Genomic DNA, 138,845 nt, shown 5'->3' with positions numbered 1-138,845 from the left:
ATCTGAAATTCAAACTTCACTGGACATCCTGTACTTTATCTGGCAATCCTACCTTGCCTCAAATTCTGCTTCCTATGTGAAGCCAATCCTAATAAGAGTGATAGCTGATGTGTATTGAATGTTTACTAAGTCTTGGGTTCTTTGCTAGACATTTTGCAGGGTACCTGATTCAATGTCCAATTAAAAGCAATCTCAAGTTCTTTCATACTTCCTTAGAGTGTGCACTACTGATGGCATTTATCACTGTAGGAGTACTGTCTGTCTCCTCCACTAGATCATAAACTTGAGAATTGAAATGTTTTGTTGGTCTTTATATTCTCCCCAGAATGTGTGGGCCCTCATTGAGCGAGAAAGCATGAGTGGGTTCCAGTGATGGAAAGTTGCCTGGCTGCCTCCCCCCAGCACTGCAGGCATGTGAAGCTTTCTAAAAATGGCTGGAAGCCCTGGTGCAAGGCAGTGCACTGTCTGCTCTATGGAAGGCTCCTTGTCTGATCAAGCTCACCCCTGAGGCAGCTTGCTATGATTTCTAGAGCTAATTGCAGAACAAAGAGGAAGACCCAGAGCCCCATCCAGGTTCCACAGGGCAATGATTCCATGAAAAGCTGGGTTATACTCACTCACAACACCGCACTGGCAAAATGTCAGGCTTAGCTAGGAAGGCGAGGCTTGATCTCTGCACACATTTTCCTTTGCCCACAAGAAGTGCCACCTTTGGGAGGTGAACATGGTATATAGCAAAGAAGTTCCCGAGAGTAACCTGGTAGGCCTCAGGTGAGTCGGGTGAATGTAATCTGATTGAAGGTAAATTAACAGAAACAGTTTGGTTGAATGCCACCACCCTAGTGCCATGTCAGGGTGTTTCCAAGGATGCCACCTGAGGACTTTATCCTTGCCTCTCAGAATAGCACATCTCACGCCATTTCTTAATCCTGGCCTCTGCTCACATGGCACCTACTCAGAGAGCCTTCTCTGGCCACCTGATCTAAAGAGCTGCCATTCTCGCATGTCATTCCATTGACCCTGCTTGGTTTTTCCATACTGTACCTTATAACTCCTGGACAATGTGTATTTGGGAAGGTATTTGTTTATTCTGATTCTTGCCTACACTAAGCTTCCTGAGGCCAAGGCACAAGGACTAGCACAAATGCCAGGCATAGAGCAATTGCTGCTCAGTATCTGCTGGAGAAATGGAAGGGCTGTCACCATACAGTGGTGGCAATGCATGGTGGGCTTTCCAGCATGTGAGACCTGGATTCCAGCTAAGTGACATGGGCAAGCTATTTAAATTCTCTGAGCTATAAAGGGGATGATGATATTTGTCTTGCAGGATTGCTGTGAAGATTATGTAAAATGGTTTATGTAAAATGTTGGCCATTCACAGCAGGAGCTCTAGAAACAGTAGCTTTTATTTTTCCTAGAATATTCCAATGCTCCATGATAAAATGTTCCCTTGTTTTGACTCTAGTGCCAGGAGTCCCTAATGAGGCACTTTTGTAGGTCACTCTTTGGCCCCACACTGCAGGCTGCTCACCAGGCTGGGCTCTCTGCCCCATGAACAGGCTGTATTGTAAGCTTTGGAGGAGTAGGTTTTGTTTAGAAGGAAAACTATGCAAATTAATAGGCAACAAATAATACGAGTATCATTTTTTAAAAAGCATGTGACAATAAGAGTATCTTTAAAAGTGCAAAACTAGAAAAAAGATTGAAGAAATTTTCAGTTGCTTAAATTATAATCTGCTGTGCGTTGCCTTTTTCTTTTTTCTTTTTTTTTTTTTTTTTTTTTTTTTGAGATGGAGTCTTGCTCTGCCGCCCAGGCTGGAGTGCAATGGCACGATCTCAGCTTACTGCAACCTCTGCCTCCCTGGTTCAAGCGATTCTCCTGCCTCAGCCTCACGAATAGCTGGGATTACAGGTGCCACCATCATGACCGGCTAATTTTTTGTATTTTTAGTAGAGACGGGTTTTCACCATGTTGACCAGGCTGGTCTTGAACTCCTGACCTCAGGTGATCCACCCACCTCGGCCTCCCAAAGTGCTGGGATGACAGGTGTGAGTCACTGCACCAGGTTTGTCTTTTTCCTATAGATAACTACATCCTATTTGCCTTAACTCTAATGAGAAGGATGTTTGATATATCTGCATTTTTTAAGTTAATGTAATATCAAGATTTAAGTATAAAAGTTAATATAAACATTTAAGAGCATGAATTTACATATTTGTTATACCATAACTTTTAGCATGACTGGAATCGTTTTTACTAGTTTTAATAGCTTTATTTGTATGATATATAATATAAACAGAAAGAGTAGAAATTCTATAGCTATATGTTTCAGTTTTAAACTATATCTACTCATCACAACTTCCACAGGAAAAGTAAAATACATAACCGGTTATCTAGATATTTGCAGTTGTATAAATACAACTTAAAAATACAAAACAAAATGACAGTGTTATTTTGAATGGAGTATTTGTCTTACCCTGGGTGGATACCAGAAATTAAATGTATTGATTTCTGAGAGCAGCTCACTCATTCACTCATTTGTCTAAATTTAGCAATCATTTATCCTATGTATATTATTTCTCTAGTCCTGCATACTATGTGCTTAAGATAGAAAGGAAAATAATGTATGGTCTTTTACCTTCAAGTTGCTTACAATTGGCGAGCAAGTAAAATACATTTATACAGCTGAGAATTAAGTTAAACTATGTAAACTTGATATTTCGTAGGTCAAAACAATAATACCTGCAGTTTTATATGGCTTAATCTAATATAAAACAATGGAAAAATCTGTAAGTTATATGCTGAGTTCTGTTAGAAAACACAGCAGAGTGATATATCATTTATGTATTGCTCTTTGTTTTGTTTGTGTGAGATATTTCTTTAAAGTATTTAATTCAGGTCTCAAAATACAAGATGTTTCTGAAAAATTCTTGTGTCATCTATCATAAAAATCTACATGAATCTGTACATTCTTTCCGAAGACATTTGGTATCCTAATAACAAGAAGATAATGGTACTTTGACAGGAACTGTTTTGTTAAAAAAATATTAAGTGCATTCTTGGAAAGTACTAAAATTATTTTCTAAATTTTGAAATGACTAAATTATGAAAATTTATAAGATTTTGACATTTGTAAATACAGTCTGATCTAATGAATTCAAAGGACAACATTGGCAAAGCTATTTAACTTTCTGTAGTTTTTTCTTTTTCTTTTTTCTTTTTTTTTTTTAGAGACAAGGTCTTGCTCTGTTGACCAAGCTGAGTGTAGTGACGCAATCATGGCTTACTGCAGCCTGAACTCCCTGGGCTCAAGGGATCATCTCACCTCAGCTGCCTAAGTATCTGGGATTACCAGCTTGTGTATCTTATTTTCTCTATTTGTCTCGTGCATCTCAAGGGTGTTGCAAAAGTTTGTCTTTACTAAGATGCTTACTGTGAAAGGTAAATGAACTGGTAGGATGACCTATATAGGTGTGACTAATAGAGTGTTTAATGTTTATTTTCAGAACTCATCAATTTCCTGACCTCAAATGATTTCCCCAGAAGTTACAGCTGCAAAGATAAAATAGGAATTTCCTTAATACCCAGAAGTGATTCTGAATTGCACTTAAGAAAGTGAGGAGAAAAAAAAAAAAGAGCTTTTTGTGATCTTGATTTATTCCATCACACTGTATTTCTCTTTAATCTCTTTATTCAGGAAAGACACCCACCTTATTTTTTATAGTTGAACTGACTCTAGATTAATGACCACTTAATTGAATAACTTTTTATCATTTTTGAGATTAAGACCTATTCTGTTCCAATAATATAATAATAATTATTTTTTTATCCTTAGGAATAATTTTCATGGTCTTTGACTTAAGCACTTTTAATCAAGTTCTCATTGAGTAGTTATAAGTGTGTGTGTGTGTGTGTGTGTGTGTGTGTGTGTGTGTGGGTGTGTGTGTGGAGAGAGAGGGAGAGAAAGAGAGGTGAAAGTAGTCTTTGAGTTTTTCTTACTGTTTTATCTCTTTTCATTTTTAACTGCAATATCAATTACATAATTCATTTTTCAAGATTAATTTATCTTACCTATAATGTGCTTGATCTAGATTTACTAATTTTTTGCACTTAACACGTATTAAAACTTAAATGCTAGTTTTGAAAAGTAAAACCATTATACAGATAATCAATTGATGTATTAATATCAGCAACATAGATTCATTCTCACACTGTACCTATTAAATCCATGATATTCAGCACATTGCTAGGCTGGTTTCCCTGTGGTTCTTCTATTAACGATTGGCAAACAAAATCTGTCGGTTGGTGTTGATTTAACAGTGACATGTTAAAAACTGGAGAAATATCATCTGCAAGGCATGTGGAATTTCCACAAACAAGGAATTATGTGAAAAAAAGGGGTAAGTCAATTACCAAGATCCATTTAATTATCTGCGGTATTTATTGGGCCCTATATTAATGGAAGGTTTTACATAAAAATTTTACTTAGATAAAATTCAACAAAAAGTTACTGAGAAAAACAGCAGAGAAACCTAAATTGAGGGACATTTTACAAAATGCATGATTGGTACACCAGAACAGACTTCCTTAATTTATGAAGGTTGTGAAAAGACAAAGAAAGACTAAGAAACAGGGAACCAGAGGTGATTAAGGAGATGTTACAGCTAAATGTGATGTGGTATTTGGATGGGGTCCTGGACAGAAAAGAGATAGTAGTGTAAAAATTGGTGAAATCTGAATGAAGTGTGAAAGTTACACAGTAGCAAGGTACCTGAGTTGGTTTCGTAGTTTTGACGAATATACTATAGTAATGTAAGACACTAACGTTAAAGAAAACTGGGGCAGGGCGTGGTGGCTCAGTCCTGTAACTGGGGCCAGGTGCGGTGGCTCATGCCTATTGGGGCCAGGCATGGTGGCTTATGCCTGTAATACCAGAACTTTAGGAGGCTGAGGTGGGCGCATCACCTGAGGTCAGGGGTTCAGGACCAGCTTGGCCAACATGGTGAAACCTCGTCTCTACTAAAAATACAAAAATTAGCTGGGCGTGGTGGTGGGTGCCTGTAATCCCGCCTACTTGGGAGGCTGAGGCAGGAGAATCACTTGAACCTGGGAGGTGGAGGTTGCAGTGAGCTGAGATCACACCACTGCACTCCAGCCTGGGCAACAGATTGAGACTCCGTTTAAAAAAAAAAAAAAGAAAGAAAAGAAAAGAAAAGACAAAGAAAACTAGGTGATAGGCTAGTGAATGCTGTATAGTACCTTTATACATTTTCTGCAAATAAAAACATGATTCCAAATTTAAAGCTTTATTTGAAAGCAAAAGCAGACAAATATTAAAGTTTTAAAATTATATTTCCAAACTTAACATAATTCAAATCCCACACAGCAATACCAATCTTAAGAGTAAAAAACAACAAGAGTAAAAAAAAAATTTCTTTTTGTTTTATTGTCTCTGAAGCAGTTACATATGTTATCTCACTTGACCCTTACCACAGCTTTGTGATGTAAGGAGAACAAATTATGAAGGAAAACATTTCCAGTCCAAGGTCTCTTCAATGTTAGGTCATATTGTTTTAATGTCACATTTTAACTATTTGTCCCTAAATATTTGAAAAAAGCCACTTTCATAACAGAGTGGAATCTGCCCTATTCTGTTTATCTAAGTAGAGTCAACATTCAGATTTATTTAGTGAGGATTCTCTACTTGCCTCAGTTCACCTCATGCTTTAAAGTTGCCAGTAGAAGAAAATCTGGGTGAGGAGCAGGGAAACAGGAGTGAGGGCCAAGGATACTGGATTTTGGATTTGGGAAACACATTTTTGACCCAGTTGTAGACATGACTAAATGTCATGATCCTGAATTTACCACGGTTTGTTCCTTCAAGCATTTCCCAATGAAATTGAGGTGAGCAAGAGCTTAAAATTGTGCCAGCTACCCTTCCCAGAAAGCTTTCCAGGCTACTACAGAGCAGTGTTCTGTAAGCCATGCTCGAGCCTACCATCAAGGCCCAGAATGAGCCAATGGCAACAGTACCATTTGGGCCAAAGCTCATGTTTATGATAACCATTAGTCTTTTTCCTAATTTTATTTTTTGAGTCAGAGTCTCACTATGTCGCCCAGGTTGGAGTGCAGTGGCATGATCTCGGCTCACTGCAACCTCCTGGGTTCAAGCAATTCTCCTGCCTCAGTCTCCTGAGTAGCTGGGACAGTCACACGCCAGCATGCCTGGCTAATTTTTGTATTTTTTAATAGAAATGGGGTTTCACCATATTGCCCAGGCTGTTCCTGAACTCCTGACCTTGTGATCCACCCTCCTCAGCCTCCCAAAACGCTCGGATTACAGGTGTGAGCCACTGCGCCCAGCCGCTCCTTTTTTTTAATTTAAAAAAATTTTTTTTTAAATTTTGAGACGGTGTTTTGTGCTGTTGCTTAGGCTGGAGTGCAGTGGTGTAATCGCGGTTCACAGCAGTCTTGGCTTCCTGGGCTCAAATGATCTTCCGACTTCAGCCTCCTGAGTAGCTGGCACCACACCGTTCCCAGCTAATTTTTGAATTTTTCTGTATAGATGGGGTTTCTCAATGTTGCCCAGAATGATCTGGAGCTCCTGGGCTCAAGTGATCCTCCTGCCTTGGATTCCCAAAGTGCTGGGATCATAAGTGTGAGTCACCATGCCTGGTGACTTTTCCTTCTTAAAGCAGAAAATATTAACAGACTTTCGGTATATAGATCATTAGTGGAGAATAATTACAATTGATGTACACTTTTATGAAGTGAGTTAATTCTGTAACAAACATTTGTTCTAAAATAATTTGTGAAATCTCTCTCCTGAGAATCGGTATCATCAAAACTATGTTCTCTGATTTTAACGCAATAAATTTAGATAATAATTAAAAATAGTTGAAAAACTCATAAACTTTAGAACCAAAAAGTGTTCACTTCATAACCCTTGGGTTCAGAAGGAAATCAAGGAAAATTATAAAATACTCAGATTGTAGAAAGATCTTTTTTTTTCTTTTCATTCTGCTTTCAAACCACAAATTCATATATGGATAGATCTTAAAAACACAATGCTGAAATAAAAAAGTAATAAGTAAGATGAAGACTTCAGCAGTCATTCTCAAATGATTTGTGGTGAAGGACCAGTTTTATCAAAATTCTAATCAGCCACAACCAATTTTTTATATAATACAATGAAAATAATTACTAAAAAATGAAATGTTAAAAAGTAATGATATTCAAAATATAGGCCCAAAATTTTATTGTGAGATTTGAAAGATATAAAATTCTATCTCAATAAGTATAATCAGAACAAACATAACAGGAAAAAGTTTCTCCATGCTAATTCTCAATTTTTGTACTTAATGCAGAAGAGTAACAGAAGTTTGGGGACCAGTATTCTGAGTAACACTAATTTATAGCATAATGTCATTTGTATAATTTAAAAATACATACACACGCAAAAAATCCATGATTTATAAGAATGCCTACAAATGAAGAAACAAACATCAAACCTATTAAGGTGATTGTTTATTAAGGGGAAGATGGAACAAAAAGGAAATGTGAATATATAAGAATCAACCAATCAACAGAGAGACCCAGCACAGAGCAATGAGAATGATGTACTGGGAGTGTGGTAACTCAGCTTCTGTATCTGCACACGCACACACACAGACACACACATACAAACACACACACACACACATGCATGCACAAACACAAAGAGATAAATGAAATGTAGTCTTTCCCACACTCTTGATCTCTTTCACCAACTTATTTATTTATTTATTTATTTTGAGATGGAGTCTCCCTCTGTTGCCCAGGCTGGAGTGCAATGGTGAGATCTTGGCTCACTGCAACCTCCACCTCCTGGGTTCAAGTGATTCTCCTGCCTCAGCCTCCCAAGTAGCTGGGACTACAGGTGTGCGCCAACACACTCAGTTAATTTTTAGGTATTTTAATAGAGACAGGGTTTCACCATGTTGGCCAGGATGGTCTCAATCTCGACCTCGTGATTTGCCTGCCTCGGCCTCCCAAAGCAATTGTTATTTTCCTTCCACTTTGACTCATCTTACTATGTTTAACTTTTTCTCCTCTTTAAGCTACATCAAAGTGATAAGAAATCAACAGGTATGCCTATTTCCCGCAGGGTTGAATATGTATTTTCTTTTTACCCTTTTCATCTGAATAAACTGAAGGTATCTATTATAAATACCTTGGCTAGTTTATACTAATTAGAATCAGAGCAAAAGAATTTTGGATCGTGGAAAGATTTCAACTATGCTGTCTATACATTTATTTTTTCATTTCTTGCTCACTTTCAACCCACCCACAGATATGAAACAGAATCTTCAGAGGTATATTTTAAAATCTTGGTATTTGGTCAGTAAGTCATCACCCCTCTCTGTTGATTCAAGAACTTTGCTCTGCAGTTGCATGGTTTGAAGTCACAGTATCACTACACCTGATATCTTCCTTTGGAGAAGCTTCCCTCTGTAGGTTTGTCACAGTGTAAGACACTACACATCTAGTTTGCACTTAGCCTCGCTACTTTTCAGTAACTAGAGTTTTTCTGTGTCCAGGAATATAAAGAGGAGGGCTTAGCAACAGTCACCTGTGATTTGAGCTGTGAAAAAAAATATAGAATGTGTCTCTGGAAGGCCCCAAACTTTTTTCCACTTAAAAGTTTTTTGGTTGATTTCTCAACATAACCCTTTCAATTGCCACTTTATTTGAGGAGACATGACACAACTGAGTCTAGAAGGGTTTTTCATGCTTTAGTTCTTACTGTAGCCCTTCAGTGCTCACTGTTGGATATTAATAACTAAACAAGTCGAATTTGGAAATTCATTTTTTTTTTGTCTCTACCTCACTGGGTTGCAAAGTTAACCACAAAATTAATATGTACTCATTATAACAAGCCAAACAATGCAGAGATATCTAAAGAAAACGTTAGCAGCAGCCCCTTTCTACCAATGAATGCTGGATTGTTCAACATGCAGATCAAGCTTGTACTCAGGATACCTACAAAAATCAGGAGACTCCAAAATGTTTTTGAAAGAATGCCATATTTGATATTTCAGAAGAAGCACTGGACAAGTAATCATGGGAGACATCAGGAATCTTTAGACTTCTTTATATTTATTTTGTGTTTTAGTATTTTTTTGTTTTTGAGACAAGGTCTCACTCACTCTGTTGCCCAGGTTGGAGTGCAGTGGCACAGTCACGGTTCACTGCAGGCGCAATTCCCCAGGCTCAAGCGATCCTCCCACCTCAGTTTTCCTGGTAGCTATGACTATGGGTGTGCACCACCATGCCTGGCTAACTTTTTTTGGTATTTTTTATGGAGACAGTTTTACCATGTCACCCATGCCGGTCTTGAACTCCTGGGCTCAAGTGATCTTCCCACCTTGGCCTCCCAAGTGCTGATTACAAGCGTGAGCCATCAATTTTCATGTAATTATATATTGTAGATTGGTTGAGAGGAGAACAAGTATGTACAAATAATGATATATGTCAAGACTATATTTTGTTCATAAAGTATATGTATATATAACTTTACATAATTTTTATTTTAGAATTATTTTTACATCTTAAAATTTCACTTATTTTGTAAATATTTCCAGTCATAAAAAGCTATTGTGCTTATTATGTAATCATTATATTCTATTTTATTTACTAATAAACTATCTTGCCTGTCCATTCTTCCACTGTTAAATATTTTCTTAATTTCCTACTAATATGAAATTTATGTCTATATTTTTATTTCTGTACATAACTATTTTCTTTTTAAAAAATGATTTTCTTGGGATAAATCACTGGAGTGATATTGCATGAAAACTCATCAATTGTTGTATATCTCTTCATAGCTATGACCAAATTGCTCACACAAAGAATTTTATAGATTCACAAAGGGTAAACTGTATGCATTCTGTGTTTAGAAGTGGTTTGGAGGATGACGAGTCAGTAGCAGGTGAGGCTGGATGTAAGAAAGGGAATAGGAAGTAGGTGATTGCCCTTATCCACGCAAGAGATGTGTATCTCAACTACAATGGTGATAATTAGTATAGAGGAAAAAAGTGAATATGATAAATATTTAGGAGGTGAATTCAGCAGACTTGATGAGTAATTGGATATAGGGAGGTAGAAATTGGATATGGGGAGGAAGATTGGAGGATGAGTCACTGTTTTTTTTTTTTTTTTTTTTTTTTGCATTTGAGGACGGACGGAATAGAACAGGTTTGGGAGAGTGGAGAATACTGAGCATACCATGCACTATATCCCCAAATCCAACATTTCCTTGTGGCTACCACAAGGAAAACACTCAATAAATGTTAATTGAATAAATGCTTCATGCATACATGTATATATGAAGGCTGCAAACAATGAGTCAATGTTTCTATTTTCCAAAGCCTCCCACGTCTTCGATTGTGTATCTAGAAGCTGATTGACTGTTTTTATCTCCTCAATAGGATGTCTTAAATTCAGCACTCCTGATAACAAGAAAGTGAAAAGATTAAGAAGGAAATTGTGGGCCTGGTATGGTAGCTCATGTCTGTAATCCCAGCACTTTGGGAGGCCAAGGTAGGAGGATCACTTGAGGCCAGGCATTTGAGACCAGCCTGGGCAACATAGTGAGACTCTTTCTCTACTCTAAAAAAAACAAAAATTAAAAAAAAAATTAGCCAGGAGTGATGGTGCACTCCTGTAGTCACAGCTACTCAGGAGGCTGAGAAAGGAGGATCACTTGAGCCCAGGAGTTCAAGGCTGGCTGCAGTGAGCTATTATTGTGCCACTGCATTCCAGACTGGGTGACAGACCCTATCTCTTAAAAAAAAAAAAAAAAAAAAAAAGGGAAAGAAGAAAGAAAGAAGTATGGAAAGAAAGAGAGTGCAAAGCCAAAGCCAAAGCTCAGGACTTCAGGACAACCAGACCCACCTCTCATAAAATTAGCCATTACTTTCCACAATCAGCCTTATGCTAAGTTATGTAGATTTAGCTATTCCTTAGAAAGTTGGTGAATGAACCTGAACTCAGGCTGCTGAAAAGTCAATATCCCTGAATCACAAGGAAGAGATGGTTCCATTCAGCTCACCTCATGACTAGTGAGGGATAGGGCAAATGGTTCCCTACAGCTCTCTGCTCTGAGCTGCAGTTCTCTCAGAGTCACCAGGTCCCACCACAGGTGTTTGGAGCTAAAAGGTTCTGCTGGGAGAATCCCCAAGCAGCTTTCCTGTCTCCAGCTGCACTTTGGATACCATGCATCTTAGTTGTGTGGCTGTGACTCCTGCTTAGTGATTACGTTCTTGTATAGAATATTGTCACTTTGGGTTGCTGTATTCTCCTGTATTTGTCCTGTATCTCCTAGAGGGCAAAAGCCATAATTGCTATTTCCTTTGTATCTCCCAAAGAGTTAGGTATAACGTTTAGCATAAAATGAGGACTCAATTACTAGTGATGATTGCCCAATTGTAATTAGTAAATTGGGGAAAAGTGGTGGTTTTTAACGGTCAATAAAGGTATCATGTATCTAGTCTTAGGAAACAAAAGGTTTATTGAAATGCACGTTGATAAATTATCATCAGCATAAAACTGTTATGGAGTTTTCAACATGGGGTCTTTTGCTCTTAAAATGAAGTGAAACTTTGTAAGTCCATTGTCCAATAGGAAAAATATTATATCTCTCTGTTCAGATAAAGTCCTTTAAAAAAGTAAATCTCTTTTGAAATGGTCTTTTAAACATCTCCAGCCTGTGAATATATAACAAAACAAAAACCATATTAATAGATATAATTTTCTCCATTTAAAAAGAAGAATTAAATAGGAATGATTTAGGGGTAATAAACAATGAAAATACCTAGGAATTCGAAACTCTAAAATTTTCTCCTATTTTATTAAGTACATACTAAAATATTTGATATAATAAAAATAATTTACCAAAACAAAATAAATGACAAGTGGTCATAACAATGCAAATAAAGTCAATCATTTTATTATTATACATTTAGGAACAAAGTTGAAATGTTGTCTCCTCAAATAAACAATTTTTAAATAACTCTGATGTCAATAATTTGGAAATACAGTCCTAAATGAGTTTTAATGTCCATTGGAGGCTAAATATCTTTAATAGAAGACTTGAAATCAATAAATATAGTAATAGAAAATAGGAAAAAACTTTCAGAGAATTTCTGAAACTTTGTGGGTCAACAGAAATTAGCAGTTAATTTTCTACGAATCATCCTCAGGGTAAAATGAGTCATATTCTGTTTCCACAGGGTGCTCTTGTCTGACCTGTTTGGCTCCCCCCAGGTGGTGTTGCTGTCCTTCTCCAATGGTGAGTCTGTTGAATGGGATTATCTTCATAGTGGTTTTCTTCATGGAATACCACCGGGATTTCCAAGTGGCCCAAATAATTCCATTATCATAACCATTAGGAGTAGATGCTTTTGAGTAAGTGCCACCTAAAACAAGTGGTAGATGTATATATCATTATTCTGGAATCCTTTTACCTCTGCAAGTCTGTGAAGAACTGTCTATTACGAAGTGCATTGTCAGTTACATAAAATTTATAGCGTTATCTGCTAACTAAAAATGTCCCCAAAGATTCCTAAAATCTCAATTTATAATTAAAATAAACATATTATTAAACAGCATCTGTGTTGTGACTCATGGTCACATCCACACTTTAAATTTATTCACTACTAGTAGGACTAGAAGCTCAAAGTTCCCTAATTGGCCTCTTTCTCTAAGCTTATCCATCCTGGACTCCGCTACTGCGAACCATCTTTACTCAGGCAGGTTAGAAGAGAAGAAGCCACCAAATTCCCGATGAGGTCATCTCAGGTTATTTGAAAGCACAATTTTATTGGTTAATTGAGGAGCTTTAGGAAATGGTTCTGGCATGTTATTTTATGTCTCCATTATAAAGTGCAACCTCCGTTGATTTGCCTTCTCCTTGTCCTACAGAAGCAGATCTCGTGTAATTTTGTAAAGGGCTTGTCAGAGCACAGCACTGGCATGAACGACAGCTCTGGCATGGCTCCCCGGGTCACACAGATCAAGCATTTTCCCTTAGAGTTTCTTCTCATTATATGGTTTGTGAGTGCAGAGATAAGTTATGTTTCTCCAATTTAAAAATGTTGTGAAAAACAAACTGTTACTTTAAATAAATTTTGCAAAGTTTCCTAGTTGGTGATTGGCTAGGACATCAGGAGATAAGGTTGCTCATCTCAGTAGATGAGGAGACTATGGTTTGCTACTAGCCTGGAATGGTTTGGAAGACTGGTTTCACTCATTTACCCAGCAGATATGTGTGAGGAAGCCCTACTGATGCTGAACAGGTCTGGTCTGGGTTGTTTGGCTTTCCCCAGGTGGTGTTGCTGTCCTTCTCCAACAGAGAGTCTGTTGAATGTGACTATCTTCTTAGTGGTTTTATTCATGGAATACCATTGGAATTTCCAAATAATGCTATTATTGTAATATGGATCCTTTAGCATCGGTAAGGCTTCCCCACACATAACTGCTGGGTAGATGAGTGAAACCAGTGTTCCAAACCATTCCAGGCTTATAGCAAACCATAGCCTCCTCATCCAACCCCCATCCTAAAATAAGTTTCTACTATCCTCGGACTGGTCTCTTCTTTCAAGCTTTCACAAACCTCTGCCCTTACCAGTATTTGCCTGCTCTTTATTCCGTTCCTCCAAACACCTGCTCACTGTGTGTATCTGACACAAAGCTCATGGGAAGCCAGGTTAATATGTGAACACGCATCCATATAGTAATGTTAATCTATCCAGATCATATATGTGGTATGTCTAAAGGAGATAACACAACCCCACAGTGCCAGCTATGATGGTGATAGTTTCAGGTATAATGCCAAGCTACTGGATATTTTGCAGCAGGTGTATTTCTTTAGGAGGGCTAATTTTACGCATGAACTTGGTATTATTCACTTCCAGTTTCAAAGAACTTAGTTGAAATAAAGAGGCATGATAAAATCCCTACTATCTTTATAAATTATTCTTCATTTCTTTGTATCTATTTATTATTTTTTATGAAAATACTATATATTATACATTAATTTGGAATCTAAGAAAGGAAAACATACCTTGGTAATAAACTCCATTGAGGTGGCCAGCATGACACTTGTTCATCCACCAACCAGATCCATCCTGTTCAGCACAGTTGCCTTCAAACTTATCATTGTCATTGTCCCAGGTACTGAACTGCATGCCATTGTGGGATGTGAAAAACTTGTCGCTAGGATCGTCGCCAAAATCATAGCCATCAAAGGCATCTCCAGCATCTCCACCAGCAAAGTAGGCATATGTTAGGCGGTACTTGTCAGCTTCAGATCCCACCTTGAACGTGGCATAGTCTGCAGTACTGAGAAGAGGGAAATACAACCATTACATGCTGACCCTCCTCAGGGATTTCAGAATTTCCCTCTTTTGTAGGACAGTTCCTTGGAATTTTTGACTTTGTTTCTAAGGCTGAAATGTGCTCATCGAGTAAAGTCTTTTGCAAGTCCGGCAAGAGGCAATGGATATGTGAACCAGTCCACAGCTCATTAATACTACCCGGGATGGGCCAAAAAGCCTTTGAGGCATCTCAGTGAAAACTAATAATTACACTCACTTGAATGCTTTTTTGCTTGTTTCATTCTAAGATCAAATCCAGATGTGTGGATGACTCTAATTTCATATTTCCTACTTTTATTGAAATGTTGTGCATTGCACACACATTATCATAGATCACATAAATTATCTGACGGTGAGTGACCCTTAATTATTGCACTAAACTTGAAGGAGGTACAGTTCCATTAGCCACTCTCACCACCTGAAGCGTTAGGTGCTGCTAAAGGGATTTTCTTTCTCAAATCAGTGTGGTAGTGGCAAGAAGGAGAGCTTCTGAGGGCATTACACAATCAAAGTCTTCCCTGTGTGGTCCAAAGCATGTGAGCTGAGGAGTTAGAGAGATTCTTTCCTGGAAAAAATTGTGCAAGTGGGGCATAATTCTATAGAGTGGAGTAAAAAATGGGCCTTAATGAAGGAACAGAAATTTCCGGAAAATATTTAGCCTCTTTTCTAATCTCCGGTAACTGGGAAATGGAAGGTCCTTTCCTAGAAGGAGGTCTACTGACTATAGCTGGATTAAAAACCAACCAAACAATAAAAAAAAATCCATATGTTTGGAGACAATATATTTCACTATTCCTTAAACATAACAAGAGGGTTGGATGTTTTTCTGCATTTTAATTAGGTAACAATGCTTAAAACCTTCAAATATCTCAAGCAAAAAGAAGCCTCTAGATCACCAAAAGAGCTAGCTGCTTTAATTTTAGGGTAGCTCATGATTTGACAGAATAAATGGCCATTAAGGCGCTGGGAAGTATGAAGAGGCTGTATTTGCTTTTCAATCAGGATAGTTGTTAAGAGGACAGGCTCTAAAGTTAAACTACTTGAGTTCGAATTCTACCTCTACCACTTATCAGCAATGTGACTTTGAGCAAGTTAATCTGTAAAATTGGATTAATAATAATACCTGCTTCATGAAATAGTAATTTAGACTAGATAAAATTATAATTTTATGCTCAGTTTAAAAGTTAAAAGTTCAGTATGCTCAATTTAAAAGTTAAAAATTCAGATTAAAAGTTCAGTAATTAGCTATTATTCTGAACGGTGCCAGGGTAATTAGATTGTACCAAAACACTCAGAATTTACCTTTTTGGATTGCCCAGGAGCCAAACTGACTTCTGGAGAAAATGGTGGCTGGATGTGCTGTTTGCATTTGTCAGGCTGCATTTGCCATTGTCTCTTGACAGTTGGAAAGTGCACATTCCAGACAATCTTTACAATAAAAAGTTAGAAGTCATTTCAAACATTACCTGGTTCTGCCATTCCAGTCTTCCAGTTCCACTCTTAATGCATATGGGATGGCAGACTGTGTGCTTATCAAATGAATCTTCTCATTTCCCAGCCAAAATTCTGTTGTGCCAGTAGGAGACAGATGTCCAAATCCTTCCTTATATTGAATCCAGTTTTTCTTGAAATCCACACTGCCATCAAGTCTCTAATTACACATTTGCATGGGCAAAAGGAGAAAATAGATTATCAATGCATGTAAAGAGAATGCTACCAACATTTTGTCAAAAATATGGAGCATTGGTTCTATCAACTCAAAACTAAGTGACCTTGGCCAAGCTACCTAGGTTTCCTTATCTATCAAATAGGAAAATTGATGCTTACTTTTTAGGGTTGCTGCAAGGATCATGAGAGAGAATATATGAGAAATACTTAAGAGAGTTCCTGGCACATCATAAATTCTAAATTAGTGGTAGTATTGAAAAGATACCTAGATGACTTCAGAACTCTGACTGGATATTACTGATTCTTACACTTATGATGGAACCTATTGCTCAATTGGTGTCTGGCAACTAATGCTTCCACCATTCACTCCCTCTGAGCACCCCCTGTAGGAACAGTTGTAACAGTGGCGGGAGGTAAACAGAGGGTAAAGGAGTCAAGATTCCTAGTGGGTATCAGCAAGTGGCAGATGCAACAAAGGTTCCTTGTCTTGGGGCAGCCCAACTGTGTCCTCTGGTGTGTGAAAGGGTGGTGGTGGTGGCGGGGTGAGGGTGAGGGTGTTAGGCTTCATTGTCTTGTAATGGGCAACCTCAGGTCTTGACCTACCTGACAAAAGAGTTTCCTTGTTTTTCTCTGTCACTGTGGTACTGATTATGTGCCATCATGAATCTACAAAGTCAGTGCCAGCACAATATAGTCGAGCCACAAACTCTGAAACTATACCTCCTAGGTTCAAATGCTGATTCTGTTGCTTATTAGTTAAGTGGTCTTGGGCAAGTTATTTAACTTTGTGTGCCTCAGTTTCCTTTTCTGTAAATAGGAGTAACGGAAGTACCTTCCTCTTAGGGCTATTGCAAGGATTAAATGAGCTAGTGTTCACAAGGTGCTTAGAAAAGTATCTGCCATATGGCAGAAACAATGTAGGCACTTATTAAATACACATGGTGAGGAAAAAATTACCTTCTGTAACACAGTCCATCCATTTCCAGACCCATCAATTTCACAGTAGACTAAGAATTGCTGGTTAGCTTTCAGAGGTTTGATAAAGTAAAGCCCGCTCTGTTTAGCTCCCTTATTAGCAATGTCTTGACAATCTGGAGAAGGAGAATTGACTTTTACTGTGGTTTGAAATGTAAGTAAGACTGTGCCAGCCTTGAAAAATAGTCTTTAACATGTAGTAAACTATTCATTTTCCAAGAATAATTTTCTTTCTTTTCACATCACCATTCCTTTTAAACTCTTTTTTAGCTATTCAAGAAAGGTCTAGACAACTGAAATTCTTAAACTTAATGGGTAGCCGCTTTCTAAACTATTCCTATACATTCTAGTACATACTCTCTCCTTTACGTTATTTACTTTGATGAACCTAATCCCAATATAACCTTCATCAGTTACCTTTCCCAGTGATATCATGGATTTGCACCGTGTCTTTGCAAGGTTCCTGGCACTGTTCTTCAAGCTGGGCCACCTTCTGTTTCAGGTTAACAATCTTTTGATTATTTGTATTATATATTTCCTGCAAAAATCTACAAACAAAAACATAAGATAACAAAAATAAGAAGACAAAAATAAGTATTCCTTTCAGAAGAGTAATTTTGTATTTTCTTTGGAAACTGCTAACTAAATATTTTCTCAAGAATTACTTTCTGATAAATTATTCCATTCTTGGGGAAAATGTAAAATTATATCACTAAATTAAGATGAATTAAAATTATAAACTTTTTGAAAAAAAAACAAAAACAAAAATCAATCAAAACAGGAATACAATGTGAACCTGAATCTTTTCACTTAGAATGGGGCATATTGTTTCAACTCCAAACACAAAGAACAAAGTCCTTGTCAATAAACAAATGTCATTGATACTTTGCTTTTTACTTTATGCATAAAGGGCAGCAGATAGCAACTGTGATGAGACTGGTTAATAGGAACACCCCCTTTTGCTTTAGAAGCAGGAAAGGCTCAGTTCAGTAATTCACATGTGCTGAAGTAGTATACCTTTCGCATGTGGATCTATTGAGGTTATACTTACAAGCTTCAATCTAAAATATAACTTACACAGGGAAAGGATCTGGAACGTTATTGTATGTAAAATAAAACAACAGATACTTCCCCTTTCTTCTTTAGTGTTTCTGGTTACATAGCTTTGAAAATGGACTGGGGGAAGTAAAAATCCTACTTTTGTAGTTACTTACAGGGTGGCTTGTAAATATTCAAAAATGATAAAAAAAAAAAACTGTCTACAATGCATAAACTGTTCTTTCTTTGAAGTAAAAAAGGGTAGACAAATTATTTGTCCACGTTTTCCCTCTACTTTGTCTTAGGCAATTTCTGTACAATAACCTCCTTCAACTTCAATGATGGACAATAACAATGCAAGTAATAATAATAACAATAATAACAAGGGCCCTCTGATAGCAAAAAGAGGAGGAATCTTTCCTGGGCCATTCTCCCTAGCTACTATTTATCCCAATTTCTCAAGCTGCTTTGAGAAAAATTTAGAAAAAAAAATTGGGGAAAAATATTAAAACTGTATCTGAAACCTTGTGTTCAGAAAGTTTATGAGTCCCTGAGAAGCTGTTAACAGAGACATTCACTTCCAGACGAAGGGAAGAGACTGTGCAGGTTCATTCTGCAATGATCAACATGAGCTTTGCAATGTTTGCTACACTTAGTCTCTTAAGACAAGTTTCTTCCTGCTCCACCTTCAATATAATTGACTTTAGGAGCCCAAATCCTTACTATGCCTCTGCTTCCTGATTTTTTTTAACCATCAATTTGTCAACATTTTTATAAAAAGGATTTGTTTTCAGCACCCAAATTCCTATGAGGTTGATTTTATGTTGTAAGATAAATGGGGGATGGGGAAAAATTTTTTGATAAATATGGTCAAACTAGCATTTGAAGACATCTAGAACTTCTTTCTCCAATGTGATTATTAATTAGCAATTATAACCCAGTATAATTTATATTGCACTAAAAACTTCTATCTCCACTATGTTCAACATAATCAGGCATAATGCCACTGGGATATTATAAATGGGGAAAACACATTAAAAATTACTTTTACTCAAGTATGGAATATTAAATAAAAATTAAATCAGTCTTGCAGAGTAAATTGAAACAAAAATCCTTACCGAATACTTTGGTCATGTGTTAAAATCAATGCTTCATATTTCATAATTTCTTCTAACATTTTCCTGGACTTCAGAGTAGCAGTGTCTATCGTATCTGTAATATAGGATCAGAGACATAAAAATCCTTAAGCAAATAGAACAACTAAAACAACAGCAAAAGAACTTCGCAGATTATTATTCTTATTTTTTGGTGAGTAGTCTTTATTTTCTCACTTGGTTTTGATGATTCATCAGGATTATAACTGAGTTGGATTGCTTTTATCAGCTCTTTGACTTCTGATGTTTTGTTTTCAACTTGATGTAAGATGTCTTCCAAAGACTGTAGATCCTTGTCTACTTCGGTTTGATAAGTAGACAGGAAATCTGCAATGCCACAGGTAGTTGGACAATAACTACCCTGAAAATACAACAGTGATTAAAAATGTTGACAGATGCTACACTTAAAATCTATTAAGAAAAATAGGTAAAACCTAGACTATGTTTTTAAAAAGTTGCAAGTGCCAGATGATATTTATGAGGGAATTATTTCTATTCCTCTGCCCCTCTCCAGTTTACACACAAAGGGAGAAACATAAAAACTACTTACGAATCTTTCATCTAAGATGCAGCAGTTGTCTCTGGTAGCAACATACTAAAAGAGAAAAAAATACAGAAATTTCACTAGTTTATTATCTGCTTTATTTTCCAGCTCTCCATTTAAAACGTTTTGTGAAGAGCACACTTACTGCCACACATGTTGAAGAGAGAAATAAAAGAGCATAGAAGTAGAGAATTAAATTCCGGGGCTGCAAGGACCAACTCATGATGTCTGGGTGCTCGGAGCTCCGAGCCTTGTAGCGTCAGCACTGTCACCTCTCAGGCTCCAATTGTCCCTTTATGTAAGCTCCTGGGACAGCCAGGACTGCAAGTGGCTGGAGCTGATCACGGGACCTCCTTACCAGAAGGGTGGGGAGGTCTTTCCCGTTCCTTTTTCCTCATCCTGGCCCGCAATCTATACTGTCAGGTTCCCAGATTTTGCACAGAGGTTGAAGCTCCTCCTTTTTGGCCCAGCTCAAGTTTTTTTCTCTGATCCAAAATTACCTGCAAAGGCTAGTGAAGCATTATCCATTGCTGTGAGGAGGAGGGCAGTCCTGGAGGCTGTGTGGTGCAACTTCTTCCAGTACATGGCTGAGAGCAAACAGATCTGACCTCGAACTGGGCAAACCCAGTCTATCTTTAAGATGGAGCCTGCTGCCATCACCCAAATTACTGAAAGAACTTTCTCAGTCTAGGGATCAGTTAACAGTATTATTTTTAACCCGTGGCTGTGACAGGAGGAGACTGACTTCCCCATGTCCCAGTACACTATTCCCAGGAACGAATGACCCAGGAAATACACTCCTGTCCCTCTGTGTTGACCATGTTCATAGGCTCTCAGTTTTTAGGGAGCTTTTGAGCTCAATCTTCCCTTTGTCTGAAGATGGGCATGGCACCCCATCTGCCACAGAGAGAAAAGAGCCAGGAGCCCACTTCATTGTTCCTGTGGTTCCATCAAGTTATCTCAGAGGAGAGAAAAATCCACCTCCCTTGTATCTGAGGAGAGTAGAGGCATAGTTGAAGGAAGAGGGTCAAAATGAGATGCTGGAGAGGGGCTATCATCTCTGTTGGACCCTTACAGTGTCCTTGTGTTTGGGAAAACATATCTGACATCACTGCCTATTGAGACTTATCATTGTGGATTGCACTATTATTAATGTCTCTATTTTTGGTTATCCTTCATTTCTTCCTCTGGAACCAAGCTTATTATAAGTTTTGATGAAATACATTAGTGGGAGAAATTCCTCCAGTTTGAAAGAAATACTAATACTTTAATGTTTAATTTTGTCTTTACAAAGGAATATTTATGTGACTCAAAAACAAAGATAAATGTTCACATTCAGTAAATAATCAATAATTATAACAAAATGAACACATCAAAACCAGATTTGTTGCTTTTTCTCTCCTCCTTAATATATCCCTCTCTGACTTAGCAGTTATTGTCAATCATATCACCATACCACCAGCCAATTAAGTCTCACAATCTTTCTCATCCATCTTTTTTACTCAGCTGATCAGTTGTCAATCATGTCAGTTGAATTAAACATTAAAGTGTTGGTATTCTTTCAAACAGCTCTACCTCAGATAGTATTTGTAGCAACCTTATATTACATGTATACATGCTGTATCCACTGCATTAGATTGTAAATTGATTTCTATGGCTACGGTGTCTAACGCATATAGCTATACTTAACATAGTTGTAGTTAAAAGTCAGTAACTATGTAATGACTTGAATCAGTTGCCTCTGTGAAGAAGTATGGGATGCAGAGGTGGAGGACAGGGTTGGAAAAAAGGTTTCATTTTTCTCTGTAAACATTCTATATTTAGAATTTTGAATGTATATAAATATTATCTACTAAAATATATATATAATCAAAACATGTAATTATTGACCATTCACAAAGATTTACATAGTACACTGATAATCACATCTTGCTAACTTTTTAATATGATTTGAATATGAAAGGTAAGTCAGGCATTGCCTTTGCCTTTAAGAAGTGTATAGCTCAATTGGGGAATGTACAAATAAATAGTTGTTAAGAGCTCTGGAGTCCATCTCCCTAGGTTTGAATCCCATCTTTACAATTTACTGACCATGTGATTCAGTACAAATTACTCAATATCCTTGAGTTCTATTATCCATGTTAGTAAAAGAGAGATAATACTTATGATATGGTATTTACTTAATAGGGCTATTACTAAGATTTAGTGGGATAATGTGTTGATCACATTGCCCAATTCTTGGTAAGTGTTAGTAAATGTTTGTAAGGTTTATGAATTACCAAATGTATTTGGTATACAATCTATATAAATAGGAAACTCATTTATTAGAGCCATTATTGGTAGATTTGGTTCATGGGGAAAAAGCTTTGTTGTTCCAGCTACAGAAAGTTATTTTTAATAAAAAATCTGTTGCAACTAACTGCAGTCTCATTCTGTAAGACTCTCCAGAGAAGAAAGCACCTGGTCATTTAGTTTAGGAAATTCCATTCAAATTGATTTTATCAATCAAAGATCAAATGATAATATAAATGGATTGCATGCCTTATGAGAAGGTATACTTCCTATCAGTAAGAATGTTCAAACAAAGTGTCTTTAGACAGAGCATGTCTTTGTGGTTCTTTTTGCTGAAGACCATAAGATATTAGTTTGTCGAATTTAGGGTAACAGTTCACGCAGCCACAGGTTGGGTTTTGAGCTCCTTAACATCATAAAGTTTCATTGATTGTATTAATATATATAATATTCACAAAGTTGAAAAACATTTAAATTGAACACATTAGAAATTCTATCTTATCCCATTTGAGAAGTGGAATACTTGTATTACCGGCTTTTAACTGACTTGTATTGGAATCTAGATGTGTTATCACAATTTTAGAGAAAGTAATTTCCTTTTACTACAATCTCAAGTCCTAAATCCAAATCATATAAGACAAGATACTTGCTCTCTGAGAAAAAAAAAAAAAGGGTCAACATTGATTTAGCGGTCTACATTGGCCCTGCATTCAATCTAGTATCACTTAGGTTTATTAAATTTTAACTAGTTTTTTCATGTTTGAGCCAATTTTTTCTTTGAAAAATGATAAATGATTGATGAATTCCAGGAATGAAGAATATTTCTTAAATCACAGTTCTTCTACTTCCAGGTATGTTTTTTTGAGATAATAGCATAGGTAGTATTTAAGCCAAAATAATCATTTAATGTAATTCTGAGGTCAATGGGCTTGTTTATTGAAATAATTATGTCCCAAATTCCCTATCATCCAACTGTTTGTGTTCTGATTTGAAAACACAAATCTACAGCCAACAGTCTTCATGTATATTGATAATTTACTCTGTGAGTCAAGTCTGTTACGTTCATCTTTGCTCCAAAATCATTTGCTGAATTTAAATTTGATTATGTAGAAGACTTCTTGACCTGGTGACAAATGATATAGGCCCCAAGGAATAATAGGAAAGAGCTACCAATTTTGAGAATCTTCTTTATGCTAGATATTATGTGGTAGTATAGTTGTTGTGGTTGTCATGTATATTCTCTCATTTAATCCTCACCACAAGCCTAGGAAGTAGATATAATTACCTGTATCTTATAATGAAAAAAGAAAGGCCTAGAGATGTTGTGTAACATATGCAGGGTCCATGTACCAGAACAGCAACTCAAACCCATGGGGCCCAATGCCTGTGCTTTTAACAGTGAATCTTAATATAACCATGAAACACTTCTTAATTTAAAATAATACACAGATACAAGGTGTTATGAGACTCAAAGTTATTCACTGATAGAATGGATTTTAAAGATGTGTGTATGCATCTATATAAGTGTATGCATGTTTATTTGAACACATATTTACATCTATCTATCAACTTATCTATCTTCTTCTCAGGGTTAGAGACAAGATTCTGTGAATGATCTTTTACAGTCTTCGAGTATTTCTCAAACCTAGATGTGCGTTGTTTTATGATCAGCTTGTGTTTACGGTCCTTTTTTTTTTTTCCTCTTTAGAGATGGAGCCTAGCTTTGTTGCTCAGTCTGGCCTCAGACTGAACTCCTGGACTCAAGCAATCCTCTTGCCTCAGCTTCCTGAGTAGCTAGGACAATGGGCATGTGTCACTGCACCTGGCTTCAGTCCAATTTTAGATGGAAGCAATTTTTCAATGCTAACTGCATGGTTCAAGTTTAATAGGACTTGATAAATTGAATTCCATCAGTAGGTTAAAGGGAGAGACAGTCACTACGTGGTCAAGGAAGCTCAAATCAATGGCGACAATGATATATCTGTTTTTCTAATAAGTAAACCATTTCTAGATCTAAGCTAAATTTATAGCCTGAACCCTTAGAACTGATTTCCTAAAAACTGGCAGAAAGAAAATGACCTATTGGCATATTGAAAACCAGTCCAACCTAATAGTAAAAATATCCCATTAAGGGCAACAGAGTTGTCTGTTAGAATATTTGCTTTGTGTATAAAAATAGCCCAGGGAAAGTGAAAATGCAAAAGCTTTCTTGGTAGTCTATTAACAATGTGCTTTTAGTTTCACTATGTAAATCAAAGACAAAAACAACATTGGGCACAGGTAAAATGGACTCCCTCACTGGCAGAAGAACGGCAGCCACAGGTTGAGTTTTGCACTTCTTAACTTCATAAAGTTTCATTATGTGTGTCATTTGAGGGATCTGTCCTAGTGGCAGGGATATTGAAAAATCTGCTGTGATTGGAATTTAGGAAATTAAATAACTGGGTGCCTAGAGAAAGAAGGATTATCCCATTGGTAATTACAGAGGACAAAGAGGTTGGAAAATAGCCATTTTTAATACTAGTTTGAGACTAAGGAATGATCTGAGGTGCCCTGGATTGAGACAAATTGGAACAGAGAAGTTGGATTTACCTATTTTGCTGTGCTACATTGGTATCTGTTACTGGTTTGTTTTTTTTTTCCATCTTTGTGTAATCTATGATTTCAAATCTCTCACTCCATGAAAGAATTTTCACTACTAAATGTGATTAGCAGGAGATTTACAAGAGCAAATGAGTGTGTGGGGGGCAGGGCGGGGGGGAACACCACCAACAAAGGGGCCAAGTTATATTCACAAGAATGTGACATGGAAAGAAGAAACTTTTTAACCCTTGAGTAGAAATATTGGCCTATGTTGAAAGTGGACAGGCCCCTGTTTGAGAAACACTGTGGTTATTTTGTCATATAAACTATTTTTGGAGGAAAAAAAAATACATATATATATATATATTCCTAAAGAAGGAGAGAAAATAAGAAGAATAGAAAATGCTATGAGATCATCAAAGCAATTCAGTCATCTTATCTAGCTTAACACACACATTTGCTTTAACCTGCAATCTTGAATGAGGACAAACAAACATTTATAAGATTTAGATCTTTGTTTTAAATTCTAACTACTTGGGTTAGTTTACTGTCTTAGTGTAATTGCACTATAGTCCTTTCAAAGTTAAATCCATATAGGATTTGCTGTGTACAAAGGCTAACTTTCTATTGACAGTTTGAAGGACTTTGCTTCATCCATGAAAGGTGACATATGTCAGTCTTCTTCAAGTGTAGATTTCTGTGTATGCTTTACCTTGAATGCTGGAGCAGTGACCTCCGCTAAGTAAACAAAGATAACAATTTGCAAAATCACAGATTAAGTCAAAAACCCAAATATTTATTGAATGTTTTGCAAGAAAGCCTAGAGTGTAAACCATACTCTTGGTGGATAACACTACGGCTGCAAGTTACTAAAGAATAGCCTGGCTTCCGGGCTGACCAGAGCAAGCTCATTCACAAAGAAACAAGGTTAGGTCAAAATTTAGAACACCGTGTTTTATCTTTTATAAACCGCACAGAGGAAATTCTGTTGACCAAGATCCAGGAAACCGATTGCTTAATTATGCATCCTTCTGGGTTGGAAAACTACATGATATTTACATATCAATATGTTCTTTGGATCTCACTACACTTTATAAAGTTAATTTCCTCATTAGTACTTTATTGATATTTAATACTACATCATCTAACTATGGCTATGGAAGGCTCCATACCCCTCCTCATATTATCCTGATATGTTAAGTTATTTCTAGCTCTGACTGAGAAACTTTACAGAATTTATCTAGGATAATACCTAAAATAATGCTGAATTCAAATATGCACCACAAAATTTGGCTGCCGGGTAACTGCACACTGTCCCACGGTGTTCCTCTGCTGGATGCTTAGACCAAAGTGGTCATTCACTTAGTAAATACATATTGGGCATATACTATTTGCCAGGCCCTGTTCTATACAATGAACCAAAGTATCTGCTGATAAGTTTACATTCTCGTGGAGAGAAAGAGGATATAAACAAAATATTATATAATGTCAGTTAGTGACAAGGACTGTGAACAAAAATGAAGAAGGATTAAGGAAATGGGAGACTAGAGGAGGTGCTGTTTTAGATACGGTGGTCGGGCAGCACTCTAGGTTAAGGTAACATTTGCTGGGTTTCTGGTGAGGCTAGTTACAAAGCTCATGGCTGGCTCACTATTGCCACCTGCAGGCCCCAATACATCTGGAGAATGAATGATTCAAAGCCAACATATACATATTTTTCTATTTAGAGCTGTCAGAGATTTGACAAGTGTAGGTAAGTAATAGAATGAGAAGTATACTGAGAGAGGAACACTGCGCAAGTTAGCCAGAAAACACCAGGACGACCATCCACACATTACTACTGAGCTTGTGAGTGATGCCATTCTCCTCATCGAAATCCTCCAAGGAACTCCCATTTCCTATCCAGTTAAATATAAACTTCTCAGCCTTGTATTTAAGCTTCTCCGAAAAAAAAAAAAGACCAATATAACTTGTTAGGAATATCTTATAAATTGGATTGAGGTAGCACATCCCATAACATTTCAAAATTTTGCCTTCATGAGGCTTACATAAAAGCCTCATTATTATTGTTATACAATTATTATTATATAATATAATTATTATGTAATACAATTATTATTATATAATATACAATTATATACAATTATTATTATATGATATATAATTATTACTATATAATACAATTATTATATACAATTATTATATATGTTATATTATATATTAAAAATAATATATTGTATATAATATATTATAGATTATTATATATACAATTATGTATATTATTATATAATATATAATTATTATAATATAATTATTATACAATTAGTATACAATACCTTAATTTAATACCTTCATTATCATATAATAATACCTTAATTAAAATAAATTTTATGTAAGCCTCATGAAGGCAAAGATTTTTATCTGTTATTATCTGTGGTGCTTGATCAGTGCACCCAATAGATACTTGTTGAGTGAATAGAATATATTTTACTAAAATATTACTAATTACTAAATATTACTAAAACACAAACATAATATACTAATATGCAGTTTGAGGGAGAGAACATAACCATTAAGAAGATAACAAAATCAGTCAAGAAAAGGAAATACACCCATTTCAAAACCATCTGTTTCACAGCAAAAATGTGTAGCAAGGCAATCAGATCCCAGTGTGGGTCAGTGATAGAGCTGACGGAGAGTACCTGGGAGGGACCACAGTGATCCTCCTGGCTCCATTTGAGTAGATCAGGAGAGGAGCAAGACACTCACCGTGACTTGTTGACTGAAGGAAACTTTATATATATTTAATTTTTGGAAAACTAAAGCAAAATTGTGTCATGTTTTAAAACAACTCCAAGTTTGAATGATAAACATAAAATGGAACGGGCAAGTCCTAGAAAATCACAACACTAGGACGAATTGCCTAGAGCCATTGGTCACTGTTTCTCCTCATTTGCTCTATAAAATATAAGGAGAGAAGGCTCCATATCAGCCTCTGAACCACTCCTGCTTGCCTGGAACAGGTGGGTTGCCCTAACCGAACAGTACAACTTTAACAAAGGTCAATCAAATCCTAGAAGATGGGGAAATGAGGGAGTTTATAGCATTGCATTGTGCAACTTTGGACTTATATAAACCTAAAAAAATTCTCTAGAATACGCAGAATTAGGGCTAGAGTATGTCATAGAGAAAGTCAAGCAACCTTCACCTGACCCTGTCATTAGGCTTGTCTGTCTTGGTCCCATGCTTTAGCTCAGCTCACTCAGCTGTGCTCCAAGTCAGCAAGTGGTCATGACCTACATTTCGGACACTATTGCAGCACCTTGGGTCACCCACTACACTCCATTTCTCAACTAGAATTTGCAACTGGGCCTCAGGCTGCCACAGCCTCTGGCTACTGTCAGGAAATGCACCAGTGCATCCCAGCCTGGCCCCAGCACCCAACCCTACTTTGGTTTGTTGTGGTCCCTTCTTTCTCCATTCAGGAATCCCTCTCTACTTCCTGCTCTCCCAATGACAGGATCTGGTAAACTCACATGAAGTAAGGTAGGAAAGACTGAGCTCGCCTAAGGTATTACTTCTACCAAGACTGAAATTTAAACTTGAGAAAACTGAAGACATCAGAATCTAAAGAGAGAATTTTACAAAATAGCTATTAGATGATAATTATGGGATCAAATACAAATCAGGTAACTAAGATCAGTTGTATAAAGCCGTTTAATTATGTAAAGACAGTGTTTTATTTCTATTTTAAGTACTTAGAATTTCTTCTACGTGACTATTTCTTAAAACGCTCCTTAGATTACTCTGTTTCATTTTGTTAAAAATGTTAGGTTCCTCAGCCCCTTTCCAGATCTGACGAAGAAGAGTATCTGGGAGTGGACCCCAAGAATCTTCATTTTATTAACAAGCTTCCCCAGATGATCGTTACACACAGTAAAATAGGAGAACCACTGCCCTACACAGGAGATTAACCATACCTGCTTTACCTAAGAAGGGCTTATTTCCATTAGACAATCTCAAATCTTGTATACTTCCTCTTTGTTAGAGTATTTAATACTGAAGGTATGCCGTAATCATTTCTTGTTGCAAAAAGAATTTAAAACTTCAATAGCTTTTCTATTGAAGCTTAAAATTAGATTTTGGTAAATCAGAAACAAAAAGACAAATACAGCATGTTCTCAGTTATAAGTGGGAGCTAAAAATGTGCACACATGGACATACAGAGTGGATTAATAGACACTGGAGGCTCCAAAGGGTGGGAGGGTGGGAGAGGGGTCAGGGATGATAAATTACCTATTGAGTATGCGTACATCATTCAGGTGACGGTTACACTAAAAGCCCAGACTTCACCACTACACGATATACTTGTGTAACAAAACTGCACTGGTACCCCCTAAATCTATGAAAATAAAAAACAAAACAAAAACAAATTAGATTGTGGATAATCCAGTTTACTGATGTATATTGCTTTATTGATGAATACGGCATCGATGCTGCCCAAAGAATAAAAAGTAGAGTGGCCCCAAGCCCCAGTGCCTTAACACATTGCAGAAGTAGGTGTTCCAGAAATTCAATCGCTTTACAGAGGTAGAATAGAAAGGACTTACGGAGAGACTGAATGAAGACATAGGAGAGGGGGAAGAGTTTCACAGGATAATAACTCTGAGAGACAGTAAATATGAGAGAACACTAACATAAATAGGAAAATGAGAAGGGGAACTGGTTTACTGAAGAGAGAAAATGATGAATCCAATTTCCAACATTTTAAGTTTGGGTGGGAGTGAGACCTGTAAGAGGAGATGGTGTCAGAACGCTAGAGATGATAGAGCTTTGGGAATGAGAACTAGTGGTGAGTTGACGGAAGGCGAAGTGAGTTTCCAAGGAGAAAACAACCTGAGGACAGAATTTGGACTGAATTTAAGAGCTGGCAGAACAGGCAGAGAGGGGAAGAACGGCTCTGGCTCTACCTCATGGCCCTGTGCCTACACAAAAGCCAAAGACTTTCAGATCGCCAAATGACATCGCTTGGATGTGATTTAGCTATTTATCTGTGCCCTGGAATGCTTTCAAATGAAAGAATTATAAACAATATCTCACATATATACACACAGATATATGTATACACATTATGTATACATATATATGAAACCTTTGCTGTTAGATATGTCAGGTAATACAGAATGAGTGGTAGTCATTTTACCCGTTTCATGTTCTATGGTGCCAGAAATGGGTGGGCTGTCTAGTAAATAGATTTTGTTAGTTAGTACGTTCTGTGATATAATCTAGTTGTGCCTAATTTCCTGAGATGCTTGGAGGAATCTGTTGGATTTCATTGTGAATGGATTTTATGTTGCATATATCATTACAGATTTCGATGAATACATAAGGTTTATTAGAGCTAATTCAAACCAAAATTCAAATAACTTAGAAATACAGTACTCTATTTTAGCTGGGTGCTGTGGCTCATGCCTGTAATCCCAGTACTTTGGGAGGCTGAGGTGGGAGGATCACTTAAACCCAGGAGTTCAAGACCAGCATGGGCAACAAAATGAGACTACAAAAAGTAACAAAATTAGATGGGTTTGGCAGTGTGTGCCTGTGGTCCCAGATACACAGGAGGCTGAGATGGGAGGATTCCTTGAGCCCAGTAGGTCCAGGCTGCAGGGAGCTGTGTTTGAATCACTGCATTCCATTTCAGAGCCTGGGTGACAGAGTGAAACCCTGTCTCAACTTTGTCTCAAAAGAAAAAAAAAAAAAAAAAGAAAAAGAAAAGAAAAGAACTGTATTTTAAGGTCCTTTGTTGGAAGCCCAGTCCTCTCTAATGGTTAGTGTAATAGTGTAATAGAGCCACCTGCTGGTGAAGTTATTTTATTACCGGATAGCAACAGCCACTTCTGTGGATACACCTGTGCACTCAAATTGCCACATAGATTATTATAGATTAAATATCCCCCACTCATTCTTTTTGTATGTGTGTAACTTCTTATCCATATGTTATGTTTCTCTGTTTTTGTGCTGAAGGGGTGGTGTGGTAGATATTGTTCTTAGTGTCAGTCAACAGCATTTGAAATGGGTCCTCAGGTCAAAATCTGTAATTGAGAATTTGGGATTCTCTGTGTGTTTGGAGGTACTTCCAATCTAGCAGTTAGGGTATAATAAATGACCCCCAAATCGCCTCTGCATATTGACTTCTAAGCTGTGTGTGTGTGTTTTTTTGTTTTTTTTTTTTTACAATTTATTATTATTATTTTAAGGGATGGATGGAGGTGGGGGCTCTCGTCCTGCCACCCAGTCTGGAGTGCAGTGGTACAATCATAGCTCACTGTAATCTCCAACTCCCGAGCTCTAGTGATTGTCCTGTCTCAGCCTTTTGAGTAACAGGGACTACAGGTGCATGCCACCATGCCCAGCCAGTTAAAAAAAAAAATTGGTAGCAATGGGATCTCACTATGTTGCCAAGGTTGGTAAGGTTGTTGATTTTTTTTTTTTTAACAGCAGGTTGGCAACAAGTCAAATGTTTATATATCTTAATGCTTTAAACACAGCCTAAATAAACAGATTTTTAGCTGTTTAGAAACTGCCTGCTCCGTCAACCCTGAGCAACTGCACCCAAGTTCTGCAAAGATAAACTTTGCATCTAAAAAGAACCCACTCAGCAGCTGCCCTTTGGGGGTATGTGATCCTGAGATTTTGCAGTGTGCTGAGGGACGCTACCTAAATATGGAAGTCCCCTCTCTGATTCCTCTTCTTCAGGGCCTCCTTTATCCTCCTCTCTTCGGGGTGGTGGCCTCCATGCTACCAGAGCTCTGGATGGGTCCACGCTGCGGGGGACTCCCCCTCACCACGCAAACCTAAAGTGCTTCCCAAATAGAGCTCATTGTGTGCTACTCCCACTTCGTGATTATGTTTTTTCCCTTGATCAGCCTCAAAATCCCTTGAAAAATTCATTCTATCAGGTGAGAAAGGCCTCACCTTGGCAGGGAGAAAGAAATGAATGCCATAAACTCTGATAACTCCAGATGTTTGTATGGTCATGGTTCTACTTGCCCTCTGTGCCTCTTCTTCAATTACTGTTGTGCTCCTGTAGAAAGCAACGTTATTTCCTCTAAAAGGGCAAAGGTTACTTGGTGACACTGGCGCCCCTAGTTGTCCCTTCCCAAAGTGTCCAGGAGACCTGGCCACAGAAGGGATGAGAGCACACGATGTGCCACACTGTGTGGAGGCTTTTTTTTGTAATGCCCTGGTCTCCTAAGGGAACAGTTGTTTCACCTGTAGGTAATACAGCTGGACCTTAGTCTGGCCCTGAGTTTGGCGAAGGGCCCCTTGTGCTCTTGGCATTGCTAGTGGAGTGCAGGAAGAGAGCAGCTGCTTGAACCGACAGTTCAGCCTAATGTCAGGCGTCGACTCTCAGGGACTCAGCCTGAAGCCCAGGTGGATCATTCAGGGTTCTCTAGAGGGACAGGACTAATAGGATAGATGTAGGTATGAAAGGGAGTTTATTAAGGAGAATTGACTCACATCATCACAAGGTGAAGTCCCACACTAGGCCGCCTGCAAGCTGAGGAGCAAGGAAGTCAGTCTGAGTCCCAAAACCTCAAAAGTAGGGAAGCCGAAAGTGCAGCCTTCAGTCTATGACCGAAGGCCTCAGAGCCCCTTTCAAACCACTGGTATAAGTCCAAGAGTCCAAAAGCTGAAGAACTTGGAGTCCGAAGTTCTAGGGCAGGAAGCATCCAGTACGGGAGAAATATGAAGGCCAGAAGACTCAGCCAGTCTATTCCTTCCATGTTCCTCTGCCTGCTTTCATTCTAGCTGCGCTGGCAGCTGATTGGATGGTGCTCACCCACATTGAAGGTCGATCTGCCTCGCCCAGTCCACTGACTCAAATGTTAATCTCCTTTGGCAACACCCTCACAGACACACCCAGGATCCTTTGCATCCTTCAATCTAATCAAGGGGCTGGATTTGTTTAACCGTCATACAAGGGGCTGTTTTTGTTTTTGTTTTTGTTTAAGAGATGAGCTCTCCCTCTGCCGCCCAGGCTGCTGTTTCATGGCACAATTAAAGCTCACTGCAGCTTTAAACTCCTGTTTTCAAGCAATCCTCCTGCCTCAGCCTCCCACGTAGCTGGGACTACAGGCATGCATCACCACGCCCAGCTAATTTTTTAAATTTTTTAGTTTTGTAGCGATAGGGTCTCACAATGTTGTCCTGGTAGTTGCCTAGATTGGTTTCAAACTCCTGGCCTCAATCAATCCTTGGCCTCCCCAAGTGCTGAGATTATAGGCAAGAGCCAACAAGCCCAGTTGGGGCTCACTAATTGAAGGTTATGAAAGCATCACACATTTTCTAGGCAATTCTTTCTCCCTTTGCATGATTGAATGTAGGAAAAAAAGTATCTCCCTCCCATGGTTAGTTAAGGATCGAGATTCACTGTTCTAGTCTTGCCTGTACAAGTTAGTAGCTCTGTGTTCCGGACTATTAGTTAGCCTCTCTGTGCCTGTTTCCTTTCTTCATAAAAGGAGGCGATAACAGTACCCGTCCTGTAGCTTTATTGTGAAAACTAAATGAGACCTGGGATCATAGTGTTTTTTGTTTGTTTGTTTTATTTAGGCAGTATAACATGGTAACTAAGAGTATTAAGAATAGGGGCATTGGAGCCAGGCTGTCAGGGCTTAAATTCCAGCTTTATAACTTACTTCTAGCTGTGTGACCTTAGGAAATGTACCTGCTTCTTTGTCTCAATTTCCTCAATTGTAAAAAGGGGATAATATTATTACCCATCTTACAGGGTTGTTTTGTTTAATGTGTTAATAAACGTAAACATTTAAAACATTACATAAGAGCTGAATTTATTATTATTATAAATAAAGCTCTTAAAACAGTTTCTGGTCAGCAGTAAGAACTCAATAAATGTTAATGGTTATTATTAGTCATGTAACTACCAAGATAATCCATAAACTGTATTAGTCATCCTGTTAAGAAGCAAGGCCTGGTTTGTTTCTTCTTTTTATTATACAATTTTACTGCTTCTAATTTAAACTCTTGCCTCCCTAAGTTCAATTCAGGAAGAGAGTCAGGATGAAAGGACTGGAAGGACAGACAAGAGTGCTGATGGAAACAAAACTACTCAAATAGTAGGTGAGAAAGAGAGAGAGAGAGAGACTTTCTTTGTCAGCTAAAAATTAACTAGACTGTCAGCTCCTGCGTCTTTTGCATCCATCTCGGAACCTGGAAAAAAATATTTGCAGTGGTCCTCATGTCCGCAGCAGGCCTTGCTCCGATGGTTTTGCAGAGCAGGAAGTGAAAATTTCCAAAAGGCGGGATAAAAGAAGAAAAAGAGGTAGATAAGCTAGCACAGGAACAAGGCGCAGAGCAGGAAAGTTACCAGGACAGAACAGGGAGGGACTGACTGTCACGGGGCAGGGAGCAGGAGGAAAGAAGCCACTTTTCAGTGAAAGGCATTTGTAATTACAAGAAAGCCAGGTTCTTCAGGGCCCTAGAGAAACAGAAATACAATTCCCTGGCTTCTGGGGAGAGCACTTAGGGGCTCCTATATCCCCATCTTTTTAAATTTTCCCTTCTCAAACGCCAGAATTTGGAAAAAGATGGGGAGGGTCTTTAAATTATTTGGCACAAACTCCAAAAAAGTGGAGAAACTGTGAGCCAGCAACCCTCGACTAGGTTTTGCTGTGATGGTTGCTGAAATCACTTGCTCACAGGATGACAGGGAGCTGGGAACCTCAAGGTAGGTGAGGCTGCCAAGATGCGAGTACCGGACTCGGCTGGGGCGCAGATGGAGCCCGCCCGGTAGGGGGCGTGCGGGGCCGTGTTTCCTGGGTTCCGGCGCCCGGCCCGGCCCGGGCGGAGCCGAGCCGCGCGGCCGTAGGTGTCCTTGCTCCTCGAACGGCCTTGAGCAGTGCCCAGCGTTGAGGGTGAGGCTCGTGCTCCGGGTCTCGCGGACGGCCGCCTCGGGCGTCGGGTCCCGGAGATTGGACAGACACCAGAGCCCGAGGACCGCGGAGTGGCCGGGTGAGGCTGGAGGGCGGCGCCGCGCCTTCTGGGGAGACACGGAGGTATCAGGTAACCCCCGGCTGCCTGCGTCCCGCGATCATGCCCACCCGAGCCCGGGGACCCTTTTCACCTCCTCTTTCCAGGGAGGAAAGGCGGCAAAAGAGGCATGAGGAGTTAGTTGCAGCCCCAGAGGCAGACAACGAACACCAGGCGATGCCATTTGGACTCTGGAAGTGGGCTCTTCTCTACCACGCGAACCAGCTTTGCTTTTTCCTTCTCTCCAGAGGTAGAGAGGGCCCGGTGCCAACTCTTTGCTCAACTTCTACCTGGAAACAACTTCTCCCTGGAAAAGTGGCTGCCTTCCTTCTTCTCCCTCCCCTGTGACAGTCCCTCCCTGCCTGTCCTGGTAACTTTCCTATTTGGCACCTTCCCTTTGCTAACTTGTCTATGTCCTCTTCTTCGCTCTTCCTCCCACTGGAAATCTTCACTTCCTAGTCTGCAAAACTGTCCAGCGGAGGTTTGCAACAGAGTCGGCTCTTGCAATCATAGCGCCTCTTAGTTTGGTGGTGGTTGTGGATTTGAGGGTAGCGGTAGGGACGATTAAAACTAGTTTTTAATACTTAAATTGTTTAGGGCTTTCTTGTGCCTTTTTTCTGCCTAAACATTAGTTTGATTTACTAAAATCCTCCCCTACCCCATTTTTGGCAACTTAGTAAAGAAACCAAGTGATGGTAATCAGGCCTCGGGTATTTATGTAGAAACCATCTAGCAAAATAGAATGAATAGATCATTTCTTTTGAGGGGCCGTAAACTTTTTTGTGTATTGACGTGTGTTTTGACACTTGGGCATGCCCTGGTTGCCGTGGCTGCCTGTTTCATTTGATTTGAGGGCCTTTGAGCATTGTCTGTCATTGACATTCTGCTACTAAAGTTTATGCCTTTTGTTTAAAGTCTTAATATTCTTTTCCAGTCCCCCTAATGAATCACAGTTACCGTGAGAAGGATGACATCATGTTATTGAAGGAAAGTCCTGGTCTGGGATTCAGGAAACAGGATTCAGATGGCCTGTGTTCAGTGTTTAGTTCTGGACTCAGTTCTGCTGCTAATTGGCTATGTGATTTTGGTTGTTCAATTTATTTAACTTCTCGGAACCTTGGTTTTCTCATTTCAGGGAATCTGGGACCAATAACCTCCATCCATTGTCCTGTGACTGCTAAATTCAGTCTTCGATTCTTGGCTGTCTCTTCCTCGATTACCAGTGGCATTTAAACAAAGTGATCATTGTCTCCTTGAAATGCTTTTTTCTTGAAGTCTCATGAGGTTTTCCTCCTTCCTCCTTGCCCATTACTTCTCAGTCTCCTTGACTGGTTCGTCCTCAACTCTAAAAGCTAAAGTTTGATGTGTACTAGGCCTCTTCTCTGACTCTGTCCTCTCTAAGTGCTCTCTATCTATGATATTTAACATCACCACCTTGGAAGAATCCCACACTTATGCCTCCAACATGGATTTGTCCTCCTCTAAAATCCATACTCAGGTATCCAGCTGCCTTCTTGACATCTTCATAGGCATATCAAAAGTGACATGTTCAAAATGGAACTCCTGATCTTTACCCCAAATCTGATTCTTCCCAAGTCTTGGAAGTCTCTGTCTTTCCATGCTCAAGCCAAAAATCTTTGCAGTCAAACTTGATGTCCACCATCATCCTAGTCCACGCCACCGTCTTTCTAGTTGATCTATATCAATGGCCTCTGATCTAGTCATCCTAGTTGCTCTCTTGCACTCCCAAAGTTTTTTTTTCTCCACACAGCTGCAAGAGTACTCATGCAGGAGAATTATATCCCTCATTGGATGAAAACTTCCCAATGGTTTATCTCATTTAGAGATCTGCAAGACTGTGGTTTAGTTTCATCTTCCTTTCTGGTCTTATCTCTTTCTACTCTCTCCTTTGCTCACCAACACTGCAGGCACGTCATGTGGAACATTCTTTCCACAAAGAGTTCTTGGCAAGCACTTCACTTCCTTAAGGTCTCTACTCATTCAAATATTATCTTATCAAAGACGCTGTCCCCTGACCAATTTACATCCAATAGCTACAATTCTATGGGATTCTTCTCGGTATTATTTTTTAAACTGAGATGGGGTCTTGCTTTGTCACCCAGGCTGGAGTGCAATAGCATGAACATAGTTCAAGGCAGCCTCAAACTCCTGTCTAAAGCAATCCTCCTGCCTCAGTCTCCCAAGTAGCTGGGACTACAGGTGTATGCCACCACACTTGGCTAATTTTAAGATTTTTTTTCTTTTCTTTCCTTTTTTTTCTGGGTAGAGATTTTGTCTTGCTATGTTGCTCAGGCTGGTCTCAACCTCCTGGGCTCAAGTGATCCTCCCACCTGGCCTCCTAAAGTGTTGAGATTACAGGTGTGAGAGACACTGTGCCCAGCCTTCTCGATACTTCCTAACCCCTTACCTGGCTTTAGTTTTCTCCACAGTACTTGACAGCTGACAAATATTTTGTTGTTGTTTCTTTTCCTACCTACACTCCAGAAAGTGAACTCCAAAGAGGGCAGAGGTTGTGTCCATTTTGATCACTGCATTGTCTCCAGTGCCTAGAACAGTGCTTGGTGTGCAAGATTACCAATGTATCCTTATTGAATAAATTATATTCATAATATTTATACCATAGGGCCAAAGTGAAGATCACATTGTGAGGCCAGTTTGTATACTGGAAAAAACTGGCTTTACAATTAGTGAAACCTGGTTTCCAATCATGGTTGCACACTCACTGGTAGTGTGAACTTCTCAGAAGGTCCATTTTCCACACTTTTGTGATAGATATAACATAATATCTTGAAGGTTTATTTTAGGCATAAGGTGGAACAAAAATGTTCATAAAGGACTCAGCTATGAGGAGGCTAGAAAATGAACAGTTTTGAGAATATATGTGTGAATCTATTTTGTAAGCTACAAAGCCACATTTATATGTATAGAACTAATATTACTGGGGACAGTTGTGTGAAATGTACTGTGCAAAGCATTTCAGGGTGAATGGTTTCAGTGCTTGTAGCATACTGAAAATTAGAAAATGAATAATGGCTAGGATCTATACCTATATTTACACATTCTAATGGAACTGAATGTCTGACTTCCTGTTGTTTCTGCATAATTTTCTGTAGTCCTGTTGTGCCTGAGAAGGCAATACATTATCTTATTGCATCTTACCTTATTATCTCAATCTGTCAAAAAAAACATGTGCACAAATTCAGCGACTTAACATACTCACATGAAACCCAAATAATTAGCTGGTGACAAGCTGCCAGTCATCACTTCCTCAGCATGGTCCTGCTAGATGAGTACTGACTGGTCTATTTTAGTTCAGCACACATTGCTAGGTTTTGGGGGTTCAAAGGGAAATATAGTATGTCCTTATTTTCAGGGTACTCATAGTCTCTTGCTGTAGTCTAGCCTAGCTTTACAAGGGGTATACAGTTCAGGCTCTTTGAGGACAGGAAGGAGGTCAGCTAGAGTATAGATACGTATGAGCTTTTATCTGCCACGGTTTGAAGACAGCAGGAAGGCAGATAAATGCTATGCTTGATTCCCCTTTTCATCTTGAGTTTTTCCACAAAAACTTCAAGGTATAGGCCATATTCTTTAGACTCTGAGTTAGATTTGAGGCCTTAGGACACAAAGAGTTGTGAGTTGAGGGTCCCTGAAATCCAGGTTCAGTTCTGTATTTTTTGTTTGTTAAAGTTTAAGAATCACAGACTACAGGACTCCTAGGTAAATGTGGACAGCTTCAGAACCCAAGTCGTCTTGTCTTGGTTGTGATGTACCATTTCCCTGGTTTGCAATCCCTTCCCCAATGACCACACAGGCTCAAAACAGGACTTAAAGAACCCAGATACATTGCTGACCTATCTTATGTCCACCTGCTCCCCAAACCCTTCTCACCAGCTGCCTCCCCAGCAGCCCCACCTCCCCAAATAACGTTGTGTTTCTTCCAGATGTGGAGGTTAAGGAGAAAATGGTGCAAGGTCACCAGAAGATGATCCCCACATATGAGGGCTCAACCAGGGTAGAGTTGTTCTAGATCTGGATAGCAGAACAGCTTGCTTGACCGTGAGACAGTGCACTTGAAGTTAAAAGAAATTCATCAATGAAGAAGTTGGCTGTGGCCAGTAAATGCCTTAATTTCCCTATCAAGTAAAACAGCCTTGTAAGCACTTTTAGGACTGCGACCAGGATTTATTCATCCTTGCCTGGCACAGTATTGATCAACTGTACAAAGATTTTTTCTCCAGGAATATTCATTGCCTCACATTTATTCACCAGGAATTCAGATACAACTACATAATTTGAAATATGTAGATGTTGTTTTGGCCTCACATTTACTTGGCAATAAATACTTCTTGAGCACTGTGCTAAATCTTGGGAGTACAAACTAGAATACGACCTATTTCCTGAACCCAGGATACTGTCTTGGTATATTTTTATTTCCAGATTTATACCAAAATTAACACAATTTTTACCTTTTTAAAATCCACAGCTGGTGTAAATATAAACCATAGAGAAATACTTTAAGATGATTACTTCTGTTATCTTCTCATCTTTATTTACTTTTTTAAAGCTCTGATGAACACAGCATATAAGCACATTCGTTCATTGAATTCTTTAGAAACCTTCAACCCCACAGTTGGAGTGGGACAGAGTCCTGCTGCGCTCCCCGGGGCTCCATCCCTTGCAGAGAATGACTTGCTTGAGGGAGGGCACAGTGTGGGAGAGGGTTGTCTAGCTGGACCTCTGCTGCTGCTGTATCCTTGAACCTTAATGGCTTGGCTTTGGACTGCTTGCCAATTCTTGCACACTGAAGGGAAGGAAGACTGACAGCCCATTTGACTGCTTTTTGAGTTTTCCACGGTGTCTTCAACTTATTCGAATACCTTTCCTGAAGAAAGCAGATTTCATGGACAACTCTGTTTGCTTCTGGACTATTGAGACACTGGCAGATATGATTTAAGAATCTGAGGACGGAAACATTTAAAAATACACGACACTAATTTGCAGTGCAGTTTACATCTTCGTCTCGGATTTTACATTGTTTCTGGAACCTACAGCAGTCATTTGAATTATCCATCATTCACAAAGCCAGCTTTGTCTGATTTTTGTGGCATCCATTTGTTCTTGTCTTTCTTTTCTTCCTTTCCACAGTATTCCCACGATCACTGACACAACTGCTGGTTGTGCCCTGTTTGAATTTGGCACTTGCATCCCTTTTACTAAACATCTCAATGTCAAATCCCAAAGTGAAATTTTTCTTCCTTTGCTGAAGCCTTTGAGGAAAAGTTACTGTTTTGCGTGCAGTTTGTAGAATTGCTTAATTGGAGATTGTCAAAGTTTCACTGGAGGGTATTGCATCTCATTGTGAAATAGCTGCTGTTGATTTTTCTGAGCTCAAGTGCTCTAAAAACAGACGAGCTGTTTTTAAGTTATCATTATCCATGAGAAGTAATGTATAATTCATTACTGGACCATTTATCTTTCAGTATTTCCCTTATTATATCTTAATGGTTTTCCATATGCATATTACATCATGTCTGAGTTTACTCTTTTATGATTGTAAAAACCATCCGTCTTATAGGGTATTGCGGTTGCATTATATAGAAAAAATGTGTAAATGTATATTTCGGTAATTAAAAAATACTTTTAATGCTGCATTTATTTTATGTATTTACGTAAGACTGCTATGCCAATGCCTCTGACCTAGTGGAAAATATTTCCATCTTTGGTAAATCTTTACCTAAAATCTTTCTGGTAGGTTTTAGGAATTCCAACATTTCAAAATAAAAGATTCTTTGGTAGTTAATAAGAAATTAGAGACAAGAAAACCTGGAGTATGCCATGAGAGCTTATGAAAAGTGAGAGAGATGAAATCAAGAAACTTAAGGTGAAGAGCTGTTTTAAAATATGCTTTCCTATTAATTCAACCATCATTCAGCCAACATCTGCTAAGTGCTCATCAGGTACAGTGAAAGAGACTGGGGACACACACATCAAGACAAAGCTCCTACCTTTAAAAATACTGTTTTAGAAGACAACACTGCCTTGTGATGGTACTTTTTCTTTAGGCTTTTATAGCCCTTTTTTCGTACTCTTGGAACTGCCTTTGCATAACATTTTTTAATAAGGAAGTAACTTGAAGAAAACTAGTTGTTTTAGGATTATGGAAAACTAGGGGCTTGGTAACAGCAAATCTTTCCTTTGAGGATGCTACTGACCCCTCATATTTACATCATATGTCAATAAGCAGGATCAATTTTTGCCTTAATTAATTATGAACTTGGAATAGCAAAGACAATTGCACAATGGGTAAAGGAAATATATGATTTGTTTTAAAATGAGACCTTTGCCATTGGAAGGAAATAATTCTTGGAGATCACCGGGAATAGGGAAATCTGTCACCGCTGCTGTATTTTCCTTACTTGTCTGTTACCCTATAGTAATTTACTTTTTGTCAGCATGATTAAGTATATGGATTACCACTCTAATAAGTCAATGGTTGAAATGTAAAGTACAGTGACAACTCATTAAGATAGAGAGGGTTGCCAGGAAGTACCTCCAAATGAATAAGAATATATCTACAACTTCTATATTTGGATAATGTACTGTAAAATAATGTTTTACTCATACATTTTTTCAACTTTGATTAATTCATTGTTAAATTTAAATTTTAAAAACTAAAATACACTTTATGTTTTTCTTCCAGTTCCTCAGCTTCTGATATGGTTTGGCTTTGTGTCCTCAACCAAGTGGCATCTCGAATTGTAATCCCCACGTGTGTCCAGGAAGGGACCTGGTGGGAGGTGATTGGATCACCGGGGTGATTTCTCCCATACTGTTCTCTTGATAGTGAGGGAGTTCTCATATACTGTTCTCTTGATACTGTTCTCTTGATAGTGAGGGAGATCTGGTTGTTTGGTAAGTGTCTGGTGTTTCCCCCTTCTCTCCTTTTCTCTCTCTCCTCCCACCATGTAAGATATGTTTTGCTTCCTCTTTGCCTTCCACCATGATTGTAAGTTTCTTGAGCCCTCCCCAGCCATGTGGAAATGTGAGTCAATTAAACCTCCTTTGTTTATAAATTACCCAATCTCACATAGCATCTTTACAGCAGCGTAAAAACGGACTAAGACAACTACTGTATGGAAAGAAGCTAGATGATTTTCTTTTTTTGATACAAAATCTTGCTCTGTCACTCAAGCTGGAGTGTACTGGTGCTATCTCAACTCACTGCAGACTCTACCTCCCAGGAGATCCTCCCACTTCAGCCACCTGAGTAGCTGGGACTACAGTTATGAACCACCACACCTGGTTAATTTTTTTTTTTTGTAGAGATGGATTCTTTCTATATTTCCCCAGGCTGGTCTCTAATTCCTGGGCTCAAGCAATCCGCCTGCCTTAGTCAACCTATTTGATTTTTTATTATCTCTCAGAGATAAACTATGTTCCTGCTAACTGCTACAAAAGTAAAATCGCCTATAAGTTAACTATTGTAGTCACCTTAATAGCCCCCAGCCATACCGCTAAGGCTAGACCTTAAAGACAATACCTTAAAGGCTAATTATACAAGGCGGTGTTTATGTAAGTGATTTATTGTAAAACTTTAAAAATATTAAGTGCTATTGTTGTTAGAAAAAAGGTAAGTAGTTTGGTTATTTATGATCTTTATATCAGAATACCTTAAGGAAATGCAGCTAATTATAGAACTTTTGTTCACAGAGATGGATATGGTAGCCTTATTTATAAAACACACACAGAAGGAAAGACCTAAATGCTTAACAATAAGGAAATGGTTAAATAAATGAGGAGAGAGTCAGGCAGTAAAATCTTACATAGCCATTAAAATTTTATTTATGGAAAACCTTATTACCATGGAGAACTGCTTATGCTATCACATATAGTACCTGATAAATGTTTTAGTCTTAATTTTGAAATATTTCAGTTGCTACAGATGGATTAAATTTTCTTATTTTAATATTTAAGGCCTAGAAATTGGCCTGAGGCATGGAATACCCCAGCAGAAATTCCATTTAGACAAGAGAACCATTCAAATTATTTAGCTTGTTAGAGAAAATCTAAGTATTATTACAGCTATAGCATCAACTTTGTGATTTGTAGTCTATGTAAGAAGCTGCTTTGATTTGGTGAAATTAATTTAAAAAGTCCCCATCATAACGTACCTAGGTTAATTATCTAGTTTGTGCTTTAAAGGGCAGTTTGATCACAAAGGAGGTACTTTTGAATAGCTACATCACCTGTGGTGACTCTTACTCCAATCTACCCTTTTGGTTTTCCTGTATCTGTTTCTATAATCTATCAACTAAACGTGAAATCACTGGTTTCTCTAAGGAATAGTGTAGGCTTTTAGTAATGAATGTTTAGGGCATTTATAATGTTGGTAACTTTAGGTTTTAGTGAAACTTTGCAGTTAAAACTGCGGCTAGTTGGGTGTGATAGCTCAGGCCTGTAATCCCAGCACTTTGGGAAGCTGAGGTGGGAGGATCACTTGAGCCCAGGAGTTCAAGAGCAGCCTGGGCAACATAGTGACACCCTGTCTCTACAAAACAATTTTTTAAAAAAATGAGGCGTGAGGATCGCTTGAGCCTGGGAGGTTGGGGCTGCAATGAGCTGTGCTTGTGCCACTGCACTCCCTCCTGGGTGACACAGAGAGACCCTGCCTCAAAAACAAGTGAACAAAAAAGCTGCTAATAGATTGTAAAAGAGAAGTGGTTACTTTGTTTAGTTGTTTTAAAGCCCAATTTTTTCACTTTGGTGATAATGAAAGTTTAGTGTGTCTTGAACATAATACTAGATCTTTACATCAATTGATTATATTTCAGATTCACATGGGATTAGTTCACATCAAGCAACATAAATATTACAATTTCTTAATGTTCATTATAGCCTTGGAAACAATTAAAAGGTTGACTAGTCTGCATTATTGCTTTTGATAGCCAAATATATCTAATAGTGAATAATACATTTATTTTTATATTTTAGGACCTGGGATATGCTCCTGATTTTATACAGACTGCCATGGCTCCAGATATAAAAGACCAAATAAAAAGGTAATTTGAAAAGTATTTTGTCAAGTAGATTATCTTAATTTTTTGTATTCAGTGGAATGTCAAATTTTAAGATGGAATCACACACACACACTTAGTAAAACTGTCTGACTTACATAGTCACAAAAAGCAAGTAACTTGATGAACATTTAAAAGGCCTTTAATAGACACATGCACACATATGTTTATTTTAGCACTGTTTACAATGGCAAAGTCATGGAACCAACCCAAATGCCCATCAATGATAGACTGGATAAAGAAAATAGGTACATGTATACCATGGAATACCATGCAGCCATAAAAAGGAATGAGATCATGTCATTTGCGGGGACATGGATGAAGCTGGAAGCCATCATCCTCAGCAAACTAACACAGGAATAGAAAACCAAACACTGTGTGTTCTCACTCATAAGTGGGAGTTGAATAATGAGAACACATGGACACAGGGAGGGGAACAACACACACTAGGGCCTGTTGTGGGGTAAGGGGCAAGGGGAGGGAACTTAGAGATCGTGTCAATAGGTGCAGCAAACCACCATGGCACAGGTATACCTATGTGACAGACCTGCATGTTCTGCACGTGTATCCTGGAGCTTAAAGTAAAATTTTTTTAAAAAGGGCTTTAATGGCCGGGTGCAGTGGCTCACGCCTGTTATCCCAGCACTTTGGGAGACCAAGGCGGGTGGATCACGAGGTCAGGAGATCAAGACCAACCTGGCTAACACGGTGAAACCCCGTCTCTACTAAAAATAAAAAATAATAAATAAAAAAATTAGCCGGGTATGGTAGCGGGCGCCTGTAGTCCCAGCTACTCGGTAGGCTAAGGCAGGAGAATGGCGTGAACCCGGGAGGCGGAGCTTGCAGTGAGCCGAGATCGCGCCACTGCACTCCAGCCTGGGCGACAGAGCGAGACTCCATCTCCAGAAAAAAAGGGCTTTATTAGCCGCCTTGTGGTTCTGGGGAAAGAAGGCAGTTGCCATTATGTGAAAGAATTTTTAGAAATATAAAGCCACTTTTAATGCCCCAGCATTTTGGGGGGTGATTCCCAGTCGGAGAAAGTCAGAACTGAACTGTTTCTTTGCTCTCTGGCACTCCGGATATCCTGTGATTCAGGACAAATCATTTTATGATGACTCCCGGGAGTTAGTGTGAAACTTGAGGCTATGGAACCAATCAAAGCAGCTTCCCAAACTAGAACCAAATCCAGGACTCTGGTCTCATTATCACAATGGTTTGATTTATTGAGCTAATGAAGAAAGTCTTTTGTAATTGAGTACTGAATATCAAATGATGTTACTGAATATCTCCTTTTGAAGTCTTGAAAATATACTTCTGCTCAAGAAGGATCAGTTCCTTAGAACGTGTTGTTGTTTTAGATCTACATGAGGAGCTTTGGATAATTAACAGTCTGAATGTTGTTGCTATGTACGACTTAGTTTTATTAACCACACATTTCAGAATGCATCATAGAGTTGGAAGGGCTGTCTTTAAAATATCGTTATCATCCATGAGGGGGAGCTGTATCCTCTTTTAAGAAACCACTTGCCCAAAAAAAGAATAAAACTAGTTATACTGTCTTGCAAAAAAAGAAAGCAAAGTTTCATTTGAAAAAGTAAATTTTGTCAAATTTGCAAAACTTCTTATAAAATCACCAGAATTATTGCTAAATTGTCTATTTGTATACTATCACTTTTTTTTCTATTTGTATACTATCTTCACTGAGATGTGAGGAAACCCTCACATGTCAGTTAATCCACATTTATACTGCTCTTGCTGTCTATGTATGTGCCAAATATAGAGCTGGACATCACAGGGCACAAGCAGTGTTCAAGTCACCAGTGCCTGGTAGATGAGAGGGTGGAAATAGGAACAGGTTAGGGGGAGGAAATTATATTCAATAGAGGTACCTGTTAAAACTATTATTGGGAAGTGTTTCTGTAAACAGGGTGAGAATGGTGTCAACCTAAATTGAGCAACGGGGATTAATTCTCAAGCTTACTGGGGAATAGCAAGGAACTGCAATCGACATAATACATAATACATGCCTGCTATGGAGGACCATAAGGGTATCCAAGGGAGCTGAGAAAAAAGGAAGCTTTTAAAGGCAAAAAGATATCCATGTACCTGTTTTGAAATAAAGACCACTGACTACAGGGTCTTGTTACATGCAGTGGCGTTTGCTTATTAGTGGTACTGGCTGTTGGTAGGAGAGAGCTTTCATAGAAGTGGCTTAACTGGAAATTTCCAATTGAGGAAGTGGTTTCTGGCGGTTCCTGGTGCAGGCACACATGTGTGAGGGCCCTTCCTTCATGGCTTCCCACTGCGTTTTGTTAGCGTTTGACATAAATGACTCCATTTTGGGTACTGACAATTTTCACAGGAGTTCTATTCAATAGAAGTAACAGTAAGAAGGTTGAGAATGGATTTAAAGGAGAGTAGGATTGAGCTTTAGGGAACCCCTGGAGAGAGGAGAAATGGTAGCAACTAAGGAGATAACAAATGGGAGAGGATACCAGGTGTGGTGGCTTGTGCCTGTAATCCCAACACTTTGGGGAGTGGAGGCAGGCTGATCGCTTGAGCCTAGGAGTCAAGACCAGCCTGGGCAGCATAGCAAGACAACTTCTCTACAAAAAATGAAAAACTTAGCTGGAACCATGGTGCATGCCTATAGTCCCAGCTGCTAGAGAGGCTGAGGCGGGAGGATCTCTTGAGTCCAGGAGTTTGAGGCTGCAGTGAGCTAGGATTGCATGACTGCACTCCAGCCTGGGTGACAGAGCAAGACTTTGTCTCTTAAAAACACACACACACATGAAGGGAGGGAGGTGAACCCTGGAAGAAGTGGGAAGAATCTGAATGATCACAGGAACCCTGGAAGGAGGGAGTTTTAAGAAAGTGGTGGTGCTGGGGGAGGAGGCTAGGAGGATAGAGTGAGTTCACATGGACCTGAATAGGTTCAGGAGAATGAACAGAGAGAATAAGATTTTGTATTTGGTTAGAAAGAGGACTAGTGGGTATAAATTCTAATTATAGACACTTAATAACTGTTCTTTGGCCAGTTGATAGGAGTGGTTTAGTAGAACATTTAAGTCCACATAGAGCCTGATGCAGCAGATGACAGCAGACAAGGAGCAGGAAAAGCAGGCTTTCCATCTCGCCTCTGTCACTATCAAGCTGCATGACCCTGGATGAGTCACTTTGTCTCTCTTCTCCTTAATTTCTTCATCTATAAATGAAGTTTCTTAAATTGATGTCCAAGGATGAGCTTCAGGGATTCTGAGATGTCTAAAGATTTTACCTCTAGGGAGAAGGTCTATAGCTTTCATCAGATCCCCCAAAGTGATAATGCCTCCTAAAAAGTTAAGGACTGCTGAATTAGGTGATCATTAAAGTCCTGCTTAGTATAGAATATCAGGAATTTTTAATCTCTAACTTTCGTTTCTCTATTGTATTCCAAATGGCCTGTCTCCCAAATCACTCTCAGAGACCACTGTAAGATTAGATTTTCTGAAATGTAATTGACTGTATCCGTCAGCCCCAGAGGATTATTTAGAAAATCCAGACAATTTTTAAAATTAAAGTTAATCATTTCTTTAATAGCCCACAGGTATTTTTATTAGGACACAACCTTTATATCACTATTTATATCATTTACTAGCCATGCATCTAATGATCATCAACACCAGAAGTGGCTGTAGCCATTTCAATATATGTGGATGTCATTGCCTTTAGTGTTTTCCCTCCAAAAGGGAAAAAAAAAACATTGGGAAGAAAAAGCAGTTTACTCAATGTAAACTGGTGACTGAGCTCCCATCAGGGTGATTACTTTGGTGGTTCTCTTCTGGCAGGCATGTAAGCTCTTAGCAGTGCAGGGGCACTGAGCCCCCAAGTATGCTGCTGCCCTTCATAAGATGGCCAGGAAGGCTGGCATGGATTTGAATACAACAGTTGTCATTGTAGATTATGTCATGGGAGATGTTATTGACATTTATATTATATGCTCCTAAGCAAGAAGCCATCCTGCCATGTACTATACAATTATGATCATTTAATTTGGTGTAATTAATAGATAACTCTTAGGACTGAGCTCTAGAAATATCTTTCTGGTCTCTTGTTACTTTATTCTATAAAATCTGGTATGTCAGCTGCCTTTACTGGTTAATGATTTATGTCTGTAAGCCACCTACGTGGATGGTATTCAAGATGTATTGTTTCACTGAAAGCAATGTTTAAAATAACTCTGGACATTTCTAATTCACACAGAAGATTACACTGAAATTGTGCTTCTTATAAATCATAAAGTTATTTCGCACAATCCATTATCCACCTTTTGCATCTTGCCTTGATTTGGTTCCAACTGATGGATTTTGCTGCAAGTGATACATTCTATGTGTCACAAGACAAAGAGAAATTAAGTTAATAAATACTTTTGTTAACACTTCAGTTTGAAAAGCTAAATGTTGAAGGCAAGTGTCATACTTTTCCTTGGAGCTGTTTCTTTAGCACCATCTTTAGCTCTCAGTGAAATGCAAGAGGTGGAAAATCCAACCTATGAAATCCAAACACAGTTCTTACTGGTCATGGATATTTGCAATATTGATACAAGCTGTCAGGTACACAAAACACTAATTTGTTTGCGTGTAGACACAAGAGTCCTGCTAATTAATTTATCTTTCTAAAGCCATTGTCATCCTTCACAGGGGCCTGCTAAATGTGCTGTCTATGCAGAAGGTTTATATTTACGATTTGTGAAAATTGTTCTGGAGATAACATTGTAGAGTTGTTCTATTGCTGTGTAGATAGTGTATTTTGAGTTTATCTTTATCTTTCTTCTAAAAAGAGGTTCTTGTTTTTACACTACCGACATAGTAACTGGATGAGTGATTTCACTGCCATAGCTGCCTGTTGGTTTATTTTAAATACGGTATTCGTTAGCATGTGGCAGAGTTCTGCTTTAATGATCACAATGTGATGACAAAAATGCTAAATCATATCCAGTGGAATTACAACATGGGCCCATTTTTGCCTTATGGAAAGGAAAATAACCCTCAGAGATTTTAATTTGCTCATAAAAAGCAAATGTGGAAACAGTAACACCTTAAACAGAGAGAAGAAGTAGAACCTGCCTGGGAATGTAGAATTTAATAGCTGAAATTCTATTTCCTGTTGTGATTGTAACTGAAGACAACATAAAATATACTTGTCAAAATAATAACACTCTTTAAAATTCCATATTGCTGGCTTAAGGATGGAGCAGTTTCAGCTTTAATTTTTGGTAGGGAACTTGCTTTTTGACTTTGAGTGCTGTCGACAGGCAATCCACAGCAATCAGTCAATGCAGTGTAGCAGAAAATATCCTCGGTAGCGATAATGGCTTGATAAGGTGATATGCAGTTTTTATGAATGGCTGTATCCAAGCAGCATCAGGTGATGCTATGGTGGCTTAGAAATTGTCAGGGACTTTTACCTGTTTTCCATAACTCTAGCCGTGTGCCCTCCTTTTTGAGGCAATACAGAGATCATCCTTTATAAAAAGGTCCTCTCCAGTGCTTTGGCACTTGGCCTGGGAAAACATGCCTACTTCAGGAATCCCTGGACACATGCCTCATGATTATAAGAGAGAACACTACAAAACTCATGTATTTTCAGGAAATATGTTGATAATGTTTATTCTTAACTTTGGCTTGATAGGAAGCATCATTCTTTACTAGACATAAACTACTAGCACCTTCGAAATATAGTAAATCACTTTGCAAGAGCAAGAAGAGATTATATCTACGTGTTTATAACAACCCTATGAAACAGATACTGTCAGTATCCCACTTTAAAGATGAAGCAATTTCCTCCTTTTGTAGAGAGCTACAAAAAAAAAAAAAAAAAGAAAGATGAAGAAACTTGAGTATAGGGAAGTCAGGTGAGTTGCCTAGGGTCTAGAGCCTATACTTTAAATCACCAGGCTTCACTTTGCATCATGTTTCTAAAGCCCTAACAACATGCTTATTGTTACCAGAGAATTGATGAATATTATGAAAATGAGGTAGGACACTGGCAGGACTTTTTTTCTGGTCACAACCCTGCTGACCAAAACAGGATCTGATCCAGACAGGATAAAGTGAAGAAACTGGCAGGAACCAGCAGATGGCAACAAAAGCCATCCCTAGCTGCCCTCATTGCTTATTGGCGTAAGATACTCCCACCAGTGCCATCACAATGACTGGAAAGTGACCACTCATTTCCATGGCAATGACTCAGAAGTTACCACCCCTTTCTAGAAAGTTCTAATTTACCCATTCCTCAATTTACATTGACCCACTCCTTAATTTGCATGTAATTGAAATTGGGTTTACATGAATATAAATACAACTGACAGGAACCCATGCATTGCTGACTCTGGACACACTGCCTATGTGTTAGCCCTGCTCTGCAACTGTTCAATAAAAGATTGCTGTCTAACACCACTGGCTTTCCCTTGAATTCTTTCCTGAGAGAAGCTAAGAACCCTCCTGGGTTAAGCCCCAGTGTTGGGGCTTCTCTGTCCTGCATCAAAAGGAAATGCTCAGAGAGCTTAGAAAATTTATAACTGGAGGTCCTACCCTGTTCTGAAGGGGATGAGGATGGTCTTTCAGCAGAAGTGATGTTGAAATCGAGACCTTCAGGGTGAATATAATTTGTTCTGGAAAAAAATAAAAGGTTTCCATTAGAAAAGACTACACTACACATTTTAACCCCTGGAGGGATATGCTGTTGTGATGCAGGAACCGAGAAGTCCAGAATGGTGACCTGCAGAGAAAGGAGGGTGGGAGATGAGCCTGGAGAGATAGGCGGGAGCCAGAGGGGAGAGAACTTCAAAGGTCATGGTTCTAATTTTGTACTTTACTTTGAATACAAATAAAAAGCGACTAAAGAAAATTAAAAGCAGATGAATTATATGATCAGATGTGAGTTCCGAAGGGATCATTCTGGCTACAAAGTGATTGAGAGACAAGAGATGGAAATAAGGAGTCTACTGAAAGGCAATTGAGAGCTAGTGGCTTGGGCATGAGAAAGAACTGTGAGTAGTGTATTGATTAAATAAATTTTTAGGAGGTAGAACTGGCAAGATTTGATAGTAGAGGGAATATACAAGATTAGAGAAAAGTAGCTCCCAGTCTTGTACACTGTGCCAGGCTTATTACATTTAATAAAGTAATATTAAAGAGACATAAACCCATACACACTTTAAAATCTCTAACAGTTAGGAAATGACTAAGCAAACTCTTTGCTCTATTAAGTAATATATCATCATTAATTAATATGTTTATAACAGTTATAAGATATGCAAAAGATATATCATTTAATTTCAGGTGAATAATAAGTGTATGATGATAAAAGTGTAACAGTAGTCTGATTTAAAATATGCTGCAAACATAAAGTATCAAAATCCAATACACAGGGAAGGATCAGGAAAGAATTTATACCAGTTGCTGTAGTTGATACTGGCTTCATGAGTAATTTCTTCTTCTTTGCTTATTTATTTATTTATATTTATTTATTTTATTTATTTATTTTTATTTTTGAGACATTCTGTCACCCAGGCTGTAGTGTAGTGGCATGATCTCAGCTCACTGCAACTTCCATCTCCTGGGTTCAAGAGATTCTCCTGTCTCAGCCTCCCAAGTAGCTGGGATTACAGGCATATGCCACCACACCCAGCTAATTTTGTGTATTTTTGTCAGAGAAGGAGTTTCACCATGTTGGTCAGGCTGGTCTCAAACTCCTGACCTCAGATGATCATCACCATACCATATTTAATGACAGTATATTATACCAGTATATGGTACAAATTATCTAACCAACTTATTATTGGATAGATATGTTGGTTCCAATTTTTTTTGCTATTTTAAATAAGCTATAGTGAATAACCTTCCAGCTATACTTTTGTGTCTATTCTTGATGATTTCTGTAAGAGAGTTTTGCATTTAAGTATTAATGCATCATAAGCACATTCAGTAAACATTTATGGAGCATGTGAAATGCACAATTTTGGGGAATCCTAAACATAAAAGACATCAAATTTTCTTGCAGAAAAGTCTCAATATAATAAGGGATCCAGAAAAATATTTACAAGTTAGAAAACTGAATTTTTGATTAAACAAATATTGGTTTCAACTGTCTGCATTTTAAAAAAAATCACAATAGCTTTTTTATTTGAATAAAATTTTATTAGGTGTGAAGTTTACTACAGGGTGGCACTAATACATTTCTATTTGTTTGTGGACATGTTAATGAGCAGTTTCTTCTCTGATCTATTTTTAGTGAGTTATAACTGGAAAAATAGGTTTCATTTGACATTTTAAAAAATTAGATTACATTAAAATATAACCACAAAGCAGGATTTTTATTTAACACTCAAGTATTACATATGTTTTTATAACCACAGAGCCTGACAAGTGATTTGCTTTTTTGAAATCTGAACTCACATTACTGAACATAATGTGCATGTATGTGTGTAAATTTATGGACATATGAGGATGAAATAACTAATTTACAGAGTTAGGTTTACTTTCTGACCTAGTGTCTAACTGAAATTTCAGGTTCATATGTTTGTTTTTTTAAGAGATCGGTAAGAGGGAGGGACCAAGATGGCTGACCAGAAGCAGCTGCAGTTGGAGGCTCCCACCAAGAAGAAAGAAAAAGGTGAGTGAATCCTGCACTGTCAACTGAGGTATCCAGGTTTTCTCACTGGGACTGACTAGGTGGTTGGCATGACCCACAGAGAGCGAGGAAAAGGAGGGTAGAGCAATGGTCCACCTGGTAGCCACATGGGGCAAGGGAAGCTCCCACCTCCAGCCAAGGTAGGCAGTTAGTGATTCTGCTACCCCACCTTGGAAACCATGCTGATTCCAATGATCTTTGCAACCACAGGTCAGGAGATCCCCTCATGAGCCCACGCCACCAGAGCCTTGGGTCCCAAGTGCAGAACTGTGCAGATTCTCTATGGCTGCTCAGCTCAAGACTGTTTAAGGCTACCCAGTTCTCAGGGGGAGGGGCAACCATCATCACTGATGCCTAAGAAAATTGAGGAGACTGAGAAGTTTGGACCCAGGAGGAATTCCCCGTAATACAGCACAGCAGTTGTGGCAGATTGTGGCCAGATTGCCTCTTTAGGCTAGACCCTGATCCATCCCTGCTCAACGGGTAGGGCCTCCCTGCAGGAATTTCAGCAACTCCAGCCAGGGGTTTCCTGACAAAACTCTGATCTTTCTGGGATGGAGTGCCTGTGGGGAGGGGTAGCTGTGATCTCCAGAGATCAGCAGACTTAGTCTTTCCTCCTGCTGGCTCTGAGGAATCCAGACAGTCTGGACAAGTGGGATTCCCCCCAGTAGAGTGCACCCCCTCTGCCAAGGGGCAGCCAGAGTGCTTCATTAAGTGGGTCCCTGATCCCATGCCTCCTGACTGGGTGAGACCCCCCAACAGGGTCACCAGACACTTTATACAGTAGCACTTCTGCTGGTATCAGGTTGGTGCCCTTCTGGGACAGAGCTCCTAGAGGAAGGAGCAGACACCCATCTTTGTTGTTCTCCAGCCTCCTTGGGTGACACCTCCAGGTGTGAGAAGGACCCAGGTGAATAGGGTCTGGAGTGGACCCCCAGCAAACTGCAGTAGCCCTATGGAAGAGGGACTTGACTATTAAAAGAAAAATAAACAGAAGGCAACAAAAACAACAGGGTCAAAAAATAGTCCCCACAAAAACCCCATCCAAAGGTCAGCAGCCTCAAAGATCGAAGCTAGATAAACTCATGAAGATGAGAAAGAATCAATGAAAAGACTCTGCAAACTCAAAAAGCCAGAGTGCCTCTTCTTATCTGAGTGATCACGACACCTCTCCAGCAAGGGCACAGAACTGGGAGGAGGCTGAGATGGATGAACTGGCAGAAGTAGGCTTCAGGAGGTGGGTAATAACGAAGTTTGCTGAGCTGAAGGAGCATGTTCTAACCCAATGCGAAGAAGCTAAGAATGATGATAAAACTTTACAGGAACTGTTAACCAGAATAACCAGTTTGTAGAGGAACATAAATGACCTGATGGAACTGAAAAATACAACACAAGGACTTCACAATGCAACCACAAGTATCACTAGCTGAATAGACTAAGCAGAGGAAAGAATTTCAAAGCTTGAAGGCTGTCTTGCTCAAATAAGACAGTCAGACAAGACTAGAGAAAAAAGAATGAAAAGGAACAAACAAAACCTCGGAGAACTATGGAATTATGTAAAAATACCAAACTATGGCCGATTGGGGTACGTGAAAGAGACGGGGAGAATGAAACCAAGTTGGCAGGGAGAATGAAATCGAGTTGGAAAACATACTTCAGGATATCATCTTGGAGAACTTCCCCAACCTAACAAGACAGGCCAACATTCAAATTCAGGAAAATCCAGAGAAGCCCAGTAAGATACTCCATGAGAAGATTAGCCCCAAGACACATAATCATCAGATTCTGTAAGGTTGAAATGAAGGAAAAATGTTAAGGGCAGCCAGAGAGAAAGACCAGGTCACCTGCAAAGGGAAACCCAAATGCAAAAGGCATGAAATCGTAACAGTCTCTCAGACCACAGCACAAATTAGAACTCAAGATTAAGAAACTCACTCAGAACCACACAACTACATGGAAATTGAACAATCTGCTCCTGAACGACTCCTGGGTAAATAATGTAATTAAGGCAGAATCAAAAGTTCTTTGAAACCAATGAGAAAAAAGAGACAACATACCAGAATCTCTGGTATGCAGCTAATGCAGTGTTAAGAGGGAAATTTATAGCACTATGTGTCCACATCAAAAAACTAGAAAGATCTTAAATTTATACTCTAACCTCATAACTAAAAGAACTACAGAACCAAGAGCAAACAAACCCCAAAGATAGCAGTTGACAAGAAATAACCAAGGTCAGAGCAGAACTGAAGGAAATAGAGACATGAAAAATCCTTCAAAAAATCGATGAATCCAGGAGCTGTTCTTTTGAAAAAAATAAAATAAAATAAACTACTAGCTGGACTAATAAAGAAGAAAAGTGAGAAGAATCAAGTAGACACAATAAAAATTGATAAATAGGATATCACCACTGACTCCTGAAAACTAAACAACCATCAGAGAATAGTATAAACACCTCTATGCAGATAAACTAGAAAATCCAGAAGAAATGGATAAATTCCCAGACATATGCCTCCTCCCAAGATTGAACCGGGAAGAAGTCGAATTCCTGAATAGACCTATAACAAGTTCTGAAATTGAGGCAGTAATAAATAGCCTACCAACCAAAAAAAAAAAAAAAAAAAAAAAAAAAAAGCCCAGGACCAGATGGATTTACAGCTGAATTCTACCAGAGTTACAAAGAGGAGCTGTTACCATTTCTTCTGAAACTATTCCAAGAAATTGAAAAGGGGGGACTCCTCCCTAGTTCACTTTATGAGGCCAGCATTATCCTGGTACCAAAACCTGGCAGAGATCAACCAAAAAAGAAAACTTCAGGACAATATTCCTGATGAACATCGATTCAAAAATCCTCAATAAAATAGTGGCAAACTGAATCCAGCAGCATATCAAAAAGCTTATCCAGCATGACAAGTCAGTTTCATCCCTGGGATGCAAGACTGGTTCAACATATGCAAATCAATAAATGTGATTCATCACATAAACAGAACTAAAGACAAAAACCATATCTCAATAGATGCAGAAAAGGCCTTTGAAAAAATTCAGCATCCATTCATGTTAAAAACTCTCAATAAACTAGGTATTGATGGAGCATACCTCAAGATAATAAGAGCCATCTGTGACAAACCCACAGCCAGTATCATACTGGATGAACAAAAGCTGGACACATTCCCCTTGAAAACTGGCACAAGGCAAAGATGCCCTTTCTTACCACTTCTATTCAACATAGGCATAAGTTCTGGCCAGGGCAATCAGGCAAGAGAAAGAAATAACGCATATTCAAATAGGAAGAGGGGAAATTAAACTGTCTGTGTTCGCAGATAACATGATCCTATATTTAGAAAACCCCATCATCTCAGCCCAAAAGCTTCTTAAGCTGATAAGCAACTTCAGCAAAGTCTCAGGATACAAAATCAGTTTGCAAAAATTACAAGCATTCCTATACGCCAACAATAGACAAGCAGAGAGCCAAATGAATGAATTCCCATTCACAATTGCTACAATAAGAATAAAATACCTATGAATACAGCTAACAAGGGACATGAAGGACCTCCTCAAGGGGAACTACAAACCACTGCTCGAGGAAATCAGAGAAGACATAAACATTCCATGCTCATGGTTGGAAAGAATCAATATCATGAAAATGGCCATACGGCCTAAAGTAATTTATAGATTCAATGCTATTTCCATTAAACTATCATTGACATTCTTCACAGAATTAGAAAAATCTACTTTCAAATTTATATGGAACCAAAAAAGAGCCTATATAGTCAAGGCAGTCCTAAGCAAAAAGAACAAAGCTGGAGGGATCACGGTACCTGACTTCAAACTATACTATAAGGCTACAGTAACCAAAACAGCATGGTACTGGTACAAGAAAAGACATATAGACCAATGGATCAGAAATAAGATCACACATCTATGAGCATCTGATCTTTGACAAACCTTATGAAAACAAGCAATAGGGAAAGGATTCCCTATGTAATAAATGGTTCTGGGAGAACTGGCTAGCCATATACAGAAAATTGAAACTGGACCCCTTCCTTACACCTTATACAAAACTTAACTCCAGATGGATTAATGGCTTAAATGTAAAACCCAAAACTATAAAAACCCAGAAGAACATCTAGGTAATACCATTTAGGACATAGGCACAGGCAAAGATTTCATGAAAAAAATGTCAAAAGCAATTGCAACAAAAGCAAAAATTGACAAGTGAGGTCTAATTAAAACTGAAGAACTTCTGCACAGCAAAAGAAACTGTCATCTGAGTGAACAGACAACCTATAGAACGGGAGAATTTTTTTTGCAATCTATCCATCTGACAATGGTTTAATATTAAGAGTCTACAAAGTACTTAAACAAATTTACAAGAAAAAAATAACCCCATTAAAAAGTGGGCAAAGGACATGAACAGACACTTCTCAAAAAAGACATTTATGTGGCCAAAAAACAGGAAAAAAAGCTCAACATCACTGATCATTAGAGAAATGCAAATCAAAACCACAATGAGATACCATCTCATGTCAGTCAGTATGGCAATTATTAAAAAGTCAAGAAACAACAGATGCTGGCAAGGCTGTGGAGAAATAGAAATGCTTTTACACTCTTGGTGGGAATGTAAATTAGTTCAACCATTGTGGAAGACAGTGTGGTGATTCCTCAAAAACCTAGGACCAGAAATACCATTTGACCCAGGAATCCAGTTACTGGGTGTATACCCAAAGAAATATAAATCATTTTATTATAAAGATACATGCATGCCTACATTCATTGCAGCATTATTCACAATAGCAAAGACATGGAATCAACCCAAATGCCCATCAATGGTAGGCTTGATAAAGAAAATGTGGTACCCATATACCACGGAATACTGTGCATCCATAAAAAGGAATGAGATCGTGCCCTTTGCAGGGACATGGATGGAGCTGGAAGCCATTATCTTCAGCAAACTAATGCAGAAATAGAAAACCAAACACTGCATCTTCTCACTTATAAGTGGGAGCTGAACAGTGAGAATACATGGACACAGGGAGGGAAACAACACACAGTGGGACCCGTTTTGGGGCTGGGGAGAGCATCAGAAAAATAGCTAATGCATGCTGGGCTTAAATACCTAGATGCTGGGTTGATAGGTGTAGCAAACCACCATGGCCCATGCTTACCTATGTACCAAACCTGCATGTCCTGCACTTGTATCTCGGAACTTAAAATTAAATTATTATTATTATTATTATTTTAAAGAGACTGAGGTCTGGGTATGTTGCCCAGGCTGGCCTGAAAGCACTCCTCTGACCTTAACTTCTTGAGCGGCTTGGACTACAAGTGCTTACCACCACGCCCGCTTTAATATTTCCTTAAATTAAGGATCCTCAGTAGTCCATTCTGGCTGGCTTATGCCCCATTAAAATCGCGGGGACAGGGAACTTTCAGCAAGTGTACTCTACTAGCTTCTTCCCATCCGTAAATATTCTGATAATGCCCCTGCTGGCGTTTCCTTCCCTCCTGGGCAACCACTGGTCTAGGGGAGCACCTGTTGACAGGCAGTGTCCTCTCCAGTGTGCCTGAATGAAAAAAAGGCTAAATGCCATCTCTTTTAGGTATATCTTTTGAAAATCATTTAAAGTGATTACTCTAAACAGTTATGATATTTCATAAACTAACATTAAAAAACTAGTTAAAAAATTAAAAATAAATTTTAAAAATAATTAATGGTATACATAGACATAAATTCTTTAAATAGAATTGGATTACAAATCTTCCTTTGCTTAATTTAAAGGAAATAAATGTTTCTGAAATGGTTTTAACCTAGATGTTTTATTAGTCCATCGTCACGGATTAATTTTAAATGTCTTTAGAAACAAATTTGTTAATTCATTATTCTGTACTTTACATTCCTTTATTATAAGAAAAAATATGCTGAGAAAATGTTCATTGTGCTTTAAGTTAATGAATTGCACTGAAGGGTTATATTATTGGAGAGATGATTTTAGGTTAGTGCACATAATATTTTTTTCTTGATTGTCTTTTTTAAAAACGGCATTATTGACTGGGTGTGGTGGCTTACAACTGCAATCCCAACACTTTTGGAGGCTGAGGTGGGAGGATTTCTTGAGGCCAGGAGTTCAAGACCAGCTAGGACAACATAGGGAGACTCTGTCTCTACAAAAAATAGAAGTACAAAAATTATCTGAGCATGGTGGCTCACACCATTGATCCCAGCTACTTGGGAGGCTGAGTCAGGAGGACTGCTTGGACCTGGGAGGTCGATGCTGCAGTGAGCTCTGATTGTGCATTGCACTTCAGCCTCAGTGACTAAGAGAGAACTTGTCTCAAAAATCAAACAAACAAAAAGCTCCCCAGCATTATTGAGGTATAACTGACATGCAGTAAACTATACATATTTAAAGTGTACAGTTTGAAAAGTTTGGACAGATGTATACACTATTTCCTCTAGTGACTTTTAAAAAGAAAGTTTTAAATTTTGATAAGAGGTTCAATTTATTAATTCTTTCTTTCGTAGATTATGCTTTTAGTGTTGTATCTAAAAAATCATTGCCTAACTCAAAATCACAAAGACTTTATCCTATGTTTTCTTCTGGAAATGTAATAGTTTTAGGCTTTACATTTGGGTGTATGGTCCATTTTGATTAATTTTTGCATAAAGTGCAAGGTATGGATAAAAGTTCTTTTTTTTCATGTGGATATTCAGTTGTTCTAGCAGTATTTTTAGAAAAAAAATCCTTTCTCCACTAAATTGCATTTACATCTTCGGGCAAAATCAGTTGACTATGGATTCTCTTTTGTGTTCCATTGATTTATTCATCATTGCAATGCAAATATTACACTGTCTTGATTAATGTAGCTTTATACTAAGTCCTGCAATCACATAAGTCATCTTTGTCCTTTTTTAACATTGTGTTTGGTCTTTGCATTTCAATATGAATTTTAGAATTGGATTGTTAATTTCTACAAAAAATGTTGATATTTTGTTTGAGATTGCCTGGAATCTGCAGATCTATTTTTAAAGAATTGACATCTTAACAGTATTGATTCTTTGGACCCTTGAACAATGTGTACCTCTCCATTTATTTAGATCTTTAATTTCCCTCAGAAATGTTTTGTAGTTTTCAGTGTACAGGACTTGCACATATTTTAATGGATTTTTCACCTTTTCACATTTTTATGTTATTGTTAATTATGTTGCTTTATGATTTCAGTATCTGATTATTTATTACTACTATATAGAAATACAGTTGCTTTCTGAATATTGACCTTGTATCAGGCCTAAATCACTGCTAAATTCACTGGTTAGTTTAGCAGTATTTTTGTAGATTTTGTTGGATTTTCTGCATAAATGATCATGTTGCCTGTGAATAAAGTGTTATTTCTTTCCAATCTGAATGCCTTTTATTTTCTGTCTTGACCTATGACCTGGTTAGAACCTCCAGTACAATGTTTAATACAAATAGTTAAAGCAGTTATGTCAACAAGTATGCTTTTCTTGTTTCTGATCTTAAGCTAAAGCATTCTCATGTTTCATTATTAAGTATAATGCTAGCTGTAGAGTTTTTATCAGGTCGAGAAAGCTCCTTTCTATTCCTAATTTGCTAAGAATTTTTATCTTGAATGGATGTTTGGATTTTGTGAAATCTTTTAAAATGTCTGTTAAGATGAATATGTATTTTTTTGTTTTCAATCTGTTAATATGATGATTAATACTAATTGATTTTTCATCTTTTATTTTAAAATTTTAAATTATTTTTAATTGACAAATTAAAATTGTATAAATTTATGGTATACAATATGATGTTTCAAAATATATATGCATTGTGAAACGGATAAATCAAGATAATTAACGTATGCATTACTCACATACTTACCATTTATTTGTGTAGTCATTGAATTTTTTTCTTTTTTGTAGAGACAGCAGCTCCCTATATTGTACAGGCTGGCCTCAAGGGATCTCCCACCTCGGCCACCCAAATTATTGGGATTACAGGCATGAGTCACAATGCCTGGACTGTCACTGATTTTTGAATATTAAACTAATCTTCATGACTAGGATGAATCTCACTTGGTCATGGTATAGTATCCTTTTTATAGTTGTTTGATTTGCTTTTCAAAAATTTGTATTATAATTTTTGTATCTATGTTCATGAGGGATACTGGTCTATATTTTTATTGAAATATCTTTGTCAACATTTTGGTATCATGGTAATGCTTATATGAAAGACTTGGTAAGTATTCCCTCCTCTTTGATTTTCTGAGAGAGTTTTGTAGAATTGGTATTATTTCTTCCATAAGTATTTGGTAGAATTTACAGTGAAGACACCTTGGCCTGGAGATTTCTTTGTGGGAAGGTTTCTAGCTACAAATTTAATTTTTAAAATAAAGTCATGGCTATTCAGGTTATCTATTTCCTTTTTAGTAAACTTTGGTTACTTCTGTCTTTTAAGGAAATGTGTATATTGCATCTAGGTTGTCAAATTTATTGGCATGAGATCATATATATTTCCTTATTTTTCACCATCTGTAGAATCTTAGTTATATTATCTCTGTCACCCCCAGTATTGGTAATTTGTGTTTGCTCTCTTTTTTCCTACTCAGTTTGGCTAGAAGTTTACCAATTTTATTGATCTTCTTAGGAAATCAGCTTTGGGTTTCACTAATTTTCTCTTATATTTTGCTTTTTTCAACTTCATTGATTTCTGCTGTGATTTTTATATTTCCTTTTTTCTGCTTACTTTGGGTTTCATTTACTTTTCTTTTTCTAGTGTCTTAGAATGAAAACTGGAGGTCACTGACTTGAGATTTTCCTTCTTTTATAATAGAGGCCTTTGGATGCTATTTACCTCTAAATTTTACGTTAGCGGTGTGGAGGCAGAATAATGCCCCTCCCCAGAGGTGTCCATACTATAATTCCCAGAAGCTGTAAATATATTACCTTACATGTCAAAAGGGATTTTGCAGAAATGATTAAGTTGAGGATTTTGAAATGAGGAGAGTATTCTGGATTCTCTAGGTGATGCCAATTTAATCTCAAAAGTTCTTCTCGGCCGGGCGCGGTGGCTCAAGCCTGTAATCCCAGCACTTTGGGAGGCCGAGACGGGTGGATCACGAGGTCAGGAGATCGAGACCATCCTGGCGAACACCGTGAAACCCCGTCTCTACTAAAAAACACAAAAAACTAGCCGGGCGAGGTGGCGGGCGCCTGTAGTCCCAGCTACTCGGGAGGCTGAGGCAGGAGAATGGCGTGAACCCGGGAGGCGGAGCTTGCAGTGAGCTGAGATCCGACCACTGCACTCCAGCCCGGGCTACAGAGCGAGACTCCGTCTCAAAAAAAAAAAACAAAAACAAACAAACAAAAAAAAAAGTTCTTCTCAGTGGGAGGCAGAAGGGTCAGAGTAAGAGGAGACGTGATGAAGGAAGCAGAGGTTGGAGTGGTGCAACTGCTGGTTTTCAAGATGGAAGAGAGACCCAAGATGAGACAATTGGGCAGCCTGTATAAGCTGGAAAAGACAAGGAAATGATTCTCACCTGGTACCCCTGGAAGGGACACAGCCCACTTGACACTTTGATTTTAACCCAGAGAGACTTCTAATCTCTAGAAATGTATGACAATAAATTCATGTAGTTTTAAGCCACTATATTTGTGATAATTTGTTAGAGCAGCAATAGGAAACTCATATATGTGGCATTGCCCAAATTTTGGTATGTTGTGTGTTTATCTTCAGTCAATTCAAAACACTTTTAAATTTCCCATTTGATTTCATCTGAATCCATTGATTATTTAGTAGTGGGTAGTTAGAGGGATTCTGTAGATTTTCCAGATATCTTTCTGTTATTGATTTCTTATCCAATTCCATTGTGGTCAGAGCACATATTTTGTATGTCTTGAATCCTTTTAAACTTATTGGGACTTGTTTTATGACCCAGAACATAATTTGTTTTGGTAAAACATCAAGTATACTTGAAAGGAATGTGTGTTCTTTTGTTGTTGGGTGGAATATTCTATGCATGTCAAGTTGGCTGAATTGCGTTGCTCAAATCTATATTCTTACTTATTTTCTGTCTACTGGTATCATTTATTGAGAGAGGGGTGTTCAAATCTCTGATTATAGTTTTAGATTTGCACAGTCATATTTACAACTATATGTGTTTTCTGATTAAATGACCTCTTTATCAATATGAAATTACCTTCTTTATTCCTGGTAATTGTCTTTTCTCTGAAATCGACCCTGTTTGATACTAATGTAGCCATGTTAACTTTCTTCTGAGCTTTTTTATGTAATCAGATAACCTCTCAATTGGGATATTTAGACCATTTGCTTTAATGTGACTATTGATATTGTTAGGTTTAAATGTCATCTTGCTGTTTGTTTTCTATTTACCCTATTTATTCTTTGTTCCCTTTTTCTGCCTTGTTTGGTTTTTTAAAAAAATGATTCCATTTTATCTCCATTGTTGGCTTATTAACTGTAACTCTTTATGTTCTTTTAGTTGTGGCTTTAGCATTTGTTGTCTATATCTTCAATTTAATAGTCTACTTTTCAAGTGATACTGCAATACTTCACATAGAGTATAAGAACTTTAAAACTGTATACTTCTTTTTCTCCCTTCTCATCTTTTGTGCCTTTGTTTTCATATATTCTGCCTCTACATATGTTATAAATCCAACAATATGTTGTTTTTATTTAGTATTGCTATTTATAGTTTATTGGTATTATTATAATAAATTATCTTTTAAAATGACTTAAATGCTAAGAAAAAATCTTGTATATTTACTCTTGTGATGAACATTTATAGTGTTCTTCAGAAACCTGTGGATGAATATTTCCATTTGCTATCATTTTACTTCTGCCTAAAGAGCTTCCTTTAACATATAACATAAAGGAAGTATTGTACGTAGTATTTACATAATATATTTCTGCTGGTTTTAATTCTTTCAGCTTTGCATCCCTGGAAAAGTTTTTGTTCCATCATTGTTTCTGAAAGATACTTTCACTGGGTATAGAATTCTAGGTTGATAGGTTTTTTTTTTCTTTCGGTACTTTAAAATTTTTGCTCTGCTGCCTTTTCACTTGCATTGCTTCTGATGGTAAATCTACTGTCATCCTTATCTTTGCACCCCTATCTTTGTACATATCTTCTTTTGTTTGGGCTGCTTTTGAGATTTTGTCTGTATCACTGGTATTGAACATTTTATTATATGTGCCTTTTCTTCATGTTTATTCTTGTTAGTGTTTGTGAATCTCTTTGAATCTGAATTTATGGTTTTCATCAAATTTGAAAAAAGATTAGCTTTTATTCCTTCAAATATGTTTTCTTTTCCTCGTCCTTTCCTGGGACTCTAATTACACATTTTTATGTCACCTAAAGTTGTTTGACAGCTCACTGATTCTCTTTTCATTTTAAAAATACATTTTTTCTCCCAATGTTTCCTTTTGAGTAGTCTCTCTTGCTATGTGTTCAAGTTAACTGATCTTTTCTTCTGCTATTATGTATGTCTAATCTACTATTATCACATTCCATGTTTTTTTCTTCTCAGAATTGTAGGTTTCATCTTTAGCAGTTCACATTTGGATTTTGGAAATGAGATTTTGGTTTTGGATCTGTTTTATGGGTATGTTTTCAACTTATGGAATACAGTTATAGTAATGGTTTTAATGACCTTCTCTACTAATTCTAACATCTGTGTCAGATATGAGTGTATTGTAATTGATGGATTTCTTTTCCCTCAATGTGAGCCTCTTTTCCTGCTTTTTTGCATACCTGCTAATTTTGGTTAGGAAGACAGACATTGTGAATTTTACCTTGTTAGTTGCTAGTTATGTTCATATCTTGAGCTTTGTTCTGGATTGTGATTAAATTACTTTGAAACTGGTCCATTTTGGTCGTGCTTTTAAGATATGTTAGGTAGGACCAGAGCAGCATTTAGTCTAGGACTAAATTCCCCACTTTTGAGGCAAAGCCTTCTGAGCATTCTGCCTATTTTCCTGTGAATGTGAGGTTTCCCTGTCTGGCTAGTGAGAATAGGCACTACTGTCAGACTTAGGTAGCTTCTTTAGACCCATGCACTGCTAGTTCTCTGCAGAATACTTCAGAGGAACCCTCTGTAGATCTCCAGAGTTATCTATCTGTATAGCAGATGTCTGTCTCTCTCCTGTAATCTGTCCTGTGAACTCCCTGCACTTCCTGGTAATCTGTTTGTGTTCTTTTTGGACTCTTAGTTCTTCAACTCGGGGAATCTGCCAGTCCCCACCTGAGTTCCTCCTCCTGGTGCATGATCTGGAAACTCAATCACATACACACTTCATTTGTTTTGTATCTCTTAGGGATCACTGTTCTTTGTTTCTTGATGTGCAGTATCTTGAAAACTGTTGTTGTATATACTTTGTCTGTTTGCTTGGTTATTTCAACCAGGAATATAAATTTGGTCCATGTGACTCCATCTTTTCCAGAGTGAAATTTCTACTTCAAGTGTTTATGAAAAGGTTTTTTTAGTTTTGCCATATGATTTTCTATTTGAATTTAGGCAGTAATCTAAATTGTACTTTAGATTAAGAAGGGAATGAATTACTTTATGTCAAATACATATTTATATAAAGAAATATTTTACATACAAAAGGTGTATTGTAAATAAAATAATTAACTTTTGTGTGTTTTCATAGTTTGGTTAGAAAAGTAATTATTTTGATTTATTAGCAGCTGTAAGTCTAATAATAAAAGTAGCAGTAATTTTACACTTTTAACTATATTACAGTAAAAGTTATTTTTTGAAATTAAAATATATATGTCTGGAGGTCATGCTAAATACATTTTAAACTGCATATAATTATGGTTTTTTAATACTGCAGATTATTAAAGCTAAATAAGTCTTATGTAAAGACTTAAGAAATTTTCCGAAGTAACTATCACTTACTGATTGTATACTTTGTGACAGGTACTTCATACAATTATTTTTTATTCTCATAATGTATTTATTGAGTAGATATCATTATCCTTATTTGAGAGATGAGGAAACTGATATCTAATAGGGTTATATAATTTGCCAAAGTTACAGAGTAAGTTAAATGATACAGCCTGGATTTAAACAGGTCAGATAACTAAAACCCAGAGTATTTTATTATGCCATACTGGTCAAAATTCTCAACTCTATAAAGAACTTCCAATTATTAAGATTTTTAAAAATGTGTTTTAATAATGAATTTGTTGGTTAGTTTTAGCTTATTAACATACCAAACAGGAGAGTAATATTTTATAAATTTTATCTCCTGTAATATAACGATCATTTAATGTCACACTTCAAGTCTGATTATAAGTCACATTTTGAAACACTCTGCAGTTTCCATAGTGCTTTCACATAGTTTTATGTATTAATTCTCATAGCCACATGGGTATGTCATTAACCTCATTTTACTCAAACTTTACCACCTGGTCTAGGTTCCCATTATTCTTAGATGAGTGTTTTTTCTATGATTCCAAGCTAGCCTTTTTGTGTCATTAACTTATTTTATTAAAACAAACAAATAAGCAAAACCAAAATGACATTGATATACAACCAAATCATTTTCCCTGTTTTTATCATAATACCTTTAAAAATAAAGTTTTATTTGTAATATATTCTTTTTATATTTGAGCAGATATTAAAACATTTTTCTCACTATAGTTATGCCAGGTTTTGATTTGCTTTGCAGTCTTGCAGGCAATCTCACTGAATGTGGTACTCAGAGTACTGGTGGAATATTCACCGATTATCATTTGGTGCCAGACTGATAGGAAGCAATATGTGTGTGTGTGTGTGTATATATATATACACACACACACATATATAATATATACATTTAATAAATTTTATTGTTCATTTATTAAGCTGTATTTAAGTAGTGCCCATTTAAAAATATCTTTGTATTGTGAAACACAAGCAGATTTTATATCCTAGTCATTATTATCTAATTAGGATCCAGAACTAAGTTGTAGGGGAATTTTTTTTTTTTTTCTTTGAGATGGAGTCTCACTCTGCTGCCCAGGCTGGAGTGCAGTGGCGTGATCTCGGCTCACTGCAACCTCCGACTCTCTGGTTCAAGTGATTCTCCTGCCTCAGCCTCCCGAGTAGCTGGGATTACAGGCACGTGCCACCATGCCCAGCTAATGTTTGTATTTTTAGTAGAGACGGGGTTTTCCCATGTTGGCCAGGATGATCTTGATCTTCTGACCTCGTAATCTGCCCACCTTGGCCTCTCAAAGTGCTGGGATTACAGGAATGAGTCACCGCCCCTGGCAGTAGGAGAATTCTTTAAGGTGTCTTAAAGATCATACTTCCTCAAAATAATATGCAATGTTTTTGTATGCCTATTATAATATTATGATGTCTAACTTATTATCAGTGTTTGTTGTTATTAAACCATTATTATATCTGTTATGGGTTGAACTGTGCCCCCCCAAAAGAATATAGTATGTTGAAGTCTTAACCCCCAGTGCCTAAGAATATGACCTTATTTGGAGATAGGGTCTTTAAAGAGGTAATCAAGTTAAAATGAGGTCATTAGAGAGAGCTGTCATCCAATATGAATGGTGTCCTTATTAGAAGGGGATATTTGGACAGACAGAAGATGGGAGTGATGCATTTACAAACCAAGGAACACCAGAGGTTGGTGGCAAACACCAGAAGCTGGGAAGGGGCAAGGAAGGATTCTCCCCTAGAACTGTCAGAGAGAGCATGGCCCTGCCTGCTGATACCTTGATTTTGAATTTCTAGCCTCCAGAACTGTGAGCCTATAAATTCCTGTTGTTTTAAGTCACCCAGTTTTTGGCTTTGTTATGGCTGCCCTAGGAAAGTAATGTAGTACCTGAAATAGAAATAGAACCTCTTGCTTTAAGGACTGAATACACTGAATATACTGAGACCTTAAATACCAGGACATGCTCATGATTTACTTTTTCTCTCACCCTATTCCATCCAAGGCTTCGGTGTTAGAAGTAGCAGAAGGTCCTTGGTCCTAGAAGCTCCTTGCTCTCAAAAACTCCTGCAATATGCACCAGCAAAGTCCGGCTTCACTTACCAATATGAAGCTTACAATACACAGGCCTCTGCTTTAGTGTAAAACAGGAGCGTTTAGATGACATTCCAAACCACTGTCAGTCTAGACAGTAGTTGCCTCCATGAGCCTTGTCTATAGCCAGACAGGCACTGCTCACTCTTCTCTCTATCGTTTCTTCTTCCTCCTCCTTGGCTGTCATGTGACGCCAGACTGGCAGGAAGCAATGAAAACACGAGTGTCATGGCACTGATGGGAAGTGTGGCTGGGGCCCTCTGCTGTTACGGCTCTGCATTGTCTCCCTCAGGGGGAGCATCTGCGGTCTCAGTGTGGAGAGCAGGTGGATCCCACACTTTATGTCCAGTGCCCTGGCCTCTCACTGGAGCTTCTGTGTCACAACTCCACTGGAAAGATCTGAATATATTTGACTTTATTTATAATTTTATTCTTACCTCAAAATCATCCACCCCTGTTGAAGACATGTCCATTTCTGACAGTGACATGGTCAGTCTTCCACTAATCCGGACTCAGGCAGTCTTTTTTCTCTTCCATGGTCTTCTTTATCCCATCAATCACCAGATGAGATAAGTGTTTCAATCCCATAATATTTCTCATTTTGTTCCTTTCATATTCACTCACACTTGCCAGTTTCCTCATCTAGATTCTGCAGGCTACTATAATAGTCTTTTAATTGGTTTCCCTATCTCTTGTTTCTAGTGCAAGGGCTTTCCAACTCTGAAGTAGTTGATAGTCTTATCTATTCAACCAGATTGCAAATTCTTTGAAGAGATGGATCTTTGCATATCTAGGAATTTATCATAATAGCATTGTCTCACTCAAAATAGCAATTAAAAAACATAAATTCTATAGACACTACCTGGAATCCTAGTTCTACCACTTATTAGCTCTGTGAGATGAGTCAAGCTACTTAACTTCTATTTGCTTCAATTCACCTATCTGTAGAATAAGGATAATCTATGCTCGTCAGGTTGTAGAGTGGGAAGTTGGTGTGAATCAAATAATAAATGTAAAGCACTTAGGACAGTGCCAAAGATATGTAGTAAGTTTTCAGTAAAATGTTCACCTCTATTTTACTGTTTTGTACTTAGATGTTCATCAAATATTTGTAAATGAATCCAACTGATACTACATGACCACAAGAACAGACATGTGCTTTTACTGCATCTGAACATATGTTGCCTATCTTAATTATGGTGATGTAGTTCTTAGCTTTTTGAGCTTCTCAAGCATAAAATTAGGATAACACCTACTCATAGGGTTGTTTAAAGATGAAAATAGGCCGGGCGCGGTGGCTCAAGCCTGTAATCCCAGCACTTTGGGAGGCCGAGACGGGCGGATCACAAGGTCACGAGATCGAGACCATCCTGGCTAACCCGGTGAAACCCCGTCTCTACTAAAAAATACAAAAAACTAGCCGGGCGACGTGGCGGGCGCCTGTAGTCCCAGCTACTCGGGAGGCTGAGACAGGAGAATGGCGTGAACCCGAAAGGCGGAGCTTGCAGTGAGCTGAGATCCAACCACTGCACTCCAGCCTCGGTGACAGAGTGAGACTCCGTCTCAAAAAAAAAAAAAAAAAAAAAAAAAAAAAAAGATGAAAATAAATGAGCTGCCATTGGTAAGAGCTGAGTCCAGTGCCTGACATATAGTAAATACTAAATAAATGGCAGCCAGTAGAAATAGAAATAATGGCAATACTATTAGTAGTAAAGCAGTGGTAGCAGTGATGGTGGTGGTTTTAACAGTAGCAGTAATAGTAGTAATGGAGCGGGCAGCAGTATTTCATTTAGTTTCTTGTAACTGTGGGACATATAAGAAATTGAGAGCAGCTTGGGGAAATGTGAGGAAAAGACATTAAGATTTACTTGAGATTGGGTGAGCATTGATAGTTGAAGCCATGGACGTGGATGAGGTGGTTTGGGGATGTAGAGGACCACAAGGGGAGAATCAAGGAATCAAGGGAAGGGAAGGACAAGGGGAAAGTTGAGTGTATTGGGAAGTTGCGGGTTGGGTTTTAGTAAGTTCTTGTCCATCTGATTCAGAGGTAGTGGGAGGAAGCACATGAGTTCTAAGAGGGGCAGCTATGGTAAGAAAGTTAAGGAAGGCACCTAGTAGGCTGTGCTGTAGTGCCTGCCCAGCCTGCATCTCCAGTCATTTCTCAACCATGTTCTCATCTTTCCACCTTTCTCTGACTTTGTCTCCTTTCCTTCTTAACATTTAAAGAATTAATTTCTTTATCTATATACCCATATAAAAGATTTATCATAAATGAATAAGTCTGGTCATATTCCATCTGCTTTCTTTAATGTAGTTCTCTTATTATTTTTTGTTTGCCTCCTCTTTTCCCACTGCTCCTCTCTCCTGCTTATTGGCACTGCTTCTGCCTGTGTAATCATGCTATAGACCAAACACATATTCTTTTGTACTTTGTATTAACCCTCAGATAATCATATATGGATGTGAATGCATATACACATATTAACATACTGGGGTATAATAAAATGTTCTCATATCTGATAAGCCAAGTCCTTCCTCATCCCCTTTTCTTAAAAAATATTTTTGCGACAGGGCACGGTGGCTCATGCCTGTAATCCCAGCACTTTGGGAAGCCAAGGCGGGTGGATCACCTGAGGTCAGGAGTTCGAGACCAGCCTGACCAACATGGAGAGAACCCCATCTCTACTAAAAACACAAAAAAAATAGCTGGGTGTAGTGGCTCGTGCCTGTAATCCCACCTACTTGGGAGGCTGAGGCAGGAGAATCACTTGAACCTGCGAGGCAGAGGTTGTGGTGAGCTGAGATCGCGCCATTGCACTTCAGCCTGGGCAGCAAAAGCAAAACTCTGTCTCAAAAAAAAAAAAAAAAAAAAAAAATATATATATATATATATAGTTATTGTTTGGCATTTGTTCTTTCACATGAGCCTTAAGATTATCTTATCCAAAGGAGGAAATTCTAATTGGATTTGTTTTGAGTATATAATTAACTTGGTAGAATTGACATTTTTATTATAATGTCTTTCCATCTAAGAAAATGTTTTTTTTTTCCATTTTTATATATCTTGTTTTATTGTTCTTCAATACCTTTTAGAAATATGTGCCGTGGATCATATCACAGAATTGTCAACTTCCACACTTTGCTTAGAAAGGATGGTATGAAGTTGGAAACAATTGCAGTTTTGTATGATAAAGACTGGAGTGTGTGTGCGTGTGTGTGTTTGTGTGTGTGTGTAGATGCAGCATTTAAGAACAAAACCATATTATTCATTGACCTGGAATTTCAGTAAGAGACACTTGGGAAGAGTCACAAGTTACGTCTGCTGAGGATCACCAACTTCATATGATAGCTGTTCAGCCACTGTACCAAAGGAGACAATCCCTTGAAAGTAGGGGGCTTGGGTATAAGGAACTGTCCATCAGAAAGCATCCCAGTATGAGAAATCATATATTGTGTATAGGTGAAAAACAGGGAAAACTATGGTTCAGAGCAGCCAGGAGGAAAACCAGAGGAAAAGTGACTACATTATACCAAATGATACATTTGATGAATAACAATTATCCAAAACTGTGTATTTTATATATTCAATTTCTATATTTAATATTACACCTCTTAAAATCACATGATGACTTATCGGTGTGTGACAAGGACTAAATTCAGATGATGCCTGGGAACCAAAGAGAAAGAAATCATACTGAGAGGAATGGATGTATTTAGTATAGAAATTCAGATAATGTTTTTCTAAATGTGCGGAAACGGCGTCTGGCTCCTTGTGATGAGAATCCTAGCTGGATGGAGCAGGGATTCGAGGGAAAGAAGTCAGAGGAATAGGACTGCATGAGCTGTGAGGCCTGACAAGGGCTACGCATGATTGGTTCCTGCCCAGTCAAATTGAGGCAGGAGAATACAGTCTGGAGGCTGGGAACCTAAGGCTGTTTCACGCCAACTGCCTATAACTAATTGAAAGGAAAACCCTAACTTTCCAAGCCTAAGTAACAAAAGGACCAGAGGCTACTCCCTTTGTAAACCCCCCACCTTTTCTGCACTGGCAGATGGGAAATTGGCTGTCCACAGCAAATCAGACTGATTGCTGGTGGAGTCTTTGTTTGCAACTTTGTAACTTCACTCCGGCCTGTGAATGGTTGCTGTCCACAACCAATCAGACTGATTGCCAGCTGAGTCTTCATTTGCATAGAAGTATCACTTTGTAACTTCACCCTAGCGTCTGATTGGTTGCTTTGTGCAACTTCACTTCAGCCTGTGGTTGGCTGCTTTCTGCAACCAATCAGGCTGACTGCTGGCTACCACTTCATTTACATGAGGTGAGCATGAAGTGGCCAATGGGAAATTTCTAAGGGGTATTTGAACCCAAGAAGATTCTGTATCTGGGCCCTTGAGCTGTTGCTCAGGTTAGCTCCCACACTGTGGAGTGTACTTTCGTTTTCAGTAAATCCCTGTGTTCCTTCTTTTGTTGCTTCATTCTTTGTTTGCTTTGCTGGGAGTTTTGTTCAGTTCTTTATTCAAAATGCCAAGAACCTGGACAACTTGCAGTCACGACCCTCTATCAGTGACAGAATTCCTGTGGTCCCTGGTGACTTCGGACTGATTCCAAGGCTCACTGCGTTGGTGGTCAGATTGATTTCCCACTCTCCTCTTACCGCTTGCAGTAAAAGAAAGATTGTTATGAACTCAAGCTGGCAGGACTTAGCCTCAGTTTTCAAATACCCCCTGTGATGTACCAGTACTTTATAGAAAGAAACTATTTTTAATCTTTGAAGCCATAAATTATCCCCTAAATGTATATGTGTGTTCACTATTATTTTCCTTGTAAAGCATTCTTCTAAATCTTAAAAAATATTATAGTTTTAACCAAAAGAAAAATTTTAATTTTTGCCTCAGTGATTCAAATCATATTGACGAATGCTGTGTGGTTTAGGTTTTTTCTTAATGATTCAGTGATTTATTCCAAATGAGACATATTTCTCCTGGCTGCCTACTTTTACTATAAATATCTCACAAATATTGTACCTTAAATAGCATTCTTAGCAACTGCAAATTAAAAATCATCTCTATTCAGCTAAATAGTAAGATGATATCCACTTATTATTTCTGATGTTTCCTCTTTTTTCTATGTCTCTATATTTCTGCGTTTAAATGTGTGGTTTAAACAAAACATTCAATACAAAATGTAAAATATGACAGCTGTTTTACTTTAAATAATATCTAGAACAACCAAGATTTATCTATAACTTCTCTAAGGATAGTCCCAAGGAATAGTATCTTTATCATCTTCTGTAGGGTCATTTTAATTGTAATTATGCATAGCATGTGGCCTTTTAAAATTTGTAATTTTTATTTATGATGCTTAAAAATGCAGTGGTCATAATATAAAATAGCTTCAATTAGTATATTTATTCTTTTTCCACTGCAGTCTTTAAAAATGAATAATAAACTCCCAGTGAACTTTTACCCTGTAAATGACCTGATATGACACATTTGAACTTGCAATGAACTTACACATGAACTTTCAGTTATCCTCTGAGAAATATAGCAGATGGAAAATAGGCAGATTTTTCAAATATTTTCAGATGCAGGACTTTGACATGCTCAACAGAGGCAACAAGGCTGGTTATCTCTTGGCAGTGTTTACTTTGCTGGCTTTGTTGTACTGCAGGCTGTTTCGTTACATTATATGCCTGAACAGAGAGGTTCAGTTATATTTGTGTTTGACTGACACCTTAATTTTAAACCAGTTCTTGCGTATATATTTAAAGACAAAATTAACTTTGGTAGGCCAAGGCGGGTGGATCACAAGGTGAGGAGTTCAAGACCAGCCTGGCCAAGATGGTGAAACCCCATCTCTACTAAAAATACAAAAATTAGCTGGGTGTGGTGGCAGGCGCCTGTATTCACAGCTACTGGGGAGGCTGAGGCAGGAGAATTGCTTGAACCCAGGGGGCAGAGGTTGCAGCGAGCCAAGATCGTGCCACTGCACTCCAGCCTGGGTGAGAGTGAGACTCTATCTCAAAAAAAAAAAAAAAAAAAAAAAAAAACAAAAAAACAAAAACGAATTGGGTCATAAAATATAACAAATTCTAAGAGAACTTTATTGAATCAATTGAAACAATGTTGTTTCAAATCATTTAGATACTAGGGGGTTTTAAAGGTTCATTTCAGATTGTAGAATATGAATCAGCTATAATGTCTTTTCCTTTGAATAGTTTTCAGCTAGAAATTCATGTCAAAATGTATGTGGTTTCTGAAAGGTCACATGGGAAAAGAAGAGGAGAATTAACTGAGCACTAACTATGCTACTATTATTGCTATGGTGTGAGATAGGCTTCTTAGAGTTACTTAATCCTAACAACTTTCTTCCAATGTAGTTCATTTTACAGAAGACAAAATCATGCTCATTTTACAGAGAAGGGAGAAAAAGATTGAGTAACTTGCCCGAGAAAACACAGCTAACTAGTATTCAACTTCAGTTCTCTCAGACACTCAAACCCTTGCTCCTTGAACAACTTCATGCTCCCAGAAACAAAATATTTTGTTTGATCAAATAACTGCTAAAGATCCAAGTGTGATAAAACTGTAATATTTTTATAATCTTCGTTTTGAGAATGTAAAGAGTTTCTTTATATTTATTCCATAATATCTTTAAATAACTTAGAATGAATAAATTATTTCAGAAAGCTCTCAGTGGTTTAAAGATAGTAGCTAAGATTTCTGCTTCTCTTGACAAAAAAACTATACATCTATTACATTTACCAAATAATGCAGTCATATATACTATTTATCTTCTGATATGCATCTCTTTCCTTAGAATCAATTCTTTTTAACACCCACTTTATTCTCAGACCATAATTTATTCATTCTAAGTAGTGTTTTAGATGTTATTTAGTTGAGAGAGATTATATTTAATGGACAAGGATGTGTGAAATGGCACATAACTGCATTTATAAGATCAGAATGTGAACTGTGTCAAGCTATCATTAGTCCAGCTTTTTTGACATTTGACTTAGTAATGACAGTATCATTGGTCAGGCAGATAAATATCTTTCCATTGTACAAGGATGTGCTCAGAAGCTTAAAAGACCTGTTGTGATCTTGTCAGTGATGTAATTTAAATGTATAACAAGTTAAAATAAGTTATTATTCACTTTAAGAGACTTTCTAATATTCTTCATTCTTTAATTTTTGCATTTTTTCATTTATTTTTAAAAACAATTTTTTTCACTAAAAGTAGGAACAGATTTTATGTTAAAATAAGTGATGCTGTTTTTCTCTCCAATGTTTAGCTTTTGAAGGTAGAGCAGTGTAGGCTGAAAGAGCAAAGAGGTCTACTCCTTCTTCCTTTATTTATTTATTTTTCCTAGAGATGTGATCTCTGTTTGTTGTGCAGGTTGGACTTGAACTCCTAGGCTCTGGCCTTAGCTGCCCAAGTAGAGTCATGGGACTAGAGTCATGCCCCATTGTACCTAGCTCCGTCTTTCATTAATAAGACTTTCTATCCTGTTAAGACTTGAGAGAGGAGCACACTAATTTCCCTATGTATTGTACATAGGGAAGAGACTTAGTTAGGGGTTAAATATTAATTTCCCAAAGAAAGCAGGGAGAAACCTTACTTGGGGGATAAGTCTACAGACTATCTTTGGTTTCATGACATTAAGAGTAATTGGTATATATAAACTACAAATTTTATAGTTACTTACTCTTCCAAGATTTCTTAAAATATTACTTACTCTTTCAAATTTCTTAAATTTGAGGTTTTCCTTGTTTATCTTAAACTACAGGTGTATACTTTGGCACTACAATTATAAAGCGTCATAGAGGGGAAGTTTAGTTTGGATTTTGAAATTTTAGTACAGGAACATATCTGCATAATACTCAAAATGATATATTTTTTTAGACATGATATGGAAATGGCAGAAAACATCAAATTTAAGCATTTTTTTAACACTGTAATGAAATTTTTTCTTTTGTCCTTTTACTTTAAGACAGGCTTCTGAAAACTACAAAGCAATATTGTTTCAAATAGTATAAAGTATAAAGTGTCAGCTAAAAAAGCTTGACTGTTAATAGAAAGTTAACATAAAATTTTATAAATTTTCTATTAATAATCTAAAAATATATTAGTTTGGACTTTTTAATTTCAAGTGACAGAAGTTTAAGCTAGCATAAACAAAAAAAGGGTGGTAGTCATATGTGAACGTAAATACATATAATATTTGGATCATATTGTATACCATTTTTGCATCTTTTAAAAAATTTTAACATTAGGAGTATTTCTTTATGATTACATGCTCTTTAACATTATTTCAAAAGTGCTTCATAGCATTTCATTATCCACATATATCAAAGTGTATGTAACCATCCCATTCTTGTTAGACATTTAGATTGCTTCCAATACACTGTTTCCAAATTCTCTGCCCAAGTAGAACAAAAAGCGTGATTGGAAACTTAAACAGCTATGAAGTTTAAAGCCACAAAATATTTGTCTGAATTCAGAAATGAAACTCAAAGGCAGCTGTAATTAGTTATTTAGTATTCAGCTAGTGTTTTTTTTTTTTTAAATTTTTGAGACAGAGTCTCACTCTGTTGTCAGACTGGAGTTCTGTGGCAGGGTCTCGGCTCACTGCAACCTCCGCCTCCCTGGTTCAAGTGATTCTCCTGCCTCAGCCTCCCGAGTAACTGGGACTACAGGTGCCCGCCACCACGTCCAGCTAATTTTTTGTATTTTTAGTAGAGATGGGGTTTCACTGTGTTAGCCAGGATGGTTTCAATCTCCTGAGCTCATGATCCACCTGCCTCGGCCTCCCACAGTGCTGGGATTACAGGCGTGAGCCACTGCGCCCAGCCACTGGTGAATATTTTTAATTGTTTATTAAATTCAGTGTGACTCAAAAATAGTTTTTAACACATTTCTTATAATGAACTTAAAGTCTCAATTTACTTTTGGTCTTTTTTTGTTTTGTTTTGGGCTTTTGTCAGTTTGCACTGTGCCAGCCTTTCAAGTTTTCGGCATATAATTTTAACCAGTATCCGTAACATTTATGATACAGTTTGCAGTTACACTTTTAGAGCCGTGAGTTACTTGAAACTTTGTTATAGACATATTCTCTATATATGCCTTTGTTAAAAAATAGAGCCACCTAGGGTTAAAACAGTTTTTAATTTTTTGGTATTTTTCTTATTTTCTACAATTAGAAATTATGTTTCTATTATAATCTCCCCACAATTTTTTTCAAACCTATATTTTATCTTTATAAATATTATTATTTCATTAATAACATAATTACTGATTTATATATTTAGAATAGTTTTTGTTTATTTAAAAAAGTTTCTCATGTACAGTAGTATGATCCATTCTAGGGCATGTTATTCCTATATAATCTCATTGTTTATATTTGTAATCTTTGACAATTTTAAATTGTTTATCAAAGTCAGTTTTGACTCAAAAATGGTTCAGGTGAATGCTTGTTACCATGATGGTTTCAGAGCAACTGCAGTCTGCATGGTAGGAGGGCCCAAAGCAACCGAAAAGGAAATGAGAACAGCTGAAAGTATTTTTTAAAGGTTTGCATGTGAAGCAAAAGACGGAATGTCAGTGTAGCTAATATTTTTTTTATGGGCAGGGTCTTGCTGTGTTGCACAGGCTGATTTCAAACTCCTGGGCTCAAATGATCCTCCCATCTAAGTCTTCTGAGTAGCTGGGACTAACTAAATTTAAAGTGTGATAGTGATCAAATTATTTGACAGAAGTCATTATTACGCTCAGTGTTTTTTCCTAGAGTATTTATGTATTCACTCAGCACATTGTATGTTAAGCAACAGATACTATTGGCAATACAAATGAGCCCTGTACTAACAACTTTACAGTTTAGTAACACACCTATAAAAAAGTTAAGCATTAGGAAAGTTTTATAGATGCCAAATTTTACCAGAAAACCTGTACATTTTTTGTCTTGACTTAGAGATTATGTTCAGAAAGGTAATGTAATGTACACAGGTGGTAGAATCGGAAGTAACAGACCTTCTGGCCACTTATATGGTACATCCCACTGTTTGGTGTCTGGAGAGCACTTCATTTGTTCCAGAAACTTCTCTTTTCCTTAAAAATATCCAGATAAAGAAATTGTGTATTATTTCTGTAACCAAATTGAATTATATCATGTATTTAAAGTATGTTATAGAGTTAATCAAGAAAACCTAGGTTTAAAAATGCAAGCCCTATTAATAAAAATAAGTGTTGGTGAGAGATGTAAAAAAAATTCTGTTTTTTCTTTACATGAAAAGAGACTCATATCAAATCATGTCATTCTTTATCAAAAACGAACATCATAAAACATTTAATAATACAAAAAATGTAAACAGCAAAATAAATGAAAAGTCTTTGATCTCATCACTCAACAGAGAATCAAAGTGTTTTTAAATTAAAGATAATCACAGTTGAATTTTCAAGACTATCTATATCGTTAATTCATACATTCAGCCATTTATTCTTTTAACTAACATTTATTGAGTCCCTTGCTACATGGCAATCCCTTCTTGGCCCTTGGTATATAGTTGTGAGCAGGACACACAAGGTGCCTATCCTCTTGGGATGTAGTGAGTAGATAGAAAGTATACTAATAACCTCACAAACAAAGAATTGCAAAATACTTTGAGGAAAAAATAAAGGATGCTGTGAAAAAGAATAATAGGGGAACATAATTTAGCCGCTAAGGAAGTCTTTACCTAAATGATTTTTAAAAAGAAAAAAAACAGGCCGGGCGCGGTGGCTCACGCCTGTAATCCCAGCACTTTGGGAGGCCGAGGCGGGCGGATCACGAGGTCAGGAGATCGAGACCATCCTGGCTAACACTGTGAAACTCTGTCTCTAGTAAAAATACAAAAAAACTAGCCAGGTGTGGCGGCTGGCGCCTGTAGTCCCAGTTACTCGGGAGGCTGAGGCAGGAGAATGGAGTGAACCCGGGAGGCAGAGCTTGCAGTGAGCCGAGATCCGGCCAGTGCACTCCAGCCGGGGTGACAGAGCGAGACTCCGTCTTAAAAAAACAAAAAACAAAAAACCGAGAAACCTGAAAGATGAGTATGAGTTACCTTCTTAGGCACTTAAAATAAAAGCAATGAAAACACAGTTATATGTCACAATATATGACATTTATTCTTCAGTTAATATTGTTGAATCAGTAAATGGCTCTTCCAAAACATGAGAAAACAATGTGTTAAAAGAGAAAGCATAAAACAAGATTTCTCAAGTTAAATCAAAATTATAGTGGTGGAAATAAACAAATACTATAATGCTGCAAGACAGGTAATGTCTTGCAGTTGATTAAAATCACAACCCAACTAAGTGCTGGGAAGCACACTGGAACAAAAAATGCGGGAAAGTTGAAAAAAAAAACCAGAATGGGCAAGGAACAAGAAGAAAAAGGAAGAGGAGCAAGAAGAGGAGGAGGAGGAGAATGAGAGGGGGAAAAATAGGGGAGATGGAGATGGTATTAATAGTGTGAAAGGAAAATAAAATTTGGGACCCCCAAATAACTAAGCTAAAGGGAAAAGTCAAGCTGGGAACTGCTTAGGACAAATGAGCTGTGTCACAGGCACATCCTTAACTTTAGCAACATAAACTTCCTAAACTGGCTGAGACTTGTCCAGAAATTTTGCGTTAACAATAGTAAAGTTGGCTTCAAGTGGCGTAAAATATTCCCAATGAAAATAACGTGGTCATGCATCTTCATATGCCAAATAACAGCATAGAGGCACTTAAATCAGAACTATTAGATACCAAAAGAGAAACAAAAGAAATACAATTACTATGGAAGATTTTTAACAGGTCTTAATATTTTATCAAGTTTATTTATTTTAATTTTATTTATTAATTTAATTTTATATTAATAAATATAAATAATAAATAAATATAATAAATAAAATTAAATATAATTTAATTTTATAAATACATATTTATTTATTTATTTATTATTATACTTTAAGTTCTAGGGTACATGTGCACAACATGCAGATTTGTTACATATGTATACATGTGCCATGTTGGTGTGCTGCACCCGTTAACTCGTCATTTACATTAGGTATATCTCCTAATGCTATCCCTTCCCCCCCACCAACCCCACGACAGGCCCCAGTGCGTGATGTTCCTCACCCTGTGTCCAAGTGTTCTCATTGTTCAGTTCCCACCTATGAGTGAGAACATGCAGTGTTTGGTTTTCTGTCCTTGCAATAGTTTGCTCAGAATAATGGTTTCCAGCTTCATTCATGTCCCTACAAAGGACATGAACTCATCCTTTTTTATGGCTGCATAGTATTCTATGGTGTATATGTGCCACATTTTCTTAATCCAGTCTATCATTGATGGACATTTGGGTTGGTTCCAAGTCTTTGCTATTGTGAATAGTGTCACAATAAACATACGTGTGCATGTGTCTTTATAGCAGCATGATTTATAATCCTTTGGGTATATACCCAGTAATGGGATGGCTGGGTCAAATGGTATTTCTGGTTCTAGATCCTTGAGGAATTGCCACACTGTCTTCCACAATGGTTGAACTAGTTTACAGTCCCACCAACAGTGTAAAAGTGTTCCTATTTCTCCACATCCTCTCTCGCACTTGTTGTTTCCTGACTTTGTAATGATTGCCATTCTAACTGGTGTGAGATGGTATCTCATTGTGGTTTTGATTTGCATTTCTCTGATGGCCAGTGATGATGAGCATTTTTTCATGTGTCTGTTGGCTACATAAATGTCTTCTTTTGAGAAATGTCTGTTCATATCCTTTGCCCGCTTTTTGATGGGATTGTTTGATTTTTTCTTGTAAATTTGTTTAAGTTCTTTGTAGATTCTTGATATTAGGGTAGATTGTAAAAATTTTCTCCCATTTTGTAGGTTGCCTGTTCACTCTGATGGTAGTTTCTTTTGCTGTGCAGAAGCTCTGTAGTTTAATCAGATCCCATTTGTCAAGTTAGGCCTTTGTCACCATTGCTTTTTAACAGGACAGAAAATATTAGACTAATATAATAGGATTTAATTCATAGCTGCAGATAGAACATTCCCCCATCAAACCACGCATACACCTTGTTTCCAAGTATCCTCAAAACTACCTTAATCCTTTTCAGAAAGTAGGTATTTTATAGACCACTTTTTTGGGCACGTGTAGTACAATAAATTAATAATTAAACCTTAAGCAACAACAAAAATAAAAAATTCTAACCCGTTATAGATATAAAAAGCACTGTCATATGTAACTATTGGATCAAAGAAGAAACGTTCAATTTTAGACTAATGACAAAATAAGAATATTGAGTCTATGACATATCAAATGTGGTTTGAAGCTAAAACTATACTAGTGTATGACTTATAAACCTTAAATGATTTAGATTGCCCTGTTGCTTTAACTGTAATTGTTATTGAGATCCAAAATGGGTAAACTCTATCAGGATCCCAAACTAAGGGAATGTTAGAATTGATCTACCACACATTCATGGATATACTTATTACATATACTTTGGTGCAGAACTAGTGTCATGTTTCAAGAAGCTGGTTTAGATTATAGTGAGGTTCACATTCAAATTTTAGGATCTGAAAAAACGTATGTGGCATAAGCTACAGTAAATTTAAATGGAGTAAGCAGAACAGATTTCTTATTCCAGTATAAATGAATGGGTTGGAATATTGTTCATCACTTATGTGTAAAAATATTTATTGTACAGGCCAACCCAGTTTAATGGGTTATACATTTTGGACTACTTCTATTTTATAGTGTGTATTTTTTAAAAGATCTATATTTCTATGACAAGTTTATTATATATATATACACATATTGTGTATATTTTGAAAGATCTATGTTTCTATGACAAGTTTGAATTTTATATTTGTCTATGGCAAAGCATACCCCAATCCTATTCTCTTCCTTTCTTGCTCCACCTTTATATTTATGCTATGTTCAGGCACTGGGGTGTCACATATGTGGTTTTCTTAAAAAATTCTTAGGGAGTTGTGAATCTTTAAATTTTCAACTTCTACTTCTTAATACATGCTGTTCTTTATCAATAAAAACAGAAGTAATATTTCTTCTATTTTTGCTGAAAGTTTTCTAGCTTTTCACTAGAAAAGGGATCAAATATTCAGAATTAGATTTTTTTTTTGCTTACCTTTAAAAAATTTTAACCTATAACGCATGTCCTAATCTATTGTGACTACTCATTAAAATTAATTTCATTAATCTATTTTAATTTGAGGCATTTTGAGATTACTTTAAAAATATAAATGAGAGAATTAAACAAAGTATAATCAATATCTTATTAAATTATGGATAATAAATTTCACCTTGTCTAGGTAGTTTCTTTCCTCTATCCATATATTTATTTCTAGCAGCATTATTACTCATGTGTCTTGTATTATTTATAAGCTTTCTATTCACATCTTTTATCTGTTTGAATAATTTTTTAGAACTTTTAATGTCAGTAATCATATTCACAAAGGTTTGGTCATTTTACTAATTCTGGATTATATTTATAGACATTTTGGTCTATAGTGATTATTTTCATTTAGTAAGTGTTAATCAAAGATAGGAAAATGTTTGAAGTAATAATGACAACAGTAACAATAACAATTAACACTTAAAATATATATGTGTTGAATACCAGCTTAAATTGCTGAAAGTAATTGATGTAGAAATTTGCTTTTAAAATAAACCATTACGTCAATTCCTAGAAACAGGTGTTAACTAAAACCATTGTTTTCTTGATTTGAGGTACAGTATGTGATGACTTCTCCTTAAATTACATAAATGGAAACACTTGCAGTGCAGAGGTAATTACCCTTCACCTGGTTGGTTATGTTCTCTGTTTTAATGGAATGAAAAGAGACTTTCTTGTTCCTGATGTGATGAGTATAGAATGGTATTAATTTTTATTATTTTTTCTGAGACTTCAATATCATATCTCCTAAATCACTGAATTGAAGCATAAACTCTTGTTTATTAAATACCAGAAACTGCCAATTGTACAAATGATCTTCTATTGTTTATCCTATGGAAGTTGATATTTTTTAAATGTAGGTAGGGGACATTCTGCAAATATATATTATTTCTCAAAACTAAACTTGTTTAGAATTTACTTAAATTATATGCATTGATACCAGCTTAGTTTTTGTTTAGAATTTACTTAAATTATATGCATTTACATTCTTTTGTTTAGAATTTACTTAAATTATATGCATTGATACCAAAGTTAATTTGAGCTACATTTTACTAAAGTAATTTTTGTGGCTTTTGTGAAGCAGTTTACATTAGTATATGATTTACACTAGACAAAAATGGGTGAATGTCAAAAGGGAAAGGGTTAGAAAGGGGGAAGATCACTTTGTACTAGTTTCAAGTATCAAAAGCCAGAAGTGATTTCTGTAAAAACAAAATAATAATAATTATGCTCTTATAGCATAATAACAAATAGTATTATTAAAAAAACCAATTATCACTAATTGAGGGATTAGTATGTGGCAGGCGCTGCTGTTAAGTGCTTTACTTGTGTTAAGTCATTTAGTGCTCCTGACAACTTTCTTTTAGGTAGGTTCCATTTGTAGTTCCTTTTAAAGATGAGAAAACAGGCGTAGAGATTGAGTCCTACATATATACATGAGGTTATAAGTCATATATAAGATGTTACAGCTAATGAGGGACAGGGCCAGATATTGAATCCCCTACAGTCTAGTTCCATTTATCACAAGTTTCATTTGGTGTAAAGAATCAATTAAAAATATATAAAATTGTTGTAGCTGAATTATTAAAGCTTGAATAACATGAAAAGCTCACTTATTAAATTTTAGAAGAGAATAAAATTGAAATAATGTATTTTAGAGTCCTAGATATAGTAAAGTAAAAATAACTCAAATATCTTTATTGAGACTTTTTTTCTATTTAGAAAATTTATTCTTCTATATAAGAATAAAAACAAAATATTGGCTAAATATTTTACTTCAAAACACTTTTTGGAGAAAGGCTTCTTGTTTTCATAATTCTTGCAACCTGTTATTAATTTTATTTTATCAAGCTCTAAAAACGACAAGAACTTCTTGTGTTTTATTTTGTAGCCCAGTGTGTGGTAAGGTCAAGACATAAACTTAGGGACTATTTAGAATTATATGGGAAAGTTTAGATGCTTGATAAAATCCAGAAACAGAAAGTAGGTGTCACAGTGCAGATATTTCACGATACACAGAAATATGTGCTCTATTAATTGCCTGGCAGTGTAATTGCCATATTTTAATTCACTAAATTAAAATTAGTAAATATTAAACTTAAAATGAAAGGTTATTGTGAAAGCAACTTACGGTATCTTGTTTAGAAGTTTCTCTTTATTAAACATGCTTGAAAACAGTACCTATGTCTATTTTTCATGGTCTGACTATAAACTCCAATTTAGTCACATAATTAAGTTGTCAAATGAATTCCTTAAGTTGGGTTTTGAGAGACAGTGAGTGAGAATAAACATGATGGGAAAGGTAGAAATTTACTGTAATTATTGGTCTGATTAAAATAATTATATCTCACATTTGTACTTGAAGTGTTTCACATCTGATGCAACTTTTTTTTTCATCATAATAGCTCTAAGAAGCACTTAGGAAGCTGATATGATCTATGTTTTGCTGAAAAGGAAAATGAAGTTATGAAGAAATGAACTGAATTAAGGACAGGCAGGTATTTAGAATAAGAAGCAGAACTAGACCTCAGACTTCCACTCCTTTCCAGAGACTTTCCAAATGACTGCACCTTTCAAAGGTGATTGACAAGTTCTTAAAATGTTCAAATTAGATATTTTAATGTACATATTTATACCATAAGTCTGTTTCAAACTAGGAGAATTGATTCATTCCATAATAAGCTATCTATTTACTACAGACCATCTTTGTTACAGATATTCTATAGGGGAAATTGAGCTGTCTCGGTTACATACATGTCATTTAAAATCAGCAGTCATATGAAACAAAGCAATGGCTATCAGTTAAATAAAAGAGTAACAAAACAAAGGAATTTTACAAATACAATTTAAATGATTTTTTCAAGCTTTCGTTATCATGTGTCAAGTTGTATTCCTAAGATAAAATTAATTATTATTAATTTATAGGGGATCAAAAGGGTTATTCTCTGTTTTTAACAAGTTGTTTATCTTGTGTGTATGTGTGTGGCATAAGTACAAAAATTTATAACCTTCTCATAGTAATCATACAAACTAGATGACCCACAAAAAAATTCTCTTTCATGGTATGCAAATACAAATTTGTGCCTTATTTTGAGGTATGCTTTTTGTTCGTTTCTATTATTTGTTATTAGGATTCTTTAGAAGTTGTGTTTTGTCTTTTAGTCCATAAATGGAAGATGGCAGTGGAAATCTTTTCTAGAGAAACTGCACTAGCAGGGACTGGAATGGGTAACTACACATATTTTTACAGTTACAACTCTAAGAATCCCTCCTTTTTCTCACCATCATCAGTTATAATACTCATTAGTTAGCCCTTCTGAGCTTGGCAATGTGTGCTAAGCTATATGGGTTATGCAGTACGCATAACCTGCTGCCTGTGAGCATGTTAATATCTTTAAGCATTTGTCAAGAATATACCCTATTTTGTAACATTTATTTCAAGTTTATCAACATTAAAACAGTCTTGACATTAATTATGGCAGTATATATTTGTGGATTCTGTGTAAGCTGAATTGTGAATTTAGGATGATGATCCCAGACAAAAAAAAAAAAAAAAAAAAAAAAAAACTTGGTAAAGTTCACTTTAGTTTTTCCTCTGCCCCACCTCCATCCCCATCCTATGTTCCAGTCTCCTCTACATTAGGATCCCATGTCCCCGCACGCCTCTCTTCCGTCCTAGTGCCCTCTAATGAGGTCTCATGTGTCCTGGGCTGTGCAGCCCTAGGCCCACTGGGCCCTTTCCGACAGTGCCCTTGCTTTCCCCACACTGCAACTGAAATGGACTTGCTTTGGATCTGATCATTAAGGGACCAGGCCTCTCAAGGCTTCAATTCAGTTTATGCAATGAACTAACTTTTCACTGCACCATAACATTCAATATACCTCCAGCTTCCATGTTTACGTATGGAGAGATTGAGGCTTAGAGAGGTGAAGTCGGGGATGGGAGAAGGCAGGAACCCTACTCTGACTCCTATGAGGAGAAATAGCATTTCCTAGAAATACTGGTGCCATGGGGAAAATTTCTGTTCTGTTTCCACTTGCCTCTTCCTCTCCCAATGATTAAAAATGAAGACAGAAATAGAATGTTGGCTAAACTATAATTAAAATACAAAATAATATTACATTTTAAAATTAAAACAAGAACCACATTATAGAAAGAGCAGAGGCATATTCACCGTAAAGCTAGTGAAACTTAAGCTCCAGCCACCTCATTGGTGCGGTCCCCTTCCAAGTCCTTACCATTGTGCTCACACAGTCAAGATGCTTTTGTAAGTTTTCTAAGACATTTTATCTGCAGTTTTTAACAAAACTTCCATAACTTGTATTAGCTTCAGGCCTCACAAAACCCTGGATCCATTCTATTTATGGTTAATATTGAGTCTAGTTAACATAATTTTTAATGTTGAGGAAGTTACCAAACTTTTTAAAGTCTCAGTTTCTTTGTGTCTGAAACGAGAAGAATAATAATAATGCTTGCTCAGATGCATGTAGGTTTGTGGGGTTGTAAAAGAAAGACAGCAGGGAGAAGGGGACAAGAGGAAGGAAGAAGGATAGAAAGGGACGGGGAGAGAATGTGAAAGTATGTTTTGAGCTGCAAAGCAATATACATGAGCAAAATACAAAGTGATCTTAATGAGACATTTCTGCAGCATGTGACCTACTCCTCTCTTCTTAGCACATTTCCCATCGTTTTACTTTTTCATTGATGATTTAGGATTGCTCTGTTGAGCACATGAAATGGGTAGACTAATTCTCCCTTTAATGTCCATTATTCTACAGGTATTAGAAAAATAAACCCCCAACTTGTTTAAGTTTTTTGTGGGTTTTTGTGCTGTTGGTTGGTTGGTTTTTCAGTTTTTGACGTAGTTAAAAATAATCTAAATGATGCTGAATTTGGGAAGGAATTTGGGAACTCTGCGTACGAAGAATTATTTTCCAAATCCTGTTAAACATTTTCATGCTGGACCAAATTTTTCTTACTCTTTCTTCTAACAGAACATTCGCAGCACGTGGTCTGCTTTCCGGGGGGCAGGGTGGGACAGTCTGACACACTTTGATGTTACTGCATCACAAGAGTTACAGCTTTCTGGTTTCCAATATTTGTATCTTTGCTCAAAGCCCCACCTCCTTCAGTAATCCAGTTCTACATTTCAGGTGGCAGCACCCCACTTCCAGGTACCAAATTCTATCTAAGTCAAAGTTCTTGGTCTCAAACAGCATTCTAATTAATTTAACCTGAAAGGGGTTTATTGGAAGTTATTAGGTGGCTCACAGAATTTTGGGAGAGCCGTATCAACCATTTTGGACACTTCGGTCAAAACAAAAACTGAAAATACCAAGGGTTCTAGGGAGCTACTGCTGCCCTCGGCAGGTAGGACACAGCATGCCAGAGAGTCCACCTCAGTTTTCTCAGAAGAACCACGTGGCTCCGCCTCCATGCTCTCCAAAAGACACAAATTCTGTCTCGATGCTTGTTTCTCATCCGAGTCCTGGGCAGACACCTCTGTTTGTCAGAAGCTTCGGCCGTATGCCTGCACTCTAGCTACGGGAAGATGGGGAAATGTTTTCAGTTCCCAGCCCCTGGAGTACAGTAAGGCAAGCAACAGAGGAGTTGAGTGCAGAGTGAGCCAGCCTACAGCCACAGTGTCTTGCTTCCTTACAGTTCACTGTGGGACTTGGGGCAAGATACTTAACCTCTCTAACTAATCCATGTTCCTAATACGTAACATGAGGATTTGGACCCCATGAATTCCAAGAGTTCTTACAGTAATACAATTCTGGGTCTGTACTAGTTAGAATTCTGGCTTCTAGTGATGGAATCCTTACATGACCTTGTGAAATTAAGTAAGTAGAATTTATTGGCTCTCCTAACCTCACTGTGGAAGATCAGGGGTGAAGCTGGCTTTGGGGGGTCTGGCCCATCTGGCCTGTCTCCCCTCTCTGCTTTCTCTGTGTGTGAACTATAAAAACCAGCTTGTCCTTGAAGCTGGAGAAGCAGCCTCTTATGGTACCAAGGTTCATATCCAAATAGCTCTGAGGTCAGAAAGGAAAAGAGCTCCTCTTTCTCTGAATCAGTTTCTAAGGTTCAGAAGGATGCTTAGCTAAGCTTGGTTTGTGTGCCCAGTCCTGTGGTCAGGGAGTGGAGTTTTTAAGTAGAGAAAGGCAGGCAACCAGAGAAGTGTTTTGAGGCAGTCAGCCACCCCAGTCTGTGACCAATGCAGATTCCAAAACGTAGTGTGCCACAATATGTAATGTGGGGTTTATTAATTTGTTTTCAGGCCCTTATTATCTATAATAATGTTGTGTGGGGCTTAATGGGCAATAAGACATCATTGCAACCTACATTCAGGGAGCTTAAATCGAATTCTATAGATAAAAGCAAACACAGTATGGAGTCTTATCTGCAAATAAACTATATAATAATATTTTTAGGAAATGATCTGGATCCTACAGCAGATGAATATGGAACTTGAAGGAAGAGACTAGCTTATTTTTTTTTTTGCCAAAGATTTTGCCCCAAGTCATATACCTAAGCCAACTCATATTTGACTTAAAAGATCACAGGTAAAATCTAAAATTGATTTTTTTTCCTTGAACTTTTTGCTTTTTTATCTATTTTTTTTTTTTTTTGGATGTTGACTGTGTTGGTATTTAGAGACTTTTCCTTTGACAAGTTACGTTATTGTACTGGAATATGTTTTGCTTTAGCAATAAATATGACAATATAGCCTTTTGATCTTATGCTTTATCAACATAGCTTATATAACAGGAAAAAAAATATATTTCCTCCTTGAAATCAAAAAAATAGTTAGCTCACGCTAAAATTTATCTGTACTTTAGTAGCATTTTGCACACTAAGTTATACTTTGTTGGCAATTAGATTGTTGAAAATGTGTGAAAAGTTTCAGCTGATGAAAGTTTCAGCCTTTGGTTCGTCATACAAATGTGCTTCTTAGTTTAATAATCTGAAGCACATGCATATTAAGTAGAGAAAACTAATTGCAGTAAATCCTGGAAATAAGCTGGATGTTTCAATAATGTCACATTGTTTTTTCTGAATTTACTTGTAACACTGTTACATAAGGGTTTTATTTTTACATTGTTTTAAGTCTTGTTGGCCTCTGCTTCTCTGATGATTATTAATACTTATATGATTTAGATTTTACATTTATATGTCATGTCAAGGCTCTTGAGTGCATTTTATACATTTTTCTACTTGAACAATGTCTATAGATGTAGTGAAATATACGTATTCTGTATAGTTATTCTTTCTAGAAATTTGTATTGCAATAGGAAATAACTAATTTATATACCTCAGGGATAATGGAGAATCACTTTTTGCTTTTAAGCATTCCAGTAAGTGGAACATAACTTTTAATGAGACCAAAGTCATTTTAATGACTATGTTTTCCAGCATTTTTGTTTCTTTTTCATTTTACAGTAAGTGGTTCTTAAATATAAATGGAAATCTTTCATATTCCATGAAGTTGATCAGCAACCTTTGATGAGTGCCAATCTTATATAGACAGTTGTAGGCTTGGTGCAAATAAAATTAAAAGCCTAGCATTATAATCCAATTGGAAAGTCTATTGGAAGAGACTGGTTACTAAAGATGAAAAGTATCCTTGTGGAACAAAACAGAAACATTGATAGTGGGAGTCTAATATGTTATAGCAATACACAGCAGAAGCATCCATTGCAGCCTCGGGTACCAGGGAAGTAATGCTTAAACTGAGAATGGAAAGATTATTAGTAATGATGCTGAGCCTTGTGGAAAGAATCATAGTTAGAGGAAATAACATGTATGAAAGCCCAGAGGTGAAAGAGAGGTTGGCAGCTATGGAGAAACTAAAATAAGTTCACTTCAGCTGCAGCAGAGAGATGGGGTCAAGCAAGAGAGAGGTGTTAGGGAACTGATAACGGAAAAAGCCTGACCTGGGATGAGATTAGTGGCACTAAGCGAAATGGGCAGATTCAAGAGGAGGACCTACTGATTAACAGGTTTCAAGAAACAAGGAAGAGGAAGGGGCATCAAGGATTTTTCCAGACACCTTGGGCACGTGGGTGGTTGTGGTGTCATGCATGGAGAAAGACAGCACGGGAGAAGAAGCAGATTTGGGGGTAGTCTTTGGGACGTTTCAGGATGTCCAGTGGGGAGCTGCTTTGGTGATAAAGACTGAGGAGACACCAGCATAAAAATATTAATTTCATACCAATACCCAAAGGGTTTGCAAAATAAGAGGAGGCTTAGAAGGATCTGCCAGAGAGGAGAAGAAAAACAAAGAATGCTTTTAAACATTCAAGGAAGGAAAGTCTTTCAAATTGGACTGAATGATCATCATGCCAAATGCTACAAAGAGGTCAAATAAGATAAGAACAAAACAGTTCCCATTGGATTTTGCATTGAGGATGTTGCTGGTGACCGCTTAACAGTTTCAGTCAAGTGGTCAGGGGTGAATCCAGATGCAGCGGGTTGAGAAATGAATGGGAAATAAGGAATTGGAGATAGTGAATGTAGACAGTTCTTGTAAGAAGAATGTTAATGAAAGGGAGATAAAGATAAGGCTGTAGCTGGAGGAAGATGGGAAGCCAAGGGACGGTTTCATTTTTGTTTAATATGAGAGAGACCTGAGTGTGTTTAAGCACTGGTAATGTGAAATAACTAGAGGAGAGGGGAAGGCTGAAGATACTGAGGGGCTGGGGGAGGGTTGCAATCAATAGAAGGGGGCCTCTGAGAAGGTGGAGAATGATGGGATCCACAGTCCCATCTAAGGGTGCTCTCTTCAATTGTAAAGGGAGGAAAGAGTGAGATCAGTAGCAGTTAGGAGTGCTTTCACTTGCAAATAACAGAAAACCCAGCTACCAATAGTACCTCACTCAAGCAGATATTCATTTTCCTTGTATGACAAGCAATTTAGGGTAAGCAGTTGCTGACATTGCTTCTGCAAGTTGATGTCAGCACTAAGGGGTTGACATCACTGCATTTGCCTTCATCTTTTCCTTTCAAACTGTGCTTAAGGCAGGAAAAGGGGGGAAGGGATGGTATTGGCTACACTTGGTCATTTAATCAGGAAAGTGTTTCCAGAGGCCTCCGGGAGACTTGTGCTTGCAGCTCATTGGCCAGTACTGTGTCCCATGGCCACTCATAACTACAAGGGGGACTGGGAAAGATTTTTTTTTTTTTACCCTTGTAGTAGGAGAAGGCAAGAGAGTTAAGATTTGGGAATGACAGATTAGTTAAATGGCAGCATCTACCACAGAGCAAGTGCAGATAATTTGTAAATTTGGTAGCATGCAGGTGAAGGACTTCCCATCTGATATTTCTGTTGTTTCTGAAATTGGAAATAAAATAATCTGTGAAGTCAGGAATAGAACTTTTGAGAGTGGTGAAAATAGGAAATGCCCTCTTTGGAGAACTTGAAAAACTGGGGACTGATGAAACAGTGATTTCTAAACTACACTGAGATTTCATTCGTGATTAGAGATTGATCGGGCACATGCCTAGAGAATTATGTGACTTATCAAAGAGTGAAGACCAGACAGTGAGAATCTTATTCTTCATTTATATTATAATTCTTGTGAATATAAGAATCTTATTCTTCATTTATATTATACTTCTTGTAAATATAAAACATCCTACTGAATGCTTTTGATTTTGAACTGTTTGTATAAAATTCATACTGTAATTTTTAAAAAATGTGTTTATGCTGTATAAATCATTACCTACTTGTTTTGTTATAGGTATGTCTCTTATAAATTTACATATATATTTATGTGGATTTTTTCCCCACAGCTTTTTATTTTGAAAACTTTCAAATATATAGAAAACTTGAAAAAGGAGTACAGTGAACAACCCCCATGCCATTCACTGACTTCCACTAATTAACACTTCCTCACATTTTCCTTCCCCTCTTCTTTCTTTTTCTTTCTTTTACACACATCACACACTTTTTTTGAACCATCTAAAACTTTAAGTTGTAGACAATAAGACACCTCAGCCCTACATACTTCTGCATTCATCCGGCAAGAATGAGAACATTCTTCTATGTAACCACAATGCAAGAATTGCACCTAATCAGAATGAACACTAATATAATTCCTAAACTTCAGTGTGTTTAAGTTTTCCACTTGTCTTTAAATTGTCTTTTGACGCAAAGAGTCTGAAGCAGAATACTTCTTTCTTTTTTTTCTTTTTTTTTTTTGAGACAGAGTTGTCACCCAGGCTGGAGTGCAGTGGCACGACCTCGGCTCACTGAAACGTCTGCCTCCTGGATTCAAGCGATTCTCTTGCTTCAGCCTACCCAGTAGCTGGGACTACAGGTGCACACCACCACACCTGGCTAATTTTTGTATTTTTAGTACAGATGGGGTTTCACCACATTGGGGAGGCTAGTCTTGTACCCCTGACCTCAAGTGATTCACCTGACTCAGCCTCCCACAGTGCTGGGATTACAGGCATGAGCCACCACGCTCAGCTAAAGAAGAATATTTGAAAACTACATTTCTTTTTTTATAAATTAATCTAACAGGTTTGGAAGTGCCCTTTAGCAGTAGACGTAATGTTGAAATTTCATTTCCATTTGTCAAGGCTTTTCCAGTCTTTCTAGATTTTCATTTTAGATGCACACACTGACAGTATCTGCCTGTGGATGTATAACTGAAACCTATATTGGCTTTTCTCTTCAGCAGTATCCTCTTACTTCCCAATTTGATGACCAACCTTTGCATCCTCCACTTTGACTGTGGCTGAGTACTGTGTGATAGATAAAAGATATCTATATTATCTCTTCTGCAAACCAGTTAAAGCCTCTATTTGAGTAACTATTATAAACTGTTGCTTTCATTTTAAAATGGTAAATTTAACATACTTTTTATCCAAGTGGATAAAGTAGCTGTTTTATGGGCATATTAGAACTATTAATTAATAAAATAGAACCCAGTGACTGAGATGGAGGTATTTCATATGAAAATTAAATTTACTTTATATGAAATTGAAAATGCTGGTGATTAATGTTCCCTGGATGCAGGATACAGTAGGAAACACTGGGTTTTTCCAAATACAGACATGACTCCTTATCAAGGAACTGGACTTCTAAAACAACATTGAAACAAACATGTAAATAAAAGACTTGATAAAGAAATGGAGCATGTACACAGAGATTATTTGCCAAATACAGGAATAAGATCGAAGATATTTAAACAGGCGCAAATTTCTTGATGATTTATTTGTCTCTTTTAAATTTTCATACAGATTTAATCTGTAAATAAATTAAAATAGGATGACTGTGATTTGGGTAAATTTACAAGCATTTTCAAAATCGTGCAAAAGTATAAAAAGTTGTCAGATGGGGTGGTGTTTGTTCCTGTTGGACTGCTTTGGTGTATGCTGTATTCTACAGGACTGGCCACAAGCTTTTGGCCTCTGCAGGTCCCATTAAACTTGAAACTTTTATGTTCACACTCAGCTCCTCGCAGCATCAGCCACAGGAGCCCAAGGTGCACACACTCTCCTAATATGCACCCCGGTTGTTAACAATGAACTTCTCTGCTCCCAGTGGACTAGTCAGTTTCCAGTGTTTGAATTATTTATAATTTAAAAACTAAAGACATAAAACTACACTGAAACAGACATGTCTCATCATCTTTTCTCAGGGCCTTTTGATGATAAATGCACGCATATGAACTTAGGTTGAAAGATAATTTAGATTGCCAGCCAACTGTGGCCAGCACCTGAGCAGCCAAATCTGATTGAATAAAAACATGACTGCACTGATGGGACCTTATTTTAATTTATGACCATGAATCTATGGCCTTTATGGGTCTGACTCTGTAGCTCAAATCCATTCACTCACCTGCAGGACTAGATCACTGTTTCTTATCTCCTTTCTGTCCCCCTTCACACACTCCCAACTGGTGGTTTTGCATCATATTTCACTAAGAAAATGAAAACAACAGAAGATAATTTCTTCCTTCTCCCATCATCATCGTATCTACAAACTTATCTGGATCTACATCCGTGTAACTGCTTTCCTCTTTAAGCCCACATTTCTCCATTTTCTTTATCTTCACTGACCCGGAGATGAAATTTAGCATTTCTTGCAATTGTCAACCTAGATAGTCAAACCATAGGAATATTAGCTGTAGCTGTGACTGTATCTCCAATTTAAAAATCTACAGATATTTGCATCTCATATCACTTCTTACAGATATCTTGAAATAAGTATGGGTGTGACTGCTTTGAAGTAACTGTAGTTACTATGCTCACTGATTTATCTCATTATTTAATGTGTTAATTAAAGGTATGTATTTTACTATAGGGTAACTTTTAAAATATTTTGATGACATATTTTGTTATAATTTGTTTCCTTTTATACCAATTCTAGATACACCAAAAATATAAAAATGTTTTATTTTATGCATTTAAAATATTATTCAGGTCGGGTGCAGTGGCTCATGCCTGTAATCCTAGCACTTTGGGAGGCCGAGGGGGGTGGATCACGAGGTCAGGAGATCACGACCATCCTGGCTAACACGGCGAAACCCCATCTCTACTAAAAACAAACAAACAAATAATCAACAACAACAAAAAACAATTAGCCAGGCGTGGTGGCGGCCACCTGTAGTCCCAGCTACTCAGGAGGCTGAGGCAGGAGGATGGCGTGAACAAGGGAGGCAGAGCTTGCAGTGAGCCAAGATCACGCCACTGCACTCCAGCCTGGGTGACACAGTGAGACTCCATCTAAAAAAAAAAATATATATATATTCAGAGAAGGAATCTGAGGGTTTTAACAGACTTTCAAAGGGATTCATGAAAGTCTGTGCCTCCTTGAAGTATATTTTCTGCCACAACCTCCCTTTTCAGCTTCTAAATTCATGTATGCAACTGCCTACTCAACATTTCCTCTTGGATATCTAGTACCTCAAATCCACCATGTCCAAAATCAAGCTCTCCATTCTTACCTACTCCCAAAACTTGTGCCTCTTACAGTCTTCCCCCCTCAGTAACAGGTGATTCCATTCTTCTAGTTGCTCAGACCAAAACCCATGGAATCATCCCTGACTCTTCTCTTTCACAAGCCACATCTGATCCAGTGGCAGTTTTGTTGGCTTTATCTTCAAAGTCAGTTCCACAGTATCCATACTGGTTCATTTGTTCAATAATCTTCTGACAGCCCCCACTGCTTCCAGTACTGCCTACCCTGCCCCCCAACACACGTACACACACCACACACATAATTGTGCTAAACCTCAGTCTAAATCCCTCTCCTCTCTTGCCTGGATTGCTCCAAAACTTTTGATCTTCCTACAGTCACTATCTTTGCGACATCCTGCAGCCTGTCTCCAGACAGTGTCCAGAGTGACCTCGTGGTGGTGTCCCCACTGCCATTAGAGCAGAAAACAAACTTCTTCCATGGCCACAGAGCTCTCCTCAGAGGGACCATGCCCATCTCATTGAGTTCACCTCCCACCTCTCACCCCTAATAAACTGCCTTCTTGCTATTTGAACACGCAAGCCCAGGTTTCTTGTTCTTGCTGCTGCCTCTTCTCCCTGGAAAGCGCTGTTCTGACATCTCATGATTGGGTATCAGCTCAGATGCAACCTCCCCAGAGAGGCCAGCATCCATCACCACAACTACAATAGTGCCTCCCCTAGTCACTCTCTGTCCTATTACCCTTCTTATTTTAGTCTGTAATTTACTACTTACTTGTTCATGTGTTTATTTCTTTCATTTAAAGTGTAAGTTCTCAGAGGGTAAGTTATTGTTGTAATCACTACTGGCTTTCCAGCACTAAGAATGATCCTGGCTCATAGTAGGTGCTCAATGCATTTATGGTCAATGGATGGATGAATTAACTAGGTGCCAACGATGGCAAAAATACTATACAGAAGAATGTATCTCTTAGACGGGCTAAAGCTCATTTAAAGGGAACTAAATGGGCATATTCAAATACTGTTCCTCATTTGTCATGATTTTAATGCATAATTCTAAGCCCTTCCTTTTTATATGATGGCTAACCCTTATAATAAAATAATTATGTTCAATTTACTATCCTGATGAATATTAGCTAATTTTCTTTATGGTCAGAGTTAAAAATTTAGAAAAAATCTCCAGGTAAATCAGGGATACATATTGGAAGACAAAGATATTATTTTTTAATTAAACAATAAACTGAGAGAATGAGCTTCAAAAATAAATAACATATCTTTATTTTAAAGACCAAAAATTTAACAAAAATTGAAATAATCTTTACAGTATAGGTTCTAGAATGAACGATGAAGAAGTATCCATGCTGTCCTATTTTAGATACATAGACAATTGAATTGATGCTGTGTACATACAAGAGGTTAGTCTTAGATATACATGTGTCATTATAATCAGTGCCAAATATGTAAAGGCTTGTATGTTTGGCTGTTTATAATACTTTAAATACTAATTTGTGTTTTTAATTTTCTTCTGTGTACTTTGTTTGTGAACAATCATAATATTTCATGTGACCTAGATAACAGGAGTATGCACTAGTGACTTTGTTGGGAGTTTAAGCAGAGTTCAGTAGCTATAAAGGATTTCACTAATAGGAAAAGAATAAGACAAACTCGCTGCTGACCTTTGTTTCACATTAAAATGACCGAAGTTTAACACCAACATGACAGCTGGTTAAAACAGCTTGAGATTTCAAAGTGCTTGAGTATATATAAATATTATGACTGATCCCATAAGTGTGTTGGAAGACACTTTAAGAAAGGTCCTTGGTTTAACAGTTTTCTTCATTCTCCCATTTTGGTTGAAGGGAAGTATCACTCAAAAAAAGCTTTTGTCTTCTGAATTTAGATAAATAGAATAATTTAAAACATGTAGCTGAACTCAACAGAACCAAAATTGAAGGCTAATACTATGGACGGAAATTACTACTTTGTGGAGAGTGCTAAGCTTCAGATTCCTGTAGTTTGATAATATGATAGATACTTCTGTAGATTAACTTTAGGTAATGAGATGCCAATAGTATACGTATTCTCTGTCTCTCTCTCTCTCTATATATATATAGAATGCATCATTAAAATGTGTTTTTGCCGCTTCCTTTTCTGCAACAGAACATGTTAGGACAAGGCAGTTTCTCGGGGATCAAAGGTACACATGGTCAACTCATTCCTGCACTTTGGTCTCACAGTCTTTCAAAAGGGGCGTTCCTATCAAGCCTCAACTCTAAAATTACCTCAGCTTTACTACTGAAATTTAAATCAAGTTACTTTTTATCATAAACATTTTATAATAGTTACTTACAGTTTTCAGTTTTCCATGGGCAAGGAAAACTTGGGATGACAGAATAGAAAGAATAGGAAGCAAGAGTGATATACAGAAGTCTGAATGGTGTAATTTGTTGTTAGAATAAATTAAGATTATCAGCAGGGTTGAGTTCAAGCAGAAGCTTTCCCATGAGGCATGTAACATTTCTAAAAGGGATTAACATCAATTGGTGAAGAATTAATTCAGAAAGTGGAGGTTGGCTAGGGTCATGTAATCAGGGAGTGAGTGCAGATTTGAGGGTGGAGGCCGCACAGCAGGCAAAAGGCTGGGCCAGCTTCCCACAGGCAGGTGAATGGAATAAGAGGGAGACAGTATGTGTGGAAGAAGCTGGGAGGAATGATTTTCTTTATGTGTTTACTTTCTAAGCTTTTAAAAGGCATGCACATAGCACAGATTCAAAGAGACAACAGAAAATCGAATGAGAATTAAGTCAGCTTTCCACCCCAACTCCCAGTCACTGATTCCCCTCCCAAGGGTCAACACTGTCTTGCAAATCCTTCCAGAGGTACTCTATGCATGGGCAAGCATTTACGTACAGTTCTTCCTTTTTTTTTAACCAAAAAGTAGCATTCTATACAATGCCTCCACTTTTTACACAGGTGGCTAGCAAGGCATACCATTCTACACTGTGCGTTCCTAACCAAATAGAGTATAGACTTCATTCCTCTTAATTTCCCTTTTAACAGCCACATTATATGCAGATGTACCTGTCTCCAGCTGATGGACATTTAAGTTATTTGGTCCAGGACAGAGAACTTGGACGTTGTAGGACAGAAATAAGAGGGAGATAATTTTTAATGTATACTATTTTCCTGACTTTGATCATGTATATGTAGTTTGTATATTCAAGGGCAAAAAAATTTAAAGAGTCAAAATATAGTCACATGGCCCCTTTGCTTAACATCTGTCTGTGAATTTTTTTACTGTGAGGATAAACCCAGTCCAGGCCTACACGGTCTGCTTGGGCAGGCCTGTCTGTCTCCCCAGAGCCTTTTGGGGACTCTGTCCTGGTCCCTACACTCCAGGCCATCTTTCAGTTCTTCTAAGATGGTCTCTTTTTCACCTCAGCAGTGAGAAAGCTCATGCACCTTTGCATTCTCCCTGCTCCCTGAACCGCTTATTTCCTTTACTTAGTCTCTTCTTGGTCTGCAGAGAAAAGTTCTCCAATCTAAATTGGGTCCCCTTATTAGTCTCTGTCATAGAAGGATGAAATTATTTATTTTTATGTCTGGATTTTAGTCTTTGCTGTGGGTACCACTTTTTACTTCATCATTCTGGGGTAGTGGGAGAAACATTTTGTTGAGATTCAAGAAATCTGAATTCTGATCTTACCACTGCATGACTGCAGCCTTCAGCAAATCACTTAACTTCCCTCGGCTTCAATTTTCTTACCTGTAAAATGAGGAAAACAGACTGGTTGATTTCTAAGGCCCTATAATTTGTGGTATTAGAACACAGTGAATATATAGTATAAAGTGAAATACATATAAATGTTGAATGCTAGTATACTCTTTATATAACATGGAATGCACTTAAATATTGAATTCTTATATAAGTATTTTACATTACAAATGAATGTTTAATTTCTCTTTTCAGATTTAAATAAGTTTATGATTATTCCTCAGATAATAGTTTCTTAATTTCTCCCCTAACTTTTACAAATGTGTCAAATCCACAGATACCGAGACAACATTCAAAGATAAACTTAATATGCAGACTAGTATATTCTAATATGCCAAACCCTAATTTTCTTATAATTCCCTCCTTGCAATATTTTTATAAGGCATTTATAATTTTTGATTATTATGGATCTATATTAGTTGTATGTATTGATGGGGTACATGTGATATTTTGATACAAGCATATAACGTAATAATAAAATCAGTGTAATTAGGATACTCATCACCACAAGAATTTATTTGTGTTAAGAATACTTCAATTCCATTCTTTAGTTATTTTTACATATACATTAAATTATTATTAACTATGGTTGCACTATTGTGCTACTGAAGAGTAGATCTTATTCATTCTATCTAACTGTATTTTTGAACCCTCTAACCAACCCCTCTTTATCCCCTGCCTCCCAACTACACTTCCCAGGCTCTGGTAACTATTATTCTACTCTCTCTCTCTCTGAGTTCAATATTTTTTAGCTCCCACATGAGTGAGAACATGCGATGTTTGTCTTTCAATGCCTGGCTTGTTTCACTTAACATAATGTCGTCTGGTTTCATCCCTGTTGCTACAAATGACAGAATTTTATTATTTTTTATGGCTGAATAGTATCCCATTGTCTTCTTCCATTCAGCTGCTTATGGACACCTCGGTTGATTCCATATCTTGGCTATTGTGAATAGTGCTGCAGTAAACATGGGTATGTAGCTATTGCTTTGATATTCTGATTTCCTATCTTTTGGATATGTACTTAGCAGTGGGATTGCAGGATCATATGGTAATTCTATTTCAAGATTTTTGAGGAACCTCCAAGCTATTCTCCATAGTGGCTCCTCCAATTTACCTTCCTACCAGCACTGCATGAGGGTTAAGGCATTCTTTCTCTCTAGAGTCTATAATTCGAGTTATTAGCTCATACAGTTATTTCTCATTTTTTTTTATTATTATTAAATTCTAGAACCACTAGAGGGTGTATATGTTCAGAGAGAACAAAAAGTTCATTTTTTTCTACTCTCGACATAAAGAGCTCATGTGAAAATGTTCTGTTTGAGGAAAAGACTACAAATATCTGATTGCATTTTGGTTTTTGGAGCAAGGGGAAATTCTCATCAAAAAAGCAACCAAAAAAAAAATAAGACTTTCTTCAACACATTTTAAGATTTTTGTTGTCTGTTAAAATAGTTAATTCTACAAAGGGAATACTTAAATTGAAAGAATGTATCCAATAAATACTATTCAGTTCTGTAAATGTGATGAAAATTGTCTGTCTTCTTAGCTCTTTCAGCTTTCTCAGCTCTAACAATAATTTGCTCATATTCCATAAGAATTTTTAATTGTAAAAGTATTCCTTCCTTTACTGATTCCTACTGAAAAATTCTGGACACTGTTTTAACTTGTATTTTTTGAAGAGCTAATAGTGCCTTATGTTAGAAAATTAACCCTCTGTTATAATGGACTGCGCTGGGGTTATATTATAATAACTTAGCAAACTATTTTACTGTAAGAAGGAAATTGCTTTGTCTATTCTTTTTTCTTCAGCTCTTGGTCTGACAGCAGCTGTTGAAGGGTGTCCAAAAGTGTTTCTGATGATAAGCTAAAGTCAGTCTTTCACATGTAAGTCTTTCCCCTTAGACAGTGGCTGAGTAAAGGTGAGAGGAGGCAGGTGTAGGGGTCGGAGGCCTGTCCTTCCGGCACATCTTGTTTATTAACTCTCCTGAGCTCACTGGGGGTTCTATTTTTTTTTTTTTTTAAGAGGCAGGGTCTTGCTATATTGCCCAGGCTGGAGTGCAGTGACTGCTCGCAGATGCAGTCATTGCACAACTACAGCCTCAAATTCCTGGGCTCAAGAGATCCTGCCACCTCTGCTTCCTGAGTAGCTGGGACTACAGGCACGCATGACCACACTTGGTTTTCTGTCGTGATTCTTGAATGTTAAGCTTGACTTATCTGAGAATCATCTGTATTGATCCTGGATAAATCGACAGGTTAATTGGTCCCTGGGGTTAAAGTTCTCATGAGATAAGTGACTTTTCTAGCAAATAACATAATAGAGCTGAGCTAATCTATTTTTCCAATCACTAATGTACAAGTAGGAAAATCTGATTCAATGACAACTAAAGGAGGCTTATTTAACATCACATAAAATTAGAGAAAGTTGATCAACTCACTTAGGTGAGTATTTCTTCTACCAGGATCCCTAGTTCAGACAGTTTCTCTGGGTGGTTCTTTTCGTTTCTAGAAAGTGAAGAAAACTCTTATACTTAAGTGAACTTTTCTTGCTGCTTTGTGTTCTATCCTTTTGAGATAAGATATGATATGTTTAGATTTCTGGATTCCAGTATGTATTGGTGTCTATTTAGTCAGGAATACATGGATTCTCTTTCTGTCTAAAAGTCATATTAGTCAGAAAATGGCCTCAAAAGAGTTGTCTATCTTTTTATTCCTTTCTCTCCTGAGCCCTGTACAAGAAGCGTCTCACACCCCTTGTACCACTCCTCCAGAACTACCCAGGCCAAGGTCCTCCATAACCTTCATTTTTCTTAATACAATGGTCTATTATTGTCATCCTCTTAAATCCTGAGCATAATTTGACACAGTTGGTCACTCCTCCCCTCCTTTAAGTACTTTCTCAACTCGGTTTCCAAGGCACTGCCTTTGCATGGATGTCTACTACCTCATTATCTGATCCTCCACCCCCTCCTTTTCCTGACTTCTATACATTGCAGTGCCTCAAGACATGGCCCTTGGTCCTCTCTTCTTTGCTAGTTACAGTTACTCCCTGGATGATCTGATCTTATTTTTTGCCTTTAAATACCACCTATATGCCGATGGCTCTCCAATTTATTCCTCTAGCCTCTATGTGTCCCTTGAACCCCAAGCTCATATACCAGCTATGTACTTAGCAACTCCATTTGGGTGCCTAGTAAACATTTCAAACTTAACACTTCCCAAACTGAACTGCACTTCCAACCCCATCCAACCAGCTCCCTGCCTCTTCTCAGCAAATGGCAGCTCCAAGCCAAAAATCTTCTTGTTATCCCTGAGTGCTCTTTTTTTTTTTTTTTTTTCTCATACCCTGGATACATGATAGCTGTGCCCACATCTTCGAAATAAGCCAAGCATCTGACTACTTCTTATCACCTCCTCTGTTGCTACTCTGGTTCTAGCTGCCATCATCTCTGACTTGAATGACTGTGATAATATCTTAACTGGTCTCCCTGTTTCTACTTCCCTACCATCACTCATTCTCAAAAGAGAGTGATTCTTTAAACATGTAAGCCAGGTGATGTCATTCCTTTGCTGCAAATCCTCAGTATTACATAGAATAAAAGCCAAAGTCCTTACAGTGATTTAGAAAGCTCTGCCCAGTCTCTGATCCTCCCCCAGGCACTCAGACTCCTTCTGCCCTGCTGGCCTCTTTTTCCTAGCAGCCACTGCCTTGAGGTCTGTATACGCTCTTCCCTCCCACTCAGATGCTCATCACCCCCTCCCTCACTTCAAATCTTAGCTAAAAGGTCACATGTTCAAAGAGAACAACCTGACTACCCTATTTAATAATGCCTAACATCTAACGTTTTCTCTTCCCCTTCCCTTTCCAGCTTTATTTTTCTTAAGGGCACTTGTCTCCATGTGACTTACTATCTACTGTACTTATTTTTTCTTTATTATCTGTATTCCCTCTCCTGCCGTATTTAGTTAGTTTATGTTCATTGTTGTATCCCTAACATTGGAGGAGCTCCTGCCCTATAGCTGGCCCTTAATAGATATTTGTAACTTTAATGCATGATTAAGAAAATGTTTCTGATCAGACATGGTGGCTCACACCTATCACCCCAGCACTTTGGGAAGCCAAGGCGGGAAGATCGCTTGAGGCCAAGAGTTTGAGACCAGCCAGGCAACATAGTGAGACACTGTCTCTACAAAAATAATAAGAATAATAATGCAAAAAAAATAGCCAAGCATAGTGGCATGTACCTGTAGTCCTAACTACCTGAAAGTTCAAGTGGAAGGATCACCTGAGCCCAGGAGTTTAAGGCTGCAGTAAGCTATGATTACACCACTGTACTCCAGCCTGGGAACTGAGTGAGACCTTGTCTCTTAAAAAAAAAAAAGAGTTTATGTTACTGGATACCCTGATTGGGTGGGATGGAAGCACATTACATCTGTGTTAGAGTCCAAACTATAATATGTGAAGTTTTACTTTATATGTTTGGCTGACTATTCAACAAATATTAATTGAGCATCTACTCTGTGCCAGGAACTTTGTTTGGCATTAAGGATAGAACCATGAGCAAAACAGGTCTCCGTGCCCTTAGGAGCTCATGAATGTTTCTTCACTGAAAAAATTATTTTGCAATATCTAATATATAAAAATACATTAAAAACTTATATTCTTTATATCAAAAACATATAAAGAATAATGAATTCTTGTATGCCTTCCTCACCCATGAAGAAATGAAACATTACCATTACAGGTAAACCTCCATTTTACTCCTCTCCATTTCCTCCCTTGCTGCCATAGGTAACTGCTAACCTGAATATTTTATTTATCAACCTCATGCATTTTAAAAATATCTTTGCTATATATGGATCCATAAACCACATATAGTACTATTTTATGTTTAAATGCTCTAAAAATGCATGTCTTCTTTTTGCTTTGTTCACTCATTATTTATGAGATTCATTTGTGTTGATACACGTAAGCATTCATTTTCATTGCTGTGTAATATCTCACTTACTCATGCATTTCCCTGTCCCCTGTTGCCTTACTTATCCATTCTTTCATGTCCCCTGTTTCTTAAAAGGGGAATGGATAAGTGAGATATTTGTAGGTTGTTTCCAGTTTTTTGATACCATAAATATTGTTGCCAAATGTCCAAAAGAACTTTCTGCAATGATGGAAATGTCCTATATCTGCACTCAACAAGACTGTTGCCACTTGCCACATGTGGCTATGGAGCACTTGAAATGTAGCTAGCATGACTGAAGAATCACATTCTTAGTCTGTTTAGTTTTAATTAATGAGATTAATAACTATTGTATTGGAGAACACAATTCTACCTAATGTTACCTTTGGGCACATACGTGAATTAATCTTGGGCTGTAGTTCTTACCACAATCAGACCTGATATACTCTTTATTAATAAATATTTTGTATCACCCCACTTACTATCTTGAAATGAAATTCATAACTTATCTTCACACATTTTAAAAAATCACTGCAATATACTTTCTATGATATAAAGTAAAAATGTAAGAACAGTAATTTTAATAAAATAATATGTGTTTCAATATGTCAGTAACCACAAATACACTACACTACATTAGGAGACATGATGAGGCAGTTCACAGATGAAGAGTGATAGAAGATTGTGAGACTGGTAACTCAAACATTGCAAGTGATGCAACTATTGGTGATGTGAAGAACTCTTGGTAACGTTCTGAACAAAACACAATTCAGGCTGCCTTTATTTAGTAGTTGCATCTCTGAAAAATTTGGCATACAATTAAGACCTTACAGAGTACTTATTATTTATATCTAAAAGAGGGTTATATTATACTCTTAGATAATTATAATCAGGTTTCCCATCTATATAAATGTTCTACTAATCCTTCTAAAGTCATGAAGGACCCAGGACAATTCTTTTTTCAATGAGACCATCCAAATTTCAGGACATACAGGATATCTGGCTCTTACCTATTAAATGGCAGTAACACACACACACACACACACACACACGCACACACCCTCCGTCACTATTATAAGCAGACCTGCCTCCCAGGTGTGGCACCAGTCCTGTTGAGACCCATTGGCCTATGGTACATACCCAGCAGCAAAACCACTGTCTCATAAGATACGATCTTCTTCAACTTTACCCAATATGTGTTTGTTTTCCCAGTTACTCCAAAGTTTTCCAAAGGGTTTAGACCAATTGACATTCCCACTGCAAGCATATACAGTGTATCATTTCTCTAAATATATGCAGTTTTTACCTCGAAAGTGACACTTTTCCTAGGTTATAATTTTGCTGATCTCAACAGTTGGCTGTTAAAAAACATAACTTACCTGTGTTCTAAAATAACTCTTTGTACATCTTCCTCCAAAGGAGGACATCCCGTTTTTTTAAGTAAATGCCGAACAGCATGCCTGCTAATCTGAATGCAGGTATAGTCTCTTCCACTATTTTTCCCATTGTTGCTATGGCCCTAGAAGTCCCAAATTCTAGCTCCTCTTCACTAACCCCAGGGACACCCATCTCTGTCTCCTTCCACCTCCCTTCAAATTTCACAGGGATCTGATGGGGATCCCCTGGGCCTTCAAGGCACTAAAACACCTTGAAATCTGAATCCCTAGTTTCATAGAGCAGTGCAGAGTGAGGTAAATGGAGCCAAGTCCATTACTATTAGAGGAGTCATAGCAACCTGACCTTTACACTTCTGATTATAGCTGTAAAACAGTTATTGCCACCATAATGGCAAAACTCTCCACAGCTCAGTGGCTCACAATAGCAAGCACTTATTCTCACACTCACAGTCAACTTCAGCTGGGCTGATGCAAGTTCAGCCGGGCAGGGCAGCTCTGCTTCAAGTTGCACGTTGGCTGGGTTTGTTTCTAGGTTTGGGGTTGGGTTTGGGTCACCTCTACATTTTTATTCTGCAACTTAGGATGATGGGCCAGAGGCCAAAAAGGCCCTGCTCTCCAGGCAGATCACTGGAGAACAACACAATGTGTCCACCACTCAATCATATTGAGGGCTGCTGCTTGCGTCACATCTGCTAATTTCCAGTGGCCAAAGCACGTCACATAGCTAAGCCCAAAGGTAGAAAAACATATTCTGCTCTGAGGAAAAGGTGGGAGGGAGTGAGTGTTCGCTGAAAAATAACGCAGTCCAACTCAAAACAGTAAACTTTTGTAATGGGATAGAGTTTGTGATTAATAGAACATTTTTTTGTTTTATCACCAAAACATAGCAAATGTATCTTGATAATCCCTCTTAACTATGTTGTTTATTTGATATAAAAGAGGAAAAACTCTCAGTGGACCTGGCTGGGGAATGGGTCACTCTAATTACCTGATTGTTCCTACTAAATGGAGGTTAACCCTTCCTGTGAATTGCATCTGCCTTGACTCTGCACCAGGTACATGACTACTCAGATAAGGTGACCATATGTATTTGAACTTTTTTCTAGGCTTATAAGGTTGTTTTGGATATTGTCTTCATTGTCCACTTTCTAAAAATTGCACTTTGCCAGTCATCTTTAGGTTAGGAACAGGATGGTATTCATAGTGACAGTATACTCACAAAAATACAAATGTCTCTGATAATTGTGTTTTGTTTCAATAAACTTTATTCCTTAGAGCAGCTTTAGGTTCATGGTAAAATTGAACAAAAGTTATCAGGGAGTTCCCATATATTGTCTGTCCCCAGCATACTCACAGCCTCACCCACTATCAGCGTCTCCCACCAGAGTGATACATTTGTTATAACAGATGAATCTACATTGACAGATCATTATCACCCAGAGTTCATAATTTACATTAATGTTCACTCTTGACATTGTACACTCTATAGCTTTGGAAAAACATATAATGGCATGTCTCCACCATTAGAGTATCATACAGAATAGTTTCACTATCCTAAAAACCATCTGTGCTCTGCCTATTCATTTCCCCCTTTCCCCTAAACCCTGGCACGCCCTGATCTTTTACTGGCTCCATAGGTTAGCCCTTCCAGAATGTTGCATAGTTGGAATCATATGTACACATGGAGCCTTTCAGTTTGTCTTCTTTCACTTACCGAAGATGCATTTAAGGTTTCTCCATGCCTTTTCATGGTCGAATTGCCATTTCCTTTTAGTGTTGAACATTATTTTATTGTCTGGAGGTACCACGGTTTATTTTTCCATTCACCTACTGAAGGACATTTTAGTTGTTTCCCACTTTGGGCACTTATGAATAAAGCTGCCATAAACATTCATGTGCAGGCTTTTCTGTGGACATGTGTTTTCAGCTCCTCTGGTAAATACCAAGGAGCACGACTGCTGGATCATATGCTAAGAAAATGTTTAGTTTTGTAAGAAACTGCCAAACTGTCTTCCAAAGTGGCTATATCATTGGCATACCCACCAGCAATGAATGAGAATTCCTGTTGCTCCACATCCTCAACCAGCACTGGGTGTTGTCAGGGTTCTGGATTTGGGACATTCTAATAGGTTTACAGTAGTATCTCGATGCTGCTTTATTTTGCATTTCCCTGATGACAGGATGTGGAGCATCTTTTCAAACATTTATTTGCCATCTATACCTTTGTTGGTGAGGTGTCTGTGTAATTCATTGGTCCATTTTAAAACTGGATTGTTTATATGCTTGTTGCTGAATTGTAAGATTTATTCCTGTATTTCGAGTAACAGCCTATTATCTGATATATCTTTTGCAAACATTTTCTCCCAGTCTGTGGCTTGTCTTTTCATTTTCTTGACAGAAAACTTTTATTATTTGTTTATTTATTTATTATACTTTAAGTTCTAGGGTACATGTGCTCAATGGGCAGGTTTGTTACATATGTATACATGTGCCATGTTGGTGTGCTGCACCCGTTAACTCATCATTTACATTAGGTATATCTCCTAATGCTATCCCTCCCAGCTCCCCCCACCCCAAGACAAGCCCCAGTGTGTGATGTTCCCCACCCTGTGTCCAAGTGTTCTCATTGTTCAATTCCCACCTATGAGTGAGATACATGCGGTGTTTGGCTTTCTGTCCTTGCGATAGTTTGCTCAGAATGATGGTTTCCAGCTGCATCCATGTCCCTACAAAGGACATGAACTCATCCTTTTTTATGGCTGCGTAGTATTCTATGGTGTATATGTGCCACATTTTCTTAATCCAGTCTATCATTGGTGGACATTTGGGTTGGTTCCAAGTCTTCGCTATTGTGAATAGTGCCGCAATAAACATACGTGTCCATGTGTCTTTATAGCAGCATGATTTATAATCCTTTGGGTATATACCCAGTAGTGGGATGGCTGGGTCAAATGGTATTTCTAGTTCTAGATCCTTGAGGAATTGCCACACAGTCTTCCACAATGGTTGAACTAGTAGGAAACTTTTAATTAAATAAATAAAGCAAAAAAAGTTTTGAATCACACATTAAATATAAAATCTCAGAAGCTGTAAGCACATCTGAGACATTAGGTTTCTTTAAAACTTGATTGTCAAGGTAATCAAAGTGCTTCTGAATTTCTTGGCAAAATTAGAAAACTTTAAAAACTAACATCGATTGTTAGTAAATTATATGAAGAGGGGATCATATCTGTCTCATTCACCCCTACATCCCTGGCAGAGTGCCTGGCACATAGTAAGTGTTCAAAAAATATTTTTAAGTGAATGAATGTTTGTTGTGGGTTAGCAACATTATAGATGTTATTTTATTTAATCTCCTTGGTAATCTTAAAAGTTAGATTTTGGCCTTGCACGGTGGCTCACGCCCATTATCCCAGCACTTTGGGAGGCCAAGGTGAGCGGATCATGAGGTCAGGAGATCAAGACCATCCTGGCTAACACAGTGAAACCCTGTCTCTATTAAAAATTCAAAAAAAAAAAAATTAGCTGGGCATGGTGGTGGGCGCCTGCAGTCCCAGCTACTCCGGAGGCTGAGGCGGGAGAATGGCGTGAACCTGGGAGGCGGAGTTTGCAGTGAGCCGAGATCGTGCCAATGCACTCCAGGCTGGGTGACAGAGCAAGACTCCGTCTCAATGAAATGAAATGAAATGAAATGAAATGAAATGAAATGAAATAAATTTTAAAAAGTTAGATTTTGCTGTCATCCTCATCATGGCAAAATTAGAAGACTGAACTTCTTGGCAAAATTAGAAAACTTTAAAAAACTAACATCAATTGTTAATAAATTATACGAAGGGAGGATCATATCTGTCTCATTCACCCCTATATCCCTGGCAGAGTGCCTGGCACATAGTAAGTGTCCAAAAATATTTTTAAGTGAATGAATGTTCGTTGTGGGTTAGCAACATTATAGATGTTATTTTATTTAATCTTCTTGGTAATCTTAAAAATTAGATTTTGGTATCCTCATCTTATAGATGAGGAGATTGAATCTCAGGGAGATAAGGAAGGTGCCCAAGGTCACACAAGTAGGAAACAACAGAAATGGAAATCCAATTACAGTGTGCCTGACTCTAAATCCAATATTTGTTCTACTATGTCACTTGTTTTAGCAAAGACTGAGAGTTGGCTATTCAACTGTCATTTCTCTCCATGTCCTTGAGGACAGACCTTAATTGTGTACTAGTGCCCTAGACCCTTAAGTGATTCAAGTAAATCCTCATTGATCTGCCCCCATTCCCCATTTCTGTAACCAGTTTAGAGGTTTGGAATGTGACCTGGTTTTGGCTGTGAGATTGGAGAAAAATATTCTGATGGTACAGATGGGGGAGGAGTTTGGGAAAGGATTTCTATTGCCTCTTTAACAAAGAAACACAAGAGAGAAACGGAGCTTTGTTTGACTCTTAAGTGTTGTTGCATAGAGATGTGATGCCACAGCTCCTGAAGCCATCTTGCTGCCAGGAGGGGAATGAGAAGACAACCCCAGGGGCCTAAGAAACTGTTGGACTCCCAGCATTGTTCAGAAAGTGGTAGCTCTCAGTCAAGTCTTTGGTTTTCCTAAGATAGTTACCTGAGCATTTGGGCTGCCCAGGAACCAGATAATTGGAGTATCAGTCACTCTGTAATACATACTCTACCAAAACCAGCTCCACAGTTTTCGAAATCTCTATTACAAACGCACATGTAAAATGAAATGCTTTGATAGTTCTTATTGTTAGTTTATGGAAATGGGATGTCTTAACTTATTCATTCATTTACTAGCCATTTCCTGTGTGCCAATTGCTGGCAGGCATGGTAAGTACTTCATAGAGATCGGCACTACAGAAGAGCAAAGGGAGATACTCAACCAGCCTGGTGGTGGGTTCTAAGAGGAAGGGTTTGGGAAGACTCTGTACCAGAGCTGACAAGCAGTAACACTTGAATGAACCCAAAAAGACAGTAGGAATTATCCAGGTAGATAAAGAAAAACAGGGTATTCCCTGCAAAGAAGGTAGCATATGAGATACACGGAGATGCGACAGAATATGACACAGCTGAGGAATTACAAGTAATTGAGTGCATAGGGTGCAGGTTAGAAGAATTGGGAGGGAATGTAAGAGAGGTAAACAGAGGCTTGCTCACAAAGCACCTTGGCCAAGCTATGAGTGAGACTTATTCAGCAAACAGTAGGGAGGGAGTTACTGAAGGATATTAAGTATGTGCTGAACATGATGGTACCTGCATATTAGGAAGATCACTTTGGCAACAGAAAGAATATTTTGGAGAAGAGGAAAGGAGACCAATTGAGTTGATGTGCTGCAGAGAAGCAATGAAAAGAGGCTTTTAGATTCGAGACATACTTAGGAAATGGTTTAGAACTTGGTGAGTGTATATCAGAGTTCAGCAAAGAGGGGAGTGCAAGGTTGGCAAAGAAACACAGAGCTAGCTAGCGGCATGGAGGAGGCTGCCAGACTGTGTGTTAAGGGCTCAGGTGAGGGCACAGACCAAGAGTTAATGGTTCTAGTGCACATGGTCGAGTGATTTACTTAGAGTGGTTTTAGGAGCAAAGAAGGATGGATCAATCCACATTTGGGTAAGTGTTGCAGAAGGAAAAGAAAGCAAGAAGAGTGAGAAGTTGAAAGTATTGTTTAAAGAGACAGGTTGAAGAGCTAAACCAAAGCAGGATGAAGGAAGTAAAATCAGAAGAGGAAAGAGAGGGATGGGGCTTCACAACTGTGGAGGATAAGCAGGTATGATTGGAGCAATGTGGATTGTAGGAGCTGATGGAAAGAAGTCTGAACAGGTGGAGTAGCTCCAGGTAATATGAAGGGGAAGGGGTGAGTTGCTGATATCTGTGTGGAGATGAAGGTCAGTGATGTTGAAGAAGGGAAGGCACTGGGTATTGCAAAGGTCATCCACACGGACACTGAAGACACCAGGATTATGGTAGATTTGGGAGGGAGAGAAAAATCATAAACCATGTCAGGAAATGATAAGAACAACAAGAAAAGATGGCAATGGTGAATTTGAGAGGCATAAGTTTCAAAGGAAGAAGGATTTTCATAGGACATTTGAGGAATATTGAATGAGCAAGTGTTAATAGTTATTTAGCACTTACCGTGTACCTGGTTCTGTTCTAAGTGCTTTACATGTACATTTACTAAATTCATGTAATTCTCATCTGTGAGGTTAATGCCATAACTCCCATTTTACAAATGAGGAAACTAAGGCTCTGAGATGGTTAATAACTTGCCCAAAGTCTAACTGTGTCTAAACCAGGTAGTTTGTCATCTGCAAAGTCTACACTCTTGCCCATGTCATTCTTCCTGCTTCTGCCCACCAGCCCAGCCAACCCATGTGGTTAAGTGGAAGGTTCAAGAACAAGCAACCTCCAGTTAAGAGTGCAGGGAGGAGGTAGTGTCTGAGGTGGGAGCCATTCAAAAAACTCCGACCATAACTGGTCTTTGATAGTACCACCTCCTTTATGTTTTCCAGGGTCTAATTCATTTAGTACTGAGACATGATAATGTGCCTTTGAACTATGGGTTAATATGTAAACTGCCCCGAAGCCTTTTCAGAAGTGGGTACAGTATCCTTTTAAAATAAATGGTTACATAATTATTAACTATAAGTAATCAATTACATAAATGAGTTAATTTGCATGTTTTAGAGAATTTATATACTCTATCTAAGAAGTGGCAAAGAAAAAACTGAAGTATATAACCATGAATTATACATAGTTCTGCTTTTTCTCTGGCATTACATACTAAATTTTATGACAAATCAGTTCATGACTATATTTTGAAAGATAATCTCCCTATTTTTCTTTTTGACTTTAGTTACCTGCCAGACACTGACTATGTTAAACACCAAAGCACAAGAATGCTCCAAAGAAGAGATCTATATTGCTTGACTCATATTAACTTCTGTTTATTTTCTTAGGATTAAGACCCAAACGTTGTTGAAAAATGTTCAGATCCTACAAAACACTGACATGCCAGTTCCTCAGCTTTGATGGAGAAACCAGCTTTCTCTTCTTGCAGAGATACTCTTCATGAAAAGTGGAGCTCCAAGAAGAATAGACATGGGAGGCCGAAAGGTAGATCGAGACCATATTTTTACAAAAAATAGGAAAGCGCCTGTATGGTGCAATTATAAACTGCAGTAGCAGATCTGGCCACTGCACTCCAGCCTGGGTGACAGAGCGAGACTCCGTCTCAAAAAAAAAAAAAAAAAAAAAAAAAAAAAAAAAAAAAAAAAATAAGAGGAGCTCCAAGAAGAAGTCTACGTCTCACTGTAGCATTATTGGAGTCGTCTCACAGTTATAGTCAATAATTCTGGTACATATGAAATAAGTTCTTTCAAAATGGGATTCAGGTATTATTTAGAAATGCATCTACTGAAAAGAAGCATACCACAAAAATTTATGCTGATTATGGATGAGATCATGACAGTTTCATCCAAATTATGAGCTGGATTTGTCAGATGTAGAGTCTCAATCAGGTCACTTGAAAGACCAAATGATTTCCTTTTCATCTGAAGGGTTCAGAGAGGCAGCTTTTGAAAAGGCGCTATTGAAATTTTCAAGGTAGCTGTTCTTAGCACAGCTTTGATTTCTAAAACAACTAGAAGGACTGTAGAACTACATGAGGGAAGAGAAGAGAAACTGAAGAATTGTTTGAAAACATAAATATTCTTTACTTATAGTACCACTCCATGCTTTGTGAAAAAAAATTATTTTATGAAGTCAAGAAGTAAATCAGAAGAAAACAGCAGGGAAAGTCAGCACAAACTGGTTTATCTAATACTTTCTCAGCGTCCAATTTGCAATGCACTGAGTTCCCTGCTTAACTATGTTTATACAATGGGGGCAGGGAGAGGAGTAGGTTAAAAATAAATATGAGTTGCAAGTCTTTCTCCTCAGGCTGCTAATATTAATATACCTGAATTTTATGTTTGTTGTTGTCTTCCTTGTCTCTATAGTTTTTGCAACTAGTGTATATATGTCTAAACAATCTATTGCTTAAATTTACATAATTTTCAACTTTACATATGTAGAATCATGCTGTTTGTTTCCTTCCATACCTCAGTTTTTTCACTAAAAATTGTCTTCTGAAAAAACTTGGAGGTATCATCCTTCCTGATTTAAAATTATATTACAATGTTATAGTAAACAAATCAGTATAGTACTAACACAAAAACAGACACAGTGTAACAGAATGGAGTGCAGATATAAATTCAAACATATACAGTAAGCTAATTTTTGACAGAGACACCAAGAGGATACAGTGGGAAAAGGATAGAATCTTCAATAAATAGTGCTGAGAAAATTGAATTTCCACACATATGCAAAATTTATAAAATATAAGGCCTAAAACTATAAAATTCCTTAAAGAGAACACAAAAAGCTCCTGGACATTGGCCTTGGAAATAATTTTTTGAATATCCCACCAAAAAATGAAAAAAAAAAAAAAAGCTCAGGCTACAAAAGCAAAAATAAATAAATGAGACTACATTGAACTACAAAGATTTGTACAGCAAAGTAAATAACCAACAAAATAAAATGACAGCCTATGGATTGAGAAAAATATTTGCAAACCATGCATCTGATAAGGGGATAATATCCAAAATTAATAAAGAACTCATACAACTCAATAATAGGAAATCAAATAGCTTGATTTTAAAATGGGAAAAGAGCACTTGTCGACACTTCTCCAAATAAGACATAAAAGTGGCCAACAGATATATGAAAAGGCACCTAACATCATTAATCGTCAGAAGAATGCAAATAAAAACCATTGAGATATCGTCTCACACCCATTAGGATGGCTGTTATCAAAAAAACAAAAGATAAATGTTGGTGGAGTTGTGGAGAACAGGGAGCCCTAGTACATTGTTGGTAGGGTTATAGATTGGTACAACCATTATGAAAAATAATATTGAGATGTCTAAAGAAATTTAAATGAGAACCATCATGATCTGACCCAGCAATCCTTCTTCTGAGCATAGAACCAAAGTAAATGAAATAATCACCTCGTAAAGGCATCCACACTCCCATGTTCATTGCAGTACTATTCTCAATAGCCAAGATGTGAAAAGAGCCTAGGTGTCCGTTAATGGACAAATGGATAAACTGTGATATACATATACATATACATATAGTTCTCTTACACTGAACGTATATTATTCAATATTGAAAAAGAAGATTCTGCCATTTGCCACACATAGTGAACCTGGAGGATGTTATACTAAGGGAAATAAGCCAGATGCAGAAAGAAAAATATTGCGTTATCTTGCTTATTTGTGAAATCTAAAAGAAAAAGTCAAATATACAGAGATAGAGAATAAAACTGTTTTTATGGGCAGGGGATAGAGAGATGAAGGTCAAATATGTGAACTGAATGAGACTAGAGATCTAATGTACATCATGAAGAATATAGGCAATAAAATTGCACTGTATTTGGGAAACCTGCTGAGTAGATTTTAGTTACTGTTGCCACAGAAACAAAGAAGAAATAGGTACCTATGTGAGATTATGGATATGTTAATTTGCTTCACTATATGTAACTATATGTATCCCATCACATCGTGTTGGATACCTTAAATATATGCAATAAAAATGTATATTAAAAAATTATCTTTTGGGATTTGTTCATGTTGAGGCACGTAGGAATAATTCATTTTTCATCACCAAAGAGTATTCCATTTTATGAATATGCTACAATTTACAGCATAATTTATTTTTGCTTTGGATGAATATTGAAATTTTTATAGACTTTTATTTATTTGTGTGTCTGCTTGGCTCTTACAAACATGCCTGCCTTGAACATTCTTGTATATCTCCTGGTATTCATATGCAAAAGTTTATCTAGGTTTATCTACCTAGAAGTAGAATTGTTGCGTTATTGGACATGGACACCTTTAACTTTATTTACTGGATAATGCCAACTCGTTTTCCAGTACTAATTTATACAGTTATCCTTCAGGATCTGTGGAGGATTTGTTCCAGGACTTCCTATAGATATCAAAATCCACAGATACTATAAAGTCCCTTATGTAGAAATGGCATAGGATTTGCATATAACCTGTGCATAACCTTCCATATACTTTAATCTTTAGGTTACTTAATATACCCAACACAATGTAAATGTTATGTAAATAGTTGTTATGCTGTATTGTTTAAGAAATAATGATGAGGAAAAAAGTTGGTACTTGTTCAGTACAAATGCAAGCACCCTCTTCTTTCCAAATATTTTCTATCCGTGGTTGGTTGAATCCACGAATATACAACCCATGGATATGGAGGGCCAACTGTACTCATACTTGCCTTCTGTTATTGCTTGAGAATCTGTCCAACACTTGTTACTGATCCAACTTTGTAATTATTGCTGGTGTGATTGGTACAAGTAGTATTTTATGTTATTTTAATTTGCATTCCCCATATGTTTGTTGCCAGTCCTGCTGTCTTTCTGGAAAATACCCATTTGTGTCTTTTGCCCATTTTTTCTATTAGGTTGTCTGTCTTTTTTTCAGTGATTTTGAGTTTTAAAAATTATCTTTTGAGTTCCATATATTTTGGAGACTAATCCTTTGCTAGGTATATATGTCACAAATTGGGGTTTATTGATGAATAGAATTATTCATTTTAATGTAGTTCAATGTATTAACCTTTTTCTTTATGATTTGTTTTAGATGTCTTGTTAAAGAAATTCCTACTTATTATGAGGTAATTTATTCTCCTCTATTTCCTTCTAAAAGTTTTAAAGTTTTGCCTTTCACATGTAAGTCCTTTGTCCAACCTGAAACTCGATAATGCATTTCCAATTAATTTTTAAAATTTTCTCCATAATTGCCTTACATATTGAGATAATTGTATGTTTTCTTTCTTCATAGTTTGTTAAGGTAGTATTAGATTAATAAACTTGAGAACGTTTAATCAACCTGCATTCCTGAAACAAATTCAACTTGAGCCTGAAGTACGTTGTGTAGTTTATTTTGTGAATATTTCCTTGGTGACTTTCATATATATTCATAAAGGAGATTAATCTGTAATTTTCCTTGGTTTTTATTTCACCATTATTTTAGATCAAGAAAATCTTTTAATGCTTTTATCCTTAAAGTGTACTTTGTTAATATTAGAATATCAGCATTACCTAAATTTTATTAGTGTGTATGTATATGTGTGTATATATATATATCTACACATATTTGTTTGTGTAGTCATTAAGCTGTACACTTAGTATTTCTGCATATTGCCATATGTAAACGGTACCCAATAAAGTACTATTGTTGTTTTTAAAAAGAATATAATAAGCAACCAAGAAAACATGGACTATTCAGCTACCACCATCAACTTTCAGTAATAGAGAATGGCAGGTGAAACAAAACAAAGACGCATAAACCAAAGCAAAATTCCAAAATTCTTTCATTTTGGAAACAAAAATCTTTCATTAAAAAATTTCTTTGACATAAATCTGTTGGTAGAAATCTCCGTTTTTGTCTTCAAAAAATTTGTTTCTGAGAACCTAGAAGCTTTCCTGCCAAGATCAGGAACAGGGCAAGAATGTCCCTTCTCACCACTCACATTTCAAGATGATACTGGAAGTTCTAACTAATGCCGTAAGATGAGAGAAGGAAATATATATACAGATTGGGAAGGAAGAAATAAACTGTCTGTATTCACACATGACATAATTGTTTATCTAGAAAATCTGAAAGAATCAACAACATCAAAAAAAAAATTCCTGGGGCCAGGCACAGTGGTGCATGCCTGTAATCCCAGCATTTTGTGAGGCTGAGACAGGAGGATTGCTTGTGGCCAGGAGTTCGAGACCAACCTGGGCAACAAAGCAAGACCTTGTTTCTACAAAAAGAATTTTTTCAATTACCTAGGTGCAGTGGTGTGCACCTGTAGTCCCAGCTACTTGGGAGGCTAAGGCAGAAAAACCACTTGAGCCCAAGAGCTTGAGGCTGCAGTGAGCTATGCTTGTGCCACTGCACTCCAACCTGGGTAACAGAGCAAGACCCGTCTCTAAAAAGCAAAAAAAAAAAAAAAAAAAAAAAAAAAAAAAAAAGATGACAACAACAAAACAAATTAATAGATTATAGTAAAGTTACAGTATAGAAGGTTAATATATACCAATCAATTGCTTTTCTATACACTAGCAAAGACCAAACAGAATTTGAAATTAAAAACATAATACCATTTATATTATCATCTCCAAAAATAAAATGCTTAGGTATAAATTTAATAAAATATGTACAAGATCTACATCAGGAAAACTACAAAACTGCAGTGAAAGAAATCAATGAAATAAAAAGATGGAGACATAGTCCGTGTTCAAGTATAGGAAAACTGAAAATTGTCAAGACATCAGTTCTTTTCAATGTAATCTATAGATTCAATGCAATCTTGGTCAAAATCCCAGCAAGTTATTTGGAGGATATCAACAAACTGATTCTAAAGCTTATAGGAAGAGGCAAAAGACTCAGAATTGTCCACACAATATTTAAAAAGAAGAATGAAGTCAAAAGACTGATGTTGCCAAATTTCAAGACTTACTATAAAGCTTTGATAATCAAGACAGTGTGGTATTTAGCAAAACAATAGACTAATAGATCAATGGAACAGAATAGAGATCTCAGAATTAAACCCACACAAATATAGCCAACTAATCTTGGACAAAGAAGCAAAGGCAATTCAATAGACAAAAGACAATCTTTTCAACAAATGGTGTTGGAACAACTGAATATCAACATGCAAAAAAAAAAAAAAAAGAATATGGGACAACTTCACACCTTTCACAAAAGATTAACTCAAAATAGATTATAGACCTAAGTGTAAAATTCAAAACTATAAAACTCCTAGAAGATAGCACAGGAAAAAGCTTATGACTTTGGGTATGGTGGTGACTTTTTAGGTACAACACCAAAGGCCCAATTCTTGAGAGAAATAATTGATAAATTGGGCTTCATTACAATTAAAAACTTCTGCTCTGAAAAGGACAGTATCAAGAGAATGAGAAGACAAACCACAGACTGGGGGAAAAATATTTGCAAAAGACCTATTTGATAAAGGTATTGTTATCCAAAATATACAAAGAAATCTTAAAACTCAACAAAAGAAAATTAACAACTCAATTTTTAAAAAATGGGCCAAAGAACTAAGCATTATCTCACCAAAGAAGTTGTACAGAGGACAAGTAAGCATATGAAAAGAAATTCCACATTGTATGTCATTAGGGAAATGCAAATTAAAACATCGAAATACCACTATACATCTATTAAAATGGTCAAAATTCAAAACTCCAACAACACCAAATATTGGCGAGGATGTGGAGCAATAGGAACTCTCATTCAATGCTGATGGGAATGAAAAATGGTACAGGCCCTTTGGAAGACTGTTTTTCAGTTTGTTACAAAACTAAACATACTCTTAACATATGATCCAGTAATTGCGCTTGTTGATATTTGCCTAGAGGTGATGAAAACATATATCCATGTAAAATCCTGCACATGAAGGTTTATGGCAACTTTATTCATAAGTGCCAAATCTTGGAAACAACCAAGGTCTCCTTCAGTAGGTGAATGATTAAATAAACTGTGGTACCTTCCAACAATGAAATAATAGTCAGCACTAAAAAGAAGTGAGCTACCTAGCCATGAAAAGACATGGGGTACATTAAACTCAGATTGCTAAAATCCAATCTAAAAGGCTACATATTGTATTATTCCAACTATACGACATTCTGGAAAAGACAAAACTATAGAGACAGTAAAAGATCAGGAATTGCCAGGGGTTAGCAGAAAAGGAAGGCTGAATTGGTGGTGCGCAAAGGATGTTTAGGGCAGTGAAACTATTCTGTACGGTGGATATGTGTCATTACGTTCGTCCAAACTCACAGAATGTACAACACCAAGAGTGAACCCTAATGTAAACTATAGACTCTGGGTGATAACGATGTACCAACTTAATTTCATCAATTGCAACAAATATGCCATTCTGATGCCAGATGTTGATAGTGGGAGAGGTTGTACGTGTGCAGGGTTGTTCCTGCTCAATTTTACTGTCAATTTTACAACTGCCCTAAAAATAGTCTTTAAAATTGTGTTTATTTCTCCTTTGTTTTTGAAAGATGGTTATCTGAAAACTTAAAGTTGTAAACACTTTGATTATTCCACTATTGCTGCTGAAAAATCAGCTGTCAGTTTGGCAATGTTTTGATGGCAATATCTTTTTCTGGCTTCTTTAAAGGCTCTTTTTATTGTTGGCATTCTGTAGTTTCACCATGTTCTTTCTAGGTATGCATTTATTCTTATTTGCTTTGTTTGGAATTCACTGTGGTGTTTGTTTGTTTGTTTTTGGATCAGAGAGTTTGCTCTTTCATTCATTCTGGAAGATTATAAACCAGTGTCTCTCTAAGTATTTTCTTTTCTTTTTCTATTGTCTCCTTTAACTCCAATTAGAAATATGTGAGACTCCACCAGTTAGAATGGCGATCATTGAAAAGTTAGGAAACAACAGGTGCTGGAGAGGATGTGGAGAAATAGGAACACTTTTACACTGTTGGTGGGACTGTAAACTAGTTCAACCATTGTGGAAGACAATGTGGCAATTCCTCAAGGATCTAGAACTAGAAAGACCATTTGACCCAGCCATCCCATTACTTGTAATCCATGATTACAAAGGATTATAAATCATGCTACTATAAAGACACATGCACACATATGTTTATTGTGGCACTATTCACAATAGCAAAGACTTGGAACCAACCCCAATGTCCATCAATGATAGACTGAATTAAGAAAATGTGGCACATATACACCATGGAATACCATGCAGCCATAAAAAAGGATGAGTTCATGTCCTTTGTAGGGACATGGATGCAGCTGGAAACCATCATTCTCTGCAAACTATCTCAAGGACAGAAAACCAAACATCGCATGTTCTCACTCATAGGTGGGAATTGAACAATGAGATCACTTGGACACAGGAAGGGGAACATCACACACCGGGGCCTATTGTGGTGAGGGTGGACGGGGGAGGGATAGCATTAGGAGATATACCTAACGTAAATGACGAGTTAATGGGTGCAGCACACCAACATGGCACATGTATACATATATAACAAACCTGCACGTTGTGCACATGTACCCTAGAACTTAAAGTATAATAATAAAAAAAAACTTTAAAAATAAAAAAAAAAGAAATTTAGGCCATAACAAATTAATAAGGAGTTTCTTATTAATCTTAATGGGTGCAGCACACCAACATGGCACATGTATACATATATAACAAACCTGCACGTTGTGCACATGTACCCTAGAACTTAAAGTATAATAATAAAAAAAAACTTTAAAAATAAAAAAAAAAGAAATTTAGGCCATAACAAATTAATAAGGAGTTTCTTATTAATCTTCCAGTATATGGCATGGATGGAACATTAATTTTTAAAAGAGATTTACAACTTTTTTATTATTTGATTTTCAAAAGGCTTTTCTTTACTCATTTAATAAAATGTTAGAGCCACTCATCTGTTCCTCACAGGCATAAACAATAGGGAAATGGATAACCTTATTTACTGCTGCTGAATGTCTCTATCTGGATATATTTGATAGTATCTCAGGGCAAATATTTAAATGCTGCTGCCTCAGTATATTTCTTAACATTTGGAAAGAGCACATCCTGAATGAGACCCTGTAGGCAGGTACCTAGTAATAGTATTCAGGATTGCTGCCTCTGTTTTTGCCAGATCACCTTGTAAAATGAATAAAACTTATTATGTCAGGAATCTAAGCTTTGTTTAGAACTTCCAATGGCAGATTCTCTGTATATAAAAGTACAGTGGCACCATTCAATCAACCACTTTTGCCTTAGTAACATTAAGCAAGAAAAGCTAAGTAGTTGTTTTAAATAGAATGAACAGCACAGGAGGAGAGTGAAGATACTATTTGTTTAAGTGGAACAGCTCAGAAATAAAAATTGTCCTGTCATATATACAGAATGGTAAGATGAATGACTTGATAAATGCAATTATGTATTGCCTGCCTACTCTGCGCAACTTGGTTCCAGTTCTCACAGCACTTGCAATGATCAAAAGTTAATTGCAAGGGTCAGTCCTGAAACACAGCAAACAAAAAGTATACAGTTTAGTATAACATTTAGTAAGAGCTTATACATGTTGGAGGCACTGACTGTGCTTAGATATTAGGACACAGAAGAAAAAGACATGGTTCTCCTTTTGTATAATTATATAAACTAATGCAGTCATATAAGTCACTTTAGAAGACATGCTAATATAGATTCCTGTCACCATGTGAGTTGACTGTACATCAATGCATGAGTCAGGTTCACCACACCCTGACAAAAAGATGAAGCTGACATTGCTTTTGGCACAGAAAGCTCCATTGTGTGGGCCTGGCACATGAGAGAAGGTGTGCCTCAGACGTGATTGAATTCTCGGAGGATAGGGTGAAGAAGCTGGAAATGCTCTTCCTGGGAGACTGTACTGATGAGGCAGGCATCAGTCACCAGCCCACGAGAAACAAAGAGTCATTGATTCTGGTGCCAGGCTCAGGGCTTCTGCAACAGAGTTTGTCCCAGACTATCAGATAGAGTTTATTGCCACTCTCTCTTCACCATCAGCAAGCAGAGTCAGGAACTCCTGAGAAAGGAGTGCTTGTCCAGAAGCAGAAGAGAAGAGGTTGAATGCAGGTTATTTATTTTATTTTATTTTTTTGACACTAAGTAGAATGACAGAGCAATATACTCCATGTGATTTCTTAAAGCTTCACAAAGCTTTCATAAAGTTTCAAAACCAATTAAGAGTGAAGAACTGATCAGTTAGTATTCCCATGAAACTAAATGATAGGTGCCAACCTTCTTATTCATAAAATCTTCTTTTGTTCCCATTTCTTAGCTAGGGGATGGGAGCAAATGAATTTTTTTTAACTTTTTTTTCTAAGTCATTATCCACATTAATGGGGAACGTGCTGAATTCTTTCACGAAAATCTCACCTTTACACTGGAGATATTGGCTTCATACAAATGCTCCCAGGATAGATGATGACCTAAAATGTATGTTCCTTTTCTCTACCTGATATTTTCTGCAAAATCAATTATTTTTCTCATTCTTCATTACTGATTCTATCTCCTAGTATATTGTTGGTAGACATAAATATGATATGGGAAGTATGTACACTACTTTGACAGGAAGTACTAACATAGTTTAATCTGAGGTCTGTGATTGGTAAGAACCTGAGTGTAGCATACATGTGTGAGCTTGGGGTTGAGTTCATGGAAGATACTGACTAGACTGAGATTCATGGGGAAAAAAATGATGACCTATATTCCCCTTGGTCAAAGCAAATATAAAGGTTATTGTTGCATAAATCAAAGATAGGCCTACATAACTGGAAGTCTAAAATTTTAGACTGGATTTTGAGAGAGAGACTTTCAGGGAAATGATCTTATCCTAGCTGGGGGAGATCTAACACTCTAGAGAAGGTGGGAAGGGTACAGAAAAGGCAATCATCATTGTGGAAAGTAGTCACGAAATGGAAATGTTAATTTCCATTAACATGAGAAAGAGAGGGAGAACTTTGCAAAGCTCTCAGCCTTTACAGTCAGCTTTAGGAAGCTAAAATAAATCCACAGATCCACTCTGACTTTTCATATTCCTTTCCACATTTGGATCCACTTCCAACATTTTGTCCTCTGTGCTTTTAAATGTTGTGAAATATCTCCGAGAATTGCTTTAATGTGAAGCTTTGTTTGTTTATTTGTTTTGGCTAGCATCACTACCTCCGGAACATCTTCATCCTTTTAGTCACAATTACTTTCCTCATTTACATGGATAAACTTGCCTTCTCTAGTCTCTAAAAGGTCAGCAGTATCAACATTCTCGCTGTCTGCTCTTTCTTCTATAATTCCATTTGCAACGGATTCGGATTTTACTTCCAATGTTTCACGTAACATTTAGTGGTGCACTTTCGTCTTTCTTGGCCGGTTCTCTGTTGCATTTTTGTAAAATGTCATGTGAGTTTATCACTGGGAGACAAAGAAGCAACACAGCTACATGGTTTGCTGTGTGTGCATGAACTGTAATAGTTATGCAATTATACCCAGTTAATATATTATGGTAACTAAAATAGGAATCATGTTTTTGGGAGCCTAGTATTATTCAACTAATTTGTAATAACTAAAATTTGTGCATATTTGAACTGTGCAAAGGGAGGGTTGCCTATATATTCAAAGGACTTACACTGTAATTGTCCATGAGCTTCTGAGCTTAATTTTAATTTTTGTATCCCTATGAAATTTGCTCTAAGGATATTTTATAACTGAGGGTGGCTTTTTTCCACTTGTTTGGAATGGTTTTCTTACTAATTCAAAATAAGGAGGTCTTACTGGTTTTGCATATTTTTTTATCTTGTGAACTGGTATTCATTGTATGGTTCTCTGCATAAGTAAATGCTATTCAACCTCAGTGAGAATTTAGAAAGTTTTAGTCTCCCATAAAGATGAGATGTGAATTTAGAATGTAGACAAAAGGTAATTATTTCCATGAATTCTATAAAGAATTTTTCTTTTTATAGTGAAAAAAATTATTTTTTGTTTTTATAATGATAAATGGTAAGCCATTTTCTTACTAACATAACAGACAAGAAATGTATGCTTCAGATAAGCTGGGGCTCTGAATATAATAATTCATTTTGGCAAAAAAGAAATATATTAAACATATGTGAGATCAGACAATCTACTCCTATATCATAAAAGAAAAAAAAAACAAAAAATGTTAAGCTTCCCATTTGTTTACTTGACACGATAGATCTCTTTTCCTTTCTAGCAATTTTGCAGGGCTATTCATAAGAATGGTACAAATATCTCAACTAACGTTTCCACTTCTCTCATTTTATTATTGGCTTTACATAAAAATTGGACTTTTTTTCTTAAGCAAAACACTTAATTATGCCTCATAAATGTTAGGTGTTTTCGAAGGGCTAAAGAAACATGTCTTTTATGTAGTGTGCTGAGAGAAGATTCCTCCAAAAAGGGATTGTCTAACTTTGACAAACTAAGCTGCTCTCTGTAACTTCAATGTTAGAACAACCACACTCCATAGGACCATCTTTTTATTTTTTTGTATATGTTTTTAATTGTCTTCCATTCATAGATCTACCAAGTGGCTCACTCACACATCACTTGGAAGATCTGGCCCATGCAAGAAGCAGGACAAAGGCAACTCTGCACCAATATGTGTGCTTTTGCTTACCAAAAACACTTTTGCCCATCTCTAAACTTGATTGCAGTCATTTAGTGTTTTCATTTGTATCCAGACAATTAAATAAAATCTGTGTTTACTGTATTCAATAATATTAATTAGTCCATTGCTTCAAAGCCATTTTCTTACCAACAAAACAAACAAGAAATGTATGCTTCAGATAAGCTGGGACTCTGAATATAATTATTCATTTTGGCAAAAAAGAAATATATTAAACATATGTGAGATCAGAAAATCTACTCCTATTTCATAGTATTAATTTATTCATTCTATTGGTCTTTTATTAACAGCTCCCTTTTTCTTTTCTCTAAGTGCTCTCTAAATAGTACAGTATTTGTTCATTATCACCATATTTCTATTTTTTATTCACATATGTTTTCCTTATTTATATATACTTAAAAACTATCTTTCCCTCTTAAAATTTCTTCTTTCTTTTTCTTTCTGGAAATTGTCAGATCCTTCCCTTATGACTTCTTCCTCCTTTTAACTTCACTTATCTCGTTACTGAAATCCCGAGAATAATGAGGCTATCTTCTAGTAAATGCCTTTAGGTGGACTGTAAAAGCCATTTTCCTTATGTAAAATTGATATGTAAAAATCAGAGTGGACCTAAATTTCTATTGTCTAGTGAGTTTGTAATCTGAAAAGAATGAAAGTACAAATTCTTATTAAAGGTGCCCATAATTGTATTTTTATAAACAGTGGCTCCATGTACACTTTGTCTACACCTGGAAAGATATCTGGATTGCGGCCAAAGCCAGTTTGTGGACTTCAGCTTCACCAGTAGCTGCTGCCAAGTTATTTGAGGTGAGGTAACTAAAAGAATGGATTAGTCAGCCATTTATTGCTGATGATAAAAGAGAAGAATTTGCATTTTCTAAAAACTTAAGATATGTATTTCTGTTATTTTTCACTCAAAAATATTTAGCCTTTACCGTTCCCTAGAACATTGCTTTGAGTGCAGTTATATCAGTGAGCATGATAGTCAAGTTTCTTGACCTCATAAAACTTGAAGTCTATTGAAATTAATATCCTAACACTATTCATTTGATTTTCTGTTAATTTTTAATCCTCTCTTTGCAAGTTGCACCTATACAGCATATGCTTAGTTTCAAAAATTAAAAGAATGAGAATGAATGTTATTAGAGTTTCATAATACCCCTTGAGATACTTAGAGTTGCCAGAAAAAAATATAGAACTCCCTGTTAAATTTGAATTTCAGATAAACAATAAGTAACTTTTTATACATAAGTATGTCTTGTACAATATTTAGGTATATCCTAAATTGGATATATCTAAATCTGGAAAGTCTAAATTAGAGAATCTCCGGATGTCATCAAAGCAAGAAGAGTGACATTCACTATCAACAGATTCACTGTAATGGCAACAGCCTGTCCAGTCTACATCCCACAACCCCCACCATTCTCATCCCCAACCCTAGCCACCCGATAAACAGTATCATCTCAGAATCAGATTGATACTGTACTTCAAACTAGCTAGTCATCTCAATCCATCTTCAGCATATGTGCTTATTAATGTGATGTTTTGTATACAGCACACCAACATGGCACATGGGCACATGTATACATATGTAACAAACCTGCACGTTGTGCACATGTACCCTAGAACTTCAAGTATAATAATAAAAAAAAAGATACCATACACAGCATCCTCTCTACTATCCATACTTAAAAAATATATCTAACTGATCAGGTCATAGAAGATTACTTCCAAAATATTGTGCATAAAGAGCAACCTGAAGGAAAATCAATAATAAGGCATGGCTCAATTTAAGTGGCTAAATTGTCACATTTATATTTTGGGTTTATAAATAGTCCTGAGTATTGATTTTGAATTAGGAGATCAAATGTTTTTATTCCAGTTCTAGGACTTTTACCTTTTGTCCACATTTTGGAGGATACAGGAAAACAGAAGACATGATCATTATCCTCCAAAATGAACTGGTGGTCTTGCTTAATTGACATTCTTTGTACACTTGTGAAATTGACAGGGTTTGCAGCATCTAGAAGTCAATAGGAGACCCTTTGGGGATAAATGCTTGATTGGATGTTTCAAATATTAAACCTAGTAGGTGGGAGAGACATGGGTTGGGAAAAACTTGGTAGAAATGGTAGGACTTGACAGGAAGAAACATGATCTACCATGTGATTAAAATACAAAGTGTGACATATTTTAAAGAAATACAAGTATAGAAAAACTAAGTTTATATTATAGGACTGAGTGTAGTAATATTGCATATGATGTTATATCACCTCTTTAGACATTGCCTCAGTGTCAGAAATCTTATTATCATTGTATCATATGCTGGAAAAATTATATTAATGAAATTGGAGTCTATTTCAGTTGCTCACAAAACAGTCTGATTTTCTTAAAATTAAAGAGTTTTAAAAAAGTATACGAAATATATTCAAGGCCAGGCATGGTGGCTCACGCCTGTAATCCCAGCACTTTGGGCGGCTGAGGCAGTTGGATCACCAGAGGTCAGGAGTTCAAGACCAGCCTGGCCAATATGGTGAAACCCCGTCTCCACTAAAAATATAAAAATTAGCCGGGCATCATGGTGGGTGCCTGTAAGCCCAGCTACTCGGGAGGCTGAGGCAGGAGAATTGCTTGAACCCAGGAGGCAGAGGGGCAGAGGTTGTAGTGAGCTGAGATCCCACCACTGCACTCCAGCCTGGGCAACAGAGCAACACTCTGTCTCAAAAAAAAAAAAAAGAAAAAGAAAAAAAGAAAAGAAATATAGGCCAGGCGCAGTGGCTCACGCCTGTAATCCCAGAACTTTGGGAGGCCAAGGCGGGCAGATTATGAGGTCGGAAGATGGAGACCATCCTGGCTAACACAGCGAAACCCCGTCTCTACTAAAAATACAAAAAAATTAGCCGGGCATGGTGGCGGACACCTATAGTCCCAACTACTCGGGAGGCTGAGGCAGGAGAATGGTAAGAACCTGGGAGGCGGAGCTTGCAGTGAGCCGAGATCACACCACTGCACTTCAGTCTGGGCGACAGAGTGAGACTCTGTCTCACAAAAAAAAAAAAAAAAAAAAGGAATATATTCAAAATATGGGATATTATGTGCATGTAAAATTCTAAATTATGTATCTGTTGTTTGACATGAATATGTTATGTTTTTGTTAAAAATTAACATTTTCAATAAGTTACATAATTTTTCTTTTAATCAGTTTATTATTTTGTAATTATTTAGCTTCATTTTCTGATAGCTGACTTTAGAAATTCATATATCTTAACAGTTTGAGAACAGAAGATCAAAATAATTAAATGAATTTATTTACACTTCAAAATCAACAATTAGAACATTCAAACCTAAAGGTAGTATGGTAGATGCTACTATTTCTTTATAAATAATCTTTTCTGAATGAAGTCTTTGATTTTGGAATATGATCCTACTTAAGTACACTGCAAGTTTTCTTTTCTTTTTTTTTTTCTTTTTAGCTCATTAGCGTTTTGTACTTAACTAAAAGCAACAATTAAGCTATACTTTATTCTTGGCATTTCTTCACCTAAAATAAAGCCATGGAAAGCCCCATCTTCACATTAATGTAGGTCTTATGAAATGCCTTGGTTACTTTAGACATTTGGAAATGTCAGATCAATAGTTACGGGGGCTGGAATGTGCTACTTCACTTTAACAAACAAAAATTAGAAGGCAGGGCATTGCATTAAGAAGATCTATCCGTGAATTTTGGGAACATAGGCAGAGACCAAAACCAGAGAGATCACCATCAGTATTTTGAGTGAGAAAAGTGTTTGAAATGGACTGAGATAGCAACTGAAGAACCACTGGCAAGCTTAATTGAGGGCCATAATTCAGTACACTAGGGTCAAAATAGGGCAAAGCTATGGAGGATGAAGCCCATTGGCTTAGCTATATAGGACGAGGTCAGGGAAGGCCAATGTCATCATCGGACAAGTTAGCAAGGCATACTGAGACTTTCTTAATGAGCATAAGAAAACCAGATAAGCAGAAGCTGAGGTCTAGCTCTGAGATAATACTATCAGTCCCCATGAGTTATTTTGATAATAGGCTATCTTAAACCTTTTCTCTGCATGGGCTGGTAAAACTGTTCCATCGGCAGCTCTGTTACTATGTCAGTATTTCTAGGACTGTATTTGTTGAGGCAGGTCAGCAGCTGCATTTTCTCTGCATGGGCAGGTAGAAGTCTTCCACTGACATCTCTGTTACTATGTCAGTATTTCTAGGACTGTGTTTGTTGAGGCAGGTCAGCAGCAGCATTTTCAAACTCCCAAAACCTGACCCATGTTTGTGTTGGGTGCTAGTGCTCTGAGCTGAGACCTTAGCAGGGAATCTCCCCGAGGCTAAGTTCTCCAGTTGCCTTTTAGCCTCCTTCATGGTACTTTTACTCTGGTCCTGCCTCTACCCCGCAACATCCTGGGCTCAGGGCCAGACTTAGCATCAGGGTTCAGATGTACATTGCCTATAAAAATGTCTGAATTGGCAATAATTACTCTGTGTAACTGTATTTAGCTCTAAAATGCTATGTGTGCTTAGGGATTGTTCTTACTGGAAATAGGCCTAGAGAGATAGATTGGGAATGACATAAATATTCTCAATGAATGGAAAAGCACGTCTAGAAATATTTATTTTACTCTTTCCTTATCAAAGCTTTTAAAATGACTAAACTCTGATCTTGGGTTCTGAAGTGTCTCTGGGGAAGGTCATTTGAATCTGCTGTATTGTTAGGCTGTCTAACATCTGCAAGGTGATTCTCAACCTGGACTCTTGGAAATTAGTGTCAGTGTTTTTTGGTTATCACAATGACAAGGAAGTAATACCAGCAATTAGTGCTGATACGGTTTGGATCTTTATCACTTCTAAAACTCGTGTTGAAATGTAATCCCCAGTGTTGGAGATAGGACCTGGTGGGAGATATTTCGGTCATGTGGGTGGATCCTCCATGAATATGTTGGTACTCTCCTCCTGATAATGAGTGAATTCTTGTTCTGAGTTTATATGAGATCCTGGTTGTTAAAAAATGTAGCGCCTCTCCCACCTTGCTCTTGCCCTTACTACCTGATGCACCTGCCCCCTCTTAACCTTCTGCATGATTGTAAGCTCCCTGAGTCCTTCCCCAGAAGCTAAGCAGATGGCAGCACCATGCTTCCTGTACAGTCTGCAGAACTGTGATTCAATTAAACCTCTTTTCTTTATAAATTACCCAGTCTGAGGTATTACTTTATAGTAATACAAAATGGACTAACACAAGTGGAGAAGAGCCAGTGATGCTAAGCTTTCTATAAATGCGCAAGACAAAAATCCTGCACAACCAAGAATTCCCCTAGCACTACCATGATTGGCAATACCTGTAGTGACTTCTAGTTGACTCCCAGGGGCATTGGCACTGGCATTTGTATGAAACTATTTCTGCTCTTCCTAAATACACTGGGGATTATCTGCTGTTACAATTTCATATTTTTGTTTTCTCAGACACTTCATATCAGTCAACAAAAACTTGAATTCCCTCCCTCTTCCCTTTACTATTCTTCATCTGTGTTCACCCTGTTCTCTTTCCTCCACTCTTACAGAAGGAAATCGTTCATCTTCTTTCCAAAGATAACAACAGCTCCATTCAAAGCTTTGGTAACATCCCACTGCATCTCATCCCCAACTCTGTCTCTTGCATCTTTAATGCCCTGCCTGTCCCTTCTTCTCCTTAGACAAGTGCTTAAGTATTCCTATGCCAAATACCAAGTAAAAGCAAAAACCAAAACTCTTAAACCTGCCACTTAACTCCTTAAATTAATGTTCCTTATCATTTCTTCAGCAGAAGCCTCAGAGTCTATAAACTGCTCTGTGCAATCACTGCCTCTAGTTCCTCACCATCCATTGGCTTTTAAATCTCTTGTAATCTGATTTCTACCCCTCTAATTCTGCTCTCTTGAGCAATGCCCAGTTGCCAGAACCACTCTCTCTCTCACTCTTCAAATTCCTTGGATTTATCTGCAAAATTGGATCTGTGATAAATCCCTTGTTAAAGAGCATTTATTCTTACTTTGCTTTAGTTTACCCCCTGATGCTCCTAGGAAGACTGAGACCATACCAAATGAGCCCCTTCATTTTCTTGAATTCCACTTTAATATTGCACTGTCTGCATAAATCCAAGATTCTCACTGTTCCATCTTTGGGGCTCCTATTCCTCATCCTCTTCCCATGCACTGGATACTGGGCTTGGGTCCCCTCTGCTGACTGCCTTTAGCCTTCTTCTCATCTAAGTGAGTGTTCTGAAAAATACAAACATGGCTAACCATAACCCCTCTCTTGCACTCCAGGCCAAGCTGCCAGCTTCCTGACAGATAACTCCACTTGGATGCCCACTGCCACTCCTGAAATTCAACAGAATGACATCCAAAATATTTTGGCATATTTCTTTTATAGTATTTTGTGTTTAGTGATCATTTTTATACATGACTGTTCAACTACCAGCCTGAGAACTCCTTAAAGACAAGGATGGTTTCTTATTTTATTTCTTTTTGCCCCTAGCATCTAGCATAGTGCTTTAAAAAATGTTAATTGGATGATAAAGAAGAGTGAAGACTTGAAGTTCCTTTAGAAAATGGATTGTGTCATATCCATGGCCCAGTGCCCAGCACAGGTATAGCACAGTGCTTAGCACAACTGTACTAAACAAATATTTTTTGAGCGAATCTGTTATCTCTTCTTCCAGAGCCACCTCTGTTTTCTTTCCTATCAATGTCAATGATACCATCATTTTCCTAGTAATCAATGTTACAAACCTCAGTCTTCTCTGATTCTTCCCTGGTCCCTAAATCCAGAGTCAAGTCTGATAAGTCTTCCTCAAAAATGTTAAATATTTCTCTTTTATTTTGTTTCCACTGTTACCATCCTAGTGTGTGCTTTCACTTAGACCAGTATTTCCAATCTGCTCTCTTGCAGTCTATCGAAGGTTCATAGAGGCATACAAAGAAAATGAAAAGAGTTCTTCAGGAGCAAATATGTTTTGGAGGTAGACACTGGGTCAGATGAAAGTAACTAGGTTTTATTGCTGAGTATCCTCTCTGAATCTTTGATTTAAAAAATATAAATATCTTTTAAAGGCAATATAATATATAGGGGTTTACAAATTTATTTTACAATGGAAGCATTTTTCTGATGCTACATCAATTAACATCTCTTGAGTGTTCTACAGAACACGAGTCTAGAAAATCTAGAACTAGACTACTAAAACAGCATCCTAATTGCTCCCCCTGACTTGAGCGACTATTTTTTCCTAATCTATAATTTAAAATAGTGTTTAAACTAGACTTCCTGAAATCCAGCTCTGATTGATAGATTATTATTTTCTTGTTTATCCACACCCCCAAAAAGGAAATTTGTAATGACTCTCAATGACTTAACTAATAAACTTTCCAAATGTCTAGTTATTTTCAGTTTTCTGCCTTTTATAAACACTTCTGTGCCCAAGGAAATTAATTTGTATCATAATAGAAGCATTTTGTCAAAAGAAAGCATTGGGGCTTAGGAGGCTTCACCCCAAAATGTGACTGTAGGTGACCAGAATATGCTTCTTTGGCATGTTTTGAGTGGTTATTCTGGGAAATTGCAGACACAGGAGTAGCTCTGAAAAGCCGCCCATTTTAAAAGAAACTTACACATATGAAGGAAGTCTACATTAGTAAAAGTATCTGTACCGGGAAGAGAGCTGCTGTGAGACAACTTTTATTACCTAAGAGACTTTTTATCTGCATAATAAGACAATCTTTATTAATCATACATTTGCTCCCCTCACCCTCCTGCAACCTCTCTCTACCATCCACTAGAAGCCCCATGCCCCTATTCCTTTACTGTAGCTCAAGATGCAATAGAAGCTTCAATCGTCGGTACTTCTTCAAGTCTCATATTTTGTGGGACTCCTGTGTGCACATAAGAAATTAAATATGGTTTTTCTCCTGTTAATCTATCTTCTGTCAATTTAATTTGTACCCCAGCAGAAGAACCTAGGAAGGTAGAGGAACGCTATTTTTTCCCTCCCCAACAAAAGCGAACCTTATACATTTTATTGCTCTTTAGTTTCCATTTCAGTAAGTATTCAGTATTTGAACAAAGTATATTTTCCCTAAGAATATAATAGTTCCTTAAGTATTTGGCAATGAATGATGCTTCTTCTTGTGTAAGTAGGACTCAGAGTTAGAGATTGGTGCCCACTTTTAGGTTTCTGAAGGAGATGGTTGTACAGTTCAGTAAAACATATAGTGGCCTAAAGCCTGTGTCATCTAAACCTGCCCACTTTCTAACTTGAGTATTTAAGCAGATGTGATATATTTATTTATCTCTAAGGATATTGATACATTTCCACCAGTTAGTTCTACTTTCTCACCCTGTCCCATTTGTTATTTGTAAAATGCATTTTTTGAATGTCCTGAGATTAGAGCCATTTGTACAAGGTACTGAAAAACTAATGACCCTGTGTGATTCCACTTTGTACTCATTAACAACTTGCTCTAATCAGCTGGATAACTGGCACCAACATCGTGGGATGCTGAACTGAATCATTACTCCAGAATACAATAATTTAAAAATAGAATGGCCGTTTTCAGTATCTGGATAATCTTGGAATCTCTACTTGAAAAGCCAAATCCTGGGAAATATCTAGACCTAGAAATACACTCTCTGATTTTGTCAACCAGAGAAGCATGTGGCCACCACATGGCTTACCTTCTGGTCAGCAATATCACCACCATCCACCCACCTCACCCCTCACACACACGTTGCTGAAATTCTCCAGAGAACAAAGAGCATGGTTTGTTATTCTTAATAAACTCACCGTAGAAAGAGTAATTCGCTCTTGATGTTTTCTATAAGTACCAGGGAACTACACACAAAGCATCTTTCTGAGTATCTTTGAATGACTCATTTCCTGGGTGTGCTCAATCATGATGCAATCAGGAAAGCTACAATACATTTAAATTTAAGATTTTTATTTTCTGGATAAGTTAAATTGGAGAAAAATCATATTCTTTTCGGAGGGGGAGCATCTGGTAACTTCACTAAGAAGGAAGGAGTAAATGTGTTTCTAGTTGCTTTGAGCAAGCCATATGGTGCCAATCAATACCAACATTGGCCAGTGAAAGAGGTGAATTTCACTTGTGTGTTTCAAGACTTAGTCTGATCCTGTATCGTTTCCATTCCTGGATTCTACAGAGATCTATTTTCTTTCTTGTATTCTCATTTAATACTTTCAAAAGATTATCTGTTATCGGTTGATATTTTCTATTTTTCTGTACATTTCATCAATAATTTAGCCAAAACTAATAAGAAATTCTCCTGAAAGTCTGATCTCTAATGAATACTGAAACCAAATTCAACACATTAAAGGAAGTAATTAAGAAGGCACCCTATTGGGTTTAGGTATGCTAGGTCAGCCAAAACAGAGGATTTTTTTTTTATCTTTATGAGATTTTGTCAAATTTAAAGTATGTCTACATTTTAAAACAAAAATTTAATGAAATTTGTTTGTAGCTATGCTACTCTATAAATATTTGTTTTTAAAATTATTCTTCACGTAACTTAAAGATGATTTTTTTTTAAATAATGGCCTAGACATGCCAATAAAAGTACCTATTCAATTTGCAAAAAAAGTATTAAATACCACAGGTATTTTCTACATAATTATATATATATATACACAGTGGTAAGTGTGTGTGCTTGCATGTGTGTGTGTGTATACATGCTGTGTAGCATACTAGCCGTGTAAGAACTGTTAACTGTGAAAGTTTGTAAGAGGTCAGTCATTTGTTTCATCATCTTACTTCAGAAAGGGCTGTTCCTGTATTAACCATGGGGCATGGCTAACTAATGTGGTTTCTTACCACTTACTCTTCCACCCCTTTTTTTTCATTGAAGTCACAGTCATAACTAGCCCATATACGGTGCTTACTGTTTGCCAAGCGTGGTTGCACTTTACACATACTGACGCACTTAACTCACAGCATCTCATCAGATAGGTTTTCCATTACTCTTCACATATTACCTTTAAATTCCCTTTCTTTCCCTTGCTTCTCATTTAACCCAATTCTGACTTTAAATAAGCTCACCTCTTTTTATTCTTCTATTCTCATGTTCATACTTCTTATTTTAATTTTTTTCTGACCCATTTTCCCTACTTGTATCACACTTTATATTCCTGACATTTTGTTTTATCTCCCTCTTTCTATAACAGGTTTCAGTACTTTTGCTTCTCCTGGAAGTTTTAGCTGACAGCCATTGCTGAGCAGTGAGCTCTCAAGGTGCTCAAGACTCCTGAGACTGAGCCGCTCACTTGTTCCCATACCATCGGAGCAGGTAAGGCTGACAGGCAGGCTGGGTGCCTGGGAAGTCCAGAGGGGTCAGGCAAGCAACAGTTCTAAAGAATAGAGCACTCGCTGTGTTAGACTGGGTTCAGAGATAATCACTCACTCAGTCAGATTGCTATTCAGATTAGCAATCTTGTGAAAAGAAAGGCCCAACCTTCCCTGATGAGTATTTCAAGTGCACCCTCCCCAGCAGAGATTCTTTAGCGCACTGCTTAAGAACCTTGCACTTATTAGAGTCACCTGGAGAGCCTGTTAACACAGACCTGTAGGTCTGGGGTGGGGATCACAAGTTTGCAATTCTAACTAGCTCCCAGGCTACACAGATGTTGTCTGCCCACAGACCACTGGTGGAGTAGCAGTGCTTTACAGTTTATATATTTTTCTAATTTTTGGTATAAACAATTCTGGATATAGTTTAAAGCCAATCACCTGGACCCTCCTTCCAGTGGAAATGATCTGCCAGACAACTCCTGTTGAGGGACATCCACTCATTAGATTCCGTTTTGTGGCTAAACAATACCAGTTTCTTTAGCTTTTTATAAAATCTGTTTTGTAAACCTTGCAGCACTCTTATATCTCTCTTTCATGCCTTCTACCAGTTGTCTACATCTTCCTCCAGTGTAGATATGCAAACTGAACTGAATCTCTGTATATTTTAAATTGGAAAGAGGTTTGTTTGATTCAGACTTGGTTTTGCAGAATAAATTTTCTCCTATATATTTATTAAACAAAATATGTATATATTTAGCACTTACATATACAATGTAAGGGAATTGATCCTACCCACAGTTCCATCTCTATAGCTAGAATACCGTCTCTTGCATTATTTCTTTGTGCAGAGTTGGACATTTAGCACTTACATATAAAATGGAAGTGCTAAATACCTATAATGTACTGCACAAAGTGAACTGGAGATTTTAAAAAAAAGGAACTTAGACACAGATTCAGAACTCCAGTTGCTTTGAAATTCAGTAGGAAAATAAAACAAAACAAGACAATCACAAAACAAATCACAGAGAAACAGAATTTTGGGCTAGAGTGGACCAATTAAATACCAAGCATTGACTAATAATATAAAACCGGAACAGCAATTCCAGGAAAAATAATTGAGTCAGTCGTGTTTAACTGAAAAAAAAAATAAGGACATAGATAACAATTTTTCATTTGTATATCAGTACACATATAAATATACTTTCTATCTATGCCATGCAGTTATCGCTGGATACATAGCCCCTTTTTCGTTCTTATTTATTATGTCCTATCTCCTCCGCTACAATTTAAGGCCCTTCAAGGCAGAGACGATGTCTCACACTTCATATTATCAGCACTTAATATAGCATAAGTATATATTCCCCACTTACTATTGATTAAATATGTGAAAGTGAGTACACAGGACATAGGCTTATTGGGAACTAAAATGGTCACTCTATCATATTTTTTAAAGCTTATCAAGTAATTTTACCTCAACCATATTAAAGATCTTCATAGGAAGTAGCGTCTAAATCCAAGCACAGGACTGTACATGTAGAAAGACCTTGTTAGCATATATTGAGCTAATCATTTCATTCAGCAGGTATTATCTATTGAAAGTCTATCTGACCCAGTCATAGCTTTTCAGCACTTACTAATTCACTTATTCCTCCTGGCAACATACTTAGGACACTGGGTAGGAAGTACAGCACACAGCGATGAGATAATCTGCCTAAGGTCACAGTGGTTGGCTGGGATTCAAACCCAGGCAATGCAGCTCCCAAGTCTATGTTCTTGAGCACTGCACTGCATCACCATGCTTCTGGGAAGGAATGCCTGTTACAGTCTCTCTCCCTGCAACCAGCTGACATCCTACCTTCCATTACTTCTTTGTGCAGAGTTGGACATTGATGCTTCCCAGGTATAAGTGAGGTGGTACATGTGGGTTTTGGGCTTTGCCCTCACCTAGCACTAAGTTGAAAGTGATTCAAATTTGAATAGTGTGGATATATTGAGCTTAGTTTGATGCTAGTTTGAATAGAATACTGGAACTTATGTACAAAGTCTCTGTTAAAATATGTTTATAGTTTCTAAATATTGGATTGGATTTCCATACTTCATTACTTGAAATTTGGTTCTGTTTTTGTAAGGGAATTGATCCTACCCACAGTTCCCTCTCTATAGCCAGAATACTGTCTCTTGCATTATTTCTTTGCGCAGAGTTGGACACTGAGGCCTCCAAGGGATAAATGGGATATGGGGTACATGTGGGTTTGGGGCTTTGCTGTGATCTAGCGCTAATATGATTAAAGCAATTCAACTTTATACATATGAATCAGTCTTGGCCACATTTTATCCTTCTTTGAACTCCTAAAGGACTTTATATTATTCCTGTCACACACTGACTTGGATTGTTAGGGAAGGCTGGTATACATCCAGCACAGCAGGACTGAAATATTTGTCCAGTAAATAAGGAAATTAATGAAAAAATCTGGTAGACTTCTGTGTCACCTGAAATTCATAAGCAGACTTTTCTTTTTAAATATAATTGCAGTAATTATCAAAGTTGATTAATAACAGTTCTTATACAATTTTCAGTCTCCTCATTAAGCCCACATTCCTCTTGGTTATATGTGTGAGGAAAAAAATAGTTCAAATTTATATTAACAGCCATCAACTTACAAAGAAAATAGTAAACCTAGAAACTTACAAAGAAAATAAAAAACCTAGGTCAGGTTTTCTTATTTAAAATTAATCTCTGCTTGAAATAACATATTTAGAAATTGCTCTTAAATATAGCTTGTATTCATTTGAACAATAATGAATGTATTTAGTACTATGTAGCAAAAATTGCACAGTAAAAAGGAAAATATATAAAGTCTAGCTGTCTCAGTTCCTTGAAGGTAAAAAGGTTGACAGGAAAAAAAAAATGCTTCCTGATACCAGTCTTATGATACAATATATGCTCTGTGAAAATGTGAAAAAAAAGATGAAAAATGTAAAAATTTAAAAAATGTGAAAACAGTATTTGAAGAAAACGGTTTCAAAGACAGATGATGGGCCAGGCGCTGTGACTCACACCTGTAATCCCAGCACTTTAGGAGGCTGAGGCGAGTGAATCACAAGGTCAGGAGTTCGAGACCAGCCTGGCCAATATGGTGAAACTCTGTCTCTACCAAAAATACAAAAATTCACTGGGCTTGGTGGCATGTGCCTGTAATCCCAGCTACTCAGGAGGCTGACGCAGGAGAATCGCTTGAACCCAGGAGGCAGAGGTTGCAGTAAGCCAAGATCATGCCACTGCACTCCAGCCTGGTGACAGAGGGAGACTCCATCTGAAAAAAAAAAAAAAAAAAAAAAAAAAGACCGATGATGAAGCTGTCTTCTGCCAATCGTAATGCTAGAATAAATGTTGCATGTGTAATGTGTAAATTCTTGTTGGTGCCTGTGCAATTAATCAGGATATTTATTCTAAATCCATTTTTTGTTTCTATACATCCTTTGTATATTTTCAATTATACTCATTTACATATTCAAGAAATAACAAGAACAATGTTTAAAATATCACAAGTAAAGGAAACCAGTAGGTTGGTGCAAAAGCAATTGCTTTTTTTACCATTAAATTCAATTTAATTCCCATTTAATTTCCCATTTCTACCTCTCCTCCTTTCACAGTTACACATATTAATCACAATGCCCTGTTTCACACTTCCTTGGTCAGCACTGATATTCTCTGAACTATTTTTCCTGCACAAGCACATATACCCATAAACATAAATACACACGCATATTAACCAATCCATCACATGATGGATAGCATGGCAGCCTGGTGACACTGTGGGGACGTGGCTGCACATGGGCTCTGACCCAGCTGGCCTTTTCTTGGTGTTGGAGGCCGCCTCTTCCGAAGTTGCAGCGCAGGCGGCTGGAGGTGGCAGAGTGTGTCGGATGGGCGGTGGTGTGCATATCCAGCCCGGGCACAGTTTCCCCAACTGACCAGATCTCAGGTGATCTAGGCTGAGGTCCTCAGTGCAACTATACGGTTCTGGATTCTCTGGTGCTTTTGTCATGACTCAGATGCTGTGCTGGGTCACTTTCTATATCCAGAGGCTTCCCAGTGGACAGAGGAAGAATTAGGTATCCTTTTTAATGATGAAGGCTGAAAGTGTAGACTCAGCTCTTTACAAGAGCCAGGTGAGAATTTCAAGAGATCACAGACTAGAAATTGAAGTTGTATGGTCAAGAATAATAATAAAGCTGGGTGTAGTGGCCCAGCACTTTGGGAGGCCAAGGCAGGAGAATTGCTTGAGCCCAGGAGTTTGAGACCAGTCTGGCAACATAGGGAGACCCTGTCCTTACAAAAATCAGCCAGGCACAGTG

At 37.3% G+C, this 138,845-nt stretch overlaps 1 protein-coding gene and 1 long non-coding RNA gene across 3 annotated transcripts; one reads left to right on the top strand and one right to left on the bottom strand.

The window, feature by feature from the left end:
• Window positions 1-11,529: 11,529 nt before the first annotated feature.
• FGG (fibrinogen gamma chain) lies at window positions 11,530-20,214 on the bottom strand. 2 transcript variants are annotated; one of them, XM_050791291.1, is made up of 10 exons: window positions 19,943-20,214; window positions 19,804-19,848; window positions 19,431-19,614; window positions 19,218-19,311; window positions 17,479-17,609; window positions 17,044-17,177; window positions 15,885-16,069; window positions 14,106-14,383; window positions 12,290-12,459; window positions 11,530-11,748 (listed from the first exon to the last, which is right to left on the bottom strand). In XM_050791291.1, the coding sequence occupies exons 1-10, from the start codon at window positions 20,018-20,020 to the stop codon at window positions 11,734-11,736; spliced, it is 1,314 nt and encodes a 437-aa protein (XP_050647248.1). In that variant the 5' UTR covers window positions 20,021-20,214; the 3' UTR covers window positions 11,530-11,733. The 2 variants fall into 2 exon arrangements, with proteins under 2 accessions (XP_050647248.1, XP_050647246.1); XM_050791289.1 differs by having other exon boundaries at window positions 11,719-12,459.
• Window positions 20,215-34,540: 14,326 nt separating this feature from the next.
• On the top strand, window positions 34,541-111,923 carry LOC126955090 (uncharacterized). The gene is made up of 5 exons (XR_007725810.1): window positions 34,541-34,755; window positions 43,738-43,805; window positions 52,396-52,475; window positions 60,415-60,576; window positions 111,785-111,923. It is a non-coding gene; the product is annotated as an uncharacterized LOC126955090 (long non-coding RNA).
• Window positions 111,924-138,845: the final 26,922 nt, after the last annotated feature.

Source organism: Macaca thibetana, chromosome 5 (genome assembly GCF_024542745.1).
Source record: "Macaca thibetana thibetana isolate TM-01 chromosome 5, ASM2454274v1, whole genome shotgun sequence".
NCBI classification, from domain to species: Eukaryota; Metazoa; Chordata; class Mammalia; order Primates; family Cercopithecidae; genus Macaca; species Macaca thibetana.
The sequence above is the reverse complement of the archived record's forward strand: the minus strand, read 5'-3'. Positions and strand labels throughout refer to the sequence as shown.

Excerpts from the sequence above, each read along its gene's own strand:
- FGG (XM_050791289.1), bottom strand. The coding sequence starts at position 20,020 with ATGAGTTGGTCCTTGCAGCCCCGGAATTTAATTCTCTACTTCTATGCT. Across the intron at positions 19,849-19,942 it reads TCTCTTCAACATGTGTGGCA|TATGTTGCTACCAGAGACAA; the intron begins GTAAGTGTGCTC and ends TTTCTCTTTTAG. Across the intron at positions 19,615-19,803 it reads GCATCTTAGATGAAAGATTC|GGTAGTTATTGTCCAACTAC; the intron begins GTAAGTAGTTTT and ends TTGTATTTTCAG.